General features: G+C 44.9%; 4 protein-coding genes across 5 annotated transcripts; 2 read left to right on the plus strand and 2 right to left on the minus strand.

Moving 5' to 3' along the window:
- Nucleotides 1-45,631: 45,631 nt before the first annotated feature.
- On the minus strand, nucleotides 45,632-81,071 carry WDR93 (WD repeat domain 93). Its single transcript, XM_063142575.1, has 19 exons — nucleotides 81,022-81,071; nucleotides 77,947-78,285; nucleotides 77,412-77,607; nucleotides 76,228-76,292; nucleotides 74,380-74,458; nucleotides 72,523-72,689; nucleotides 70,716-70,757; nucleotides 69,724-69,811; nucleotides 68,115-68,298; nucleotides 65,195-65,265; nucleotides 64,798-64,884; nucleotides 61,553-61,684; nucleotides 60,999-61,212; nucleotides 60,509-60,569; nucleotides 58,782-58,938; nucleotides 54,198-54,363; nucleotides 52,710-52,829; nucleotides 52,064-52,127; nucleotides 45,632-45,959 (listed from the first exon to the last, which is right to left on the minus strand). The coding sequence occupies exons 2-18, from the start codon at nucleotides 78,211-78,213 to the stop codon at nucleotides 52,106-52,108; spliced, it is 2,118 nt and encodes a 705-aa protein (XP_062998645.1). The 5' UTR covers nucleotides 78,214-78,285; nucleotides 81,022-81,071; the 3' UTR covers nucleotides 45,632-45,959; nucleotides 52,064-52,105.
- Nucleotides 81,072-81,193: 122 nt separating this feature from the next.
- PEX11A (peroxisomal biogenesis factor 11 alpha) lies at nucleotides 81,194-89,522 on the plus strand. Of its 2 annotated transcripts, XM_063142283.1 has the most exons (4): nucleotides 81,242-81,303; nucleotides 83,632-83,679; nucleotides 86,716-86,831; nucleotides 87,948-89,522. In XM_063142283.1, the coding sequence occupies exons 3-4, from the start codon at nucleotides 86,735-86,737 to the stop codon at nucleotides 88,514-88,516; spliced, it is 666 nt and encodes a 221-aa protein (XP_062998353.1). In that variant the 5' UTR covers nucleotides 81,242-81,303; nucleotides 83,632-83,679; nucleotides 86,716-86,734; the 3' UTR covers nucleotides 88,517-89,522. The 2 variants fall into 2 exon arrangements, with proteins under 2 accessions (XP_062998352.1, XP_062998353.1); XM_063142282.1 differs by lacking the exon at nucleotides 83,632-83,679 and having other exon boundaries at nucleotides 81,194-81,303.
- A 4,536-nt stretch (nucleotides 89,523-94,058) lies between these two features.
- On the plus strand, nucleotides 94,059-113,101 carry PLIN1 (perilipin 1). Its single transcript, XM_063142653.1, has 9 exons — nucleotides 94,059-94,106; nucleotides 97,759-97,817; nucleotides 98,939-99,140; nucleotides 100,264-100,346; nucleotides 101,161-101,404; nucleotides 106,034-106,206; nucleotides 107,745-107,894; nucleotides 111,604-111,837; nucleotides 112,035-113,101. The coding sequence occupies exons 2-9, from the start codon at nucleotides 97,770-97,772 to the stop codon at nucleotides 112,434-112,436; spliced, it is 1,536 nt and encodes a 511-aa protein (XP_062998723.1). The 5' UTR covers nucleotides 94,059-94,106; nucleotides 97,759-97,769; the 3' UTR covers nucleotides 112,437-113,101.
- Nucleotides 113,102-116,935: 3,834 nt separating this feature from the next.
- LOC134409686 (ras-related and estrogen-regulated growth inhibitor-like protein) lies at nucleotides 116,936-124,624 on the minus strand. Its single transcript, XM_063142566.1, has 4 exons — nucleotides 124,449-124,624; nucleotides 123,234-123,287; nucleotides 120,170-120,246; nucleotides 116,936-117,605 (listed from the first exon to the last, which is right to left on the minus strand). The coding sequence occupies exons 1-4, from the start codon at nucleotides 124,585-124,587 to the stop codon at nucleotides 117,180-117,182; spliced, it is 696 nt and encodes a 231-aa protein (XP_062998636.1). The 5' UTR covers nucleotides 124,588-124,624; the 3' UTR covers nucleotides 116,936-117,179.
- Between the last annotated feature and the right edge of the window lie 7,305 nt (nucleotides 124,625-131,929).

The raw sequence follows: 131,929 nt of genomic DNA on the forward strand, positions 1-131,929 counted from the left end.
AGGACAAATCCGGGGAAATCCTGACAGTTGGTCACCCTAGTCTATAAAAATTTCTTAGTACCTTTATGGTTGAGTGTTATCACTCTTATTATACCAACATGGTACTGTGACATCAATCTAATCACTTATGTGGCTAGTTCAGGCAGCATCCCTCCGCCCTTCTGAACTGCCCTCATACAAAATGTGATGGGCTATTTAGCATTTTGATGCAGCCCACTTTGATAGACTGGGGTAAACCATACCCATGATTGAGGAAGTAATCCAGGGAAGAGGAAGAGGAAGCACCCAAGGGAAACAGTGATCTTGAAAAGCAGAGAGGAGGGTGAATATTGAAACAAAATGTTTAGGAGAAAACATTTCTCTCTCGCCAAAATCATTATTTTAGACCTGGAACTCAGAACTGCAACCCTATCAAATATTTACTTTCCTGTTAGAATCTAGTTAGTATTATTTTTTATGTCTAGCCTTTCAACTTCTTGTGTGCAAATGAGTTTACCCAGGCAGTGCTACTGAAATCCCCCTGGGAAACAGAGAGATTACAGTATCTCCACTTTTTAATGATGAAGACAGGCTGCATATTCTGATTTTTATAGACACCCTGAAGGAGAAAGGTGAGAGTAAACCCTGCAGAATACTGATGAGTTCTACAGGAGAGTTTGCAGGATGTTTAGTATAAGGCGCTCTGTGCAGGATATTCCAGGAAAGAAATAACTTGTAATGCGGATAGAAGAAAAGAATTAGTTAATCAGATAGATTTTGAGATAGATTTCAAGAAATGGGGGGAGAGAATACTCTGGGTCTGGCTGTTTTAGTCTGGGGAAAGCTACTTAATGGCAAAAGCAACAATAAAAACAATAAACCTAGAAGATATTTTGAAAATACGATAAATGTGAAACTTTTTTTTAAAAAAGAAAATAAATAAGTTGAATTGTTTAATTTTTATAAGGATAAAATGTGGGGACAGGAAGAACTATCCATACTGCATTAAATATTTTGGAAGAAGCTCAGAGAGGCAGGCTTGTACATGAATTAGAGACGGATGCATCTGTTCATTTGGTTTCTCTTACATTCAGTCTGAACTTTGAGAAGTCCTCCAGTCTTCAGGTCAGTTCATCTCAAACTTCAAGATTTTTTGTTTTAAAGTTTGCATGAAAATATATGAGCTTTCTTGTGCACGTTTCTTCTAATACATGCATTTTTGTATGCAGGTTATTTTTCATATACACTTTTTTTTCCAAGGAATTTTCCTAATATAATGCACTTTGGAATGTTAGTTTTCCTAATATACACATCTCTGTGTGCCTGTGTTGATTATAGAACTCAACTGCAAAATTTGGAGGAGTGTGAATTTCAATGGATAATTTCAAAGGAGATTTGGGTTTGTATATTGGTTTAAAAGTATGGAATTGGGTAAGCTTGCATTAAAAAGTGATGCAAAAAAATTTTCTCCCTTAAAATGAATGGAATAGATTTTAATCATTTTCCAATCTGGGCTCCACAATTCAAGAAGGACGCAGACAAGCTGGAGCGTGTTCAGAGGAGGTCAACCAGGATGATCAGGGGTCTGGAAACAAAGCCCTATGAGGAGAGACTGAAAGAACTGGGCATGTTTAGCCTGGAGAAGAGAAGATTGAGGGGAGACTTGATAGCACTCTTCAAATACTTAAAAGGTTGTCACACAGAGGAGGGCCAGGATTGCTTCTCGATCCTCCCAGAGTGCAGGACACGGAATAACGGGATCAAGTTACAGGAAGCCAGATTCTGGCTGGACATCAGGAAAAACTTCCTGACTGTTAGAGCAGTATAATAATGGAACCAGTTACCTAAGGTAGTTGTGGTCTCTCCCATACTAGAGGCATTCAAGAGGCAGCTGGACAGCCATCTGTCAGGTGTGCTTTAGGGTGGATTCCTGCATTGAGCAGGGGGTTGGACTCGATGGCCTTTTAGGCCCCTTCCAACTCTACTATTCTATGATTCCATGATTCAATCTCTACACTTCAAGTTCTGCATAAAACATATTTCTGCTCTCAGTCACATCCATTTATTGACATACTGTAGCCATTTCTATGGGACACACCATTGTGTTCTCTCCTTTTCTAGTTTTCACTTGATTTGATTCAATGGCAACAATTCAGAACAGCAAAGCAAACCCATTTCACTACAGCTTAAGAATAAAATAAGAATGGCTGGCCATTGTTTAGCATGATAAATATTTCTCTGTTTCAATTTACAGGCTGGCAAAATAATCTGGGGCTTTGCAACAGTCTGTTGCCAAGCAGTTATTAAACTTGGAGGTGTACATTTTCATTGTTTGCAAACTACTGATTGGCTGTACAAGAGAAAAAGATACCTTCTCCTCCAGTGGAGGCTGGTGGCTCTGCTTTCAGAGGCGCTGTGAATCCATTCTGGGTTTCATTCAGAACTAGCCAGAATTCTGGAGGAGCTACCCAAGGTGCTAAGCTCTATAAAAGAGTTCTGCCTGGTTCTGCCCGAAACCCAGAATGGATTCACAGCCCCACTGAAATCCAAGCCAACAGCTTCCACTGTTTTCCACCACCACCATCCCCCCCCACCCCCCGCAAAAGGTAGAGAAATGTCTGTAATTGTATGTGCATAGAAGGCATCAATTTGCAATCTGTGGCAAGGTTCAAAATTTTGAGCATCTTGGTTTTTATATTAGAATAATACAAGGAATTTTAATTATTTGATTTCAAAACATAGGATAATGGGAGGGGCTGAAGCTCTGTGGCAAAGCACACACTTTGCATGCAAAACACCCCTGATTCAGTCTTTGCCATCTGTACGTAAGTTTTGGAATAACCCATGCCTGGAGCCTTGGAAAGCTGCTGCCATTTATGTGGACCATCCTGACCTAGATGGACCCATGGTCTGTCCCTCAGTATAATGCAACTTCCGATCAGCAAACTGGTTTCCAGAGGTGGAGCCAGTGTGATTTGCAAATCCTAATTAAACTCAGCTGAGAGAATTCAACAGTTTGTGATACCAGATTATCGGCTCACCAGACACCAAGTGGTCAACAATTGGCACTGGGGGAAAAAAACAAGAAACGATGGATGATGGAATGTCCCCTTTTTGTTGTTATGCCATAGATTGGCCCTGCCTTGCATTCTGGACTACCTGCCTTTTGGTTGGACTTGGAGAATTTCTAACGATCATGTTGGAATTAGCACATGTGCTGTTTGGTTACCCAGATGCATGTGCATACGCACATTGGACTGGATCCATATTTAGTCATGCTTAGAGCAGATTCATTGAAATCAGCGGGACTCACATTAGTCATGACTAACTTAAGTCCCATTGATTTCTATGGGTATAGTGTAAGCACAACTAGCTACAGAGGAAACCTATTGGCTTTAAACCTAAGCACAAAATGGATGCAATGAGGCACCAATCACATTACGATTCCTTTTTTCATCACGTTTTATTTATTTTATTTATTTATTTTATTTTATTACATTTATAAAATGTAAATGTAATACATTTACATGTAGCTCTCTGGGCGGTTTACAACATTAAAAATAGTAAACATTAAAAGTATACAATTTTTTTTAAAAAAACCATAAAAACAGTATAAAGACAACAGTATCCATTTAAAAACAACAATTCTGGGGTCCATTAAAAACAAACTTAACGTTAGTTAGAGATGCCCAAGGGTTTTGTGCAGTCCACATTTTTCAGCAAAACAACTTGACTCATACTTCCCAGACCAATATGAGGATCAGAAAACAGTTATCTCTCAGTTTCCACATGTTGTGAATTTGCAGTATAGTTCCGGGCTCAAAAAAAAAAAAAAAAAAAAAAAGACCATATGCATATTTTTTAAAAAATAAAATAAATAAATCACACTTTAGGTTAACATGCATACAAAAATGTGTATTTTGTGGAAATATTCCTCACGCTGGCTAGGGATTATAGGGCTTACAATTTGACACATCTACAGAGCTCTTGTTTGGGATATGCAGGACCAGAGGAACTTAAAAGAAAAAGGAAGATATTTTTATAGGAGGCTATCCTCTCCGCCCCTTGAAAATGTATAAAAATTAGCATGCTTGCTTAAAAAAAACTATTTCTCTAATTTGAAATGAAGATGCTAGTTCTTCACTGCCAGCTGTTTATAGAGCCTTGATTGAGGGCCTAATTGACAAGGCATAATTGCTTATTCTCCCTAATATACTAGGAAATGTATTCTTTTTCTGACTTTGCACGTACTGCTGATGAAAAGCTTGGAAAACGGAGGCAAAATATTAATGCCTGATTTTGATTGGTTTAAGAAACTGGTTAGATGAAGATCAGCTGTCTACTATAATTTAAGAGCACTACTTTAGTCAATTCCATGAAAAATCGTGCTAAATTACAAAACAGATGATGGTGGAGTTGTTTTGGCATGCTATCCAGGATGGTTCGGTAAGGCTGGGATGCCTGAGGGTCAAAGGAAATGTTCACAATATGTACGGTTGCCACTGAAAATGGCAGCCATGTGTCTAAGTTGAAGGCCGTCTGTCAGGGATGTAGTAGCTGCATCCTGCATTGTAGATCCTGTATTGAGCAAGGGTAGGACTAGGTGACCTCCAAGGTTTCTTCCAACTCTGAAGTTCTATCTCTACTTGCACTACTACCTACCCCTGGTTCTTCTGACATCACAACATTGTGTAATTTCCCTAGTCCCACTCCACATCAGGACTGGATCCAGATTTAAGTGTGTGGAACTGGGCTGGCAGAAGCAGACTTACCCACCTACCTTCCTCCCCATGAAAGCCCCTCTAAACTTCAACTCCCACAAGTTACTCAAACGATTGGGGAACCCTACTGAAGGATGGACTGTGGTGGGATCCCCCACAACTGGGCAGACGTACCTTCCATGAATGGAGTCTTCCTATCCACAGAAGGCAGATCCTGGACCTACGCCAGCAAGCCATGACATCAGGACATGGTGAGGTTATACCAACCTTGGTGGAGGAAGAGGGGGAAGGTAGACACACAGCTGCCAATTTGATCAGTAGCCACGTGTTGAGCGTAATGTCTATTTTGGCCCTTATAACACCGTGGCAAATTCAGGGAATCAGTTGCAGGAGCTGGAATCAAGAAAAGAAGAAGTGTATATTGACATTCTGGAAGAAGAAGGAAAACATGTCTCATGGTTAGAGCCATGTGCATCCACACCAGCTACATTTTTTACTTCTGAACCTTAGCAAGGTTCAGAAGTTGATATGTACGAGCTTTCTTGGCAAGCATTCAGTTGCCTATTTCCCCAAAAAGCTCCCTTCCAGCTTGCAATGTTAGCCCATGTATGCCATATATGTTCATATTAGCCCCTAGGGATTGTGATTGAGTTCCACCTCGCCAATGTAGAGAGCTACAAAGCATGTTGTTCTCATTTCCATGGCTTCACCGCAATCTACGACAGAAAGGGGTCAGTATTAAACCATTTCCGTACATCACTTCCAATGTTCAGGCTGAGAGGGCTAATGCTTACGCAGTCCAAACGACACCACACACGCACAAAAGGGAGGTACCAGTTGGTTTGGAGGAAACCACAAGCACAAAAACATATTGGGGTGGGGGGACTCTTGGGGAGAGATCTCCAAAAGAGCCTGATGAGAATTCAGCATGCTCAGTGGGCCACAGAGCTGGGTCATGCTGGAAAAACTGATGGGAAGGGAGACGGAATAGAGTATTGTGGAGAAGGGCATGGCTGGCTAAGACATTTAAAAGGAGGATCCCACGGTGTAGCATTTTGTTGCAGGTCCCCCCCCCTTTCACACCTACAAAGCAACTTTGGCTTTGGGCAGCCAGTTTGCTGATTATACATGTGCTAAACTGGGGGGGGGGCAGGGAGGCTGAGAGAGAGCAGCTTGCCTAAGGCCTCCCCTGTAAGTTTATGGCAGAAGCAGGATCTGAATCAAGGACTTTCCATCACTTACCCTTTGCCGTTTCATTCCCCGCATCTCTCAGAAGCAAACTTGCTTTCATTGTAGCCTTTGTCCTTCGCTGCTTCCCCTCCCCACCCCATACGCTTTTCTGATCTTTTCCCCATGGGCTGCAAAGGCATAACAGATATAAAAGGTGGGGTGGAGAGAAGGGAGGGGGACCAATAAAACAAAGGCGATAAAATCATTGCAGCAGCCGCAGGTCTCACCCTCAATGAAGCCGCCCTGTCCATCAATCAACACAAAGCTATGCTGGGCCATTTTTATACCTTTGCAGCTGATCTGTCTGAAGTACAAGTGAAATTACCCGCTGTCCAGCTTGAGGATATATTCCCCAGGTCTACTTTGTTACACGCTGGACACCAATTCGTGCAATTTGATTGTAAGTTGCCTGATGCCAGGGCATTTTTTTTAAAGCCCAATTTGCCAAGAGACCTTAGTAACCGCTGCTTACTTCTTTCCTCCCATTTATTTTCTTTCAGCTGGATTCCCTCCCTCCCTCCCTCACCACCCACCCCGCCCTGGCATTCCTCTTGCAGCTTCAGCATTCCTGCAAGTAGTTTATAAGGTCAATATTTTGCTTATGGACAAAGATTCTGTGCTTTTCAAAAGCTGCTTAACAGGCAGGAATCAATAGATGAACTTTTCCTGCCATGGAGGTGCAGTGGTGGGAAAACATAGGGTGACCAACTGTCAGGATTTCCCCGGATTTGTCCTGGTTTTTGTTCTTTCCATGGTGTCAGGGGGGATTTTCTATAATTTTCAATAATGTCCTGGAATGACACACCTTCCCCTTTAAGGCTGCCATTAGCATGGCAGGAGGGAATGACATGCTTTCTTCAGGCACATCATTCCCCCACCCCGAGCTTCAATTGAGGTCTTAAAGGGAAAAGTGGGTCATTTGTGGACATTATAGAAAAGGCCCTCATTGGAGTGGATGGTGGTGGTGCAGAATGAAATCCTTTCCCCTCCTCCACTCCAATCGGGTTCTTTAAGGTGGCGGGGGAATAACGTACTTTCTGCAGGACTCAGAAAGCTGCTTCCCCACACACACACTAGGAGTCCTCTTTTTTGGTTTCCCAAATATGGTCACCCTATTAAATGTGTGCTGTAAAATCAGACGTGTGACCAAGGCTATGTTTGGGTGGGCACAACCCCTTGGTACTGGACACGCCCCCTTGGGGGCGACCATGTTGTCCTCCTTTTTGGTTTCCAAAATATGGTCACCCTAGAAAACACATGCGTCTATCTTCACCCTAACTTAAGCCCCAAAGAGTTCCATAGCCCACTCGAAGTAGGGACGTTGGAGAACTCCACAATGGATTCAAATGAATTTGGATTTCTCTGAATCGGGCCAGTGGATTCTGCAGTGGACTGGCTTTCTACAGGCCATATGAGCCCTGCCTTTATGGCAGCGAGATGATGCCATGTTTCTCCTAAACTCTGTGGATTCGCCCCTGCAGGGTGGCATTAGGTAATCCCCATGCCAGGAGAGAGCATGCGGTTTCTGGCAGTCAGACACCCCCCATGCTGGCTTCTGGTGTCCATTTGCCCAGAATGCCCCCTGAATCAACCATGGAGCAAGATCAGATGGCAGAAGATCTGGGGTGACCTCACTCCCAAAGAAAAAGTTGGGTAAGTCCACAACGTTTTAACAGCACAGCTTCGTGGAAAAGCCCTGCGGTGGCTGCCAATCTGCACCTGTGTTATATAACTGATGCAGTGCCAATTCGCAGCCGGGGGAGAGGGGGAGCTTTGAACATTCATAGACAGCCCCATGGGTTCTGTGGACTTGCAGACTGGTGGAATTGGCACTAATGTGCATTAGCGCAAGTGCGCATCACCACATTAATTAATGCACATTAGCACATTTGTGCAAGTGTGTGCTCATGTGCATTAGTGCGAGTAGAATGAAATTCTGGTTGAAAAAAAATCCAATTCCATCACTGAGTGGATGACTGAAAGATGCCAGAGTATCCATAAAACACAGAGAGAAGATATAACAATGTATGTATATCCCTAACTAGGTATGACTAAATCTGGATCCAACCCATAACAAATGGTAAGGGATGATGGAAGTTCTGAGCCAATAACGAGAAGGCTATAAGTGGCCCACCCCTGTCTTACAGGAATATATTGGCACATGCCTTCCAAATAAGTAGTTGGTATCTACAGGTACCTAACTTCTGTGAAGCCTTTTTTTAAAAAAACTGCAGAAATACCATGCATAGTTAAACTATAGAATTCGCTACCACAAGATGTAGTGATGGCCACCAATTTGAATGGCTTTACAAGGAGGTTGGATAAATTCCTGGGGGAGAACGCTATCAAGGGCCACTAGCCCTAATGGCTATGTGCCCCCCGCCCCTGGCTTGAGGTTGGTTTAAGATCCTGGCTTGTTCCAAAGCTCAATCAATCTTGGTTTATTAAGCCAATATATGATCTTCAAAACACAACCATTGTATGACTGGACAGTCCATAACATGCTGAGAAGATGATGTGTGGCCAATGCTTGGACAATTCTTAGAAACTGGAGGAGAGCAGAGGGAGAAGAACTGGCTTTAGTACAGGCATGGCATCCATAGCCTAGTTGGCTCCTAATGACAAAAAAGCAGAATGAGTTATGCAAAATAATCATAACAGTGGCACTTGGCATCTGATACAATAAGGCTTTATTAATACTAAGGTGCATGTTTTGTAATCCAGTGAATAACCAAGTAGATTGATTAGGAAGAAGGAAGTAATTGAAATGGAGTTCATTAATAGTGCTTGTAGGCCAAACAACCTCATAAATGTCAGTAAACAAACAGAGAGTCTCTTTGTTTTCCGATGCTATTTTTAATTCCGTGGACTTCATTGTCCAGCCTTGAAATATAATCACATTTCTGCTGGGGAAGGATGGAAAATAGGAATTAGAACACCCAAAGGAAATTATTTTGCATTCATCAAACTAGTCCAAGGAGGAACATCATAGACTTTCAGACGGCAAGCCAGCCACTGGGTGTCCCATTACAATAAGCTTGTGTTCTCTCTTGACCTCACCAAACTGCGGACGGTACATTAGAAATATTTCTTTCAGACATCCCAATCGTGAAGAGGCACTCACAGCTGTCTATACATGTGTCCCTACTAATCACACTTTCAGTTGGTACAGACAGTGCTGGCTCCACAAACGGGGGGTGGGGTGGGGTGGGATGGGATCTTTATTCTCCCTTTCCAGAGGCACCCTGGAAAGGATGCTAATGCCTCTGGAAATAAAGGGTGACTGCTACACCACTGCAAGATTTTAAAAAAATAAAAGGGAGAAGAAAAGCAAGAAGACGCCCCCGTCCCCACCACAGTGATTAATACTTTCCTCTCCAAAATGTTGTGAAATATTTTGTGCCACCTTCTTCACTCCTTTAATTTCCTTTTGCGCTTTACTCTCCAAATGCCCTCTACTTATTACCCAAGATCCCTTTAAAAAATTACTCTAGATGCCAGGGTTCAAAACCCCTCTCCTCTGTTCTGGAAGCGGGCGTTCTACTCCTTCCTGAAGCATGAGGAAGAGTGAATCCCCCACCTCTATTGTTGGATTCCCACTCCTGCCAAGAGAACACCCCACTGCCAAGGCACTAGTGGGTACTTTGGAGGATCCCACCAGCTTTGCTTACTCGCTGCTGCAAATGCCACAGCAGGACAGCAGCCTGGCAGGGCTCTCTACAGCAATAATCCAGCCACTGTTTCATTCTGAAAGGGTCCTCAGAGCAAGACAAAGGTTAGGCGGTGTCTGCTCTGGAGGAGTCACCTGCCCTCTGGTTCTCTCAAAAAACCCTCTCAGGGTGAAGGCAGGCAGGCTCTCTAGAGAACCATGACCACAAAAGCAGCTGGTGTGGCTCTTCAGAGGTGACTCAAATGCTCAGTGAAGGTTGTTCCTTAGAACCAGGAGAGGTGTCCCAGGAAATCACCTGTGCTGGGAGACCCGTCTTCTGGAGCAGCCACTTGGCCTCTGAAGCAGGCCCTCAGTTTTCCGTGTAGCCAGAGCTAACAGAGTACAGTTGGCTGCTCCAAAGGAAGGTATCTCAAGAGTTTGGAGAACTCCTTGGACACCTCTCAGTCAATGCCTGGCTCTAAGGAAGGGCCTCTCTCAGAGCCAGGCATTTCAGAAGGTGAGTCTCTGAAATGCCACGGCAGCTGTTTCACTGGCTAACTCAGCTCTCTGTGCCCACCTTCGCTCTATTCAGGGCAGGTGAGCCAGGCCGCTGCTGTGGCAGAGGTGGTGACTGGGGAGAGTGTTAATAGTGGTGACTGGGAGGAGGCAATAGTGACATCATCTTTTCTCCCACCTCGGGTGATGTGAGAACTTGCGCTGCTGCCATGAAGCATAGAGCTCCCTCTATTGGACAGGAGAGCGCAGTGTTACCCTGAAGAGCAAGTTGCTCTTTTCAATTGTCAGGAGCGGAGCAAATTATGGGGAACAACCAGAGATACGCACATGTACTTAATTTGTACCAGTGGACGCTGGTGGCTCTGATTTCAGTGGGGCTGTGTGAATTCATTCTGGGTTTTAGTCAGAACCAGCCAGGAATCTAAAGGAGCTCTCCAAGGTGCTGTGCTACCAGACCCAACCAATTTGCACATGGCATTCACTTTTACTTTCCGCAGAGTTTGGGCTGACTTGGTCCAAAAGTTTCTGGGTTTTTGCTTGTTTTGTTTTTAATGCAGTTCATACGCTCAGACACCATCCATATCCCCTGGCCCACATTCAGTTTGTTGTTCTTTGTATCATGACAGCTGGCTACTGTACAGAGTCACATATCCTGAAGACTTGTCACAATCGGAGAAACGCTAACCGTCTTTTGCTTGTCAGTCAGGTACTTTCCTAAACAACCCACAATTTCAATTGTTCTCTCCAGTAAATACTTCCTCCGAGATGAAATTATAGCCCCCTGAACGAAAACAATTTTCGGTAAACACTTTCGAAAGGTTGAGATTTCCTAGGTAGAGATTGAAAACTCCCTCTTCCTTTTTTTTTTACAATGCCTAGTCACTCAGATTCAAGCATTTCTAAAAAGCCCTTTCTATTTAAAATTAAATCGATATCACCCCCCGCACACTGCCCCTCCTCCTGAGACAACTTGTAATGAGTTTATTGGATAAAATGCTATTCCCTTTGGTTTCTGCTACCAGACAGTACAACTGTCCCCATTTAGGAGTATCTCATCCTGTACCAGTTGGTTACCCACGAACACAGTTTGTGGAGAATCTAATGAAAGCTTTAACTGAACTCACTGCATTTCTTGAAACATTCAAAGTGTTACATCGTTGATCTTTATAAAAACATCCTTAAGTACAATGTTCTTGGTGTAAACTCCAGACCAGGGTGGCCTCTGAAACGTTTTTGTTCTTGTCCATCGCTGACTTGAATCTTGAGCACACACGACTCATGTTAATGTAGAGTTGTCCATGGAAGAAGACAGGGTAGGCAGATAGAGGACAACCTGGTCCAGAAGCTGTCCCTGGCACTTGATGATGCTAATAATGGCAAAGGCTGGATGAATAAGAAATTGGCTTGAATTGGAAGGGGACAGATGGCTTGGAAAGTGTAAGGCTTGTGCATGGCAAGCATGATGAACTTTGTGACATTGGTAAGACCCTGAGTCACATCCAGGTTCCTCAGCTGTATGAGCACAGCATCCTTCTTCAGAGTCAACTTGCTTGCTGGCCAACCACTCAGGTTGAGGGTGTTTAGGAACTCTGTAGGGTATTGCACATCAAACATAGCATCACCACCACTGACTTTGTCTGTGCTCACGTAGGTCCTTCCCTCGCCTTCTATTCTGTCCAATACCATCTGGATGATGTAGTCCTAGTGCCCCTTCTTGGGACAGAGAATGACCTTGCCTGCATTAGTACATACTAAAGGTGCTCCCATAGACAGCAGCATTAACAATGCATAAGCTCCCAACTTTGATTCATAGTGAAACTCGTTGTGATTTGTGGAATCTGTGCGTCAAGAGCTTTCCAGTGAAGTGCGTTTCATGAGAATCGGCCAATGGGAAGGCAGCCAAACTGGGATGACCAACCAACTTCCAACTTTGAATCATATAAGATAGGTTAAATGCCCTTATTCGGACCAGCTAAAAAATCATAAAGGAGGAAGTTTTTGAATGGGTGGTTACCAACCGGCACTAATGATGGATTTCCTTCAGTGGAGGGATATCTTTTTTTAGGATTGTGGGAGGGGAGGAAACGGTTAATTCACCCCTCCACACCTGCTCTGACATTATCAATTATCACTCCCCTCACCCCACCACCTGATGCTATCTACATTTGAGGTGGGGGGGGGGAGAGAGAAATCCATGCCCATTAAAGGCAAAGATGCATTTTAACATCACATCTAATTTGCCTCCCTCGTGTTCATTTATGTGCATTTTCTATGCATATGCGCTAGATAGAAGATTCCCCCATTCCAATATTGGGGGAGTTAACTCCTTGAGGAGTTGTAGGCATGGGTTCCCCATCCATTCTTTCACTGTTTATAGTTATGTTCACCACTCTGGAATCTGTCCTAAATAATTGAGTGGTATATAAATATTGTAAATCTTCTTCATCATCATCATCATCATCATCCAGCCCACCACCAAGGCCCCTCCCCCTCCCAGAAGCCCCACCTCTCAGTCCTGGACCTGTTGCCGCAAGGCACCAGAGGCTGGCAGAAGCTAGATCTCCAGATGTGATTCCCAGCATTCCAGACCATTGGCTATGCTGCCAGGGGCTTCTGGGAGTTGAAGTCTAAAACATTTGGAGACTGAACTTCTGCCGACCTGTGACATAAAAGCAGTGGTTCTTGAAGGCTCCCCTCAGCTTTCCTGTCACGAATTACTAATCTTTTATTGACAATAGGCTTACAGAAAGAAGGGCATTTTTTTCCCTTTGCAAGTACCCAAAGTTAGAATAAAATTACAAGCAATGTGTTAAGCCTGTTAGATTATACCTTAATACTGGTTTACTTTACAGGGTTTTGCTTACATAATGCAAGTAGATTGAGCACATAGTGGGAAACAGTGTCTAAATACCATTTATTCTTCATAATAAATGGGAGATTTGATTTTCCAACTCAAGGTTGTCTCCTGAAATCAGTCCAATAAGCCCAGTTTTTCATGGTGAAATCCAAATTTCACCAGTCCAAAATTTGCAGATGGATTTCTCAGGACTTTCCTTGAAAAGATTATTTTCCCTTTGTGAATTCACAGTCCATTCCCTTGCTCCACATTCATTATCAACTGTAAATGAAATATGATCGCGCATGACAGTCCAATACAAAATTCTCCGTTCTGTTAATTTACCCATTGCGGTGGCGTGCCACGTTCTTTTCTCTCCCAGCTTCCTGTATTGGGGAAATCCATCTCCCTGACCCTGAATATTTAGTGGAAACTACTGTCATCGCTGTTACTGAGAAAGTTTCTCCCTTTTGTGGGAATTAATCTCTCCTCGGCAGGAACCCAGTAGAAATGCCATTGCTTCTGCGGGTAGTCTAATATATAATCTGATCTATAATGTAATTTATCACATTCAGAAATCAATAGCACATGTCAGGAGGTATCAATTGAAAGTGTTGCTTCCACACCAATTCTCTGCTTCATTCTACGGTGTGCAAGGCAACAGAGGCATTGACAATTTCATGCAAGACCTTCAGAGCAGATAACCAAGCTAAATCATGGACTGAGGATCGGCTTGCTGCAGGGATGGCTGAAGACATTTTGTTGCTGAGGCGGAATAGCAAATGACCCTCCCACCCAACCCTCGACCCCCAACCCAGAAGAAGGGGTGGATGGGAGTCACCCACACCCATTTGCTGGGCCACTTGAACCCCTGGAGCTTCAGCGAGCAGTTCAGGAGCACCCCACAGCTGCCCACTCCTCAATGTGAGCTGCCATTTTTACGCAAGATTGCGGCTCTGCAGTGTTCATATTTTTAAAGTTGCGCAAAATGGCGGCTGTACCCCTGCATTTCTGCAATATTAGAGGTGTAGAGGGTATCCAAAGGTGCTAGTAGGCGGGGAGTCCAAAGAAGACTCCCAAAGACTGGTGTTCTTTGAACCCTAAACAAAGAAAAGGTACCTATGCTTCTTCACATCTATTCACCTTTCTCTAGCAAGTGCTAACCCCTGCTGTCAAGGAGCACTATGCATCCCCCAGAGCCTGGCCTCATGGATCATGCAACCAGCAGGTGCAGTCCAGAAAGTTGCTTTCAAAGCTGAGGACACCCAGACATGCTCTAGCAAGTCAACCCAAAGACACATTACATACTCATATATTACTTTGCCCCTAGTCCAAACATCCCCTTTTTGCTGCAGTATCACTTTGGCCCGCCTGATCCAGGTAAGGGGCCTGGACCAGTTTGAAAGAAGAAACTCCCTGTGAGCCCATATCAGGTGTCCATCATGCCTGCCTTTGACACTGCCCCTACCCTTATGACCATTAAGTTCAGGGGCTAAAAATTGATGCTGTACCGTATCCTTCCCCCTATTTCTGGGAACTTTTTCTCTCCCTGTGAAAAAGGCTTTGTTTGTTCTGCCTCTTTTGCAGGGAGGGGGAGAACTTCAGAGAATTTTGTCCTTGGGGAGGGGGACAGTGCTTCCATATACCTTTTAAAAATGTCGCCGGTTTTGTATTAAAAAACGAACAAATCCACCCCCAGCACTTCGGTGGAGCCTGGCAGTTCTTCCTGGATGCCTATTGGAGACCATGTGGTCTTGCCCTCTCCAATAGGCATTCAGGAAGAACTCCTGGGCTCCTGCAAGTGCCAGAGGTGGGGGGTTGTTGTTTAAAAAATAGAAAGAAGACCCTTCAAAACTTCCTACACTTAAAAAGGTATGTAGAAACCCTGTCCCTCTCCCCAAGGACAAAATTCTCACCTCTCCCAGCCTCTTTCACCAGAGTTTTCATTCCCCCCTCTCCCATGAAATGCCAAAAATGGAACAACTGAAAGATTTGGCATGGCACTACTAACATTCTCTAGCTGAATACTAGGAACAGCTTTCTGGATTGGAGCTTGGCTGTTTGGAACCGTAAGTTTCCCAATCAAGTCTGCACTGGGGTGATCGAAGGTAAACAAGACAGAATGTCAGCATGTCTCCAGTTTCAGAGACACCATCCACTTTGACAGACAACTTCAATTTCCCAAAGCACCTTGCTTACTGGCAAAACCGTTTTTCACTAATACCTCCAGTCCGTGCTATTGGGAGCGAGAGGAGTGGGCGACCCTTTTCACCATCTTCTGCAGACTGGTGGAGATCCACGGTAACTAAGATGGATGGCGAAGGAACATTCTGAAATGAGACGAGGGTACCAGCCGTTATCCCTCCAGCGATTGTGTAATGATAGCTAAGGTTTTGCAGGAATCGAGTGAGATGGAAGAGTTTCAGGCAGGGGTATTTGAACCATCTGGGCACCACATGTGAAGATCGCATGGAAGCATTTGCATTCCTTTTGCTAATGCTACTTTAGCATTCATACAACGCTTTAGAGGATTTAAAGCAGGAGTGTAAAACTTCTTTCAGCCTGGGAACTGAATTCAATTCAAGAAGCTCTTGGGCGTCACATTCAGAAGTGGGTGGGGCCAGAGGAAAAAGGGGTGTGGCCAAAGAAACACCAGCATAAAAACTCATATTGCCAATAGCTAAACCTTAGGAGAGGCATTGCAATAGGGTGACCATATGGAAAGGAGGACAGGACTCCTGTACCTCTAACAGTTGCATAGAAAAGGAAATTTCAGCAGGCGTCATTTGTATGCATGCAGCACCTGGTGAAATCCCCTCTACATCACAACAGTTAAAGATACAGGAGCCCTGTCCTCTTTTGTATCTGGTCAAGAGGGCACAGCTCCTGCAGCTTTAACTGTTGTGATGAGGAGGGAATTTCACCAAGTGCTGCATGCATACCTACTGAACTTCCCTTGTCTATATGACTGTTAAAGATACAGCAAACCTATCCTCCTTTCCATATGGTCACCCTACATTCCAACCTTTTTGAATGGGGAGGGGGGGGCTGAGGAAAGCTGGCTTAATGCTTTTTGCACCTCCTCTTGTTAATGTATTGGACTGCATTTGATTGACAGGAGGCTGATGGGCAAGGGGGGGTGGCAAACCAATTTCTGCAGAATTTGGCTTTAATTAAGAATCTGTTTAGCCAACTGGAAAATTAAGAGCTGTCTTTTCCTTGGATTCATGAAAGCTGAAGTAGACTTTGTAAGATACCTGCTCACAGGCAGACCAGCCAAAGATAAATGATGGGTTGGTGAAGTTCATTTCTTTCACCCAGGATAAGAACTCGATAATTAACGGCAATGCACTGTACACGATATTGTTGTGTGTGAGGAACAATTGTTAGGGAATGGCTGTCATAACACTCCAATTAGTCTGCTGAGTGTTTAATTAATGTGGGCTAATTGCTACAAACTATGACTTGTATATCTCTTCCACCGCCACTCTCCAAAAATGATAATGTTTATTTGGTTAAAAAATATATATCTTGTTGCTCTGGGAGTCAAAACTAGTAATGTAGGAGAAATCCTTCAGGTCTGCATTTTTGTATGTACATACCCAATTCAGACCTGCTGAACCTGTACGTGTACCAGAATGCATTTGTGTACTGAAATTCACACTTTTCAGAATTTGGCAATCTAATTTGCAGCTCAACAAATACAGTAAAACATGTGTATATATTGGGGGAAAGCATATTAGAGAAACAAAGGACACCAAGAATGTGTTTAAGAGACACACACACAAGAACGCCTATACAGTTTTATGTGGAATTCTTTCCAACAGATTTTGCTCTGTTTGCAAACTGATGCGAAAGCAGGCTGAAACTAATTTCAAATGAGAACTATATTGACATTTATAGAATCACCCATCTCTCGTTGAAACTTAAATTATGGATTCAATTATACAGAGCAGGGCTATGAAGAAAAGGGTCCACCTGCCCAGTCACAGCACTCATAGAATCATAGAATAGTAGAGTTGGAAGGGACCCAAAAGGCCATCGAGACCAACCCCCTGCTCAATGCAGGAATCCACTCCTTCACTTAGTTTCTTTAGTTATCAATACCATCATCCCTCAGTTTCATCCTAGACCTTGAACAATGGCAGTTCTAAGTTACCGTGGAATGGGTAACTACCACCTAAATAGTGCTGTAAATTGCACCAAACTTTCCAACAGGGAAGATGGCTCAGCCTTGTGGGCTGCCCAGGCGCTAACTGTTGATGGGCAACTTCAAGGCCAATCCCTGCTGCCCTGATTTGCTTTGGTTCTTTACCTTTAAATTGGATTTGGACCGGACAGCCCTTTAAATAGAGGACACCTTAAACAGAGGACAATCCTCTTTAAATTAGGACACATGGCCACCCTACAGAAACAACCCAAAAGCAATCTTCTAAAACTGAGGTTGCAAGTAACTCCAGTTCCAGTTATTTTGTATTCCATCACAGTATGCAAATGGGCAGATCTACAGAGTAAGTCCATCAATCACGAAGCATGAGGTAAGGACCCTGAGAACTAGCACCTTGGAAATCAATGACTGCCAGCCAAATATGGAGATATCTAAAGCAGAAGGTGTCCGTCACTGTCACATTCACCGCCTTGCATTTAGTACTGCTCTTTTACTGCTCGTGCCACATAACCTCATTCAAAAGGAGACCCTGAAAATCTAGCAATCTTGCTAGCTGAGCCCAAAGAAGCTTAATCGATCCATGCAGTCACTACATAAAGTCTGATTTACACATCATGGTGCCGCAGCTTTAAATACAGAGTTAAGAGTGTGTGATTTCAAGCTTCCTGGCCAAGGTACGTTATCTCTGGGACAGGTGGCAGAGCAGATAAATCACTATATTCATGTTGGACTCAGGAGCCCTTATTAAAGCATATTTTTTTGCAGAATCTGAATCATCACCAATGGACATCTGCCAACCACATGTCACTCAACACCAAAGGGGAATAATCAGTGGATTGCCATTCAGACCGAGAAAAGTGTAGATGCAATGGCCAGCTATTTTTCAACAACAACAGCAACAATAACGAAATAACTTATGCCACACAGACAAAACATGCCAATACAAAAATCAGACTTGTAACTGCAGTAAAGTACAATTGACCATTGCAATGAACTTTTACCCTGCAATTTTGGCCAAGACTTTTAAGGTAGGGTGACCATATGAAAAGGAGGACAGGGCTCTTGTGTCTTTAACAGTTGCATAGAAAAGGGAATTTCAGCAGGTGTCATTTGTAGATATGGAGAACCTGGTGAAATTCCCTCTTCATCACAACAGTTAAAGTGCAGGAGCTATACTAGAGTGACCAGATTTAAAAGAGGGCAGGGCACCTGCAGCTTTAACTGTTGTGATGAAGAAGAAATTTCACCAGGTCCCCATATATACAAATGACACCTGCTGAAATTCCCTTTTCAGTACAACTGTTAAAGATACAGGAGCCCTGTCCTCCTTTTCATATGGTCACCCTATTTAAGGCGCTTTCAACAAAATAATCAGCACAACTTTATTGTTTAAAGCCACAGGCCCCAGCAACGTAAACAAGCCTTAAAAAAGCATAAAGAAAAATATAAAAGCCACACCTTAGTAACTACATTGATGCTTCATCTCACAAGAATAGAAGGGCTGGTCATATTCTGTCACAAGGGCCCTCAGGAGAAGAGTGGCCATTTCCCATTGCGCAAAGTGACACATATTCTTTAGTTTGGAAAGAGGCGGTGGTCTCAATAGAAGTTCTGCCCATATAAGCTAGGGTGACCATATGAAAAGGAGGACAGGGCTCCTGTACCTTTAACAGTTGTACTGAAAAGGAAATTTCAGCAGCTGTCATTTGTATATACGGGGAACCTGGTGAAATTTCATCTTCATCACATCAGTTAAAGCTGCAAGTGCCCTGCCCTCTTTTAAATCTGGTCACTCTAGTATAGCTCCTGCAGCTTTAACTGTTGTGATGAAGAGGGAATTTCACCAGGCTCTCCATATATACAAATGACACCTGCTGAAATTCCCTTTTCTATGCAACTGTTAAAGATACAGGAGCCCTGTCCTCCTTTTCATATGGTCACCCTAATATAAGCGAACAGAGAGTCAGTCTGTATGGGAACAACAACATGAGCTAGAAGAGTCAGCAAAGTTGAAAGCGATCAAAGCTCAAGGGCACGACGGAAATTCACAACTAGAACCCAGCACAGCTCTGTAGGCGTAAGTATTATCTCCTTAACTTTAAGACACATTTTGTTTCCAAAGTTTATTAAATCAAAGCAAATGAAGCTGGCGACTTGAGCCAACAGCTCATTTCATCCTGTGGAATAAGCGGATTATGAGTGCTCTATGTTTGTCTTCCTGTATACAGCAGGCATTCTAAGGACCCAGAAATTTGGCAGGGAGCTGCAGAAAGGCAATTAGGTTGTCTCCATGCTGGCATGCTGTCAGATCTCAAGGTGTCTGTCCCAAGCTGAACAGGTCTTTCTTGAGAGTTATAACTAGGGTTGCTTCCAGAATACACCTCAACCGGATTCTAAAGTTTGAAGTTCCATATGCTTGGCTTGGTTTCTGGACTGGAACTTGGTAGGGCACAATCTGTTTTGGGGTTGGATTACAGAGCAATAATTTCTGAGATTTTTTTCCCAAGGAAAACAAATTCTAAAATGTCTTATTTATTATTATTGTCATGATGATGATGATTAGATCCATATTTAGTCATTGACCCTGTTCAGGTGACATGGCACGGAGCATGTCATGTGAACCATTTCTAACCATGGAGGCTTCATAACCACAGTTTAGACACAACCACTAACCATTTGCAGCAAATGGGTAAGTGGCTTAGCGTGCTGTCTGAACAGGCCCATACTTAGAGTAGACTTACTGAAGTCAATGGGACTCAAGTATGTCATGACTAGCTTATGTTCCATTGAGTTCAATGGGTTTAGTCTAGGAATAACTAAATCTTGAACCAACCTATTATTATTATTATTATTATTATTATTATTATTATTATTATTATTATTTACAATGGTGCAAATGTATAACTGTGATTGTAGCGTCAAAAATCATAGAGAAGGGATGAAACAATCCACTGCTGACCATCTTATTCCAAAGACCTTGATTGACTATTTACTTTTTTGCATTCCACCAGATGCTTTTATGAGAGAGAGCAAGAGAGATTTTCAAGGAAATGGGAATGGACAGAATTCCACCATCTATATTCCTAAATCTGGATTTCCTAGTTTTTTTTTTTTTTTTAAAAAAAAGGTTTAAACTGAGGCAGAACCATCTAGTTGTCAAAATCCTGGAACCATTATGGAAGAGAATGTTGTCATTCTGCACATCCCAAATTATCATCATATGTATTTTTAAAAAAATAATAATATGCAAGCTTTGAATTATTCGATGTTACCTTAAAGGAGTTTGAGACTGTGTAGCTGTCATTTTTAGCAGCAATGATGCATATTCATATTTATTTATTATTCATTACATTTTTATTCTCCCCCCTTATTTCCTATAAGAAGCTCATATTGGTGCATGTGATTCTCTCACACCACACACACACACACTTTTATCCACACAACAGCCCTGTGGGGTAGATTAGGCCTTAGAGATAGCAACTGGTCCATGATCACCCAATGAGCTCCATGAACCAGGGTCTCCCCAGTAATAGGCCAATATTCTAAGTACTTCACCAGCTTTCTGCAACCTGGTGCCTTCGAAGTCTGGGAATGATGGGAGTTGTACTCCAACACATCTGGGAGACACCACACTGGCAATCTGGAGAACATCTAATTTTGGCCTCAACAGAGGAGAAGTACATTTGAGAAGTTTCACCTAGAGGTAAATTATGAATCACTTCACCTAGAAGTGAAGTTTGAATTGCTGGCATTCTGGACTGCTTAATCAAATTCCCAGATCATGCTAATCTGGGAATCTGCTGGTAGCCAAAACTTACATACTTGTTGCAAACTCCTTGATTTGTCCTGCAACAGAACATCTTCCTGTTACTGGAAGGATCAACCCAACAAAGGCCATGATCAAAATTGTGATTAGTCAATCAGTCAGTCAAACATTTTATTCCACCAGCCAAGGTCATCCTTTCAACTCGAGACATAATGCCCCAAACACATTATGGGGAAATGAAGATGGTAGATGGCTGCAATCCAGATGCTTTATTTCCAATTGCCCCCAAACTCAACTTTTTAAAATGAAATAATAACTGGGAGGGGCAGGGAACCTTGGTAGGCACCATATTGAAGACCTCAGCCCTACACATCTGAGGGGAGAAGAACAGCTTATTGTGGCTATTGGCTTCTTCTTCTTCTTTCCTCCTTCCTTAAAGTTTAAGTAAACTTCACTCATGTACAAAGACTGCAGAACCGGAGGAGGAGGAGGAGGAGAAGGAGAAGGAGAAGGAGAAGAAGAAGAAGAAGAAGAAGAAGAAGAAGAAGAAGAAGAAGAAGAAGAAGAAGAAGAAGAAGAAGAAGAAGAAGAGATTATTAAAACTACCAGCTGTTCTGGGGTGGAAAAGGGCCAGAGAAAAGCAATGGCGACTCTGTTTCCCCTCTTCTCCTGAATGCCTCCAGTCTGGAATGATATATGCATACACCTAAACAGCAGTCTATCATAAAATGAGCAATGACATAACAAAAGCATTAGCACCTGCTGAATGAATCTCCCCTAAATATTTCATGCTGTCTCCCTTTGAATTATGAACCTCTTATATAGAAATAGCCCAAGAGTTTATCACTCTTCCCTGCCTGCTGTAATTTTCGAGAAGGAAGTCGAAAGAACGCCGGAGAAAACTTAACGTGTACATTCATGCGCCCCTTGTCATCTGGCCAGAGAACAGAAGGTGCGTGCTTTATATAAGCCTGAGATTATATTAATTTCGATGTAGCCTGCTGCCATTCAAGCGTGGCACTCCTTTGCGCCGTCTCTGGCGTTAATGGAATGAAACAACATGAGGATTTAGCCGTTCGTCACAGCCAGCGTCTATACCTCACCTGCGCAATGGTCGCACTTGGTGATGCACAGCCTGTACTTTGTAATTCACTGAGAGAGGGGTCGATAAACATTTGCTTTCTGAAGAACGATGCACCACAGCGAAGGCCGTGGGAGCAGGAGAGGCGTGACCATTGGTTTTCAATCGGTATAAATTACTGTGTGTGTAAAGGATAAATCCCAACTATGATCTCTGGGAAGTGACAACCAAAACATCGAGATGCAGTACAGTCCTCTGGAAGTTACAGATTAAATTATTTACTGTTCTCGTGGGGAGATTCTCAGCTGACACGGGTAGAGCTATAAGGGATCAAACATCCCAAAAAGCTCAGGTTCTGATCTGCTTGAGATTTGCGTAAAGTGGAATGGGGAGGGGGGGAAAGGAAGGGAGAAAAATATTGCTCTAGTCACAACTCAGTCTTGCGACTGTTAATTATTAAGTGATACAGAGATGGTGACTCCAGTCTGGAACCAACAACATTTGAATCTCAAATGCCCATGAGTCCACTGCTGAATGCATGGTCTGCTCAACTCCTGACAGAGGCAGGCGTGAAATGACTGGATTGGAAACCAAATGGGTTACGATATCAGAGCCTGGGGCTAAAGTACAGTTTGCCAAGTAATTTTTATTTATTTATTGCATTTATATCCTGCCTTTTTTCCTCCAAGGAACCCAAGGCGGCATGCATAATCCTCCTCCTCCTCCTCTCCATTTTTATCCTTACGACAACAACCCTGTGAAGTAGGCTGGGCTGAGAGTCTGGGACTGGCCCAAAGTCACCCAGCGGGTTTCCATGGCCAAGTGAGGACTAGAACCTGGATCTCCTGACTCCCAGTCCAACACTTTAGCCACTACACCACACTGGCTTCTCCACCCTCGCCCAAAAGAAAGACGCCATGAGCTGAACTAGATGTAACAAGCTGTGAGTGCAGGACTGGATCACATAAACACATGATTGATTCAGTGTATTTGTCTCCAAGCCTTCTTTGAAAGACCTCAGGGCACTGTCTATGGGGTTTACCCCTGTTCTATCATCACAGCAACCCTGTGAGGTAGATTGGGCTGGAGAAGACAGACCTTGCATCAGTTATCCATGCTCACCCAGCTACTGTACGGACTGCAGCTAAGTTCAGAGGGAACAGGGAATTCTGGGGAGGTGGGGATGGCAGATGACGTCAGCATCCCTGCTACTCAAAAAGTACTGGCGCTTGCGTTCCTGTGAGCCCTGGCTCTGCTACACCACTGTGAATGTCCCTGATGAATGGCTGTGAGAACGAGTTCTCTTCATGTACCAATGTATGCACAGAGAGTGCCTACACTCAAGGAGGCATCTTGATCGGGCCTCCTCTGTGTGTATTTCTGTACCCCCGGAGAACGTGTTCTCACATGCATTCACTGGATGTTCACCAGGGAAGCCAAGCAGGACACTGTGGGCACCTCTGGTAAAGTAGACAACACTGGGCTTTGATTTCGGTGGGGCTGTGAATTTTTTTACAGGGTTTCAGCTAGAACTCTGGTGGGGCTGTCCGAGGTGCTGAAATAAAGGGGTTCCGCACTTTTGATAGCTCTTTTAGGCTGATTCTGACGGAAACCCAGGCCCTTTCTACACCTAAGGATCATCCCAAGAAAATGGAGGGATCGTCCCTGCCTGCTCCCGGGATCCCCTGTGTGCCATTTGCATGCACAGGGACGATCCCGGGATGATCCCTGGAAAAAAGGCAGGTGTAGAAATGGTCCCAGAAAGGATGCACAATTCCACCAGCCTCCACTGCTCAGGTGAATAAATAGGCTTATTTTCTATGAGGCAGCTTTTGTACTGGGGGGTGGGGGGGAGCACATGGGGAATGTAATGACAGCTGCCAGTAGAGGCTGCCATTTTTTTTACCCAGAAAACCCTGTAAAATGAGCTAAAATACCTCCCAGGAAATGCAGATGGAGAGGCAAATTGTATATGTGTCTGTTCATGATCAGCACTGGTTGTTATTCTGATTATTATCAATCATGTGTGGCTGAATTTAGTAAGTATCCCTTACACACCAGCATACTGCCTCTTTAAATATGTGGCTAACACAATATTGCTTCCTTGCCGTTTGTCAGGGTTTATATCACATCTTACGATCCTGCATTCCATCTCAAATTGTCCAATTTTTCAGTATTCTATAATCATCTCTCCGGGGAGTGGCGATTACTTCTGCCCGGTTCCCGCTGCTTCTCTGGAAATGCTGTCCCGCCCACTTTCAGACTACAAAGAAAGGAAGAAAATCCCCTACAAAACCTCTCTATCTCTCCTGTCCAATTGCTCAAAGTAGCTTGCAAAACTAAAGAACAGAAACAAAAATCCCATCCTTCCAACAACTATTAAAAAAAAAAAAACCCAAAAACACCAAGCATGCTAAAATCCACATGATCAAATTAAGGACAAGCATTGAATCTCAGCTCAAACCATCTGAGAGCTTCAGCTATGGGGCAGTATTTAAATGTAATAAATAAAATAAATATCTGCCGGTAAATAAGCCTAACTCCACAGTTTAAATACACTTACTAACCATTTGCTGCAAAAGGGTTAGCAGACTAACCATGGCTTAACGTGCTTTCTGAACAGGCCAAGAATCATAAAACAGTTGAGTTGGAAGGGCCCCAAAAGTCTATTGAGTCCAGTCCCCTACTCAATGCAGAGATCCATATTGATGATTATTATTATATTTACTTGTATCCTGCCTTTTGCCCAATACTGCGCCTTACAAAATTTAAAACATATACATTTCAAAACCTATGAATAGAAATATACAAAAGTTTAAAATATATTCCAATATTAAAACATTAAACATTTAAAATAAATGACAATTTTAAAAGACCATAGCACAGATGGAGGCCCAGATTATTCGCCAAAGGCCAGCCTGAACAAAATAGTTTTTGCCTGCCTCCGAAAGTACATCAAGGAAGGAGCCAGTCTAGCTTCCCTGGGAAGAGAGTTCAAGAGCTTTGGAGCAGCCACCAAGAAGGCCCTCTCCCATGTTCATTATTTATTTGTTTATTTCATTTCTTTACTGCCCAATAGCCGAAGCTCTCTGGGCGGTTCACAAAAATTAAAACCATGAAGAGCATAATAAAACAACCAACAATTTAAAAACAACCAACCATAATAAAACAACCAACAATTTAAAAACACAAATACAAAATACAATATAAAAAGTACAACCAGGATAAAACCACACAGCAAAAATTGATATAGGTTAAAATAGGAGATTAAAACAGCAGAGTTAAAATTTAAGTTAAATTAGGTGTTAAAATACTAAGAAAATAAAAAGGTCTTCAGCTGGCGACGAAAGGAGTACAGTGTAGGCACCAGGCGAACCTCTCTGGGGAGCTCGTTCCACAACCGGGGTGCCACAGCAGAGAAAGCCCTCCTCCTAGTAGCCACCTGCCTCACTTCCTTTGGCAGGGGCTCATGGAGAAGGACCCCTGTGGATGATCTTAAGGTCTGGGCAGGCACATATGGGAGGAGGCATTCCTTCAAATAACCTGGCCCCAAGCCGTTTAGGGCTTTGAATGCTAATACCAGCACTATGAATCGGGCCTGGACCTGGACTGGCAGCCTATGAAGTTGTAGAAGGACTGATGTGATATGATCTCGTCGGCCAGTCCCTGTTAGTAGGCGGGCTGCCCGTTTTGTACCAGCTGAAGTTTCCAGACCATTTTCAAAGGCAGCCCCACGTATAACGCATTGCAGTAATCCAAGCGAGAGGTTATCAGAGCATGGATAACTGTAGCTAGGCGATCTCTGTCCAGATAAGGGCATAGTTGGTATATCAGCCTGAGCTGATAAAAGGTGCTCTTTGCCACCAGGTGCTCCTGTGATGGTGGTGTGACTGAAAGAAGGGCTTCCCCAGAAGTTCTCAAAGCGCAGGCAGGCTCATAAGGGAGAATATGGTCTTTCAGATAACCTGGACCCAAGCCATATAGGGCTTTATAGGACATAACCAGAACTTTGAATTGTGCCCGGAAACAGACTGGAAGCCAGTGGAGCTGTTTTAACAGGGGACTTGTCTGCTCCCTGTAACCAGCCCTGGTCAACAATCTAGCTGCAGCTCTTTGAACCAGCTGGAGTTTCTGTACAATCTTCAAAGGCAGCCCCACGTAGAGCGTGTTACAGTAATCCAATCGGGATGTAACTAAGGCATGTGTCACCGTGGCCAGGTCCGACATCTCTAGGAATGGGCGCACTAGCTGGCGCACTAGCTTTAACTGTGCAAATGCACTCCTGGCCACCGCTGAAACCTGGGCATCCAGGTGATGCCAAGAAAAATCACTTTTCTTTGCGCTGGCTTTGAAGAGGCATTTAGGGGATGGGGGGGCATGACAATAACTGAATTTCAGATCACATAGTAGTTTGAAAATGAAGAAGTAAACTGTGAACTGAACCTCAGCCTGATTTCCATTTTCTCCTCGTACATCATGAATTAAGGGACAGCACTACCATTTAGGACACCTCTCTTAAAGTATCCTGCCTCCAGACTCCTTCATCCCTACCAGCATTCAGTCCAAAATATTTTCTGATTTTTTTCTGTGGCTCCTTAATATATTGATATGCTGCACCTTCAACTCCCAAGAGTTCCCAGGGCAGCAAATAATTCAAATGCAACTTTTTTAAAAAAGATGTACAATGATTACAATGTGAACAACAACTACAACAAATTTAACAACAGCCCCAAATACATTGGAAAAAATGGGTGCTACCAGATGAGGCTTTTATTATGCAGTCACCCAGCCTCATTCATAGAATTTTACCAGAGGGGCGTGTGTGTGTGTGTTCCAAGCGTTGTCATCTTCCATTTATAACCACAGTTTGTTTTCCCCTGGTTTCTTCTGTCTTTCTTCTTATCACAGAAAATCCATTAAGGGGAGGTAGATGGAATAACCCTCCTTTTTATTGGGAGTGCTTGGAGCTCTCCAACTAGAAACATCCAATAACAGCAGGGACTGTTTTAAAAGGTAGGAGGTGGGGGATTCAGAGAGAATAGACACTAATTTAAAAGCTGTGGGGTTTTCTTTTCTCTTTAAGCATTACCTGATGCCTAATGACATCACCTTAGATGAGGTTCCCTGGGGCTGCCACTGAAAATGTTCTCTCCAGTTGCCACCCAGAATATTATCAAGATGGGGCCCGGACTCCCTGCTTTCGTTTCAGATTCTGAGTCAGACTCGGAGGCGGAGCTAGTAGAAGCTCAGCCAAGGCAGAGAACGGGCAAGGAAATTCCCCAAGACTCTCCAGGTGTCAACTAGGCATCTTCCCAGGGGCTTATCAAACAGGAGGTTGAGAGATCGTCTCCCCCACATACATACACCTTGGGAACCTTGCAGCCTTTGTTGGAGGGAGAGGGAGCACTAGAATTGACAGATCCCCGAGTATGCTGCAGGGGTAAGTGGATGGAGCTGAGAGGAGGTGGGAGGTGGTCCACCAGATTGGCTGCACATCAGAAGTTGCGTCAAGAGGACCCTCCCTGGAGGAGAAGTCCCATAAAAGCATGTCGGGCAAGGAAGGAAACCATTCATTTAGTTGAAAGGTAACTGCCTTGCTTTGTTTGGCTAGTTAGTCTTAGAGGATAGTTCCTAGCCTTCACAGGTGCTACAGGTGTGAAGACATAGTTTTTCTTTCCTTTTTTTTTTTTTTTTTTACTAAATAAAGACTTGGTATATTGCACGGCAAATCTCTGTTGCTTCACATTTTGGTGTGAGAGCTCGGACTCACAACAAATACTCCCATACCACTGCACAGTGCAATCCTTGTGCTAGTAACCCTGTATCCGATCGCTTAAACTTCAGGATGGGGGGAAATTTCATTTGATTCACATTTTAATAGGAACCATCCTAGCTTGCATTTCTCAAACTAATGTGCAAACCAAAACACAACTCTCCTTAGGTCTTCACATTTCCCCAAACGTTGCAAGGCAGTACTCCAGTCAGAAAATGCACACAAGACTGCATGCACTGTGGGAAAGTGCATACAAAAAGGCATCTGACTTTTCATACGCATGAGAAATGCAGATGAACTTTTGTGCAGACTAAACAAAAACTAGTTCCAAACTGGTGTGGCAACAAGATGAAAAATACTAGGAAAATACATAGAGATGTAACAGGAGGAGGAACGAACCGCATCCAGGTCCATTTAAACCATTGCAGATGCTTTTGCATTTAATATCGTGTCACTTTGTCACTGCTTTCGTATCTCTGGTACCAAGGCTGGCGCTACCATGAAGGCCAACTAGGCAGCCGCCTACGGTGCAGACGTCAGAGGGGTGCAGACTGCCCCTTCTCCCCACTCCTGGGGTTGGAGGTTTTCAGGGGTGGGGGCTTGGCTTGCATGTGCCCCCGCATGGCCAGCCTTTTCCTGCACCTGCAATCAGAGGCCCTGGAGAGGCACTGCTCATTTCCACTGTCTGCCGGGAAGAGGGGGCAGGCAGGCGGGGTTGCTTGTTTCAAAACCCTTGGAGATGATGCAGAGGAGATGGAAGATGAGTGGGTCAGGGGACAGCCGAAGGCTCTGTGGTCTGGGGAGACAGGCAAGGAGGATGCAGAGATAGGCAGCCACCACGGAGCAGCAACAGCCCCGGCGTGCTTCCCCGTTGGGGGCTGCAGCTGCTGGAGACCGAGCAGGAACTGCAAGGCAAAGACCACCCCAGCCAGCCAGCCAGGGCTCATTCATAGCCCCTCCTCACAGGGCACGCAGAGGCTCAGGAGCAGCTGCATGGTTGGAGGCAGAAGTGGTGTGCCCAGCCTTGCTGCTGCACCCCAAAGGAGGCTCGGACGGGCTGCCCTTCCAGAGCTGGGCAGGGGGCAGCCCTCTGGGAGGCGTGGAAGTAGGGTGACCATATTTGGGAAACCAAAAAAGAGGACACCTAGTGTGTGTGTGGGGAAGCAGCTTTCTGAATCCTGCAGAAAGTACGTTATTCCCCCGCCACCTTAAAGAACTCGATTGGAGTGGAGGAGGGGAAAGGATTTCATTCTGCACCACCACCATCCGCTCCAATTGGGGCCTTTTCTATAATGTCCACGAATGACCCACTTTCCCCTTTAAGACCTCAATTGGAGCTCGGGTTGGGGGAATGATGTGCCTCAAGAAAGCATGTCATTCCCTCCTGCCATGCTAATGGCAGCCTTAAAGGGGAAGGTGTGTCATTCCAGGACATTATTGAAAATTATAGAAAATCCCCCAACACCATGGAAAGAACAAAAACCAGGACAAATCTGGGGAAATCCTGACAGTTGGTCACCCTAGTGGAAGAAGTGGCACCCACGGGCTGCCCCTCAGAATAAGGGGTGGAACTGTACCCCCAATAAGCTTTGGGACAGCACAAGTGACACCCCCTCACACACCACCATGAGGTAGCCCCCCTCCCTGTCCGTGCCCAGAGCTCGCCTTGCCCAGGGCGCAAAATAGTCTGGCACCGGCCCTGTCTGGTACTTCAGGCTGAAGATGACCAGTCCACACAGTACAGAATAGCACAAAGAGCACTGTTTAGTTTCCCAGAGAAAGGGGGGTACACGCAGCATGAAGGTGTTTTTCCCCACTTGGGAGATCGTCTCTCCACTTAGTAATTACAAAATAGAAATGTCACCGCTGTCAAATGAGATAATACACCTCATGCATCAGGACACATGCTGCCTAAAATCAGAACTGTGTAGAATGAAGTGGCGGCAGAGTGACTATGCATTGATTACATTCGCAGGGATTAATCACTTTGAATCAAAACGGAATTCCATCAAAGAGGCGGTAAACTTGCACAGAGATCAAAGATGGAAATGATCACCCCATGAGGCTGTGTTCCAATCACTATCGAAAACAGCCTGCAGAAGTAAAAAAAAAAAAAATCTTTCGGGGAAGAATCCGGTAGGAGGAGGAGAGCAGAACTCCAAAAACAGCCCAATTGTGACAGAGCATGCTCAGGGATGCGGTGTTGGGAGGGAGGGAAGGAAGGGAAATCCAGCAATTAAGTGGAGTGGAATGGAGTATCTTCTAGTACTCCATGGCCTTAGCTAGACCTACCTGTTAGTCCGCGACGGAGGGGTGAAGATCTCACGATGGTTTTATCCCCTCGTTTACATGCGGCATGCGACGATCTCAGACAGAGAGGCGTCGTGCCTGCCATTTTTAATTTTCTTAAAGAAGCAGCAGCACACGATTGCTAAAATAAAAATATATTTTTTAAAAAAAAAATATTTACTTTCCCCGCTTCCCACCCCACCCCACCTGGGATGGGCGCAGTGTTCCTGAGGAGTGCTGCACCCCGTGCACAGGTCCTGGCTCCTCACCATGGCGCCCGGTCACATGCTCAGCCCAAGACCGTGGAAAAACTGGGCCTAAAGGGGAGGGCGAAATCCCGGGGCAAGGGAGGGATCATCCCTCCCTGATCCCGGGATCCCCTGTGCATCATGTGGATGCACAAGGACAATCCCAGGGATCACCCAGGGATTTCGCCAGGTCTAGCTATGGCCCATGTTGCAGCGTTTTGTTGCTGATCCCCCTTTTCATGATTTGGATAGATGTATCATCAATGTACTAGTATAATCCTCAATTAAAGCCATCTATGTCAGCACCACCACTATTTCTTGTGGCAGTGGACGTCACACAAACACCATTGTGGTTCATCAGTGGTTACCTGCAAACCTAGAGTACTCCATTACCTGGTCTTCTTCTCTTTCCCCTGCTTGTTTTGAAACTGATGTCCATGCCCTTTTGTCATGCCCCATGCTAGAGGAATCCCTTTCAAAGGAGGAGTTAGAGCTCCCAGAAACAAACAACATCAAGAACCAGACCATGCCAGAAGAACAGGAGTTGCCTGGGCCCTCAGGGGAGATGTCTGTGGAGCCATTTCTGCAAGACAAGGGAAACTCTGCCTTTCAGACAGAGGATGAGTGACCCCTGAGCCATCAAGAGTGGTGGCATCTCAAGAGGCAGGGCAGAAGAACCCCTGTGAATGAAATGCCTGTTTGTAAAAGAAGTCTACTCAGGAGTAAAGGACTCCTCATGGATATGGCCTTCCTCACGAGGACCACTTCTTCCAGAAGTCTCTGATGCACTGCAACTGAGTCCTGGGTGGGGCTTTAGAAGCTCCATCTTACACATTCTTAGTTGAGATCTGCTGTTTGCTGGAACACCACCTTATTTTAGCTTCCACTACCTTGAATCTTTGCTCCCCTGAACCTCCTTCTCCTTGGACTGATCTCCCATACTCTTGACTCTGGGTAAGCCCGATTTTGGACCACCCTTTTTTTCCTGGACAGCTAATAACACGCATTGACATTTTGTTTGCCTACAAACTTTGCTAATGGATTTGCTGTTAGCTCACCCAATGCCCCAGGGCTGAGCCCAACCCAGTCATAGCAGAAACCCTTCCTCTCGTATACATGCAGAACAGACTCACCACAGCTAAAACAAGCCACTTTCACAAGCAATGAAGACCCTGGAGATCAGTTGTCATTTTCACCGCATTGTCAATTTCTCTCCTGGGAAGAAATTTCATTGCCGGCCTTTTCGGCACCGCTGAGACGTTTTTCATTTTCCAAACGGTCTCTCTTCAATCTTCTCTGGTTTCCAGCTGTTGAAGACAGGCTCTTTCCAGGCAGGTCTCTATAATGGATATTCTGCATTGATGTTACCAGCTCCCAGAAGAGCAATGGCTGCTTTTATGACTTTGTTCGTACATCACCACCAACAGCCACCACTACACTCCCCTGCCTATTTGCCATTTTCACCCCCAATAGCTTCAGGCTGTGTCTGTGTCTTGTGTGGGTGGGGTCAGATTGCAAAACTTTACTGGGCCTGGTCAACATCATTGACAGTATTACAGAACAGATAACTCAGAGAAGTGAGTCAAGCCACAGATTACAGGTGGAATCACAAACCAGTGATAAGAGGGCACAGAATGGGCAGACACACAAGTCCTGTTCACTTGTTCCAAAGGATGCAGCAGGACACAAACTGGGGGTGGAGCCAAGCATGCTGGCTCCGCCCCCAATGTTCCCTTGCATGCCAGGGCCTGCCCCTTTATCCTCCAACTTCGCTGTGTGAAGTAGTGAGATCTGGGTGGAGGCTCTACTTGACTTTAGTTGAACAGGAGAAGACCGCTCTGTGCAGTTGGGGAAACCTGATCAAGCCATCCTCATTTCGAGCCTTCATGCATTTTAGGAAACACATGAATAGAGCTTGTGGGCCCTCTTGCCATTTGCCTGTTGTGTGTTCCCTCTTGACCTCTCTGAAACATAAAAGGTAGGGCTGTGTTCCGCTCCGTTTTGGGTCGTAGAAGCGGGAGTGGAGCGGCCCGATTCGCCTCTGCCAAAGGCGGATCCGAATTGGGTCAGGAGAGCTGCAGATCGAGGCAAAGCGGTTCACCTCCATCCGGAGCTCCAAACACAGGTAAGTGACTGGGGAGGGGGCTCACCTGGTGTCGCGCAGTCTGTGCGGCGACAGCAGCAGAGCCAGGTAAGGGGGCAGGGGGAGGGGGGCTTATTCAGCCCCCATTTTGTCCCCACTTACCTGCCTCCCCCATCCGCTACAGAAGCAAGTAAGTAGGGAAAGGGGGCGCAAAATCTTGATCTGCCCCTCTGGATTTCACTCCATGGAGCGGGGGAAGGCCGGATCGAACCAAAGCAGTTTGGGCCCAATCCGGAAGTTCCAGATCGGGCCACGAAGCGGTTCGGGGGGTCCGTGCACAGCCCTAATAAAAGGCACATGTGTGGCATGACCTGTAGTCTGTGGCTTGACTCATTTCCTGAGTTATCTGTCCCGTGTGATATCAAGCTAGGCATCCATAGGTGTTCTCCGTTACAAGCTCACTGATTACAAGAAACAAGATGCTGGATGAGATGGACCTTTGGTCTGATCCAGCAAGGCTCTCCTTATGTTAATCTCCTTCTCCTAAAAGGAATGACCCTGTGGGGAAACTCAGGTTATCAGGGGTGCCTAATGCAGCACCCATGGGCACTGTTGCATCTGTGGGGACCTCAAACAGCACCCACGAAGCTACCCACTCCCTGCTCCCCTTGAAAGTTTTATTTTTACATTTTTTAAAAAAGAAAAATATTAGGGTGCCAGGTTCTACTGCTGATCAGCTGTTCAGTGGGCAGGAACAGGAAGAAAGAGTTGCTTCCTGGCCCTGTCCAATCTTCTCCAGTCTACACCTTCCCCTTTCATACTCTCTCTCTCTCTCTCTCTGGCCGTTTCTACACCTGCCTTTTTTCCAGGGATCATCCCGGGATCTTCCCTGGGCATGGAAATGACACACAGAGGATCCCGGGAGCAGGCAGGGATGATTTCTCCATTTTCTTGAGAAAATGTAGAAAGGGCCTCTCTCTCTCTCTCTCTCTCCTCCACTCCCAGCCTCTAGCCCTGCTGTTTCTCTCCACCCAACCCCTTCCCTATTTCTCTCCCTTCTCCATCCCTAGCCTTCATCTTCCTTCCCTTCCAAGTCTTGCACTTTTTTTCCCATTCACCCCTTTATCTTGACATTTTTCTCCACTCCCAGCAGCTGTCTGTATGCACCGAAAGCCCCGGGCTGGCTGCAAGGTGGCGCTGCATTCATTATACAGCGCAGTAGCCACCCCGCAGCCATCGTGGGGCTTTCCCGTGAAGCTGCAAAGCAAAGAAGGCAGGGATTTACCCTGACTTTTTTCTCCAGAGCAAGGAGAGTATGGCACATCCACCATTTATCCTCACTCCAGAGGCATGACTAGGTGGATTGTGGACACCCAATTGGTTGCCATTCACCAGGGAAGGGGGGAAAACCACACTTAAGCTGCTGCCACCCTGCAACAGGAAAAGTGTGGGGTTTTGCTTAATATGGTGGCAACCCACCGCTGTATAGGCAGCACCCCCCAGACTCTAGCCTCCCTATCTCTCCTCTACCCCTTTGCCTTGCTAGATCCCCCATTCCTCTCAGCCTCTAGCTTTGCTATTTCTCCCCCACCCCTTTTGACTAGCCCTATAGCAGCTATTATATGACTAGCCACATCCTCAATGGGAGACATCCTTTGGTTGTGCCCACAGGTCCAAAAAGGTTGGGGATCCCTGCTATATATCATTCACACTTACCTGAGAGTCCCATTGTACAGTAAGCTATTTTGCATTTGGATGAAACTGCAGTTGTTAGACAAAAGCAATTGTCGGCTAGAGCTGGAATTTGGCGTCATGATTTATTGCTTCCATCCTACCCGTGAATCCGATTTACACCCAGGCCTCCGCAAAATACTCACCTTGGCAGCCATCCCATTTTATTTTTTTCCAACTGCAAATATAAGGACATCTAAAGCCAATGGAATTTGCAACACAGAATTAATTGCCCCATCTGTCTGCATCCATCACTGTATTTGTATATCCTGTCCTGGATTTCTTGTTTCTTTGTAAATGTGTCTTTAAGACCAAAACAACAACAACACATTCGTAAAACATCTGCCAAAATGTCGGAAATGGTGTGCCAAACTCGGGTACATATAATAATATTTATACAGCATCATAGGGGAAGAAATAGGTCTGGAGATTACAACTAAATTTCAACTCTGGAAGAAGTAAAGGGAGAAATAATGGTAACAACGGATGAACATGAGTAGCTGTTGTTAGCAATGGTAGAGTGCTCAATGTTGACGGGCAGAAGTTCATCATGACAACCGCCACTGCTATGCTCCCCAAAAGGATCCAAAAACGCATGCTGCTGTATTAGTACATTGGACTTTGGCTGGTTTGACCTGGTTTCACATCCCTGTTGGCCATGTAGTTCACTGGATGAGCATGGGTAAGCCACTGTTAGGGACATGGACACACATACACCTACTGTATTCCATTCAGTGTGTTTTTAAGTTACCTTATGCACTTCAAGGCAGAGCTGCGGATTGAGGTTGGTCCTAGGGTACCCAGAAACGTCACCTGGAAAGTTCCATTACCATTGAAAAGCATCTCCGTTACAGTTCACCAGTGAGAAAAGAGCATTGTCCTCGGATTAGCCCTATGGACTAATGCCCTATAAATGGAGGTGGCCACACTTTGACATGCCACAAATCTCAGGCCTAGCACTCCCTGAAGGGGTAGACCTGCCCCACTTCAGCTGTTAGGAGGGGAGAGGGCTTACATGATTGAAAGCTGTCCCGTGCAAAACACAACAGCGTTTCAGGGAGCGCTCTAGCTCAGCTTTTAATTTGACATGCTAGCTTTCTGTGTGCCTGGGGTGACAATCTGTAGTGTGTCCAGGACATTTGGCAGCCATCCCAAAAGACAAGATGGCGCGCACACACACACACTGACCATTCTGTGTCCAGACATTGATGGGACTGAGAGTTGAATCTTACTTCAATACTAGCAATGGGACAAAGTTCTCTGCTTCACCTGAGGACAGACAGCTCTGTCTTCCAATACATTACCACCATTCCCTAGCCCCAGCATCTGCTGCTTAAGGCCTCACTGCCTAACATTAGGTCCAGGCCTAGGGTGGCCATGGGTCCTATTTTACAGTCCTCCATTTGAAGGGCTGTCAGAGGACAGCTCTCTATCTGAAGGCGTCCACAATTTGAAGCACTGCCCAGCTCAAGTCCAGTTTAAAGATATAGAATCAGAAGCAGCTAGAAGAGGGAGGGGCCTTGAAATTGCCCATCAGCACTTAACACTTGGACAGGACAGTGACCACACACATAGTTACGGTCCCATTATGGTGCAATGCATTGCATCTCTAGTTAAACTATAGTCATTAAATATACATCCATACATATAAACTAGCATATGCATATTTTATGTAAATGTCTGTCCTCTTTTGTCATCCTTTGGGGATGTTCCCTCTGTTTTTGGCAATGCACAAGTGGCCACCCTATGTATGGGGATTAAGGAATGGCTGCTCCTCTGGCATTTGTTTTAATAGACAGGTTTAATAGACAGGTTCTGTTCCTGTCTATTAAGCCTCGTGTGGCGCAGAGCGGTAAAGCAGCAGTTTCTGCAGCTGAAACTCTCCCCATGGCCTGAGTTCGATCCCAGCGGAAGCTGGTTTCAGGCAGCCGGCTCGGGTTGACTCAGCCTTCCATCCTCCCGAGGTCGGTAAAATGAGTACCCAGTTAGCTGGGGGAAAGGTAATCAAGGCCGGGGAAGGTAATGGCAAACCACCCCGCTATAAGGCCTGCCAAGAAAACGTCAGCGAAAGCTGGCGTCCCTCCAAGAGTCAGTAATGACTCAGTGCTTGCATGAGAGGTCCCTTTCCTTCCTTCTGTTCCTTTAATATCTGCAAATAACATGTAGAAGCTGACTAATCATTCTTTCCCCAACATGGGGATGCAGTGATGGGGGCGGGGGGGAATCCTACCTATTATGAAGATTTTATAGGCAGGAAATGTATCCGTAGAAAAGGTGGCAACTGAAGCTTGGAGAGGTAGTTTATTTGGGATGGCAATGGTGAGTCAGCCAAGGCGAGGAATCTCAGTGAATATATCATAGAATCATAGAATAGCAGAGTTGGAAGGGGCCTACAAGGCCGTCGAGTCCAACCCCCAGCTCAATGCAGGAATCCACCCTAAAGCATCCCTGACAGATGGTTGTCTAGCTGCATCTTGAAGGCCTCTAGGGTGGGAGAGCCCACAACCTCCCTAAGTAACTGATTCCATTGTCGTACTGCTCTAACAGTCAGGAAGTTTTTCCTGATGTCCAGCTGGAATCGGGCTTCCTTTAACTTGAGCCCATTATTCCGTGTCCTGCACTCTGGGAGGATCGAGAAGAGATCCTGGCCCTCCTCTGCGTGACAACCTTTTAAGTATTTGAAGAGTGCTATCATGTCTCCCCTCAATCTTCTCTTCTCCAGGCTAAACATACCCAGTTCTTTCAGTCTCTCTTCATAGGGTTTTGTTTCCAGACCCCTGATCATCCTGGTTGTCCTCTTCTGAACACGCTTCAGCTTGTCTGCGTCCTTCTTGAATTGTGGAGCCCAGAACTGGATGCAATACTCTAGATGAGGCCTAACCAGGGCCGAATAGAGAGGAACCAGTACCTCATGTGATTTGGAAGCTATACTTCTATTAATGCAGCCCCAAATAGCATTGGCCTTTCTTGCAGCCATATCGCACTGTTGGCTCATATTCAGCTTGCAATCTACAACAATTCCAAGATCCTTCTCGTTTGTAGTATTGCTGAGCCAAGTATCCCCCATCTTGTAACTGTGCATTTGGTTTCTATTTCCTAAATGTAGAACTTGGCATTTATCCCTATTAAATTTCATCCTGTTGTTTTCAGCCCAGCACTGGGCTGAAATATGTTTACTAATAGAAATGAACTTTAGAATCCTGGCTGGTGCTGTCTGAAACCCAGAGTGGATTCACCACACCACACCACTGGCATCAGAGCTCACAGCCGCCAAAATATGTTGGGTTCAAAGAAAGAAGTTTCCCTCTCTTTGTGCATACATTCTCGCTTTGCATTTCGCCTGGAAAGAGGCAAAGCCACTTACATGTTTCTTCGAAGCATTTCTGGCCCACTCTTCAGTCAAAAGACTCCCGGAGCGGCTTACCAGAATCAATAGACAGCCCCTGCCCTGAGGCTTACAACATAAAAAGATACAAGACATAGCGATAGAGATTGGAAAGAGGGAGGGAGCATTACAATGATGCTTGATTGAGTTGCCCAGATGGAAAGGAGCAGATCTGCTCTGGATCAAATTGCATTCTGGTTTGCACTAGGGATGTCTGTCGCTAGGACATCTGGTGCTTTTTTGGGCTCGGTCTTTTTGCACATTTATGCACAATTTTTGAAAAATGACAGCAGCATTCACGCAAATTTGACGATGGTTTGCGCACACTCGGCCGCGATTTACACATATGGCTCAGACATTTGCGCAAATTGTAGAACCTTGAAAAACATGTACAGGATTCCTTGGAAATCCGCAAACTGGCTCAACTTGCTGCAGATTGAGTCAGGCGCCACAGCAGGAATCAAAACCAAGTCCGTGGGAGCCTCGCCTAGGAAAACCTGTTGAACGCCACATACACGCCATCCCTAGTTTGCCCTGCATCTCTTATCCTTCTGGGCTGGCTTGATCCTCTTCCCTTTTCCTTGTGCAGTTTATCTTCTGCTCTAGAGTTCCAGATTGATGTTTCTTCTTCCATCCCCTCAGGACAAAATGTTTCCCCGGAAGCCTTCTGGTGACCATTGGAGGAAGAAAGGGCAGCCGCTGGGAGTTAGTTGGTAACAGCTCACCCAGTTGGGTCTGCTTCTTCCCCTATCCTCTCAGGACTACATCCACAACTAAAATTCACTGCAGGAGCAAAATCCAAGGGGCATATGTGTACGCAAGGGAGTCCAACCCCCTCATACACTTTATCCTATGGTAAAGTCCCAGACAGTCACAGCACACTAGCAGTGCATGTCCCAACGGGTCTTTCCCGCTTGACCATTGTCCTGATTGAGGTGACTGACCTTGCCCAAGTGGTTCCAGTTAGGGATGTGCTCCGCTTCTAATCGGACCGGTGAATTAGAAGCGGAGCGGGGGGCTTCGCCTGCCCTTAAGGCGGAGGCGAAAGGATTGGGGGGCCGGCGGAGCGTGGCGAAGAGGATCGAGGTGAAGGTGGATCCTTCGCCACGATCCGGAGCTCCACCGGAAAGGTAAGTGGGGTTTACCGGGCCCTGCTGCTGTCGCTGTCGCCCATGCAGCGACGGCGGCAGGGCCTGGTAACCCCCGCGCCCTCCTCTCCCTTACCTGCGTCCGTCTGCGGTCTGTCGGTTTCTTCAATTGAGCCCGCAGCTCAACCAGGAAGTCTGGGCCGCTTGCGGCCCAGACTTCCTGGTGGAACCGCGGGCTCAATTGAAGAAGCCGACGGACCGCGGATGGATGCAGGTAAGGCCCCCCTCCCCCTTGGTCCCTTACCGGGCTCTGCCGCCGTCGCCGTCGGCTTGTACCTTGGCGTGCATGTGTATCCCTGGATAAGCTATCATGGTGGTGAGTTTGAGGTTTTTAACGTGCAAATTGACGGAGCTATCGAAAGGGTGCCCGATTTTCATACATTCCCCAAAAATGGGGTGCCCGATTTTCATACATTCCCCAAAAATCAGGGGATGATGGGACTGCCTTGAGTCTGGGCATGCGTGGGTATCCCTGGATAAGCTATCATGGTGGCGAGTTTGAGGTTTTTAACATGCAAATTGACGGAGCTATCGAAAGGGGTGTGAATAGGGTGCCCAATTTTCATAAATTCCCCAAAAATCAGGGGATGATGGGATTGCCTTGAGTCTTGGCGTGCATGTGTATACATCCATGAGGTGTCATGGTGCCAAATTTCAGGTTTCTAACTTTAACAGAAAAAAAGATGTATACTTTTTTAGCTTAATGCAAGCCTATGGGGGGGGGAACGGAGCTCTGATCCGGATCTGGAGCTCCGCAGCAGAGCGGAGTGGACATAGGCGGGGCGGGGCGGAGCGGCCCGATCCGCAAATCGCGGATCTGGAAGAGAAGCGGAGCGGGGTGGTCCGTGCACACCCCTAGTTCCAGTATTCAAACCATCTGATACAACCATCTGTAACTGCACCTAGAGGAACTATTGCCCACGCCATTTTGTACACAAGTGAAAGGGCCAGTGCTGGTCCTACCATAAGGCAGAGTGAGGTGGCCACTTCAGGTGGCAGACACTAAAAGGCAGCAGCAAAGCATTGAAGGAAAGGTCTCTGCACCAGGCAGCCTAACCAGCACTCCTTAAGCTAGCCTGGTGCCTTCCATTGTCAGTCCAGTTGGGTTTGGTACATGGAATGGGAAGAGGTGCCATCTTGCTCGTTGCTTCAGGCATCAGAATGTCTCAGGCCAAACCTAGAAAGGGATCTTTATCCACCCGGATTTAAAATACTTTGGAGATGATCATGGAAGGTTCAGTGTATCGATTACTAACTCAAGTGCCCTCACCAGGTTCAAATGCCAATCCTATTTTCATTTCGCACAACTGTGTCAGATTCTGCATGTGCCATAAGGGTCTTGGTGCTTTAATGGCAAATGCATTTTTTATCTTAAAACACACAGACACACAAACGCTTAATAATCAACATTTTGAAAACCCTCTTAATTAATAGAGTTGCTAATAGCTGCTCTAGCATACGGGAAAAAACTCAACAAGAGACATTAGTTTGGTGGAAATGTAATAACGCAATCGCACACAAATTACAACGTGGCTAGAAATTACAGGCTACAGCTGGTTTCAATTTGTTGTTTTGACCTTTAACTGAAAAATGAATTTTAATAGGCAATTGGCTTCAACAATATGTCTTGCTTCCAAAGCAATGTCGGAACGTAACAGTTAAGTGGTTTAAATAATTGAGGTGTAGCTTTGTCTAATCTTTGAGGTTTAGTTTAGATCTGGCGTATAGATGAATGTTTCTCCCAGACTTCTGACAGCCAGGCCTAACGTTTATTCCCACTTAGAATTCGAGGCACGCTTTGCTCTTACAGTCTACAGGTTTCCTGCTGTTAATGGTAAGACCACACACCTCATAAATCCTTTAACCCCCACCTCATCCTCATTCACACCAAATTTCACAGGGCCATTTTCACTCAGCCATCGCAAACATTGTCTGCTGAGAGCAACACTTATAAAGCACTAGGGCCAAGTCAAAGCTTCTCGAAGACTTTTCTGATGTTTCTGCGAATTCCCTTCTTCTCATCCCCACCAAAAGGCGCTTTGCAGAATTTTCTGTAAATATTCTCCAGCATTTCCCCCCCCCCTCAGTATTTATATCCCACATTTCAAGGCAAAAAAAAAACCCCTTCACAAAGCAGCTTACAAGATAACAAAGCTAGTATAAAACTTAAAACAATGAAATTTCAGTTTAAAAGCAAATGGACAATTCCCCGAGTCCCTTCTAGTTCTGTGACTAAGATTCCAGAACACGAATGAATATGCTGGAGGGATTTAGCAGTTGTGGCCTGTGTGTTTATGTGGGTGGGTGGATGTAATGTTGATTTCTGTGAACAAAAAAATTGGGACTGGGTTATCTTTTTGAGAGTACCTGAAGAAGCATGCTATGGGGGGAATCCGCACGTCGTTCTCAGGGCGCTTCTAAGCGACCCCAGTGCGGCCCCAAAGCGATCGTGTAACTTACCTGGAGAAGAGCCGAGGAAGAGACGTCCTTGCCGCCGCCACCCAACTCCCTCCTCGCCAGCCGGCGAGGAGAGCTCGGCTGAAGAAGGCGGAGTGGAGAGTGGAAGAAGCTCTCCACCCCGCCTTCTTCCCCCGAGCTCTCCGAGTCCGCCGGCGAGGAGGGAGTCGGGTGGCAGCGGTGGCGGCGGCAAGGACGTCTCCTCCTCAGCTCTTCTCCAGGTAAGTTACACGATCGCTTTGGGGCCGCACTGGCGTCGCTTAGAAGTGCCCTGAGAACGACGTGCGGATTCCCCCTAGGTGTAGTCTGGTTATGACATAAAGGGGAAGGTAGCATCAGTAGCTTGTTGGCTTTCATGGACTTTGAAAGACCATGAGAATGTAACCATCGTTAACCCGGTACGTGGACTAGGAGTCCTTGAAAAACCAGTAAAGCTCTCCTTAGAGGACACGTAGCCAACAGCAAGGACTGCATGTTCGTTTTTGTATGGGGCGGTTGCCATTTTTCTCCCACAATGCCCTGGAACATCACTAGGCCTGAGGCATTATGGAGGATGCAAAATGGCAGCCAGGCTGCCAACACTTTATGTGCCTCACTGTGTTACTGCTAATGAGGAGTCCCACCTCTGGCAAACTGTTGTAGAAATTTAGCAAAATATTGCTCCCCTAATTTTCTCTCCCCACACATAGGGTGGAGAATTGTGAGAGGCTCTCCAAAGATTTGAGGGCCATGGCAAGATTCCCCCCCCCAAAAAAAGAGCGATACAGACAGCTCCCCTCAATCCAGGGAGCCTTGGACTTGCCTTTCACACTGGCAAAATAGGTCACCACTGATAATAGCCACAATATTTTGCACAGATTTTTTTTTTAAATAATGAAGTTAGGAAAAGCAAGGATCCTGTCTTCAGATCATTAGTAAAAGTGGGAGAAGGTGGGGCACTGTTGCAGTTTGCCTGTCAAAAAACGGTTGACAGTATGTGACATGCCTTAAGGACGTGCTTTAATAAGCGCTCTTTTGTTTCCACATCGCAACAGTGAAACCAGCCCGTAGCATAAATTTAGACAACTACAGAGTGGTTTCCTAAAGTCACTACAACTTTGAAACAGTTCGGTAGCTAGAGTTGTGCGCATTTAGCTGTGTGTGTGGGTAATGACCTTCTTTTAAAGTGCATATTTCATATTACAATATTCCCATCATAGCGGAGAATATTCCGTGCATAATTTCTTCGATTGAATAATTCTGATTATTTGGAACATCACTCCTCATATTTCTGGCCTCTGCCACTGACCAGGGGACCAAGGGAAAATGCAAACATTTTAAGGGGGGGAATGTTGTAATTTGTGAATTCTCATGTCGTTGTTTTTGAAAAATAACAGAAGATGTGGAGGCACAAGACTTGTAATTGAACAAATGCGAAACTGAACCAGACCAGAAATGGACTGATCCCTGCATCCCAACGCCAGGGTCAAATTAAGATGGCTTTAACTGAGAGCCAAGCTTCCTTAAAGGCCGGAGGGTGGGATTTGAAGCAGGTACTTTCTTGCGGCAGCGTTTTAAAGCCACTGCCCCAGGAAGTCACCTGCTTGCTGCCCTTTGCCCCACCATCTAGCTCAGCCTTCCTCAACCTGGGGCGCTCCAAATGCGTTGGACTACAACTCCCAGAATGCCCCAGCCAGCTGGGGCATTCTGGGAGATGCAGTCCAACACATCTGGAACACCCCAGGTTGAGGAAGGCTGATCTAGCTCTGTGTACTGTCCATGGTGCTGACCCCCAGAACAAGCATCTCAAGACATGAACCCTTGGCTTATTCCTACTTGCCGATGCATGAATGGTTTAGTTGAGTTTTAAATTTTTATTTTTTGGGTCAATCCAATTTGATCAAGCCCCTGAGTTGTATTGTTTTTATTTGGGGTTCCATCCTCACCTCCTTGGGCTGCCACATTGCTTTATTATATTTGAAAGGCTCTTTTCCTGCTGCATCAGGTTCGTTTTTACAATTTCCTTTCATTATGTTTTATATTTAATTTGCCTCCCCTCCCCCACCTCACCCTCATTAGCTACTCTGAAGGCCTCTAGATGGAAAAGCATCCAAGAAATATTAACGTAAATATACAAAAAGACATTTTCACCATTCAGTGCCACAATGATGATTCAGCATTTTTATAGCCCTTTCTAATGTTCAAAGCACTTTGCGTTCATTTTCTTAGCCATCCTTATGACGACCTTGTTCGTTGGAGGAGCTATCTTAAGTTAACATGTTTATATGCTGTCATTTGGCCTGAAAACAGGCCTCTAAGGCAGCTTACAATAAGTGGTAGTTAATACATATAAATAAGATTCTTCTTAAAATAAAAAAGGAAAGGGAAAAGACGGGGGCTTGAAGAAGTGGCAAGGGGGGTTGTGACAGAAAATTCAGTCACATAACTTGGGACACATCTGCAGGATATTGGTCTGCCTTAGAAGTTGCCTCTGGGAAAACTAAGGCTGCAACTCAATGACTTACTTACCTAGTGAGTCTCCGTGAGCTCACTAGGTAAGGCTGTGTTTCCAGGACATCCCAAATCATCACTCAGTCTCTCCATGTCTCTCCCCCATCATTGGTCAGTGGTTCCTTCATAGGCCTTGATCCAAATGCCATGAAGGCTCACCATTCACTTTCCTGGCTTTTTATTCCTCTGTAACTATCAAGGCATTACGCTTTAAAGGGAAAGCATAACACCATTAGGGCATTCTACTTTAGGTGGGATGGAGATGTGAAGCTAACCAATTAGGTTAGCCCTCATCTTGAGGATTGCATCCAGTTCTGGGCTCCACAATTCAAGAAGGATGCAGACAAGCTGGAGCGTGTTCAGAGGAGGGCAACCAGGATGATCAGGGGTCTGGAAACAAAGCCCTATGAAGAGAGACTGAAAGAACTGGGCATGTTTAGCCTGGAGAAGTGAAGATTGAGGAGACACATGATAGCACTCTTCATATACTTAAAAGGTTGTCACACAGAGGAGGGCCAGGATCTCTTCTCGATCCTCCCAGAGTGCAGGGCATGGAATAACAGGCTCAAGCTACAGGAAGCCAGATTCCGGCTGGACATCAGGAAAAACTTCCTGTTAAAGCAGTACAACAATGGAACCAGTTAACTAGGGATGTTGTGGGCTCTCCCACACTAGAGGCCTTCAAGAGGCAGCTGGACGACCATCTGTCAACGATGCCTTAAGGTGGATTCCTGCATTGAGCAGGGCATTGGACTGGATGGCCTTATAGGCCCCTTCCAACTCTACTATTCTATGATTCTATGAATTAACAAGGAAGTGCACTGTCCTTCTCCCCAGCCATGCTTCTAAAAAGGCATCTGCCTTGTTTCCTCTCATTAAAAGGAATCTTGCCTGTTCAGGCCATTTGCTCTCCAACGCTTGCAGTGCTAGCCTGGGATGTACTGCTTCTTCAAGCAGAGCCTGGATGGTGCTTTTCTGACCACAAGGCTAGGGCAAACACCTTAAAACAATGTCTTACTACACTATTCAGGCACTGATCTCTACCTCCGCACCACAAGCACACCTGGGTACCACTTGAAGGAGGTTTCTTAATCCAACGGCATGGTAGATACGCCCCATGGCGATGACGGCTGATTATGCACCCCTCTTCTAACACATTATCTGGAATTATCCGGGCAATCCTTGAACAGAGGGGGTCAGTTGAGCAAAAGTAGGAATGAAAAAGCAGGCACCCGCAAACACACTTGTTAAAGGAGAAATGCCAGTAGCCTTTAAAGAAAAGAGGGGGGCAGGGGGAATTCTATGGAACAATTCCCCCCCCCACTCCCTCCTCAGCACTATTTGAAGTCTGGGTCAGTGTTTCATGCCACAGCTGGTCGTTTGACTTTTTCCTCTCGCGTAGGATATTTTTCTTTCCTTTTCCTAAAGCCTTGGTACAAAGAAGTCTATGTAAACTAATGGGAAAGATATTACATCCACCACCGTCAGGGGAGTAACAAACCGATCCCATTATTTTTCTTGAAAACTCCAGCCTTCCACTCCCAGTGCACACTTCCCCTGCATTCTTGAGCAAAATGGAATGATTTTATTACCCGTGTTCCGCATGAGTTGCAGGATCTCATCAGCTTCCGAAATGCTACCACACGGCCTTCTCAGGAACATAGATTAACCTGTCTTGTGCTTCAGAGGGAATAACGAATACATTTCTTTTGGCAAGTGCAGAATCGTAAGGCCATTTGGTGAGAGACCTGTAGTCTTTATACATTGTGGGTGCTCGTTTTATTGAAGCAAAGCCCAGCAGCTGAAGGTTGTCCCACACATTACATGGTAGCAAACCCAGGTTTGCATTAAGTTTACACTTCACTCCTTGCTTTCTGTTATGTGTAACTGCATGAAGGACATGCTCCCAAACAGGTTCGATTCATTTAGACGTCAATTTTTTTTTATATGATATATAATTACTTCAGGTTTTTATATACTACATTTTCATGTATACAACTTACCCAAAAGTGGTTTGCAAAATATCGAGACGATACAGTGGCAATAAAAACGAATATAATACAACAGGAAAAGGCTGCGATATGTAAAAAGCCGGAGAAACCCAGCAGTTGAAATAAAACATACAGAAAAGCTTGGAAAGTTCTTGTTTAAGCCTTCCCCTGGCACTGAAAAGATCACAGCGCTTCACTGGGATTGCAGGTCCAAAAGTACACACCTTTTTTTTAAAAAAAATGTGTGCATCAGTCCTGAGATCTCATGGTCTTCAAACAATATGATCCCAAAAAGGTTTCTATGTCTTTTGTTGAATGGACCTTTCATTGATTTGAATGCTGCAGGATCGAAGAGGAACAGAACAACAGACCTGGCTTCTTCTGCAACAGCACATCTGGCCGGCAGCTCCATCTGCTACTGGAAAAAAGGTAGTTTCAAATGCTAAGGTGCAGATGTGGTACAGTCCTCTCATGCAATTCTACCAAATCAGTGTGTGTGTGTGAGAGAGAGAGAGAGAGTGCACACGGGCATTTGTTTGAAAACATTTCATCAAAATGTCACTCTATTGTACCTGGGGTCCAGTCTCGAAGTCTTGAACTAGTAACTTGAGGGATGTTAGGCATATATTAAACCTTTATACCTCCACCCAGCTCTGACCAACTTGCAGGCAGTCTAAACGCCCTCTTTTACACCAGTAGGGCAGAGTAGAGCAGGTGGCTGTTCTCTATATAAGCTTCCAGATCTGTTCCTCTCTCCAGCCTGAGCCATTAGGAGAATGTTCTGGTTCTGGTTGAGCCCTCTCCCTTTGTTTGAACACCCGGCCCTCATAGGTCTGACGGAGGTGGAAAGCTTGCACAACAAAGAAAAGGTTTGCCTTCTCTCGGACATGTGCTCTTTCCGCGCAGGGCGACAACTCTTGAGCTTGAAGGTGACTTATTTGAAAGCATCTCCAGGTGAAAGCTGAGGAGGTACATTCCAACGAGATGACGGTACCACCTCAGTAACGGAACATTCAGGAAAGGCTCAGGAAAGAAATGGCAGTAAAAGCAGGATGGGGAAGATTTCATTTCCCTTCAGAAAACATCACATTGGCTTTGCTGCCCTATCAGCATGCTGCCATATTGCCTGTGTCATTTCGAAATCATGATTCCCAGCCCCCTGCCAAATGACTTAGGCTTTTCCTTTCACCCCCTTAATAAACTGGAATGAAAACTAAGCGAAACGTATCCAAGTGTTTTGCTACTTTGGCCCAGAATCGCAAAAACCTGGGAAAAACACTGGCAACTTTAATTAAAACTTAGCACTGTGGTTTAGAGTGAGCCGTAACGGTGCAGATAATGGTGTAATAACCCTTTCTCATATTAAATATAGCTGCAATATTGTTCAACAGAGAATAGGGCATTAGCACGAGTAATCATCCCTGCCCAGTCGGGATGGGGGAAAGATGTTGTAGCCAGGAGGGCTTATTTCAATAATATTGATTTCTTTACTTACTGAATACATTTCTTTACCGTCCTTCAGTCAAAAACGGTTTACAATAACCATCAAAACGGCACAATGAAGCCAAGAAAAATCAATCCGCGCCTAAAAAGCCCTGGCAATTAAAAGCTGCAGTTAAAACAGTTTTAAAAACTCAGAACATCAAAAACCATGGGGGAACAAAATGGTCTTTGCCTGATACCAAAAACATCACAGAGTGAGTGACAGGCACACCACCACGGAGCTCGTAATATTTAAGTTGCCACCCAAAATCCAGAAGGAAGCATACCTTGAACAAAAGAACTCATGCTTTACGAGCGCAGTAAGAGGCAAGCTCAATTAATTCCTTTCAGGGGAAGCCCATTGTGTGGGTGGGTGGTGTGGACAGCTTGGCCCACACCAGCCCTGATGGGACAGTGGACGGAAAAAGGAAGCACAGCAGTGGCAGAGAATTGATTGCCGAGCAACAGGGAAGCAGTTTTCAGACAAGAAGTTAGTCAACGCAGTGTGAAATCTCCATTCAACGGTTGAATCTTTAGGAGGTACTCCCCACACGACATGTTCTAACTCCACCGTTGTATGACCGTGGGCTACTGTGGAATTGAGTAAAATCCATTGCAATGTTTGATTGACAGTTCCTCCACCGTCTCTCCTCCCCCAGTCCTTCCGATGGTATCCCATTATTGCTGCAAACACACACACACACACACACACACACACACTCAAAACAATCCCATCAGCGCTCCTTTTGCCACTCTTGCCAGGGAACTCTGTAGCCGGTGGGAAAAATCAACTCAATGGAAAACTCCACGGAGCCCACTACAAAACACAATACACAACGGTTGTGCAGGAACTCTCCTCTGCGCAGCGTGGATATTCTGCATGGAGCGTTTTCCCCCCAAAAAACCTCCACTGTTCAGTGGAGTTTTCCCGCCAGACAACACATTTCTCAACGGTGGTGTAAAAACTCCACTGTGGGGTTCTAAAAGCACCGTTGAGAAACGTGTTGTCTGAACTGAGCCGATGAGTCTGCAGAGAAGAAGTTGCGGTGCTGTTGTCAGGACCATGGGAGCCCCGATGTCGCATGAGAGACCTGAGCCTAACAGGGAACGTGCACAGCTTGAAATCTTCGATTTTAAGGCCAGTTGGGCTTCAGAGGAGAACCGGCCTGTGCCCCTAGCAGAGCGTGTACATCTGCCAAGGGAAGGAAGATGAGAGCACAAGAAGGCAGGAAGCCTCCTTCCTCCTGGTCTTCATCAAAGAAAAAAATCCTAAAGTCCAGAAAAATTGGCTGATTTTTTTTTTTTTGCAGTTTTGGGTAAGCGTAAGTTGACCAAACAATCTGATTAGGTGCAAAGTGGGACATTAGCAGAGAAGAAGCAAATGAGAGGAGAGGCCCGAAGCTCCATTTGCAAGGAAAGGAAGAAAAGGAACCTCTCGTGCAAGCAATTGAGTCGTTGCTGACTCCTAGAGGGACGCCTGCTTTCGCTGACATTTTCTTGGCAGACTTCGTAGCGGGGTGGTTTGCCATTGCCTTCCCCAGTCGCAGTTACTTTTCCCCCAGCTAGCTGGGTACTCATTTTACCAACCTCGGAAGGATGGAAGGCTGAGTCGACCTGAGCCGGCTGCCTGAGAACCAGCTTCTGCTGGGATGGAACTCAGGCCGTGGGGAGTTTCGGCTGCAGTAACTGCTGCTTAGCACTCTGCGCTACACGAGGCTCCTTTGCAAACCTCCCCCCAAAACTGCTTTTCCCTACTTACCTGGGGAACATGTAGAGAAGTTGAAATTTAACTAACGTAAAACATGGTTTGCAGGGAAATTGCCCCTCCGCCTGCAGGAGAATCATGTGGTTTTAATTGGGGGAATTTATTTTTCATAAAAACTATGCCATTCCCATCTTAAAATGAGAGGGTTGATGCCTAATCATGAACACTAAAATTCCGCTCTGCTCATCTTTTCACTGGCAATTACAGGAATGCCCTTTTTTTTTGCATATCTCATCAATCATTCTCGCTAGCGCTTCATAACTGCCAGGTGACCTTCCTGGGAGGTGGAACACAATTTAGAATGACTTCAGCTTTTAGAGTGGTCTAGTGACAATAGAATAGGAGCGGGGGAACTCCTCTATTTTCCAGCAGTGCAAAAACCAAAACAAAACAAAAAGCAGCTAGTGCAAGGGTAGCTGATCCAAAAGAAAACATTGCCAGGCTTTGCAAAAGATTAGAATGAACAACAACAAACAGCAAAATCAAGTCTGCACCGAACTAGCAAAGTAATTATGGTGCAATGGGACTCACCTAATGTATTCTGGAGGGAAGTGGATTCCAAAAGTGGTTTAAATAAGGAAGCATAAGGAAAGCCCAGTCACAAAGGTAGGATTTGAATTCTGTGCCAAATAGGATAGGTGGCGCAGGGAACGTTTAGGGCACAATCCTATAAGAACACAAGAAGAGCCCTGCTGGATCAGACCAAGGGTCCATCCAGTCCAGCACTCTGTTCGTACAGTGGCCCACCAGCCGTCGGCCAGGGACCAACAAAGCAGGACATGGTGCAACAGCACCCTCCCACCCATGTTCCCCAGCAACTGGTGCACACAGGCTTACTGTCTGGGATACTGGAGGTAGCACATAACCATCAGGGCTCTGTACAGGGCTCTGTACATCAGGGCTCTGTTACTCTGTACAGCACCATGTACATTGATGGTGCTATATAAATAAATAAATAAATAAATAAATAAATAAATAATAATAATAATAATAATAATAGCCCTTGATAGTCTTCTCCTCCAGACAAAAAAAAAAGTCCTACAACTTCCCAGCATGCTTCAGCCAGCCATACTGGATGGGGAATGCTGGGAGTTGTAGGACTTCTTTCTGTCCAAACATGCATAAGATTGTGCCCTAAATCTGGGTAAATGGCAGTGCTGATATCTCAATTTAGGTTTTTTAATTCTTTTTAAGAATTCCCTTCCATTTGTATTGGCACTTTAAAAGGACGGTAATGAGCAGTCCTGGTAGGTGAGTAGAATAAGGACATTTGCAAACCCCAAGTGCAGGGATTCCTGGAGGCTTGCAGACGCTGGGCAATGGTTGCCGGAAGTCCAACAGCCTATGCAGTGGAGCAAGCCGTCGGGTGTCTGTGTGGGCCGAGTGTCCTGGGATCGTCTCTCCATCCTTGTGTGTGTGGATTAGCTCTGCCCCTACTTAGCTGACCTGAGGGTGTCTTCAATGTGCTGGCCTGTCATTGGTGGAAATCTGCAGCGTTCCCATGGACAGTGATGTGGCTAGCAGTTTGCTTTGCTCTGTGTTTCAGGGAGTGCTTTTGTTTGCTCCTCAACATTTGTGCCGGGAATGTGTAAGATCCCAATCGGGTTATGCTGATGTGTACGCTTGCTGCCAGCTTGCTCTAACCACTATGATAACATGATAACAGATTGCTCATACTGATAACCATGGTTGACTATAATTCCTGAATTTGGCCATCCGCACCAGATCTCTTATGGATGTTGATTGCGCTTAAATCCAGATTAGCAATTTTATTATCTATATATCCCTCCCTTTTTCACTATGCTAGGCCCCAATAACCCAATTCTGTTCCCTTTTCAGAAACCAGCAAATAACAATCTAGTATCTTTAGTGGTTTTGTAACACTCCCTCTTTTTTATCCCTACTTTGTACTGTTTTATATAATGGTGTATCTTCTTGTTTTATATTGGTCTGTTGACTGTAAATAAAGAAATACAATACTATAATTATATACTAAACTAGACCAGAGTTTGGAGGAAGATCTCCCTCCTCTATGCTGACCTTCAGAGCAGAAGCCAAAGCATCTGATATAGGATCGCCCTAAAAGACAACCAGGAGAAGACACAGGAAGGGTAGCGTCCCGGAGCTTTATTCATATCCGTGGACTAAACTTTAGGGTGCTTCTCAGGAGAACTCTCGATTCAACACACAAGATACAGCAGCAGAGGATTTACCATGCTTCTAAGGGATGCAGGCTCCTGGCTACAGCCCTTGAGCGCTCTCTGGTGGGCTACTGTGATGTTCCACTTCTGCTTGTAAAATGGCAAGCCCCTTAAAAGGCATAGACAAGGTTCCCAACTATCACAAACACTACCCGGCTGGTGAAACCTCAGCCAGATGAAGGAGATATGTCGAGAAGCAGACAAATCACTGCAAAAAGGACTTCTTGACGAGTCCTGGAATCTGAAAAGAGCAGGGCGCTTCAGAGAGAGCTCCAAATCGTGTTTTAGCGCAGAGGAACCTGGAGATATTAGGCTCTCTCCAGGCTCCGTTCCTGCACCTCTGACCTTGGTAAAACCATGGTTTAACAGTTCATCTTGCTCTAACGCTGGATCAACGGCCCAGTTTTCAGAGCACATGCAAACCCCAGCTTAGTCGAAATGGCAAACTATGGTTTTGGAGGTTCTGGGAGAGGAAATTGTGGTGTGCAAGGGAGAAGGAAGTGCACGATCCTTAGCTCCTCTCTGCTCATTCACATAAGGCCAAGCCATGATTTACCATTACATCTGTGTCACTTTACGGTCTATGGTAATCAGTGCCACTGAAGAATGCTCCAGTGTGATTTAGGGATGCTGTTAACCACCAGTGGGAAACATTGTACCTCTACCTGTACCATCAAAGATGCTGAAACTGGAAGCAGCACATGATACATTCCTCTATGGTTTTGCCTGCACGTACGGCTCCCATATTAATGAAGTTATAATGCCTTACACTGATTCAGACCATTAGCCCAGTATTGTCAACGCTGACTGGCAGCAACTCTCCAGGGTTTTAAGCAGGATTCTTACCTGCATACCCAGAGAAGCCGGGGATCGAACCTCGGACCTTCTACATAGAAAGCATGTGCTCTATCACACTGAGCTATGGCCCCTTCTTATGTTGGAGCAGATGCTAGCTGAAAGGGTCCAAAAGGGAACAGGATTGAACAGCTAAATTGTGATCAGATTTGGAACTCGTAAAGCGCGGCAGTGAATGGCAAGGATGGTGCCCGTGCTCAACACAATTTATGCACTGACTCACTGTTGAGTCCTTCGACTCCGCTGTTCCCAGCCGACGTATTACGTGTCATCTTCAGCACTCCTGGGCAAGAGAGTAGAATGGGAAAGCAGAATTAACAGCTGATTCATTCGAAGTCATAGACAAGAATGGAAGGAGCTGGTTTTTGTGAATAGGGGGCAGGTATGCCCACAACGCCTACGGAAGTACGCTTCCCAGAGGATTCCCTGCTTGAGGAGGTGCAATATCCCCACCGCAGCTGCCCAGAAGACACAAGGAAGAACCCGAGATTAAGGACAGCAGAGGCATTTTCCTTTCCTTTCCCCCCTTCAATTTGTGGCTGGCTGATGTGATGCACAGGAAATCATCAGCCTGCACCCATCCGTCATCTTCACTCTCAGCCCCACTTGTGGCCTGGAGGCATTCATGGGAAATGAAGATGGTGGGAGCTGGAAGCCCTCGCTGATCCCAGCTGCTAGTAAGGAAATTTGTTATTTTTTTATTAAAAAAAGGGGGGGAGGGGGAACCTTGGCAGGCACCCAAAAAGGTGTCCATGTGCATCATGTTGACCACCTCTGCGGCAAGGATTGGCAAAAAAACAGTAAATAGCTGGGTTGGTCAAGACAATGACCACGCAGAATTTGCCTCCAGGAGTGACAAACTTACCTGGACTCCTCCTGTTCCATGACTTCCTCTGGTTTTCCCCTCGTCAAGGCAGCTGCATAGTCCTGCAGCTGGCTCCAGCACTCTGGGATCTGCTGGCTAATTGTGGACAGCCGCTGCAGGCTGGCAATGAGACAAAGACAGAGATTCCAGCTCCCTGGGCTCCGGCCTCAACCCGCTTCGCGATGCCTCATTCACTGGTCACCAGGGGGCTAAGTGAGCAGGCGTTGTTCAACATGGTGCTCTCTGGCACTGAAAATCACACTCCGCGTTTATAGAGCCCTTTCGAGCTTTCAGAGTGCTTGACACACATGTAATACTAACCCATGGTTTGTTGCTCAACCCACAGTTTGTTTGGCAGATGATCAAACAACCATGGCTTGTTTTCTCGATCCCTGGATTGTTTCCCTCTTCCTTTGCCCACTCCCTCCCTGTATCCCAAATGCCTTTGCAGCGCTGTTCTGCTGGCATGTAGAATGGCTGGGTTGTTTGGGTTTTTTTACTGCTTTTTCTCGACACCTTTGTAGCCTGGCGAAACAATCCACGAACAAACCATGGTTCTCAGTTCACATGCACCGACAACCCATAATCAAATAGCCTGAAGTTCGCAAGACAAGAAATGATCATTTCTGGGTTGTTGGGGGTTACAAACAGTGGTTTGTTAGCATGGCTTGGTTTGCACAACACACCCCAGAATTCAACAGCTCATACAACAGGTTAGTGTTGTATGTGAACCAGGTCAACACTGCAGTAATTTTTACAGCAACAATGCTGGTGGTGAGAACAAATATACAAATGGCGGAGATCTCCGTCAGCGGCTACCACACTGAGAAGAGTGTGGTGACATGCGGGAAGAGCTTGGCATTGAACAGCTCTGCATCGCTTCACCACATCAGCTTCCAGCCTGGTGCAGTTCTTCCTTGACTAAGGACTGCCTCTGTACTGTGCGTTGCATGTAGAAAATCCCATGTTCAATCCCTGGCAACTACATGCAGCAGGGCTCAGAAAGGCCTCTAGCTGAGGCCTTGGAGCTGGGGTGGGACCCCTGCAGCCTGAGGACTTCAGGCAGCCTTCAATGCCACATGGCTCTCTGGATGCACGTGGCTCTCTGCTCTAGCTCTCTGGATCACCTCTTTGGGGATCACTTCTGCTTTGTGTTTGCACAAGAAGTAGCACAGAGAGAAAAAGAGCAGTGTGATCTTGCCAAGCTGCAAACTCCGCCCACCCTTGGCTGTGGCTCCGGGCACCATCAACTGCAGTCCCTGACAGGCTTTTCCCAAGCGCCAACAGCTCATATTCATGTCTTTATGGCGTTTATTTTTATTTGCATGAGTGTGTGGATTATGATTTATATCGACTTTGGCTTTTTTTTCTGTGATATTAATTATGGATCTCTGTATTTTTCACCCATCCGTAATTCCAACCCCTCCCAGCCCCTTCCCGTAACTACAACCACAGGAGCAAAAAACTTTCTGATTCGAGCAACCTTACTTGTCATTTAGGAAAACGTCGCAGCGCCTGTCCCACGGCAGTTCTGCCAAGGCATCGAGGGGCTCCGTGGCCCTCAGTGCAAAGGTCTCCATGGATGAGTAGGAATTGAAATCAAAGAGGAAGATGGTTTCCGTTTCTGCCTTAACTCCCCCAGATTGCTCCTCCCCTAGAAACAGAAACGGGAGAACATGCTGAGACAGACACGCTAGCGTAATCGACCTCCAAGGAGGACTCTAGCACAGGAACATGCAGACCTCAGGTTTGCGGGTTTGACTTTGTTTATTTTACTACAACTCCGAGATCTACCAACAGTCGGCACAAGGGGGTTTCTAAGAAGGAGAGAGTATGCAGTTGCAATTCGGTATCAATTGAAGATACTATTCATGTACTGCTAGAATGCTCTATTTATATTGTTCTCAGAACCAAATACATTCTTCCCTTGCTAAGATCGTTCAAGGGAAGGCCATCCCCTAAGGGTTAAGAACATGAGAACAGAAGAAGTGCCTTGCTGGATTTATTAGAATGTAAGCCTATGCGGCAGGGTCTTGCTATTTCATAGAATCATAGAATCATAGAATAGCAGAGTTGGAAGGGGCCTACAAGGCCATCCAGTCCAACCCCCTGCTCAATGCAGGAATCCACCCTAAAGCATCCCTGACAGATGCTTGTCCAGCTGCCTCTTGAAGGCCTGTAGTGTGGGAGAGCCCACCACCTCCCTAGGTAGCTGATTCCATTGTCGCACTGCTCTAACAGTCAGGAAGTTTTTCCTGATGTCTTCCTTTAACTTGAGCCCGTTATTCCGTTATTTACTGTTTTACTCTGTACAGCACCATGTACATTGATGGTCCTATATAAATAAATAAATAACAATAATAATAACAATAATAATAATAATAATAATCAGACCAGGGGTTCATCTAGTTCAGCACTCTGTTTACACAGTGGCCAAGCAGCCATTGGCCAGGGATGAACAAGCAGGACATGGTGCAACACCACCCTCCCACCCATGTTCCCCAGCAACTGGTGCACACAGGCTTACTGTCTGGGATACTGGAGGTAGCACACAACCATCAGGGCTAGTAGCCATTGATAGCCTTTGCCTCCAGGAATTTATTCAACCCCTTTTAAAGCCATCCAAATTGGTGGCTATCACTACGTCTTGTGACAGTGAGTTCCATAATTTAACTATGTGCTGTGTGAAGAAGTCCTTCCTTTTATAAGGCTTGTTTCCTGTTGTCGAATGCTGAGAAGTATTATGTTTTAGAACTTCTAAATTTCCTTGTCAATGCTCTGCAGATACATGCCACAAAGTCTAAAGGTTGTATGGAAAACTATTCAACTCTTAATGGTTTAGTAGACTTTTAAATTGCATAGTGGTTTTTTTCTGTACTTGTTTATAATGGCAATTTGCGAAGACACAGTAAATTTGTGTGTGTGATCTACCAATCGAGAGTGCTACAAGAGACATGCGCATAGAACGAAAGAATCCTGAGGCCACGAATTCATTTAGAGTACCAGAACTGAGTGGAGCAAAATGTAAGCTTCCTTCCATACCAGAATCCGCTCCTAGTTCTGCCAAGTTCTCTTTATGTTCATTTATTTATCACATTTGTATACTGCTCCATATTTTTATTTATTTTTATTTTAAAGAAACTCTAACCCGCCTCTCCATCCTGATCAAGATGGGGAACAACAACAGCTTAAAACACACAAAGCATTAATCAAAACACAATATACATCGTTAAAACTTCCTAAAAACATACTAAAAGCATCCTAAAATTCCACTGGATAGGCCTGCCGGAAGAGATCAGTCTTTATTGCTTTTTGAAATGCTGAAAGACTGTCAAGTCTTTCATCCAAACGATTTTGGAGTGGTGGAAATAAGAGATAAAATCATAAAAAGATGAAAACACCACATTAAAATCATTCTTTAAACACGCACACACAGAATGCCAATAATTCCAGTAATATAATTTAGATTATGGGGAGTCATTTTGTTGCCTTAATTGTTAAACAGTTGGGAGTCAGAAATCCTTGCCAATCTACTTCAAATTATTGAAAGATCTATCGGAAGAGGCAGATCTACCTTCTGTCCACCCTTGGGTGTAGGCCAAGGAGAGGACTGGCAAACATCTAGGGTGGAGGAGGGAAAACATGGGGAGATCCCATACTAGTCAGTGGGTGTGTTGTACAACTCCTGTAGGTTATCTTGCTGGTCTTATCTCATGTGTTACTCCCCTTGGAAATTCCCTGAGCTAAAAGAACATGATAAGAACTGTGGTTGGGGTAGGAGACATTTGTGCAGTGTGAGCTTTTTGTGTGTTGGTCACAAATAGAATCATTCTTGGTTTCCGTGAACCAAAAGTACCACAAAGTTGAGAAGGCACCATCACTCTGCGGAAAGGTGCATACAGAAGGTCCCAGATGCAATGCCAGACATTCTCATTAAATCAAAACCAGGTAGCTGCTGATGAAAAGGACCTCTGTCTGAAACTCTAGAGCAGGGCTGGTAACTGCTCAGGACCCAGGAGTTGAACTGCATTCCATTTCAGCCCCAGGGGCTGGATGACATCAGGGGGCGGCCTCAGAAGCCATGCCTCTTAACATCATCCTTTGGGGCCTTGTAGAGAGAGGTAGGGGATTGATCTCTCTCTCTCTCTGCATAAAGAAACTCCATACAGAAAGGGGCTGGAGCATTCTCCTGCTTCTCCCTGCATGGAGTATTGTAAAAGCAATTTGTCAAGCCAATCAGGGCTACAGTCAATCATGTCCGAGAAATCATACAACAACTACAAATGTAACCCCCATGGTGTAGTTTGGGGAGCTTAAATAAAATAAACCTTTTGTTTCCTTGACTACATTGAATTTCTGGAGGATGATTTGATTCACCAGAGTCCTTTGTGTGCACTCATTGCCAACCTTGGATCCCTAATTGGATGGACCTAACCTCTCTGTATGCCCTGAAAGGAAGCTAATCGTTTTGGTGAGTCTATCAGGAGAGAGATTCTGCAACGTGGAGTGGTTTAGAAGATCACTGCAGGTTGCAAGATGCAGTGAAGGTGAGGCAAGGAAGTAAGCACTTCCAAGAGAGGGATTCTTCCAAGAGAGGGAAGAAGATGCGAGGGAAACTGGAGCAGGCAGGGACCATCGGAGCCTGCTTCAGTTGGACCCCCCCCCCACAGGGCTAACTGCCATCTTCACCTTGTGGGGAAGAAGGAGCTGTTGGTTTGCCCCTCCACTGGGAGATGAGAGGACGGAGCAGGGCCTTCCCACCAGCCTAAACAGTCTCCTTAATTTCTTTTTATTTTCTCCCTCTTCCCTCCCCATCCACTTTTCCTTGTGTGTCATGTCTTTTTTTTAGAATGTCAGCCTGAGGGTAGGGACTGTCTTCTTTATTGATACATTGTAAGCCGCTCCGAGAGCCTTTTGGCTGAGGTGAGGGATAAAAATACTCTAAATAAATAAATAAATAAATAAATTCTCTAGTGTGCTGTGTATACTGTAATAAACGTGCTTTGCCTGACTCTCTGTGCAGTGGCTGCGGCTTGAGATGCATCATAAGAACATAAGAACTGCCATGCTGGATCAGACCAAGGGTCCATCTAGTCCAGCACTCTGTTCACACAATGTCCAACCAGCTGTCAATCAGGGACCAACAGCACCGTCCCACCCATGTTCCCCAGCAACTGGTGCACACAGGCTTTCTGCCTCGAATACTGCCAACAAGCAAGAAAAGGGACAAGAGCCAGTAGAAAGTAGGGGAAACTGCGACATGATTTGCAACTGATCAATCTGTATTTGTGTTCTTCACCCCTCTCACTTCCTGCAGGTGCTACCTTTGGTGCATTCTCCTCCCGCCCTCGGTTTGTGTGGTCACAAAGGAAGTGCCCAAAAGGCATGTCTTTTCAAATAAGGTGGGCCATGCAAAATATACAGAGCCCTGAGGACTGATTTCACTGCCCTTCACACAGGCAGGAGTCACCTTTGAGCCTCACCAAGGTAAAACCAATGACACTGATTGTGTCTGTCCAGTATTGGGACCTTCTTAAAGGATCCACAATAGGTCTTGATGAAAACAAACAATCTTCTTTTAATAAGAGATAAAGAAAAGCAATGGATGGGGTGGAGAAAAGATGAAAAATAATGAGAGATTGAGATTGAGATTGAGACTGAGAGAGAGAGAGAGAAGAGAAGGAATCTCAGAGACTTTCTACAATGCTCCAAGAACTGAACAGAAAGGCATTATCTCATCCCTTGGGGCATATGCAAGCCATGGGTTCTCTCCACTCAAGGAAAGCGGCTAGAATGCCTTGAAATGCTGCTGTTTCTAGATGTTCCCAAAATGTTGCTCTCCGCAGGCTAGGCCTCCATGGGTGTGCCGGGCACAGAGGCCACAAAGGTGGCAGCACTAAGATTTGCCAACATCCTACTTTGATGTTGAAGGAGAAGGAAAAAGAGAAGTCAGAGATAACCCAAAGACTGAGAGTTGGGGAGGCGGGAGAAGATATTCAAGAGATGGGTTTATAGCAGGTGAGTTTCCATTTCCGTCCAGCCTGCTCTTTCTTTACATTCAGAGCTCCCTACCTCGAAGGACCAAGAATTGGCCATCAGTGTCCACAGAGAAAACTGGATGCCAGGGAGATGCTACTTTGTATGTGGGTGGTGGGATGAACTGGCAGACGTTCTCTTGCGTAGCGGTGTCCATCAGATTGACTGTGCCATCCCAGAAGAAAATCAGCACCTGGAACAATGGAAGTGAACTACGCATCACTTAAGACCAAAACGAAATCGATAGTGCTTCTTAAGCCCCTTTCTGCTTTCTTGGATGGGATCAAGACCGGGGCTCAGTAAAGCAAGTCACAATTTAGATTGTAGGCAGAGCTGGAGAAAGAAAGAGAGAGAGAGAGAGAGAGAGAGAGAGAGAGAGAGAGAGAGAGAGAATCAGGATGGAAATAGCACATAACAGGACTCAAGCCTACAAGTGTGGACGAGGCTTTGCCTGCTAATTTAGAGGATAAGGGTAAAGTATAAATCTCATTCTCGCCAAGAACTCCTTAAACTGTAATACTCTTATTTCCTTAAATTCAGCTCCCCATCTGGAAATAAGGATTGTACAAACAAAGCACTACAAATGTTCTAACATGATCGCTACTGCTGGTGATCTGGCTGCCTCCTGTTGAGGCTCCTGTCTTTCCCGTACAATCCGCCCTGCACACCCAGGTCCTCCGGGAAGAATCTACTTCAGTCTGCCAAAACTAGGCTGACAAGTATTACCCAGAGGACCTTCTCTTCTGCTGCTCCCAGGCTGTGGAACGGCCTGCCGGAGGAGACTCGTCAAATTAAGAGTCTATCAGAATTTAAGAAAGCTATAAAGACTGATCTATTCCGGCAGGCCTATCCAGTGGAATTTTAGGATGTATACTATGTTTTTAATTCTGTTTTATGTATTTTGTTCTTATTGTTGTTCCCTGCCTCGATCCAAACGGAGAGGCGGGTAAGAAATAAATTAATTAATTATTATGTCTAACCTTGTGTGCTTTTAAGTGAACAAGCATAGCTTACGGGTCTTGCTATTTACTGTTTTACTCTGTACAGCACCATGTACATTGATGGTGCTATATAAATAAATAAATAAATAAATAAATAAATAAATAATAATAATAATAAAAATACGTAGGGGGTGGTTTTCTTCTTCTTGTTTTAAAGTCTGACAGGAAGTGAGGCAGGTGGCTACCAGGAGGAGGGCCTTCTCTGCTGTGGCACCCCAGCTGTGGAATGAGCTCCCTAAGGAGGTTCGCTTGGCACCTACATTATATTCTTTTAGACGCCAGGTGAAGACTTCTTTATTCTCTCAGTATAAATTAATTTTAACTTTGCTGTTTTAAATTTGTCTTTTAAATTTGTATTTTTGCATTGCTGCTGTTTTTACCTTGGTTGTGCTTTTATACTGTATTTTATATTATGGTTTTATACTGTTGTTTTATACTTTGAATGGTCTTAATTTTGCAAACCGCCCAGAGAGCTTCGGCTATTGGGCGGTATAGAAATGCAATCAATCAATCAATCAATTCTAGGCTCCAGTCCAGCTGTGCCACAGCTGCCCACACACTTCTATGGCCAGCCATCCCTCGGCATCCATACTCCGCCCACAAAACGTGCGAAGTCTTTGCAGACGATGCCCTGCCCAGGCGCCTTCTCTTTGGGTGTCCTGATCTAACTAAAACAGCATCTCTCCCCCACCCCCAACCTTCACGGCCCTGTTATTTAGAAGACGGGGGAGATCTTGTAGGAGATCATCTGAAAGCACTCACTGCATCAGGAAAAGTTGGAAGGGTTGCCACAGCACTGATCACCTGACCGGGAGCCTGAGGCCTATAAAAAAAAAATGCAAGCCTGTGTGTTATTGCTTATGCCTATCTTCTTTCAGCACAAACAGGAATCATATAAATGAGAGAGTGGAAGGGAGGGTTTACATAACCATAGGTGGTGTTTTCGTTGGCAAATGAGGAAGGGCAATTATGGGGTAGCAGTGATGAAAAGCAGGGGGAGAACATAGCTCTTCACAGCTATGAGGGATCCCGACTCCCGGATCCAGTACTAGCCTTGGGGCTTTAATCCCAGCCAACTCTCCAAAAGAGAACTAAAATGTAGTACCCTTTTCTCCTGAGGAGTAAATTGGGGCAGGCAGGACAAGAGTATTTATCTTCAAGGGCCTGGACCACAGGAAGAGGGACCCCACCATCATCAAAACACACGCACACACATATTCTGGGCCTCTTTGCAGCCTGAGCCCTGCATCACCTGTATCCCAGTAGCTTGGTGTTAAATCCTTTGGCCCTCGATTCGATCAAGTGGAGAGAGCCATCCGTACACAACACCAGAAGCTGAACTTTGGTACTGGCGGGGGTCTTACTAGAGCAAGGGGTCTTCTCGCTGGGCGGCGGCGAACATGGCATGAACTGGATGCTTCGTATGACATACCCCTCTGGAAGCACAGTCACGGACAAGGGGAACCCTAGGAAAACACAGACATCCCCACACTGAGGACAGGAATAACAGCAGGGTCGTGACTTAAATAAGGCAACTGTTTTCACTGCTTTTAATAGCGCATTGGCTTTTTGAGTTTTATGGCCTTGGGAGGGCTTCTACCCTTCAAGGGGGGCAAGAAATGCCTTAAATAAAATAAATTGCCTGGTCTGCCTTCTCCAGAAATGAGGGGTGTTGGTGTAGAAGCCTAAGCTGAGCCAAGGCACTCCTGAGCCACCACGGCAGCGGGGCTGCTCTTACACACTGAAACCTGGAAGAAGGCTACAGCCTTTGCCAACTTCACGAACGGCAGTAAGGGGAAAGCTCACCAAGAGATTTGTCCCAAACAGTAATGGCCCCATCTTCACAGGCGAAAGCCAGGTAAGAAGAGCAAGGTGTGACCGCTGAGCACGCGATGGCAGCAGCGCATGGCCAAACCACATCTGGCTTCAGATCGGAATCTAGAGGGAACAGAAGACGCTGTGAACGATGGAGCCGGCGGGAAGGAAAGACACTGTGCCTTTTCCTTAGAGCCGCTCCTGTTTCCTCCCGACTTTCTTCCTGGCTCACAGTACCACGGCAGCCGGCAGGCAGAATCCAGCCTCAGTGAGGCCACGCGTTGGGCCCTATAGCTTTTTCATACCGGTCCTGCTGTCAGAAGTACAACACTGACCCCTCCTTCTGCTCCACCCTACATCCATGAGGGGAGACATGATAGCACTCTTCAAATACTTAAAAGGGTGTCACACAGAGGAGGGCCAGGATCTCTTCTCGATCCTCCCAGAGTGCAGGACACGGAATAACGGGCTCAAGTTAAAGGAAGCCAGATTCCAGCTGGACATCAGGAAAAGCTTCCTGACTGTTAGAGCTTCCAAATCACATGAGGAACTGGTTCCTCTCTATTCGGCCCTGGTTAGGCCTCATCTAGGGTATTGCGTCCAGTTCTGGGCTCCACAATTCAAGAAGGACACAGACAAGCTGGAGCGTGTTCAGAGGAGGGCAACCAGGATGATCAGGGGTCTGGAAACAAAGCCCTATGAAGAGAGACTGAAAGAACTGGGCGTGTTTAGCCTGGAGAAGAGAAGATTGAGGGGAGACATGAGAGCACTCTTCAAATACTTAAAAGGGTGTCACACAGAGGAGGGCCAGGATCTCTTCTCAATCCTCCCAGAGTGCAGGACACGGAATAACGGGCTCAAGTTAAAGGAAGCCAGATTCCAGCTGGACATCAGGAAAAACTTCCTGACTGTTAGAGCTTCCAAATCACATGAGGTACTGGTTCCTCTCTATTCGGCCCTGGTTAGGCCTCCTCTAGGGTATTGCGTCCAGTTCTGGGCTCCACAATTCAAGAAGGACGCAGACAAGCTGGAGCATGTTCAGAGGAGGGCAACCAGGATGATCAGGGGTCTGGAAACAAAGCCCTATGAAGAGAGACTGAAAGAACTGGGCATGTTGAGCCTGGAGAAGAGAAGATTGAGGGGAGACATGATAGCACTCTTCAAATACTTAAAAGATTGTCACACAGAGGAGGGCCAGGACCTCTTCTCAATCCTCCCAGAGTGCAGGACACGGAATAACGGGCTCAAGTTAAAGGAAGCCAGATTCCAGCTGGACATCACGAAAAACTTCCTGACTGTTAGAGCAGTACGACAATGGAATCAGTTGCCTGGTGAGGTTGTGGGCTCTCCCACACTAGAGGCCTTCAAGAGGCAGCTGGACAGCCATCTGTCAGGGATGCTTTAGGGTGGATTCCTGCACTGAGCAGGGGGTTGGACTGGATGGCCTTATAGGCCCCTTCCAACTCTACTATTCTATGATTCTATGATTCCAAGGGCAGAGCGATATGTTATCAGACGGGTGGGGCTGACTCTGGAGATGGCAAGAGGTGCTTAAACCAGTGTGCCCTGCAAGCCACCAAACTGGTACCAGATATATTATGAGTAGGCCATGGAGCTCCCACTCTGGGGTATCACCTGTTTTACAAACAGACTTGTTGCATCATTTTAACTGCAGTGGCATCCCACAAAGAGTCCTGGGAACTGTAGTTTGGTGAGGGTGCTGAACATGTTCCGTTAGAGATGTCTAGCTGCTGCAACCTCCTCAAGGAACTCAAATTCCCAGGGTTCTCTGAGGAGCGGGAACGACTGCTCAACCAGACCTACCCATCTGTGGCTTGCGAGGCACACTGGCCTAAGCCCCTCGCGATCTATTCTGAACCCCAGGCTCGATTTTAGAAGGCATGTTCTGCCTGGCTTCAGAAGGCAGCAGCTCTGATTCCTCCTCCCAAGGTAACCTTTAATTATTTGGTGGAGGGGGGGAACCCCACCCCAGTGTGACTCTTCCAGGAAAGGACTTATAGGCCTCTCTAGTCCTGGAGCTGGATTAGGCTCTGCTTTGTCAACATATTTGAAATTCAAAGCCTTCTCAGGTGGCTCTGTATCACCTGAATCAATCAGCACAAGGCGATCATGATCAAATCAAGAGGTAGCTGTAAACCAGGCGTTGTGTTGTGGGTGTAAGTGTGAATAGCCATTGCAAAACTCCATTGGGCAAAACCGTGGGGGGTGGGGGGGAGAAGCAGTGCTGCTACAAGGGCTGAACACTTTGCCACTCTCCTAGTTAGAACGTCCTGATAATAAACTGCAATGAGCTGAAATCGGTGCATGGCTCCTGGCCATGTTACTGTGCAGGGTGCTCTGATACCCAGACTACAGTAGCTGCTGGATCTCAAGGGCTACAAACAACTGTAACCCTTTAACACAGCTGTTCTCAACCTGTGGGTCGCGACCCCTTTGGGGGGTCAAACGACCCTTTCACAGGGGTCGCCTAAGACCATCGGAAAACACATATTTCCGATGGTCTTAGGAACCAAGTTTACATATTGTTTTTGTGATTAATCGCTATGCTTTCATTACGTTCAATTTGTAACAATGAAAATACATCCTGCATATCAGATATTTACATTACGATTCATAACAGTAGCAAAACTACAGTTATGAAGTAGCAACCAAAATAATTTTATGGTTGGGGGTCACCACAACATGAGGAACTGTATTAAAGGGTCGCGGCATTAGGAAGGTTGAGAACCGCTGCTCTAACAGGAGTCTGACCCACCTGAAGTCCCAGTCTGGCCCTGCAGGGTCTCCTAGATGGCCCAATTCCCTTCCCTGGCCCCATCCCCTTTTCCTGACCAGCAACTGTTTAGGAATTTCTCAGCTTCTGTGCAGTCTCTCTCCCCTTCCCCCCCCCCCATTCTATAAGGTTGAGATACTTCTAAGGCTTAGATTCTGGGAGTAAGAGCTTGAAGCTAAACTATTCCAGTATGTTTGGCCACACCCCTTTTGACTTTGGCCCCGCCCACCACAGGAATGAGCCTGCCCCCCCCCCCCCCCAGCCTCCGAGTGCTTTTCCAAAATTGAATTCAGTTCTTGGGTTGAAAGAGGTTCAACAGCCCTGGCCTACAGAGTGGAAACGCCCCCGAGGGTTCGTCTGGGATGAATCGCAGGGAGCTTTGACCAGGCATGCAAGGTGTCAGCAGCTCCTCACGAGAGCTTCTCACCCAACACTGCCTTACCTGGTTTCTCCTTTGGCGGGCGACTGAGAAGGTAGAAACAGATATTGTGACTCGTGCTCCAAAGTACACTGAATGCGATGGGCACGTCTGGAGAAGGGGAGCAAGAGGAGGCAATTAAAGGCCGGGCCGAAAGTGTGAGGATCCCGTCTGTCCCTCCACTCCCGCACCACGGGAGCAAAGTGGGAAACCCCAAAGCTGCCTTGAGGGCCATTTTTCTTGGTAGAAGGGTGGAGTACAAATAAAATAAATGAATGAATAAATAAATAAAAAGAAGGGGGGACATGCAAAAATCAAACTCACTTGAGTTCCAGGCTTTCTGCCTGTTCATGCCTGAAACTATCATCCCGAAGGAACTTCCGCGATACAATTACGCGCCCCACCCACAATCGGAGATTACCTGGCTCAGCTTTGATTTCCGTTCCAACAGGCAAGGTGCGGCCAGGCGAATGAAAATGAAACATAGCACGGCTGAAATAAAGAGAGATCGTAATTCATTAAAAAAGGATATGCCATGCAATAGGTTTGAGAAAGCCAATGTAAGTTCTACTTGGAGTAGACTCAATGAAATGAATGGGACTTCATAACTGCCTGGGGATTATGGGAGTTGCAGTCTAATGAATCTGGAGGAGACCAGGTTGGGGAAGGCAACGTTACAAAATAATGACGTTATTTATTTATAAGACATATACTCCACCACCAACTTTCTTTCTTTTTAAGTCATGAAGTTGTTAACGGGGACTGGCCAACGAGTCCACATTATGCCAGTATTTTTCCAGCTGCACTGGTTTCCAGTCCATGTCCAGGAAAATTCAAAGTGCAGGTATTAACAGCTTGGGGCCCAGTGATTTGAAGTATCACCTCCTCCCATATGCACCTGCCTGGACCCTAAAATCATCCTCAGGGGTCCTTCTCTTTGAGCCTCTGCCAAAGGAAGTGAGGCACGTGGCTATCAGAAGGAGGTGAGAAAGAAACACCACTATCTGGTATGAAAAGAGAGACTGGCTCTGATGCTGTGTAGGATAAAGAGTCTTTTATGGTATTGTCCAAAAATTAAGATTTTTATTAAAAAGGTTCAAGAAAGCTCGACGTTTCGGATGCCAAGATCCTTCATCAGGAGCTACGATCAAAATATAATACAAATACCATATAAGTATACAAAACAACACCCATACTTAGAAGAATATTAAACATGATTTTTCTCAGAGGTTTTGTTATACTGTTCTACACGTTATTTCCATTGTTAAATCTTCTGTATTAACAATGTGATACATTTCCTTTCCTAGATACATGCCCGTTTTTAATTACATAAAAATGCTGCGTACTATCAGCTAGCAGGGCTGGGAAACAATAAGCAGATAAAAGTTACTGATTACATAATGCTAGGCAAGAAAATAACGTAATAGTCTTGAGAGACTATGTTTGACGCAGCAGCTGACCTGTTAACAAATACTAACTGTTTGGGACAGTAATTTTATCCTATCTTATTTCTTTATTGCATTTTTATACCGCCCAATAGCCGAAGCTCTCTGGGTGGTTCACAACGTTTACCAAACGCTGATACTCTTTCTGTGGAGCGTCTTTTTCAAAAGCTATGTTGTCTATCCAGAAAGCTGCTTGTACTTTCAAGCCAAGGTTAGGCGTTTTTTTATGCTGGTTAATTATATCAGCCGGCTCAGGGAAAGGACACAGAGTTCTGGTGAAGTGATCCGGCCCAAACTTTCTTCTGTTGTCACGGGCAAGGTTCTGAAGGGACTGCATCATGTTTGAATGTCTAACAGTATGGGTGTTGTTTTGTGTACTTACATGGTATTTGTATTATATTTTGATTGTAGCTCCTGATGAAGGATCTTGGCATCCGAAACGTCGAGATTTTTTGAACCTTTTTAATTTTATTTTAAAACACAAAATAAACATCTTACAAAAAAGAAACAACAACACAACATATTACATTCATTTTGAATAAATGTTGAATACATATATAAGATAAATATTAACTATAACTTATCCTATCATTACATATATAAGCATTCTTAACATATAAGTGCACCCTCCACCTCGGGATCTATTCCTGCTTCCAAAATCTCATATTTTCTTCCGCTGGCGGTTTCCCACTTCCCTTAGTAAACACAAATATTAGGAACTGTTTCCAGATTCCTTCAAACTCATTTATTTTAATTATGCCTTTCCTCCACTTAATATTACAAGTCAATTTATCATTAATAGCTATATCCCAAACTTCTCTATACCACTCTTCAATAGAATATTCCCCCTGAATCTTCCAGTTCCTAGCTATCATCAATCGTGCTGCAGTCAGCAAACTCGATATCAATTCTTTAATTTCTTTTCCACATTTTAAGTCTTCAAATAGTGACAGTAATGCAATCTTTGGTGTTTGTTCTATTTTCATTCCCACTATTTCTTCAATTTCTAAAAACACCATCTTCCAAAGTCTTTGTACATATTTGCATTCCCACCACATACGTAAATACGTTCCTTTTTCCCCACAACCTCTCCAACAATTTGCTGAATGCTGCTCATTTATCTTATTCAATCTAATCGGGGTTAGGTACCACCTCCACAAAATTTTGAAGTAATTCTCTTTTATTCTCACTGACACACTTCTCAACACTCTTTGTTTCCACAGTCCCTCCCAGCTCTGTCGCCCTATTTGTACCTTCTTGAACCTTTTTAATAAAAATCTTAATTTTGGGACAATACCATAAAAAACTCCTTATCCTACACAGCACCAGAGCCAGTCTCTCTTTTCATATCAGAAGGAGGGCCTTTTCTGCTGTGGCACCTCAGCTGCAGAATGAGCGCTCTAGAGAGGTTCGCCTGGCACCTACATTGTACTCTTTCCAGCGCCAGGTGAAGACCTGTTTATTTTCCCGGTATTTTAGCAATTTACTCTCCTAGTCTTCTAACTCTGCTGTTTCGTATTTGCATTTGAAATCCGCATTTTAGATTTCTGCATTGCCACTTGGTTTTATTCTGAGTGTACTTTGGTATTGCAGTTTTAAGCTTTCATATTCTGTTTTCTGCTGCACTTCCGGTTTTCATTTTTGTGAACCACCCAGAAAGCTTCAGCTATTGGGTAGTATAGAAACAAATAAATAAATAAATAAAGTGGCTCCCAATTAAAACAGGCATTATAAAATGTCATCAAATCATGATCAGTTCACCCCACGAAGCCCGGGTAGCGGATCTCGTCAGCTTCGACTCCAAACCAGAAAGAAATTCTGGAGGTCGTGTGGCTCCACTCCCAGGAACATGCTGGAGGATGGAAATAAACATTAGCGGCATTTCCGCCTCCTCACCTGAGTTTCTCTTCTTTGCTCTCCAGCTCATTCTCTGTCTCCAGAAACTGCTGGAAAGTGCTGCTGAAAATGGCCTCTTGCCGCTCACACTGGCACTCTCTGATCATGTGGTTGTGTCCCACGCCAATCACGCTGCCGTCGTCGCTCTTCATTAGGGCTTCGAAAGGATTCTTAAACAGGCTTGCTGAGTTTGAGTGCAGAGAAGACAGCGTTAGAAAAACCCCACTGAAAGTCACCTGAATCACTGGACATCTACCACTCACACCTTACGTTTCTTCGCATTTGATTCAGAGAATTTATATCATTTGGACTTTGCTTTCCCAAGGAGATGAACTAATGCCACAATCCTCTGAATACTTACCTGGGAATAAGTCCTACTGAATACAACGGGGCTTACTTCCAAGTCAGAGCGTGGCAGAGGGCAGCGAGTTCATCCATTTGCCAAGACCCCCAAGCCCACCACCCCAACAGGGTCTTCTCTTCTCTATTTGTACAGGGCACCTGAGAAGGTTAGGAGTGTAGGAAGCTGCCTTAAACTGAGTCAGACCATTGGTCCATCTAGCTCAGTACTGTCAACACTGACTGGCAGCAGCTCTCCAGGGTTTCAGGCAGGAGATTTTTCCAGCTTTACCTGGAGATGCCGCGGATCGAACCTGTGACCTTCTGCATGCAAAGCAGGTGCTCGATCACACTGAGCTAGGCCATGTGTGAGGATGTTTTGTTTCCATGCAGGTTAAGGAAGCACATCTCTCCCAATTCAGCTGCTTAGTGACTCTTTATCTAATGCACCTAAAACTCATCTCCAGCTACTATAAGGCAGACTTCCCCAACCTGGTGCCCTCCAGATGTGTTGGACTACAACTTCCATTATCCTCAGGTGGGGATATTATTATTATTATTATTATTATTATTATTATTATTATTATTATTATTATTTGTATCCCGCCTTTTGCCCAATGCTGGGCCTCAAGGCGGCCTTACAAAGTTTAAAATACACATGGGGGGGGAGAACAAAACCATAAACAATTTAAAAAATACACAACAAAATTATAAGACATTAACATAGATGGAGGGCTGGATTATTCTCCAAAGGCCTGCTTGAACAAAAAAGTTTTAGCCTGCTTCCGAAAACCCATCAAGGAGGGAGCCAGTCTAGCCTCCCCGGGAAGAGAGTTCCAGAGCACCGGAGCAGCCACCGAGAAGGCCCTCTCCCATGTTCCCACCAAGCGTGCCTGTGAAGAAGGTGGGACTGAAAGAAGGGCTTCTCCAGAAGATCTCAAAGCACGAGCAGGCTCATAAGGGAGAATACGTTCTTTCAAATAACCCGAACCATATAGAGCTTTATAGGTCATAACCAGCACTTTGAGTTGGACTCATAATCCAACACATCTCAATGGCTGCTCAATGGGGAAGGTGGCTAGAAGGGATGCCATGTATTTGGACTGAGAAATCCAAATAACTCCTGGCTTCAATATTTTCAAAGGGGGGGGGGAACAGACATGACTTTTCTTTGTCCCGGTAGCAGCCACAGTGCAATCTGAAGTCTGTATCACAGCCAACACAAGCCTGCCTAATACCTCCTGCAAAAGAGGGTCTAGAGAGCTCTAACCTGCGAGCGGTTTGGGAGATCTGACCTTCAGCAGCAGAACAGGGGGAATCAGCTTAGATTCAACTCTGCTTAGGATCTGTTGAAAATCCTGTAATGCAGTAAAGCAGAAAGGCAAACCTAAACCATTACATTTCCGAGGTCTGTTGTTTGCTACATTGCATTATTATTATTATTATTATTAACATTTCTATGCTGCCCAAAAGCCAAAGCTCTCTGAGCAGTTTACAAAAGATTAAAAGATTCAAAATCGATATACAAAAAATTTTAAACCATAAAAATGTAAAAACAGTCAGCATACAAAGACAACATTCATTTAAAAACAACTTAGAGCTCTAAGCCAGACTTAAAGATAGAACTGGGGTCGATTAAAACTCAACATATGGTGCTTAATGCCTGGGAGAAGAGTGAAGTCTTGACCTGGCGCCGAAAAATAACAATGTTGGTGCCAGGCGGGCCTTGTCGGGGAGACGATTGAGAGGTCACCACTGAGAAGGCCCTCTTCCTTGTTGCCATCCTCCAAGCTTCCCCAGACACTGAAGTTTTCGGAGCCAAGACTGTTGCACTGTAGTCCAACTCTTCCCACATTAGAGCTGACCATCCAGGTGATCCTATGACTGTGGCACTTCCTCAGTGCCACAATAAAACAAACCCAATTCTGAAAGCCTAAATGTGTCCCGTGCCCAGAGCACCTCATCAGCTCCATGGCACAGAACACACCATGGTATAAAGTTTCACTCGTCTAAATCTAAACCTGGGGTCAGCAATTCAAGCCTTGTGGGCCAAAACAGCCCTGGAAGACGTGCTGAACATCTCCCCTACCCCACTGCTACATCTTTAGTTGAGTGTGGAGTGGCATGTATTAAGAGCACCAAGGGAACGGAAACCGGGGGCATGGCCCACCCTCTCAAAGTTGCCCTCTGGGGAAATTAGTTGCTGACCAGAGTTCTAAACCTTTCAGTAATCCCAGACAGCTCAAAGTCTGGATTACTTACCAACTCTTCAGGGACTGGTCCTGGGATGTCTGCACTCTTTGCCTAAAGAAGCGCAAAAAGTAACAGTTAATATATGTCTGTAGTCCTGCCAAAGGACAAAGTGACCCAGAATACCCTAAGATCATGCTCCCATGAAGTTACTTCAACATTATCTTTTGTTGTCACTGAAAGAAAGTGAAAATAAGCAGGAAGCAGTTATGAATTCCACTTTAAAAGAGGAGCATGTAAGCATCTGGATGGCCAGGGGAGGTAGCTTTACAAAACTTGTTTCGTTCAGGGCTACAAATGGCCAACACAGGTTGAAAACAATAAATAGCTATACAGAGGCCAGCAGACTAGTAAAAACAAAAATGTTTGTCAGTAACTTTTGTGGACTTTAGAAGCAAGCCAAATTAATTTTGAAATGCTTGAGCAGAACTCGACATCTTGGATAAGAGAAGATTGAGGGGAGACATGACAGCATTCTTCAAATACTTGAAAGGTTGTCACACAGAGGATGGCTGGGATCTCTTCTCGATCCTTCCAGAGTGCAGGACACGGAATAATGGGCTCAAGTTACAGGAAGCCGGATTCTGGCTGGACATCACGAAAAACTTCCTGACTGTTAGAGCGGTATGACAATGGAACCAGTTACCTAGGGAGGTTGTGGGCTCTCCCACACTGGAGGCCTTCAAGAGGCAGCTGGACAACCATCTGTCAGGGATGCTTTAGGGTGGATTCCTGCACTGAGCAGGGGGTTGGACTGGATGGCCTTATAGGCCCCTTCCAACTCTACTATTCTATGATTCTATGATTCCAAGGGCAGAGCGATATGTTATCAGACGGGTGGGGCTGACTCTGGAGATGGCAAGAGGTACTTAAACCAGTGTGCCCTGCAAGCCACCGAACTGGTACCAGATATATTATGAGTAGGCCATGGAGCTCCCACTCTGGGGTATCACCTGTTTTACAAACAGACTTGTTGCATCATTTTAACTGCAGTGGCATCCCACAAAGAGTCCTGGGAACTGTAGTCCTGGGAACCTTAAGATCATCTACAGGGGCCCTTCTCCGTGAGCCCCTGCCAAAGGAAGTGAGGCAGGTGGCTACTAGGAGGGCTTTCTCCGCTGTGGCACCCCGGTTGTGGAATGAGCTCCCCAGAGAGGTCCGCCTGGCGCCTACACTGTACTCCTTTCGTCGCCAGCTGAAGACCTTTTTATTCACTCAGTATTTTAACACTTAATTTTAACTTAAATTTAAATTATACTGTTTTAACTCTGTATTTTAACCTTATATCAATTTTGCTGCATGGTTTTATCCTGGTTGTGCTTTTTATATTGTATTTTGTATTTGTATTTTTAACTTGTTGGTTGTTTTATGATGGTTTTAATTTTTGTGAACCGCCCAGAGAGCTTCGGCTATTGGGCGGTATAAAAATGTAATAAATAAATAAATAAATAAATAAATTTGGTGAGGGTGCTGAACATGTTCCGTTAGAGATGTCTAGCTGCTGCAACCTCCTCAAGGAACTCAAATTCCCAGGGTTCTCTGAGGAGCGGGAACGACTGCTCAACCAGACCTACCCATCTGCGGCTTGCGAGGCACACTGGCCTAAGCCCCTCGTGATCTATTCTGAACCCCAGGCTCGATTTTAGAAGGCATGTCCTGCCTGGCCTTTTATACATTGGATAAAAGTGTATCCAATGTATAAAAGCCCTTTTGGGCCACTTCCAACTCTACTATTCTATGATTCTATGTCTCAACAGTGAAAGGGGGAATTTAGGTAACAACCAATTGCCCCAGAAGAATTGTGTCTTCCCATTCCTACCGCAGCGTTCTCCAACAGGGATTGCTGGCTGATCTTTGTCTCCTTGACGAATCCTGGAGCGGAAGGCAGAACTGGTGGTGTGACTGCAACTGTTTGGACATGTTCCACCTCCTTCAGCCAGGAATCCTTAGGCAATCGGTAAATCTCCAGCCAAGCCTCTGAGTTGCCTGCATTGGGAAATCAGAAGAAAGCACATGAAGCAATGGAAAAGGAGAGGAAAGATCTCTCAGTCGGGCAACCGCTCTTGTGAAACACGAGAGCCCGTCTGTCATTTGCAACATGCCACCGAAAGCAAGACCACAGATTCTATCAGTGCCACGTTCCCGATAAGCCTTTAAGTTGTAAGAGAAAAGAATTTCTTACCAAAGTGCAAACAAAAACTCACATGCATTCAAAAAGTGTCAACTTCCCCAGATTTGAAACAATCCTATGCAGAAAGTTTAGGTCCTATTCAGAAGATATGTATCTCAAGAATGCAGTACTGATTTCGTCGCAAAAATTCTGCTACCAAGTCATGAAATTAGCAGATGCATTTCAAGCTACATGCCTAAAGTAGGAATCTTTACTATTATAAGAGCCGTGCTGGATCAGACCAAGGGTCTATCTAGTCCAGCACTCTGTTCACACAGTGGCCAACCAGCTGTTAACTAGGAATCCACAATCAGGACATGGGTGCAACAGCACACTTTCGCCCATGTTCCCCAGCAACTGGTGTATATAGGCTTACTGCCTAGATCCAAATCCGTTCATTATTTTTATGATTCGCAACCCTGGGGCTTGCATATATCCAAACTTATTTCAGTTCTTCATAAAGCAGTGGAAGCATTCCATTATACTAAAGCTAAGAAACCCCCACAGTTTGATAAAGGGTATTTTTTAAAGCTCTTCAGCTTGCTTTTTCTGAATAAGAGTTTCGGACTACTGGAGCCATACATTCCCAGTGCAAATCAAAGGGAGGTGGAATCAGACTCTGCAAGGGACAGAAACGTTATTTAACTTGAGTGGCTTAGGGCACAATCCTACGGTGATAGTCAGTCAGTGGATGCCAAGTATCTTAATGCACAGCAGCTGGAGCACGTGCTCAGCTCCGGGGTCCGATCACCCTGCATTTTTGCTAGACAGATGATTTCACCCCTACTCTCATCCCCTCCCCACTACCAGGACTGCCCCCTTTCCCCCACCTCCGCGCTCAGGTTTCTGAGTGCAGAGAGGTAGCTGGTGTGGTTCTCTCTGCACCAAACAATCCCATTGCCCCTGCCCACCCACCCAGGCCATAGGATTGCTCCCTTAAGGAATGAACAGAAAGGGCTGGTTTACCAAGGTACCAACCACAGGGCCTTTTCAATGGTGGCCCCTATGCGCCTTCTCAAATCCATTTTAAACCTTTCTATGCGCGGTCTCAATATATTTTCGGTTGATATTTTCATGTTTTGCATACCGTGATATGCTAGGGTTTTAACGTGAAAAACTATACATGTTTACTCAGAAGAAAGCCCTCATTGAGTTCAACAGGGAAGTGTGTTTGGGACTGCAACCTATTTCCAAAAGTCGCCTTGTGAGGACTCTCTCCTAAAAGGTGGGATATAAATATCCAAAAGAAATAAAAGAAAAATGTTGTGCCTCCAGGAAAGGTGGGATATAGTATAGACTTTTCATGTTGAAGATTTGGCAGAGCAGGTGGAAAGTGAATCCAGCATCAGCTAAAGCAAATCGGTTGAGGCACATTATAGTAAGGAGGGAGATTCCGAAGGGAAACCTCAAGAATCCATTTTAGTAAATTTAAAAATTGCCATGATCCAGCTTGCAGGTCTGAGCACGTTCGGCCAAATGCTTGACAAAATGTTGGCTGGGACTTGCCTTGCAGCAGGAAACCTGCATAATCACCCCCGTGAGAAAGCTCCACTGCCATGCATGTGTTCCGCTTGCTAATATCTTCCTGGAGAGAGAGAGAGAGAGAGAGAGAGAGAGAGAGAGAGAGAGAGAGAGAGAGAGAGAAGAATAAATATATGGTGGTATGAAAACAGGCTGGGCTTGCTGAGCAGGGATGGCAAGTCAGGCAATCTAACCCTGCACACCTGTTATACAGCGAACAGAAAGACAACTGAGCACAAATAGCCTGAGACGTTTTTGAACGGTGAGAACAAAGGGCTTCAAGGAGGAAGCCTTGGGGAGTGTGGGCGGTGGAAGGTTTTATTCAAGGGATGCATGGAAATCGGATACAAGATGGGCATTAGAAGATCCACGGCTCTACCACTGCTTCCGGGGCCTAAAGTATGAAGTCATTTTAACATTTCAGAGATTGCCTTCTCCCCTGCTAGCCTGCCTTATCACTGAGGTCAACAGACAAGGCACTCCTGGGGGGGGGGGGGGGTCCTGCCCAGACCTGTGGTCCCTTTGGAGCCCACTTGTAGCAGAACATTCAATATATTGGCTCCCTCTCTATAGAACATTATTATTATTAGAATAATATTGATGGCAGGCAGGCACCAGATAAAGACAATTTTTATTTAAACAAGCCTTCTATGACTAACCAGCCACGGTTTTATTAGAATAATTCGATTTTAAAGATTTTAATTATGTATTTTGATTCTGTTCTCTTTTTGTCCTTGTTATTCACCACTCAGGAGTTTTATTGGATGAAGAGCGGTATATAAATCTTATAAATAAATAAATAAATACATTTGGACTTGGCTAAACAACTATGGTGGTCAGTTGCAGAGAAGGACTGCATAGTGGTGGTTGGTTCCCCCCCCCTCCCCACGGTTGGAGAAAGCGGCACCTGTTGAATTTCAGCCTAACAAACAGCTGTTGAAAACACAGGACCTTGATCAGGAAGGAAGAGGGCATTAACCATAAGATAGATCATCAAAACACAATGACCACAAGCTTAAAAATAAAATCCTCAGTGGTAGACTGTAGTGGTCTCCAAAATATCACAAGTCTGAAAATAAGATTTGTGGCTGTTCTGAGGGCAATAGAGCATATGCCAGCAAGAACGGGATTAAAGGTAAGCATAGGAGACTAATAGAAAATTAGTACTCAGAAAGTCTATCAGTCATGGACCTTTAGAGTGTGTGCTTAATGTATGTGTTGAGCCAAAATTAAATGCATTTCAGTCCCATTGATATTGATGGGAGAATTAAGACTGCAACCCTAAATACATTTATTAGGGAATAAGTCCCACACAGGGGCAAATATGCTTAGGATTGTGCCACATCTTTTTTTCCGCTGACATCTATGAGATTTTGAAGTGCTTACGTTTGGCTGGAGCAGGCATAGGGCTTTTTTACATTTAACCTTATTTTATATTCCACCTGACCCTATCAAGATTTACTCAGAGATCTTATTGGATAAAATGAGATCAACTTCCAAGTAGATATGCATAGGATAAGGGCTTTCGGCTACAATTCTAAGCACAGTGTCTTCAGAAATAAGCTCCACTGAAATCCTTCCAAGTAAGCCACGATTAGTACTGATCTGCATGTGAAATTATACGAAGGAACTGAAAGGATATATGAATAATCATATAGTTATAATGGAACGTTTTTCCTCTTACGGAAGGGCCCTTTATTTAAGATTACACCAACATGAGTACAACACCATCCATTTGGATAATTGGGGTTTTCAAAAGGCCAAGGATTGGATAACAGAGATAGATAGATAGATAGATAGATAGATAGATAGATAGATAGATAGATGACTCACCACTTCATTTATGGCTTTTATATGCAAGAGGTTCTCCCTGAAAAAATAAAAAAGACGGGCAAAACCTAGAATACAGAAAAAAAGAGTGATCACATTAGGCTATTTTTTTCCTTCCTGTTCACTGGTACAATGTCAGATACCTTTTGACATATCTTATGAATTTATCAATGTTCCTACTGAGTAGGGTGACCATATGAAAACGAAGACAGGGCTCCTGTATCTTTAACAGTTGCACTGAAAAGGGGATTTCAGCAGGTGTCATTTGTATATTTGGAGAACCTGGTGAAATTCCCTCTTCATCACAACAGTTAAAGTGCAGGAGCTATACTAGAATGATCAGATTTAAAAGTGGGCAGAGCACCTGCAGCTTTAACTGTTGTGATGAAGAGGACCCTTGCAGGATCTCCTTTTTCCTCTTTCTTCTTTTTTTTAAAAAAAACTAAAATCCCAAGATCTGGAGCCTGGTGCAAAGACATACACTTTGCATTAAATAATTCTGAACCCAGTAACTTGTTCTGAGTAGCCCATATGTACCTACCCGGACCTTAAGATCATCTACAGGGGCCCTTCTCCGTGAGCCCCTACCAAAGGAAGTGAGGCAGGTGGCTACTAGGAGGAGGGCTTTCTCCGCTGTGGCACCCCGGTTGTGGAACGAGCTCCCCAGAGAGGTCCGCCTGGCGCCTACACTGTACTGCTTTCGTCGCCAGCTGAAGACCTTTTTATTCACTCAGTATTTTAACACTTAATTTTAACTTAAATTTAATTTTACAGTTTTAACTCTGTATTTTAATCTTATATCAATTTTGCTGTGTGGTTTTATCCTGGTTGCGCTTTTTATACTGTATTTTTTAATTGTGTTTTTAACCTGTTGGATGTTTTATTGTGGTTTTAATTTTTGTGAACCGCCCAGAGAGCTTCGGCTATTGGGCGGTATAAAAATGTAATAAATAAATAAATAAATAAACTGAATGGAACTCATGGTCTTGCCACACAAAACCCCAGTCCTGGTTGAGCTAAGCTTCCTTCATTTCACCACAACAGGGTGGCAGAGACATGGGGGAGTCCAAAATCTATACCGGTCTACTACATATCACCCAGAGATCTATCTTTTGTCCACCCCTGATCGACATCACTGTCTCCCCATAGCTTTCTAAACTATACAAACAGGTAACAGGTACACGTACCCAATTCATCTACCATCCCAAGGAGCTTAGAACCACTGCCAAGGTCTGAAATCCGGATGGTACAAATCTCAAGCTTGGCTGCCTCCCAAGTGCAAAGCTTCTCACACAGGGGTATGCTGAAGACAGAAAGTCCTGTAGAAAGCCCAAGGAAGGCATATCCTCCAGAGGCTGCCATGCAGTTTACCCTTCCCACTACCTGGGAAAATTAAAAATGAAGAGAGTAAAATAACCAGTAATTTCAACATGCAGGGCTGATTTCAAGATAAAAGGAACAGCAATAACTTCAACAGAGAGTCCCCTGCATTCCTTCTGGCTTAAAACTGCCATTCCTGAGGGCATTAGAGAAAGAAACAGCAGGTCTTCCATTGCACTTAGTTACAAAGTTCAGTGGGCTACCAAAGGCATTCTCATGTATTTTGGGTAATACCCAATTTATATTCTGCTGAATTCGATGGGAGTTACTCTAATGTCCTGACTCCCGTTCCTAACCAAACTAGAGTCTGAGGCTAATTTGTCTGGTAATGTCTCTGAATACCTGAAATTGAGCGGACGGCTGGCACAGCGTGCGTGCAAGATTTTGCTCCTTCTTCTCCTGTAGCGGGCGCTTCCCCTCAATAATTTCCCAGGCACGTTCAAACAAAAGTGTCACCACTTTATTGATCATCCGAAAAGGCTGAGGCAAAGAGTCAAGGAATTCAGCAGGGTCTTTTAGGAAGAAATCCTCCTCCTCATCTTTTTTAATCCAGTCCTTTTCAGTGGGTGACGGGATCTCCAGGGGAAGCTTCCGGAGGTAGAAAGGCATCTTCTCACTATTTGTGTTGTTCCTCTACGAACTGGGCATAGCTGTTTGGCTATTTTGAATGTTAAGAAAGCTCTGCAATAAAACATAATCCAATTGTTGGTTTGTTGGTTTGGTTTTTTAAAAAGTCATAGTTAAAGAGAGAACGTTGAGAGGGAAGCAGGCAAAGAATACTTCCGGTCTGCTCATAGAATCATAGAATAGTAGAGTTGGAAGGGGCCTACAAGGCCATCGAGTCCAACCTCCTGCTCAATGCAGGAATCTACCTTAAAGCATCCCTGACAGATGGCTGTCCATTTGCCTCTTGAATGCCTCTATTGTGGGAGGCCACAACCTCCCTAGGTAATTGGTTCCATTATCATACCGTTCTAACAGTCAGGAAGTTTTTCCTGAGGTCCAGCCAGAATCTGGCTTCCTGTCACATGAGCCCATTATTCTATGTCCTGCACTCTGGGAGGATTGAGAAGAGATCCCGGCCCTCATCTGTGTGACAACCTTTCAAGTATTTGAAGAGCGCTATCATGTCTCCACTCAATCTTCTCTTCTCCAGGTTAAACATGCCCAATTCTTTCAGTCTCTCCTCACAGGGCTTTGTTTCCAGACCCCTGATCATCCTGGTTGCCCTCTTCTGAACACGCTCCAGCTTGTCTGCATCCTTCTTGAAGTGTGGTGCCCAGAACTGCACCACCCTAATTTACTCACTCACTCCTTGATGGGCTTTCCAAAGCAGGCAAACACTTGTTTGTTCCAGCAGGCCTTTGGAGAATAATCTGGTCCTCCATCTATGTTAAGGACTTATTTATTTATTTATTTAAAATATTTATATCCCGCCCTATATCACTAAGATCTCAGGGCGGCGTACAGATAAAAACACACAGTATAAAACAATAAATACACACAGTTAAAAACAAATCAAACCATGATCCAAGTTAGAACAATATATAATTTAATGTTTTAATATTGGTTTGTTTTTTTACATTTCTTTTCCTAGGTTTAAAATGTATGTGTTATAAAAATTTTAAGGTCGCCTTGAGGCCCAGTATTGGGCAAAAGGTGGGATACAAATAAATATAATTTTTAATTTTTTTTATGTAATCATGTGTGATAATATGTGTTCGGCTAAAACTCATTTAGGGTAGCCATGAATAAAATTTGTAACGAAACTGAAGTAGAAACCATTATCCACGTCCTGTTTTTTTTGTAGCTTCTATGATGATATCAGAAAAGAGCTGCTACACCCTCTTATACAGGCTTTGCCTGGCCGCTCCCCAGAGACCCTTATGGTTCGCCTCCTCCAGGGCCAAAATCAATCAATCACTATACAGGTTGCCAAGTTTCTGAATCTGGCCCTTCTCATCAGACCACATATGATTGCATGAATTTTCCTCCTATGTTCTGTTCAAGATCTAATGTTAACACATGTCCCATCCTTGCTCTGATCTTACTCCCTTTTACCCTTGATTTTAGTGGTGATGCATTACTAGGGTGACCATATGAAAAGGAGGACGGGGCTCCTGTATCTTCAACAGTTGCACAGAAAAAGGAATTTCAGCATTTGTATATATGGAGAACCTGGTGAAAATCCCTCTTCATCACCACAGTTAAAGCTGCAGGTGCCCTGCCCGCTTTTAAATCTGGTCACAGTATAGCTGCAGTATAGCTCCTGTAGCTTTAACTGTTGTGATGAAGAGGAAATTTCAGCAGGTGCGACATGCATACAAATGACAAATTTCCTGCATTGAGCAGGGGGTTGGACTTGATGGCCTTGTAGGCCCCTTCCAACTCTGCTATTCTATGATTCTATGACCCGGCTGAAATTCTCTTTTCTATGCAACCGTTAAAGATACAGGAGCCCTGTCCTCCTTTCCATATGGTCACCCTAGTATTACTAATTATAAGTTTTATATGCTTAGGTTATCTTATTGACCTTTTGCTTGGAATAACTGTACCTTTCTTTTTCTGGTCTAATGACTGTAAATAAAGGACTGATTGATTGAATAAAATTTGTATTTGTAATAATAATAATAATAATAATAATAATAATAATGACGATATGTTTTATATGCTTAGGTTATCTTATTGACCTTTTGCTTGGAATAACTGTACCTTTCTTTTTCTGGTCTAATGACTGTAAATAAAGGACTGATTGATTGAATAAAATTTGTATTTGTAACAACAATAATAATAATAATAATAATAACATGTTTTAGATGCTTAGGTTATCTTATTGACCTATTGCTTGGAATAACTGTACCTTTCTTTTTCTGGTCTAATGAGTGTAAATAAAGGATTGATTGATTGAATAAAATTTGTATTTGTAATAATAATAACAATAATAATAATGATATGTTTTATATGCTTAGGTTATCTTATTGACCTTTTGCTTGGAATAACTGTATCTTTCTTTTTCTGGTCTAATGACTGTAAATAAAGGACTGATTGATTGAATAAAATTTGTATTTGTAATAATAATAATAATAATAATAATAATAATAATATGTTTTATATGCTTAGGTTATCTTATTGACCTTTTGCTTGGAATAACCGTGCCTTTCTTTTTCTGGTCTAATGAGTGTAAATAAAGGATTGATTGAATAAAATTTGTATTTGTAATAATAATAATAATAATAACAACAACAACAACTCCCATTCATGTCAATGGGTCTACTCTACACAACCTCGGATATAGTACCCAGGATTGCACACACCACCTCCACACAAACGGGGTTAAAGAGCCTAAGAGACCCCCGACTCACAACCCCCGACTCCTTTCCCCCCATCCCCATTCCCCAAACACGCATCTGCTCTTACACGCGCCCGCAACTGCTTCCGGACGTTGATCCGTCGCCATAGCAATCCGGGCCGGAAGCAGGTCTGTTCCGGGGGGCGGGCGCCCGGGAAGGGGGCGTGGCGAGTCCTGGCCCGCCCCCTCACCTGAACGCGGGGCTCCTCCTCCTCCTCCAGCTGTTTGCGGGCGCCCAGGTTCCGGCTGGACGTTCGGAGCGGCTGCTGCAGGTGTCGGTGGCTGCAGGTGGCCATGGAGGCGTTCGTGCACTTCACCAACCAGACCCAGGGCCGGGAGCGGCTCTTTCGGTGAGAGGGGCCGGTCGGTGGACGGTCCTTGGAAGACGGGGCGGCTCGCTTCCATGGGCAGCGGCTCTGCGCTGCTCCTGAGCTGAGACCCCACAACCGCCGCAGCACACTTCAATAAACCCAGTGTTTTTATTATGGTTTTAGCAATGGTGATGGTAATAACAATAATAACAGCAGCCGATGCAGTTCCTTATTATTTATATAGTTATTAACAGCTTAGAGTGTTAATAATGATAACAAAAGTTAATAGTTAAAACCCAAACACAACAGTACACTTAAATAATCTGATTTTTATTATTATTTTAATAATGGTAATGATAATAGCAGCTGATATCGCTGTTATTACATGTATAGTTATTAACAGCTTATAGTGTTGATAATGATAACAAAATTTAATAGTTAAAACCCAACCAAAACAGTACACTTAAAAAATCTGATTTTTATTATTATTTTAATAATGGTAATGATAATAGCAGCTGATATCGCTGTTATTACATGTATAGTTATTAACAGCTTATAGTGTTGATAATGATAACAAAAGGTAATAGTTAAAACACAACCACAACAGTACACTTAAATAATCTGTTTTTTATTATTATTTTAATAATGGTAATGATAATAGCAGCTGATATCGCTGTTATTACATGTATAGTTATTAACAGCTTATAGTGTTGATAATAACAAAAGTTAATAGTTAAAACCCAACCACAACAGTACACTTAAATAATCTGATTTTTATTATTTTAATAATAATTTTTATTATTTATTACATTTATATCCCGCCTTTTTTCCTCCAAGGAACCCAAGGCGGCATACATAATTCTCCTCTACATGTTATCCTCACAACAACCCTGTGAGGTAGGTTGGGCTGAGAGTCTGTGACTGGCCCAAAGTCACCCAGTGGGTTTCCGTGGCCGAGTAGGGATTAGAACCCGGATCTCATGACTCCCAGTCCAACACCTTAGCCACTACACCACACAATAGCAGCTGATATTGTTATTAGTTACTTATATTTGTTATTAACAGCTTATATTGTTAATAATGATAACAAAAGTTAAAACCCAACCACAACAGTACACTTAAACCGATTTTTATTATTTTAATAATGATGATAACAGCAGCTGATATACCCTATTTCTACAATTCTAAGACACCCTTTTTTCCCATATAAACATCTCTAAAAATGGGTTGCGTCTTAGAATCGCGGATGTGTCTTAGGGTGTTTTTTTTCTGTTGGTGGTACTGAAATTAGTGTGCGTCTTACAATCGATGGTGTCTTACAATCGAAGAAATACGGTAGTTTATTGTTATTTTTATTTATATAGTTATTAACTTATATTGTTAATAATGATAACAAAAATGAATAGTTAAAACCCAAACACAACAGTACACTTAAATAATCTGATTTTTATTATTATTTTAATGATAATAATAATAGCAGCTGATATAGTTTATTATTGTTATTTTTATATAGTTATTAACAGCTTATATTAATAACAACAGAAAATAATAACTTTAAGCTCAAACACAACAACAGTACACTTACTGATTTTTATTATAATTGAAATAATGATAACGATAATGATAATAGCAGCAGGTGATACAGTTTGTTGTTATTATATATAGTTATTAATGGCTTATTTTGTTAATAGCGATAACAAAAATTAATAGAATGAAATCATGTGTGGTTATATAATAACATCAGAAATCAATAGAACACAATTTTATTTAGTAATAGTAATAATAGCAACAGAAATTAATAGAACATAATCATGTTTAGTAATAATAATAATAGAAAATCAATAGAACATCATTGTATATAATAATAATAATAATGAATATAACATCAGCTGGTACTTGATGGGACTTTAAAGTTTCTCGCACAGGGAAGAGACTGCCTGAAGCCTCTCTGAATGAGTTGCTGCTCTGCTCTTTGCCCCTCTCCAGTCAAATGCCCCGTCCTGGTTGGTGACTCATGAAGAAAATGAGAGCCAGTGTGACATAGGGTTTATAGTATTCATCTAGGAGTGTGGAGACCCAGTTGCAAATCCCCACTCAGACCTGAAGCTCACTGGGTATCCTTAAGCCAGTCACTCTCTTTCAGTTTATTACAGTTTAACCTATCTTGCAGGGTTGCTGTGAAGATAAAATGGGGTGGGATGGAGAGCTATGTATGCCCTATCGCCTGAGTTCCTTGTGGTAATGGCAGGATATGGATGGCATCGGTAACAACTTTTGCCCCTATCAGCAGCTCATTGCAGCAAATGAGCAGCTAATAAGTGTTTATCCTTCCGTGCTGTGAAAAGCTTCATCTGCTGATTTCTGCAGATCATCCCACGGAGGGAATCCAGGACAGCCTGTTCTGTTTTGTTTCTGGTAGGTTGGTAAGCGTAGTCTGATGCATTGCCTTTCTGCTAATTTCCTCTGCAGTTAGCATTTTTCATGTAACATGGGTTTAGGAATCCTGTGTGCGCTACAGAGTAATTTGTTCCACTCTGAGCTAGCAGCTCTTAAAGGTTAGAATTAGAAAGCCATATGGCACACCCCAGTATGTGCCCACCAATATGGCAAATAGCACATGGAGGATTTTCATCACAAAAATGGCATGGGAGGGAAGGGTTAAGCCCTTTCCCCAGAAATGCTATCCCAGTCCAAATGTGAGGAGGGATGCGGCTGCCATTAACCATCTTAGGGAGCAACCCTATGACCCCTCGTCATCACCTGGGGGGCTATATCTTGGGTCAGAGATACGACCTCCCCCACATTCTCGCAGCCAACATGGAGAGAACCACACTGGCTACCCTCCGAAGTTGGAAAAGCGACCTCAGAGTGGGGGGAAAGGACACATTTTAGGGAGAGGGGATGGGGGGAGATGGGGGAAGCCAGGATACGAGCTGTCCTTCTCTTCCACTCTGAAACGCCCCAGCTAGATGGGCAAAAAACCCGTCTAGCAAAAAATCAAGGCAGGAAGACAAAGAGGTAAAAATTGCTTCCACTACAACCTGCATTGGTTGTTCAGGGTCTTCTAATCATCAAAAGTGCAACTGATAAGATTGTGTCTTTAAAGACCCGCAGGAGACCCTGTTCTTGGACCTAAAGCAGGATCCTAACTTAGACCAAAGCTTCCAGTTAAAAGGATCAGGTACAATTTTTTTAATTATATCTCACCATTCTGCCAAAAAAATGGCAGTCAAGGCAGCTAACAATAAATACAGGTGAAAACAAAAGCGAATTGAAACATAACATAAAAACAAACAATTTAAAAACACAACAATAAAAGAAATAAACAGCACCCAACCAATTAAACCCCGCTTCAGAAACAGACCAGTTTATGGGCCAAAGGCCAGGCTGAATAAAAACATGCTTGCCTGCAGGTAGAAGGACAGCAGAGAGGGGGCCAAGCTGGCCTCCCTTAGCAGGGAGTTCCAGAGTCTGGGAGCAGCCAGCAAGAAGGCCCTCTCTCACGTCCCCACCAAACATGCCTTTAAGGGCAGCGGGACCGAGAGAAGGGTCTTCCCCGAAGGTCTTAAAAAACTTGGGCAGCGTGGCATGGGAACAAATGATGGGCAAGACATTTGAGCTGCTGTCAGTTGAATTAGATGATTCTGCCAGTGTTCCTTTGGAGGAAAAAGGGGGAAAAAGAAACTTGAGCATCACTAGTGTATTATGACAGATAGTTATGAAAGAGAGAGAGAGGAGTAATACCATTGTACGTGGTGGATTACAAAGTAATGAAAGCAACACCAACAAAAGAAGACTTTGCCCCAAGGGGCTTACAATCAAAATGTTGCTAGTGAGAGGCGAAGGGTAACAAAGAATGAAGGTAAGCACATGCAATGGCTTGTGCATGTCTCAACAGTCAACTGTATTCTTGGTCCTTGGCTGCTCATGATCACACGTGCTTGTTGCATGTCCTGTCTTCAAGTATTGCATGCTGCATGGAACCTCATTGCCGTGGTTTTCAAATTGTGTTGTTTGTGGTAACAGTGGAGGGAGGAGGAGGATTCATGAGGGAAGGCTTTCAGCAGGACTGGTGAAGGGGCTCGACTCCCCCTCTCATCTCACTCTGCTGGAAATATAAAACAATGAAATCCGCAATAGAAATACAGAGAGTTACAAATACAATCTTCTTCTTTTTAAACACCAGTTAAAAATAACCCCAGCAGGCTTAAAGGCCTGCAAAGGCTTGGTGGCAACAGTTGGGTAGGCTTAAGGACCTTGGAGGGATAGCAGAAAAAAGGGGGGGTGGAAAAAGCTCCCCCCCCCCAATTTTGCAAAAATCCCTTCGGGGGGATTGTTTTTTCTGGCTTTCCCTCTATTTTTCCTGTTGTTTTTTCTGGCCTTCACACTTCTAAGCTCAAAACCTAGACCCCCTTCTAAGAAAAAAGTGTTTCTGCTGCAGCAGCTGAAGGAAGTTAAGAAAGACCCACAAGGCTCCTCTCGTTTGTCTCAATGAAACACTTGTTTGGGATGTACAAATTGTTTACCAGGAAAAAAAAGTCACTTCTGTGGCACTGGAGGCATTATTATTATTATTAATACATTTATATCCCCACCTTTTTTCTTACAAGGAACCCAAGGCAGCATACATAATCCTCCTCCTCTCCATTTTATCCTCACAAGTTCAATCGCAGCTTTTAAAGCTCAGCTAAAAACTTTTCTTTTTCCTAAAGCTTTTAAAACTTGATTTTGTTCTGACTTTTATACTGTTAGTTTTACTCTACCCTGTGCCTGTTTGGTGCATTCTCTTCCCCTTCTTATTGTTTTATTATGATTTTATTAGAATGTAAGCCTATGCGGCAGGGTCTTGCTATTTACTGTTTTACTCTGTATAGCACCATGTACATTGATGGCGCTATATAAATAATAATAATAATAATAATAACAACCCTGGGAGATCTCTTGGGCTGAGAGTCTATGACTGGCCCAAAGTCACCCAATGGCTTTCCATGGCCGAGTGGGGACTAGAACCCGGATCTCCCGACTCCCAGTCCAACACTTTAGCCACTACACCACACTGGTCGGTAGAATGAACTTTCTGGTCACTGCTGGCCACCTGCCAAGCATGTTTGCAGACTCCTGTAGACCAGCTTCCATCAAAGACAGTGGGCCTTCTGCTAATTCTCTTCCCCTGCAGTGCAGAGCTGCAAGAGCGCATTGGGCCTGTTCTCTCCAGTGTGCTCCTGGTTCATGTGAAACGGCAAGGTCTTAGCATGAGTACGCATGGCAGGGCTATATTGTGAGCAATTGCACCCGAGTAGAAGGTTCTTCCGGTCTTTTTGGTGCTGCCAATATACATATAATAACGCCACGATTTCATTTTGGGATGTCTCGGCCTTCTTCCACTGCGAAAGGCCTGCCTTGCCTGTTATGTGAACAATGCTCTTCCTATTTTCCCCCTCCCCTCTCCAGAGCCACTCAGTATTCCTGCATGCTGCTTAGCTATCTGTTAGAACATAAGCCTGGCCAAGAGCAAGTGGTCACCAAGCTCAAAGATCTGGAGTCAAGCATGAGTTCAGGCCGCAAGTGTAAGTACATGCAAAAAGGGAAAAGAGGGAGGCTTCTTGTACTGCAAATGTACAAAAGCAATACGTAACAGAAATAGGCAGCCCAGTTCGGATGTCACAGCAACCCAGGGCTTTTCAAAACTTTGGGCTGTTGTGAACGAAGTGGGAGTAAGAGACTGGTTTAAATTTTTGCGAACCGCCCAGAGAGCTTCAGCTATTGGGTGGTATAAAAATGCAATAAATAAATAGCACAGGGATGCTCTATCCATGGGTCGTTAAGTGTGAGATGTTGGAGGAGAAGCGACCCAGAGTTGGAAGCAACTATGAGTTAGGTTAAAACTTTGGGTTGTCTCTCCCCGAACAAGCCAAAATTCCTGGTTCGCACATTGCGCTTAACAACCCAGCATCAGAGCGTCCCTAGCTTGTTCAGCTCCTCCAGCGTGCAGCAGGAGCAGTCAGGTGGTGTGAACCAGCACGTGTACTCGCTCCCTTTTCATTCTTGACAACCCAGGGGTTTAGCATGTCAGCACGGTGCAATGTGTTTTGTTTTATGTAAATTAGTTTCATCAACATCCACGTCGACGAAACACTTCTAATCCTGTACTGGTACATCTAATCTTATACTGGTACACTCCAGTATTTAACGAACAGAGTCCATTTTTCAGTGAGTCCATATCAGGAGCACAGCTCTAGATTCTCTGTGAACGAGGCCCATTAACATGTCCTCTCTCGCACTTCTGATTAGACATTCTTTGACCGGAAGACCCAAGACCTCAATACATTCTTGAAGGCGAGAAGTCATTTTTTTCCCTTTCTAGAAAGAAAGAAAAAACCTCCATGAAATGTATATTGTAAATTTGCTGGGGGTGGGGGGATGGTGTTGCACTGGCAACAGAAAAATGTCTGTCAGTGATTGGCCCAGCTGCTGACCTGTCACAGAGTTACTGGGCAATCAGGAGGGCCTCAGGGTGCTATTGGCTGAGCCACTCTGCTCCTAGAAAAGGCAGGCAGAAGAAGATATCTTCAGCTCTGTTATTGCCAAAGGCGACTTAGTAGCCAGTGGAATTCTAAAAGGGCTCTCTTGGCTTTTCAGCGTCCATAAACGTGGTGTCTTAATCGCTGTGGGTTCTCTTTCAGTGTTCAGGCTTGGCAATATGGTGCACGCCATCGTGGCAGTCAGACAGGCCACCCAGATACCAAATGTGGTTCCCTGCGTCTGCCTGATGGCCTCCAACCTGAACCGTGCCCTGTACTTCATCTGTGACACCGTCCTGTGGGTGAGGAGCGTGGGCCTTGTCTCTGATGTCGACAAGAAGAAGTGGCGCGGCTGGGCGACCAAATGCTATTACTATTCCCTGGTGATCAGCCTGGCCAAGGATTTGTATGAGCTCTGCTGGCGCATGGAGCTGACGGCACGCACGAGGAAGCCCGAAGAAGGCTTGTCTCCTTGTGGCCAGCGACTCCAGAGTGTGGCTTCCCTGGCAACCAGCGGGCTGCAGCCTTTTCTCCTGCTGCTCTGCCTCACGCTGAAAAACCACCCTCCCCTGTTGCTTGACGCGGTGAAGAACCTTTGTGATCTCTCCAGTCCATTGGACAGGCTGGGAATCTACAAGACCAACGCTGGAGTCATCGGACTCTGTGGTCTTCTGTCCTCTGTGGTGGGGATCCTCACCGTCGCCAGGCCTGACCTGAGGCTGAAGCATTGACTTAGTGTCTTCTCTGGAGGGTCACATTGGGTAGAATGACACATTAAGCCTGTTGGGCTTCCTCTCCAGAAAGCTTGTTCTTTGCAACTGGGTTCATTTCCTCCTCTTTCCTCATGCCGCCATACATCGAGGTGGTCATTGATGGAGGTCATTGACATCTTGTAAAAGACTGAGCCAGATTTCCGTGGGACTGCACAACAGCGAAAACGAAATTGTGCAGATCTTTCACTTGTCAAGATTTGGGTCTAAATGTAGCAGGGGAATGATGTACATTGGAAAACGTTGTGCCTGGCTCAGGCTTCAGCTAAGGGCAGTCAAAAAAAAAAAAATATCTGAGACTTAACGTTGGTTTCAAAGTGGGATTGCTTCTCAGGCCGTGTTCACTGTCGCCTCTGACCTTGTTTTGCAAGGGTATTTTTAATTTTCATGGCATTGTTTCAAAAATTTGCAAAACCCTATTTGACCATGGGACAAAAGAGATATGTGTGCCCCATGGGAAGCAAAGCCTTGTTAAAAACAAAACAAAGACTTCTGTCTTTGACCTTCTTTTATCCCAGTCTTATTTCTAGTCGCTTTGAATTTTATTTAATTTATTTTTTAAAACACAGAACTTATTTCATCCTTAGCAAATTAAGACGAACAGAAGCAGCATGAGCTTATAGCTGCTTATGGCCAGTGGGAAAGTCACTTTTCCGAAGTCATTGGCCGGAATCACACAACACCCTAACCTGAGTGTGGGTTGTTATTGAACTGTGGGTTATCTTGCTGTCTGAACACAGCCTGTTTTCCACAGGGTGGCTTGTTAACCACCCTGAACAATCCGACAACAAACCATGGGTTCTCAATGTGGTTTGTTTGAGAAAAATAAGCTACAATGCATGGTTAACAAGCCACCCTGGGGTAAACGCACTGCATTCAGAAAACACGAAACACTCAGTGGTTGAGTGTGGGTTAGTGTGTTGTGTGAACCCAGCTACCAGATGCAAATTTTCCCTGTAGGGTTGCTTTCAGGACATTGTTGAGTTGATTGTAGTGTGTGTGTGTGTGTGTGTGTGTGTGTGTGTGTGTGTGTGTGTGTGTGTGTGTGTGTGTGTTTGTTTCTCCAATCAGCACGATTGAGTGCATGCATATGATGTAAAGGACTACATGTTTTGCAGCAATAGGGACAGGTTGCCCTGTTTCTAAAGTTTTGCAAAGCCTCATGAACCAATTCTAAGGGCCTGAGGAACAGCCTGAAACAGAGGAGTGCATTGGAAAGTTGTACCAGCAGCATTTTGTCCTGGAGAGTTCTAGACAAACAGGTTTAGCCTTTAGCAAGCTAGGGATTCATGGATCTAAAAGAAAAAACATCCTGGGGGCATAGTAGAATTGTTTTGTCTTTTTCCCCCTCCAAAAAAGAGAGGTGGGTTTGATGTATTGGGACCCAATGTGATGTAGTGCATACAGTGCTGACTTTGGAATAGTAGGGTTGGGGTCCAAATCCCAACTCAACTATGCAGCTTTCTATGAGGCTTTTCAGCTATGGGGCGGTATATAAATTTAATAAATAAACACAGTGTTGAAACACTTCCAACTACAATAAAGGAGCAGTAAAATGGAGTGGTGTAGCTAGTTTTCTTACAGCCCAGGGAAAGTCTGGGTGAACAAACCTGTCTTCAGGAGGCATTTAAGAACATAAGAAGAGCCCTGATGCTGGATCAGACCAAGGGTCCATCTAGTCCAGCACTCTGTTCACACAGTGGCCAACCAGCCATCGGCCAGGGGTGAACAAGCAGGACATGGTGCAACAGCACCTTCCCCACCCATGTTCCCCAGCAACTGGTGCACACAGGCTTATTGCCTCAAATACTGGAGATAGCACACAACCATCAGGGCTAGTAGCCATTGATGGCCTTTGCCTCCAGGAATTTTTCCAACCCTCTTTTAAAGCCATCCAGATTGGTGGCCATCACCACATCCTGTTGTAGTGAGTTCCATAACTTAGCTATGTGCTGTGTGAAGAAGTACTTCCTTTTATTTGTCCTGGATCTCCCACCAATCAGTTTCATGGGATGACTCTGCGTTCTAGTATTTTGAGAGAGGGAGAAAAATGTCTCCCTATCCACACTCTTCGTACCATGCATAATTTTGTACACCTTTAAAAGATGCCACATTTTCTGCCTCTCGAATGATAAGAGGGAGGGTTTTCCAAATGTTGGGTGTCACCACAGAGAAGTCCCGCCATCAGGGTACTTCATGGAGACATGCCGTTTGTTTTGAAATAACCAGCAATGACCAGCAAGACCTCTTCTGCTGGTCTTAAACGTCACCTGGGTATGTATAAGGGAAAACAGGCATGCTATGTACCCTGGTCCCAAGTTGTTTAGAACATTACATGACCCTGAACGTGGCTTAGTAGCTAATAGGTTTTAGCCTAATCAGATTCATCAGGGCCAGATCTACACCTTGTGTCAAATCATTATGAATGTGGAATAAAAACCAGGATATAACTCTATGGAAGTGGTATATAGAATGTGGATTTTGCCCCAATAGTTATCAGTTGCACTTCCATAACGCTATAAAGCAGTAGTGTAGGTCTAGCCCAGGAGTCTCAGGAATAAACTGTTTTATAGGCCCCTTCCAACTCTGCTATTCTATGATTCTATGAATACCTCTTGCTTTCATTCTCACTCTCATATATCAACTGCAAAGGTAGGTTTTAGGTTTATTGTGAAATTTCTTTGGTCTCATGTTCAATTGATATGTAAACTGCAGTGGGCTCGTTCAACCCCTCTTCGAACTAGGACAAGGATCACTTGTGCTGGGACTGATTTATTTATTTATTTAGACGTATTTGAATCCAGTCTGTGCCTAGTATAGGTTCCTTGCCAAGTGACCAGGCTGTTCTGTTGGACTGGCTGCTGCCCTTTGCCCTGCTGACTGGAAGGAGCGAGTGATTCATTCCCAGGCTTAAGGAAAGAGTTTCCACTGAGTTACAGCTCCTTTGCTTTTTGCCTACATTGGTGGCAATAATGAATTGGGGTGAAAGAAGCAGCCGAAAGAAAGAAAGAAAGAAAGAAAGAAAGCTACACAGTGCTTTACGGAGACTTGGGCTCTTAAGAATCTAGAGAATAAGGCTTAACATTAATTGTTCACATACCTGGCTTTTGTCTCCCTGTAACTCAAACCTAAGGGCTCATCTACACCAAGCAGGATATTTCACTATGAAAGCGGTCTATAAAAGGCAGGAGCCACACTACTGCTTTAAAGGGGTACTGAAGTGCACCGGCAACTGTTGGGGCCCATTGACACAGACCATATACCATTTTCATACCACTTTCATAGCGGAATATCCTGCTTGGTGTAGATGTGTCGATGGGCCCCAACAGTTGTCAGTGTACTTCAATACCACTATAAAGCAGTCGTGTGGCTTCTGCCATTTATATACCGCTTTCATCCAACTTTCATAGTGGAATATCCTGCTTGGTGTAGATGAGCCGTAAGAGGTTGCCTTAAAAGGTACTGATTAGCATTGAAATGAACCACTCACCTGTGGAACAGTCTCCCCACTGTGGCCCACCTGGTGCCAACATGGTCATCCTTTTTGGCACCAAGTTAAGGCTGTCTCCTATCCCCAAACATTTAATGGCACAGGATGGGGGCATTTATGCCAGCTGCCTTGAACAGTTCTGGTATCTTATTGAACCTGGCATCACCACTACTGCACTACTGTTGCTTTTTTGCTTTCCTGAGCAGGCTACAGGTGGAACAGCGATGGAACGGGCGAAGTGTCAGAGGACAAGAGTTGTGTGTGCCACACAGCCTGCCCTGAGCCCTGTAAGCCAGCCTGCTACCTTCAGGTGTGGTGGGAAAAGGTGTCTCCTCACTAGCATGAGAGTAATTGGCAGGGCCGGCCCTACCATGAGAACGAGCCAGCAAGTTGTTGGAGAAAAGAGAGGGGTGCCATCTTGTTCTATTGTCCCTATTGTCCCTAAACAACTTGGGACCAGGATACCTGAGAGAGCGCCTTCTCCCTTACCAACCTGCCCGGTCACTGAGGTCATCCGAGGGCCTGCTCCTGGTGGTTCCACCTAGATCCATCCTCCGATTGGAGTCCACCAGGGGAAGAGCCTTCAGCGTGGTGGCGCCCCTCCTGTGGAACTCCCTGCCTCTGGAGGTCAGACAGGCTCCAACCTTCTACTCTTTTCGGCGCCTCCTGAAAACATCTTTATTCCAAGAAGCCTTTCTTTAACACGCAGCCTTGGATTTCTGTGTTGTTGTTTTTTGCTTCTTTTTAAATTTTGTTTTAACTGTTTTATTCTGTTTTTATTTTCATTTTACCTTGTACACCGCTCCGAATTTTTTTCAATGAGGAGCGGTATATAAATATTATAAATAAATAAATAAATAAATAAATAAATATTGTTCTATTGGCCCTATTGAATAGGGGAGGGTGCCATCTTGTTCTATTGTCTCAGGAAAATGTTTTTAGCTGGCCAAAAAAGTGACATGGCCAGGTGTGAGCAAGCATGAAGAACATCCCTTTGCAGTGAGAGGGATGCAATCAAGGTGTGGGGGGGGGGGAGTTGATTTGGGATAGTAGTTCTGGCACCTTGTAGGAGGCCCTCCTGTTTTTCTCCTCTTGCACGTTTGAAACAAAGAAGAAAATATTACAAAAATGCTGTCCATCGCCACGGCTCTCTGGTCCAAAGAAAACCACTCCCAGGCCACACACACACACCCCAGAATGTTTCACTGCTTGGGGGCAATGGAGGGTGTTTGACAATGCTAATGCAATTCCGCTGGGCTACCACTCCTATGTTCATAGGTCCTCCACACCATGTCCACCTTCGGCACTTGGTATTTTACAAGGGACTCTCAAAACGCAATTTGAGCTCCAGGTACTCCTATAATAAAAATCAACTCATAAATATTGAAGCGTTTTTAAAAGGAAAAGTGAAAAGAAAATTGGACTCAGAGGGAGAGATACTCTAGAAAGGGAGTAGATCCCCTAAAAACACTTGGAATTTTTTTGGTTTTTTGAAAAAGAAGGTGTTAGGTGCTTTTGGAAGGTCTGCAGGGAGCAGATTCTGAATTGAGGCAATGCACTTTGCTCCCCCTTTTTCCCTTTTGCAATTTGGGGGTGCTTCCAGGCAAAGCAGTGTGTGTGTGTACAGTTGCCCTGCCTCAAACAGGGAATTTTGCAAGCGCTCCAGTCCTCACCTTCCATTTGTAACCCTCCTGTCTTTTCCCATCGTCTTTTTTCCCTACCTGGAAAAAAAAATCCATTCAGGAGGGGAAGATGGAAGAGCTGCACAAGATCTCCAGCTTGGTGGCATTAGAAGCCCTCCATCTGGAAGCCTTCCAAACCTTTCTGTCATTTGAAGATGGCAACGGGCCCACATTCCGGACGTCTGCTTGAGTTTCATGGCATCTGAGGGAGCTCTTTTGCCCCATTGCCACAGAAACTTGGCAGAGTCTCTGACCCATTTAACCAGAAGGTGGAGCTTACTGGTGTTACCGTCTGGGTTACCAGAGTCGAGGCAACAGGGCTGCACACTTTCCAGTCCAGGCACTCTGGTAAGGGCAGCTCGACTTCTGCACTCTGTGAGTACCTTTTCCAATATAGTTATAACATAAAAGGATGCCCATAGAAAGTCAATGAGATCGGTTCACGGGGTTGACCATATGGGAAGGCGGACCGGGCTCCTGTATCTTTTAACAGTTGTATAGAAAGGGGTATTTCAGCAGGTGTCATTTGTAGGTACCCAGTACCTGGTGAAATTCCCTCTTCATCACAACAGTTAAAGCTGCAGGAGCCCTGCTCTCTTTTATATATGGTTAAGAGGGAAGGCTCCTGCAACTTTAACTGAGGGAATTTCAACAGGTGCCATATGCCTACATGACACCTGCTTGAATTCCTTTTTCTATGCAACTGTTAAAGATACAGGAGCCCTGTCCTCCTTTCCATATAGTCACCCTACGTAACATGGATTAAGAGGCCGTGTTGCAAATATACGTGGTGCATGCAGCCATGTTTAAAGTGGTGACCTGCATTTAGTTCTATTGCAGCTTCACTCTGCACGAGATTGCAAGTCCCAGTATCCTTCATCCAACAGGACTCGCTAGGGGGTGCTGGGAGTTGTATTCCCACACATCTGGAGGTGTTGGAATGGAATGGAATAGAATAGAATAGAATAGTATAAAATAGAATAAAATTTTAAAATAAGATAGAATAGAATAGAATAGAAAAAAGCTTTTTTCTAAAGCTTTTAAAACTTTATTTTGTTTTGACTTTTATACTGTTAGTTTTACTCTACCCTGTGCCTGTTTGGTGCATTCTCTTCCCCTTCTTATTGTCTTATTATGATTTTATCAGAATGTAAGCCTATGCGGCAGGGTTTTGCTATTTCATTGTTTTACTCTGTACAGCACCATGCACATTGATGGTGCTATATAAATAAATAAATAAATAATAATAACCTGGTTTGGGAAAGGGCTGGTCCATTGTGTATACATGGCAAGGAGCTGTGGACATTGGCTGCAGCTCTGGTAACTCTAGTCAATCACCCACATGGGGCTGGGTAACATGTGAAGATGCTCTTAGATGAGCAATACAGCTTACCTTGGGCATTTTGTGAACCGCCCAGAGAGCTCCGGCTATTGGGCGGTATAGAAATGTAATAAATAAATAAATAAATAAATAAAATTTAAATGAAAGAGGAGTGTTATAAGTGGCAATAAGTAAAGTTCAATGTGTACGCTATGGTGTGGGATTTGTGATCCGTCTTTTAAAAGAGGAATGTTGCTACTCGCTGCCTGAGAGACATAGCAGTTTGTGCCTAAACATTCTGCTCTTTAATCTTCTTGAGTATTATTTTTAAATGCAAAGTATTTCTTTTTATTTCATTCTTTTCCTTTTCATTCTTTTGGTTGGCTTGTTTTGGAAAATTAATTAAATTGTTTTAAAGGTGCTTTGTGCATGCTCAGAAGCATCTTCCATCATCCACATGTTTCATGGCTCAGCCTTAGTATTAAAAAAAAAATGGTATTAGAATGTATTAAAATAGTATTAGTATGTAAGCCTATGTGGCAGGGTGTTGCTGTTTTATTCTTTTACTATGTACAGCACCATGTACATTGATGGTGAAATATAAAAAAAATGATGATGATGATGATGATGATAGATTTCAGGGTTCAGACTGTCATGGATTTAGCCAGCCTTATCAGCAATATAAATAAGAATATCTTGTAAACAAAACAAAACAAAAAACTCCAAATACACAAACAAACCAAGCATGCTTTGGTGGGGAACTTGTGGCCCTCCAGCTGTTGGACTACAATTCACATCACTGACTGTCCTATCTGGGGCTGATGGGACTTGGAGTCCAACATAATCTGGAGAGGGATGCCCAAGGTTTTTGGATTCTTAGACACACTTGGGAATTTGAGAAACTGCTGATACCACCATAAAATGCCTTATCAGTGGGTTACTGCTGGGATCCCCTCATGACCACAACATTATGGACCCCTGATCTAGAAGGCCACCGGTTCCCTGCCACTGCTTTATGTGAAAGCAGACCTAACGGTTCAAAAGGCATCCCATGCCACATTTGGGGGAGGATTAGAGGAAAAATCCCATGAAGATCTAATCAGAAGTAAGTCCCATTGAGATCAATGAGAAATAGTCCCAAGTAAACATGAAGAAGAATCAGTGAAATGAATCAGCAAAACAACATTATGGAGAATCAACTTCATGAAAATGTTTCCTTTTGGATTTCTGGTTCAATTTCACTCATTGTTATTTTTAAATTGAATGGCTGTATCACAGAAGCTATAGACTCAGGATTTGGTGCATAGATTTCGCAAGTTTCTATTTCATAATCTTTTTTTTTTTTTTTTGCCTTTGGCAGCATTTATACTCAAAAACATCCCCATACAGATTGCAGCTACTGGGTACACTTTGCACACTGGAAACTCCCAGCTAATTATCACTCCCAATGACCTGACATGTTTGGCTTGGGCTCAGTTCTATTGCATGTACGGATGTGTGTATCAGCAAAATGTGAGCTCACTGATTTTTTCTAATTCCACCTTGAAGCTTGTTCCAACTCAAGTCCATATCCGATAGTGAGCTCCCCCCCTTTTTTTGCATCAAAATACATGTGTATTTTCATGCATATTTTTCCCCATTGATTAAAAGGGTATTTGTGTGCATGTCCACATGCAGTCAAACACATTTTTGGGAGTCCACAAATGACATTGGAAGCTCAGAAATGTACAGACTCCAACCAGAGATTGCATCTGAGTCTGTGTTTGGTCCGGAAGCTGCGAACTGGACAAACCTTGATCAAAAACAAACTGAAATTAATTTCTCATACATCCCTAATTGCATGATGGTTTAGCCCAGGGATGGGCAACTGGCAGCCCAAAGCCATTTTGGCCCCCTAGTGGTCTTGTCAAAAATGGCCTTCAGTTGTAGGAAGTAGAGACTCCGCCATTTTGAACGGAACAGCTTTCTCTTCTGTTTTGTACATAAGATAGTACTGACTAGGGTGACCATATGGAAAGGAGGACAGGGCTCCTGTGTCTCTAACAGTTGTATTGAAAAGGGAATTTCAGTAGGTGTCATTTGTATATATTATTATTATTATTTATTTATATAGGACCGTCTTCAAAGGCTGCCCCATGTAGAGGGCATTGCAGTAATCTAATTTGGAAGTTACCAAAGTATGGACAACTGCAGCTTTAGCTGTTGAGATGAGGAAATTTCACCAGGTGTGACATGCATACAAATGACACCTGCTGAAACTCCCTTTTCTATGCAACTGTTAAAGATACAGGAGCCCTGTCCTCCTTTCCATATGGTCACCCTAGTACTGACATAAGATGCTGACTGTAGCTCTGAAGGATTTCAGACTGAAGTCTTTTCCTATTCTATCCGGAGATGTCAGAAGCTGAACCAGGGAGCTTTTCATGGAAAATGTGCTCCACCACTGAATTATAGCAGCGTTAGGTAGTGCTATTTTTTTCCGTAAAGGTGACCACTCCTAGACCATTGTCTCTTATTCTTCAAGGACTTGATGTTCCCAGGGAAAGACAATGGCATCTGACAGAGCTAGATCTGAGCAAGGAGATGGCAGGGTTTGAGGTTCCACCTTACTCTTGGAAGGGAAGCAGACAAGCTTAGATTCTTCTGGGTGTTGCATAAGAAATGCTCTTGCCTTTGCAAGTTGAGTCACTCTCTCTGCTTTCCTTTACAGGCTGATGTTCAATGATTACAGCCAAAAGCAAAGAAGCGATGCAGAATGGAAGGCTCAAGGTAAGGGGCGGGGGGAGAGAAATGAATCAAACATTGACAGCATTTCAAAGAAAATTACTCCCTGCATGGTTACTGATTATTACACCCTGCTGTGGAAATCGCATCATTATTTTGATAGTGGATCTAAGTATAGCCCCCAAAGTGAATATATTTGGTTGGAGAGCAGACTATTGTGAGCAGGTGCTTGCCTTTTTGCATCTTTTTTATTTCCAGAACTAAACTGGATGAGATGCCATGCACACTACTAGCTGTTGCATGAATGGCTTTTTTTAAAAAAGTAAATGGCAGTCATGGGGAGGCTTGATCCGGAATCAGGACTGCAGCACATGGCAATGATAGCTTCCCACCCACCTCTTTCCTGAGTCCCAATCTAGATTGGGCTTCCACACCTGCTGTTTACTTTTTAAAATAAATAAATAAAAGCCATTCACACAATTCCTAACAGTGTAAGACCAGGGCAAAGAGAAATACTTTCTTTGCAGAGAAGAGTTCAGATCACAACTGTGGAAAAATTCAAATTTTAGAGGGTGCGGGGTGGTGGGGTAATCCAAAATTCAGAGTTGGGAAATACCTTTATGAGGACCACTCCAAATGTCAAGAAAGACCACCAGAATGCTTCATCAAACTAGATGGTATAAGAGTCAGGGGACAGGGGAAGAGAGTGAAAAGTTCAAAAGTTAGGGCAGATTGTGCAGCCATAATGTCTGCAATGTAAGCTCAGTTTCCAAATGGTCATTGCAGACTGAATTGCCAGTAGGTGTTGCAAATATAAGATAACACCAGTGGAGGCTGGTGGCTCCGATTTCAGTGGGGCTGAGAATCTATTCTGGTTTCAGTCAGAATCAGCCAGACTGTTAAAGGAGCTATCCAAGGTGCTGAACCTATTTTTTGGGATAGTGTTTAGCACTCTAATTCATGCAAATCCCCCTAGAAAGTAAGTTAAAAAAAAAGTCCACACATCCACATGACTTGGAAAACAAACTCCTGAGGAATCTGCAGGTCAGATCACAGAAATCCAAATTCATTTGGATCCCTTTGCAAAATGTCTTTGACATCTCTGCTACATCTCTCTTGCAGGACAGGTCTTCTCAGATGTCTATATTCTCTTCCTCCCTCCCTAGGAAAATAATGCATTGCAGAGGGTCTTGCATATCCCAGTGGTGAATTCAGCATGCAACACCCTCCAGAAGACGTACACCACCACCAAAGAGGCCCATCCCTTGATGGCGTTAGTGTGTGGGGCTTATGAACGGTGTGTCCAGAGGGTCACCTCCCTGGCTGCGTGGAGCGTGAATCCTGTGGTACAGAAGCTGGAGCCTCAGGGTAAGTGGTGCCGAATGGCATGAATGGAGCAGCACATTTGTTTAATTCAGGGCCAGCATCAACAGCCAGCACCCACAAACAGCTTCTGGAACCTGACAGGGTTCTACTGCTGATGTCCACCTGAGGCCTTCTTTCTTAGAGCAGTGCGACGGTGGAATCAGCTACCTAGGGAGGTTGTGGGCTCTCCCACACTAGAGGCCTTCACGAGGCAGCTGGACAACCATCTGTCAGGGATGCTTTAGGGTGGATTCCTGCATTGAGCAGGGGGTTGGACTCTATGGCCTTGTAGGTCCCTTCCAACTCTACTATTCTATGATTCTATGATTCTATCCATCTATTTATACCCCTTCCAGAATTATGAACACCTTGTTTGCATGTTGCTAGGTGTGCCATCATCTCCTTTAATTATATCTTCCATCTGATTATATTCCATAAGTTGCTTGGGAAAAGCAACACCTATTGTTCAGAGGAAGGCAACCAGGATGATCAGGGGTCTGGAAACAAAGCCCTATGAAGAGAGACTGAAAGAACTGGGCATGTTTAGCCTGGAGAAGAGAAGATTGAGGGGAGACATGACAGCACTCTTCGAATACTTAAAAGGTTGTCACACAGAGGAGGGCCAGGATCTCTTCTCGATCCTCCCAGAGTGCAGGACATGGAATAATGGACTCAAGTTAAAGAAAGCCAGATTCCAGCTGGACATCAGGAAAAACTTCCTGACTGTTAGAGTAGTACGACAATGGAACCAGTTACCTAGGGAGGTGGTGGGCTCTCCCACACTAGAGGCCTTCAAGAGGCAGCTGGACAACCTTCTGTCAGGGATGCTTTAGCATTGAGCAGGGGGTTGGACTCGATGGCCTTGTAGGCCCCTTCCAACTCTGCTATTCTATGATTCTATGAATATATATATATATATATATATATATATATATATATATATATTCAGCCCAGTGCTCTAAACCAGTTATTATCAACTGGTGGTACACAGACTAGGTTTAGATATCATGCTTATCCACATTCTGTGGTTGAGTGTGGGTTGTTGTTGAGGTGTGGGTTAGTGTGTTGTCTGAACCCAGAACATTTTCTGCAAGGTGGCTTGCTAACTTTATCCTCTTTGATTCAGTGGCAGCAGCCAATGTTCTGGCTTGTCAAGGTTTGGATCGCTTGGAGCAGAGGATTCCTGCCCTACACCAGCCAGTGGAGAAAGTAAGTTAAGATCATGAGAAACTGTCTGGCTGGATTAGACCAAGAGTCTAGGCATGAAATGTAGAAAGCTGCTTTATAGCAGGCTAGATTGTTTATCTATGTATCCCTGAGGGTCCCAAGCCATCTTGCCTAGTTCCAGGGTCTCCTGAGGGGACAACTGGCTCCTCTGAAGATTACTCCAGTGTCAGTGTGACACCATGACTCAGGTTGGCCGGGGAGACGGAACCCAGAGGGAACCCCTGAGAATGTCATCCAAAGGTACTGTGCTGCCTCAGCTGGATTCATCCCTTGATCCCAAAGCCAACAAAAAGGGGAGCCCTGTGAGGCATGCCAAAAAGAAAGAAAGTGAAGGGTTAGACCAAAGGGATATTTTATCCAATGAAAGGAACACATTCCAATAGAGTTTGGACCACACACAGGTCCTTCTTCAGGACAATTTAGTTTAATGCAATAAGTGCTCTTCTCATAGCATAAGAAACTGGCATCTGAAAAGCAAACAACACTTGTTTCCTTATACTAATTTGCCCTAAAGAAGGACCTGTTAGTGGTCCGAAATACATTGGAATTTTTTCTTTCTTTCATTGAATAAAACATCCTTCTTGCCTATCCCTTTGCTTCTGGTTTTTTGAGTACTTAAACCCTTAGGTGCTACCCTAACCTCTATAGACCTGTTCCTAGCCTAGTGACCTTCTGGACAGCTCCTTTCCTACTCAGCACTGAGTCCTTTCTGCTGACACTGCTGGACAGTTCCCGTCTTTGGCTTGAAAGGCAGGAATGGGCCGTAAACACCCTTCTCTGTTGACCCTTCCTCCAGGTTACATCTGATCTAAAGGATTCAGTCTTAACTCACATCCAAAGTGCTCTGCACTCCGTCATGGACACCTTGGACAAAGTCTTTGGACTGTCTGCCAAAGGTTATGAGCAGTCCGAGAGCATTGTGAAGGACACCAAAGAGTTTGCCAGCAGCCGCCGAGTGATCCAAACGGTAAAAGCTGGAGGAGATGCGACAATTGGCAAGCTGGAGAAAGCGAAACATCCAAAAGCTGAGCACAAGTCAGGTTAATATCGCTACCTGGTTTATCTGTGGGTGGTCTTGGATATGCCGACAAAAATGTGAACTTCCCCATCGCCAAAGCACTGCTTTGCATATTTAGGGCTAGAGGCCTTTATACGGTTATGTGCAGCTCAGTCCTACCAGCGGTGAGATTTCAGGGGTCCCAGCACTTGCCCCAGGTTTGGTGTCCTTTGAATGAGGTCACCGGAGACTTGCTGGTATTTTGTAGTATTTGCATTGCTTTATAAACATAGAAGTTGTAGATAGGTGCATCCTAACAGCTGTGCCCTTATCTGGACAGAGATAGCCTAGCTACAGTTATCCATGCTCTGATAACCTCTCGTTTGGATTACTGCAATGCGTTATACATGGGGCTGCCCTTGAAAACGGTCCAGAAACTTCAACTGGTACAAAACAGGGCAGCACATTTACTAATAGGGACTGGCCGATGAGACCACATTACGCCAGTCCTTTTCCAGCTTCATTGGCTGCCAGTCCAGGTCCGGGCCCGATTCAAAGTGCTGGTATTAACATTTAAAGCCCTAAACGGCTTGGGGCCAGGCTATCTGAAGAAACACCTCCTCCCATATGTACCTGCCTGGACCCTAAGGTCATCTTCACGGGTCCTTCTCCACGAGCTCCTGCCAAAGGAAGTGAGGCAAGTGGCTACCAGGAGGAGGGCCTTCTCTGCTGTGGCACCCCGGCTGTGGAATGAGCTCCCTAAGAAGGTTCGCTTGGCACCTACATTATATCCTTTTAGACGCCAGGTGAAGACCTTTTTATTCTCCCAGCATTTTAACAGTCTACAAATAAATTTTAACTTGGTGTTTTAAATTTGTAATTTTGCATTGCTGCTGTTTTTATCTGGTTGAGCTTTTATATTGTATTTTATATTATGGTTTTATATTGTTGTTTTATACTTTGAATGGTTTTAATTTTTGTGAACCGCCCAGAGAGCTCCGGCTATTGGGCGGTATAGAAATGTAATAAACAAATAAATAAATAAATAACAGGTGTCCCAAAGTTCACTGCTCCCTATCAGATTTCTAGGGTGACTGCAAGCACCATCAAAATCCTTCCAGCAGGGGTGGCTGGATGATACCATAGGCTGGATGGTACCAAGGGGGTGGGACTGCCTGAAGCCCCTCCCTTCCTGTGACATCATCTGCCCTGCCCTGCCCACTTTTCTCTGCACGGAGAAAGGGACTTGACTGGTGCTTGCCAGAGCTGACTCCTGCAAGTGCCAGCGGAGTTGGGTAGCTCCTTCCTAGACTGCTTACGTCGCAATTGGGGTGCATGTGGCATGGAAAGGGATTTGGCAGGTGATTTCAGGACTGGTGCCTGCTGAGTCCAGGGTCAACCCCTTGTTACTGCTGATCTCTCATCACAGATAACAAAGGGACTTCCCTTTGCTCTGCTCACTCTCCTATTGGGAGGGGGAGCAGCACACAGGGGAATCCCCTTGTTATCTCCAGTCACAGATCGGGGATAACATGGGGATACCTCCAGTGGAGGCTGGTGGCTCCAATGTCAGTTGGGCAGTAAATCTGCTCCACATTTCAGTCAGCACTTTAAGGAGCTTTCCAAGCTTTTACAAACTGCATCAGATTTATGGTGCACAGGTGTATCGTCTGAGAATCTGGAAACCACAAGGTGGCACTAAAGTATTTATTTGTCCATGTATTTATTTTATTGCATTTTTATACTGCCCAGTAGACAAGGCTCTCTGGGAATGCACAATTAAAACCATAAAATACAATAAATATACAATAAATTTAAAATGTTAAAAGTTTAGGAATGCAATATAAAATCAGACAAATTTCCACAAGGTGGCAATAGAGATACTCCTATTTCCCATTCTTTTGGTACTTCGAAGGACTAATTGGACTCCATCCACAAATTATTATTATTATTATTATTAGTAGTAGTAGTAGTAGTAGTAAACACATACTGTAAATTGCATCCATGTCCCATCTGAAGTTCAAAAGCCATAAAAAGCGGAGATAAAAATAGCCGTTCAAAGAAAGTGTTGTTAACAAATCAAATTAAAACGAGCCTTTCTCTGCTTAACTACAGGCCTTTAAAACTGAGCTTTCAACCCGGGTAGATTTGTAGATCAAAAACCGTTTTAATTGACTAAAAAGACATCCCCAGTTAATCAGGCAACCCAGTCTTTAAAATGTTCATTATTTTTAATGCGAATACTTATAAAAACTGCAAAAGGAAGGCACTGTTTTAGAGGCCGTATTCTCCCTTCACTCTCTCATGGAGTGAGGGGAAATTGCTCTCTAAGATGGTGCCTACTATATATATATATATATATATATATATCTATATCTATATCTATCTATCTATCTATCTATCTATATATATATATATATACCCTGTTTCCCCGAAAATAAGACAGTGTCTTATATTAATTTTTGCTCCCAAAGATGCGCTAGGTCTTATTTTCAGGGGATGTCTTATTTTTCCATGAAGAAGAATACGGTACACATTTATTGTTGAACAAAAAAAAAGGTCTTATTTTCGGGGGGGGATGCCTTATATTACAGCGAGAGGCAAAACTGGAAGTAGGTCTTATTTTCGTGGGATGTCTTACTTTCGGGAAAACAGGATATATATATATAAAGAAAGCATTTTCCCCTCACAACTATTGTTTTCCAGTACATGCCTATACTTGTCTACTCAGAAGTAAGCCTCATTAAGTCCAATGGAGTGGAGCCTGGTGTCTCCAATGTCAAAGCCCCCCCCAAATCTGGTCTCATTTCAGTCAGAACTCTAAAGGAGTTATTGAAGGGGCAGGACCCATTTCAGTGATAGGGTTCAGCCCTTTGGACAGCTCCTTTAGACTTGCGACTTGTGCTGATTGAAACTCAGAGCGGATTTGCGGCCTCACTGAAATAGGAGTCACCAGCCTCCACTGCTACCAGGTAAGTCTATAAATAGGATTTCAGCCTTAGCAAATGGATGGGAAGCCAGGATATGGCATTTTGGGTTTCTTTTGTTTCTTTGTGGGTTTTTTTGTGGGGCGCTGTGCCGATTTTTTAAAAATGTAACTGCCATGTGTACTTCAGTCAAAAGCTAGGGAATGAATCAATGGATGAATGAATAAATAAATGCATTTAAACTAGTTGTGTTGTCTATAACAGTATAAGCCTATTCATGTCTAGTCCATACTCCAGGAAATAAAGCCAGACTGCTCACTTGAGGGAATGGTATTAAAGGCAAAACTGAAGTGCTTTGGCCACATAATGAGAAGACAGGATACCCTGGAGAAGAGGCTGATGCTAGGGAAAGTGGAAGGCAAAAGGAAGAGGGGCCGACCAAGGGCAAGATGGATGGATGATATACTGGAGGTGACAGACTTGATCTTGGGGGAGCTAGGGGTGGCGACAGGCGACAGAAAGCTCTGGCGTGGGCTGGTCCATGAAGTCACGAACAACCTAGTAAATTCCATGAGAGTTGCCTCCTGGTAAGTGAGTATAGGATTGCAGCTGAAGATTTCTTTTATTAAGTGTGAGAGCTAATTTGAAAATGGCCCCAAAGGGAAAATATTTTGCATGGCGCTTTTGAGAAATAGCCCAGCTTGTGTGTGTGTGTTTCTAAAGCTCTTAGAACTTGATTTTGATCTTACTTTTATACTGTTAGTTTTACTCTACCCTGTGCCTGTTTGGTGCATTCTCTTCCCCTTCTTATTGTTTTATTATGATTCTATTAGAATGTAAGCCTATGTGGCAGGGTTTTGCTATTTTATTGTTTTACTCTGTACAGCACTATGTACACTGATGGAGCAATAATAATAATAATAATAATAATAATAATAATAATAATAATAATAATAATGCATGTGTTCCAAACCAAATCAGATTACTCTGTGGTGGATACATGAGAAGAGCTGTCAGCCATACCCCTGATGGCTGGAGCTTGCCTGGATATGTGGTTATTTATTTATATTTATTTATTTATTTATAACATTTATATACCGCCCCATAGCCAAAGCACTCTGGGTGGTTTACAAAGGTTACAAACAGTGAACATTAAAAACAAATATACAAAAATTTAAAACCATCAAAAGCATAAAAATAGCAATATCCATTTAAAACACCTATTCTGGGGTTAGTTAAAAACTCAGCATATGTTGTTAACTGCCTGGGAGAAGAGGAAAGTCTTGACCTGGTGCCAAAAAAAAAAAAACTATGTCAGTGCCAGGCAAGCCTTGTCGGGGAGATCATTCCACAATTGGGGGGCCACCACTGAAAAGGCCCTCTCCCTGGTTGGCTGATACATGTAATCTGGTTGTTGTGTAGCCACATTTCTGTTCAAAACCTACTTAATTTCTGAGAAGGCAGGCCTGTGTGTGCTGCCTTGAAGAGACCTGGGTTGGAAGGAGGTGAGATTATCTTATTTATGTGCATATTATATTTGTATTGATTGACCTAAAGAGAAAACCTGATTGACGCCAATGAATCACCTGGATCCTGGGGTATCCATTGGTAGAGATGCTGTGAAGTCACAGAAAGCCTGGGAACCTTCTAACCTATTTGCCTAAAAGAGAAGTCTGCTCTTGCACCTTGATTGATTACCATGTATCTTCTCTTCTCTTTCCCCACACCCAACTTTTCCCCTCTAGCTCATGAGCCTCCAGGGTTATGTGTGTCAAATGAGGTATCTCAAACCAGCACCTTGGGGAGAATAAAAACCTTAGCTACTGGACTTTCCTGGCATGCCTACAAACAGACAGTCCAAACCATCCAGCATACACGAGACAAAGGACAGGAATTGGCTATGTGGATCCCAGGTCTGGTAAGTCAGCAGCTTGCCTAAGATATTGATTGATTGATTGATCGATTGCATTTCTATACTGCCCAATAGCCAAAGCTTTCTGGGCAGTTCACAAAATTATCTCTCCTATGGTGAGTGTGCTGTCGTACCGAGCAGTGGCTTAGCATATCATAGTCTAATTTAGCACCAAATTACACATTGTTGTGATATTTTTGGCATGTGACTGGCTGCATTACCACGCTAGATGGCTCACAGTGTCTAACTCCAGCATGTCAAGAACTTGGAGCTCAAAATGAGACACCCTCGGGCCCCATACACACACACACACACACACACACACACACACACACACACATGCAGACACGTATGTGGATCTCTGCTCAAGCATAATGTGTGCACATATTTTACCATGCAAATCAGCAGACAATCAAATCCAACATCAGATCTGGAAACTTTGCGCAGGCCTTTGCTGCTGCCGAAAAGATGTCAACTGTGGGCTTGAGTCATTTCCTTCTTTGCATACCTCCTTGCGACTGTATTCCAGCCTCCTCCACTGCTGGACCACAACCTAGGTCCAAGAGAAGGAAGGAACTGTCATGAGGATAAAGTAAATTTAGCTCCAATGCTCCCTTCCGTTCTGATCTCCACTAAAGTCCTTGCCTCTATCTTTGGGCCATCAGTTCGCAGATTGGAAGATGAAAAAGCTGGTTTATTTTGGATTGTCTCCACATTGATTCATGGCTTTGATTAACATCCTTTCCAAAGCCATGAACTCTCAATGGGAACACCAATTTTAAATGGCAGGAGGAACATGCACATACACACACACACGGTATCTCCCTCCCAACATCCTGCTGCTTTTGTGCCTGGGAACCGTGGCTCGAATCTCAGCACCTCTTCCCCTCTCAAGATCTATTCTTCTACATGTATCTCCAGGGAATGGTTTCTGGCTCCAGCCCACATCAACAAGGATGTCTTGGGTGCCCCACTATGCTGCAATACTTCTACTTGTGGAGATTAAATAGAACATCTCGTGTTTCCCTTTAGGTCAAGGGTGCACAGAATGTGAAGCCAAGGCCCCAATCCAAGCCTCTGGAGTTGCCCAGGTGGCAACAACAACGCCACCTTTCCCCTAATCAGTGATCATTTGGTAGTTTCCTGGGGTTTTGTATCATTTTCCCCACGTTCTAAAAGGTTGAAACGCACCCTACTCGAGAGCTTCTCCAAAAGAGTGTCAAAACACCCTTGAGAGTACTCATTTACTTACTCCAGTAATTGTTGATGCCTCGTCTAAACCAGGGCAGAACCTCTTTCAGCGGCACTCTTAATGTTTCAGCTGGGAGTCTTTCGCAGCCCAAATTTGAGATGCCGTGACTTGAATCTGGGACCTTTTACATGCAAAGAGGGGTCTCCGCCACTGAGCTCCAGACCTTTTTTCCAAAGTGACCAAAAGATCCTTCTTACCCCTGCCCCATTCATTTGACCAGTCTGTCTTCTTTGGGCCTGGGAGTAGAACACGTGGACTCTTCACCCTTGGTGGATTTGTTTTTTCTGCCCAGGGTGGTCTGGCCAGCCAGAGTGCAGCGAAGGCCTTGCAGGTCATCTCTGGTGTTTTGAACACAGCAACTGGATGGCTAAGCAGCAGGCAGGGAAAGGTGCCGGAGAAAGAGGAGGAAGCCAAGAAAGAAGAGGATGGCCAAAGAAGCAAGGTAATGAATTTGGAAAGGGTGTTTCTGAGCATGAGAGGAGGGGGGCATGGCTGAGTACTTGAGCTCAATGGGGATTGGTGGTTCTGATTTCTGTGGGGCTGTGAATCCATTCTGGGTTTCAGTCAGAACCACCCAGAACTCTAAGGGAGCTACCCAAAATGCTGGATCAGTACGTTAGATAGCTCCTTTAGAGTTCTGACTGAAGCCCAGAATGGATTCACAGCCCCACCAAAATCAGAGCCAGCAGCCTTCACTGGTAGAGCACCTCCTTTTCATGCAGAAGGATCCAGGTTCAATACCTGGCATCTCCAGGTAGGGCCAGAAAAAAAAATCCCTACCTGAAATCCTGGTGAGTTGCTGTCCATCCTTGTAGGTTAGCCTTTCCCAACCTGTCACCCTCCAGATGTGTCAGACCATATCTCCCATCACTGCTGCCTGGGGCTGAAGGGAATTGTGGTCTGACACATTTGCAGAGCACCAGGTCGGGGAAGATTGGTGTAGACTGAGCTGGATGGAGTTGGTCTAAGGCAGCTTCCTATGTGCCTATTTAAACCAGCTTTGTATTCAGAGGCGAGCCTCATGTGGAGCAGAGCGGTAAAGCAGCAGTTTCTGCAGCTGAAACTCTCCCCACGGCCTGAGTTCGATCCCAGCGGAAGCTGGTTTCAGGCAGCCGGCTCAGGTCGACTCAGCCTTCCATCCTCCCGAGGTCGGTAAAATGAGTACCCGGCTAGATGGGGGAAAGTAATAACGGCCGGGGAAGGCAACAGCAAACCACCCCGCTATAAGGCCTGCTAAGAAAACGTCAGCGAAAGCTGGCATCCCTCCAAGAGTCAGTAATGACTCAGTGTTTGCACGAGAGGTTCCTTTCCTTTCCTTTCCTTGTATTCAGAACCATGAGGACTGGAACCTTACATTGTTTGTAAGTGGAAAGACCAAAGCTCAGGGTCAGAGCAGGGATGAGGTCCGAGATTCAATCCAAGTAGGGTTGGGAAAATCCTCTGCCTCAAACCCCAGGGGCCATGGCCGGTCAGTGTAGAGATGATACCGGTCTGGATAGATCCATGGTCTGCCCCAAGGTAAGACAGCTTCCTTGTGTTCCCAAGTATCAAGGTCTTTCTAAGCAAGAAAGTTAGTCACTGCACACAGATTTCATAGGGAGTATTCCCTACTGGGAGTAGGGTCTCAGGTCCACCGGCAGTATATCTTCAAACAGCAATAGCTGGAGGCAAGTAAGGCCTGCTTGCGGACTTCTCAGAGGCATCTGGCTGGACAAGGTGAGCCCATGGTTGGACCCAGCTGGGATGCTCTTATGTTCTCAAGGGGGTTATTTACTATTTATTTATTTATTTTCACTGTTTATATACCGCTTCATATCTAACATAGTTTCCAGAGCGGTGCCCACAGGGATAAACTGAAAAAAGAAAGAAGATTTTAAAAAGCCAATTAAAGTTGTTCCATTTAAAACAAAGGACCAATAAAAAACAGTGGCTGATCTGTTGAGGAAGGCGTCCTAGAATAGAGTTGTTTTCGGAAGGTGCCAGAAGCAGCCTAGTGTAAATTGCCTGACCTCCAGGAGCGGGGATTTCCAAAGAGAAGGAGCCACCACACGAAAGGCTCTTCTCCTGGTAGATCCCAATCAGGCCAAAGGTCCATGTGGAACCGCTTGGAGCAATGACCTCCAATGAACTCAGTGACCAGGAAGTTGGGTGAGAGAGAAGGAGCTCTCTTACCTGTTATCTGTTTCTTGAAGCTGCTTTATACTGACTTATCCAGACAATTGTCTACACCAAGGTTGGAGAAACTGATTTCTCTCGAGAGCCACATTCCCTCCGGGGAAATCCGTCAGGGGCTGCGTGCTGGGTGGGTGGCTTTATCCAGAAGCACCCGAAGAAGAGCAGATGTGCATTTTATACAACAGAAGAGCAGGGCTGCAAATACTTTCTAGCTCTCCCGTTTGCAGAGAAAGTACGAAAATCTGCAATCCCCTGATGCCCATCAGAGTTCTATTCTGTACGGCTGTGCACGGAACCCCCCGAACCGCTTCATGGCCCGATCCGCAATTTTCGGATTGGGCCAATACGCCCCTCCCCTGCTCTGCTCCGCGGAGCAAGATCCGGAGGGGCAGATCAATATTTGGGGGGCCCTTCCCTACTTACTTGCCTCTGTGGTGGACGGCGGAGGCAGGTAAGTAGGGAAGGGGGGGTCAAAAGGGGGGTTGAGTAAGCCCCCTTCCCCCCTGCCCCCTTACCTGGCTCTGTTGCCATCGCCGCATGGACTGTAGTGACGGAGCCAAGTAAGTCCCCCCCCCCCACTTACCTGCCTCCATCGCGGTCCGGCACAGGCTTCAACTAAGGCCTGGACCTCAGTTGAAGCCCGCGCCGGACCACGACGGAGGCAGGTAACCCCCCCTGCAGCTTAACCTGGCACTGCTGCCAGCACCACACGGACTGCGGTGCCGGCGCCAGGTGAGCCCCTCTCCCCCCCCCTTACCTGTGTTCAGAGTTCTGGATGGAGATGAACCGCTTCGCCTCGATCTGCAGCTCTCCCGAACCGATCCACCTTTGGCGGAGGCGGATCGGGTTGGTCTGCTCCGGATTCGCTATCCGAATCGGAGCAGAGCACAGCCCTACTATTCTGTATTGGAGAAGCAGATTGGGGATCTCAGCTTTGGTCAGCCATGGTGGATGATGTTGACTTGTTAAGTAGCAGCTGTTTTGTGATGAGTCAGCATCCTGCATGCCTCTTCCTTACTCTAAAGGGAGCAACGCGGGAGTCATACCAGAGGCCAAAATTACACAGGCAATTAATCCTCTCATTGACCCAAACCACTAAGGGGAGGAAACAGCAAGCGCTCTCCCAATGGACCATGGCAATCAAAGTCCCGGCGCACGGTCTTTGATCGTATCAGTGCCCGAGTTCTCTGCTGTGGGATTTCTGGAAAAAATTTGTATCGGATTTTTTTCCACAAAAACTTCCACTTCCCAAAATAGATGGAGAACGGATTTAATATGTAAAACAAACAAAGGGGAAATATATTAAATGAAACCAAACAAATGTATATCTCATGCAAATCTACATTTCTTCGAACGTTTCATTATGGAGGAAAATAGTGAAGTGCATTTAGTGTAAGTTTCATATTAGGCTTGCATGGATCAAGAGTCGTGTTCTTAAAGTTACATAAAGTTTCAGGTATTCTCCAAGCAAATTTTATTTGCAATATCCCGACCACCACTATAAAACAGTATGGGTTGGACCAGATTTAGGAATACTAAATCCTGAGAAGATCCATTGAAATTAGCAGGATGTAAGTTAGTAATGAGTAGTGGGTCTACTCAAAGTATGAGTAAATCAGGATCCAGATCTATATAAATATCCTACAAGCTGGGCCCGGCTCTACCATTAGGCAGGATGAGGCAGTCGCCTCAGGCAGCAGATGTTGGGAGGCAGCAGTAAGGTGTTCAAAGAGAGAACTATGCAGCCTACTCCATGTCCTCTATGTTAGCCTGCTGCCTTCAAGCACAGTGGAGAACGTTGTCCCAACATTTGTGTTGAAGACAGATTCATCTGCCAAACCAGTCAGCTTTTGTACATGGAATGGGAGGGGACGCCATCTTGTCCTTTGCCTCAGGCAGCAAAATGTCTTGGGCCCGGCCCTGTGGGGCAGTCACGCTCACCCAACATGTTACTTGCTTTTATTTTCTGCTTCTAGACAGCAGAGAAGGCAGAGATAGGGAACCTGCTGGCCAGCCTGGCTCGGAGACTTCATACAGCCTCCCTCGCCGCCATCTCGAGCATGTTGAATGTCCCCTTCACTGCTTGGAACACAGCTGGGCAGCTTTTACACATCTCTCCGCGCAAGGCTGCGTCTGAGGCAGCGGGCATATTGGGCATGTTGCCGGTTACCTTATGCAGCCTGCTTGGAACCATCTTCCGCTATGTACCCGTAAGTTACATTTCCTCTCTCAGCAGGACAGATGGGGAGATGGAGCGGCAGGCATAACTTGGGTGGGTGGGTAGCAGGGCCTGCCCGATAGGTTTTGATGCCCGAGGCAAAGGGCAAGATGGCGCCCTCTTCCCTTCCATTAACCAAGCCATTTCCTTCTTTGTCTCTTCCCTCCCCACCATGCCCCATTGATTTAGCTTCCAAAGGTCCAGGAGAAACAAGAGCAAACTGCAAGCAGGACTGGGGTTCATTCAGAGTCATGCCAAGAGCTGGAAGGCCCTCAGTCTATCGCTACCCACCCCAAGGAGAGTGGGGGTATTTTCCCACTGCAAGGGGAGAGGCGATCGAGTCGAGGTCACTTTCCACTCCCTTTCCTCAACCTTGACGAGCCCCTCCTTCCACAGCAAGCCCCCTACCCATCTCGGGGCCCAGCTTTCGACGCAGAGTATACCGGACCCCGCACGTCAGCCTTCTCCCCCTACAAGGACGGGGTTGGCACCAGGAGACGGAGTGAAGGGCTGTTCCGTCCCAGCCCAGAAGTGACGTACACCAGGGCTCACTACGGCGGCCTCTATAGCACCACTTTTAAGAAAGACTGAGCCATGGGCCTTCTAAACCACAGGTGGGCAGAAGGTCTACTCCAGATGTCTGGGACTTCAACTCCCAGAATTCCTGACCATTGGCCATGTTGGCCAGGGGGTTTGGGGAGTTGAAGTCCAAAACATCTGGAGATCAGCCTTCTGTCCACCCTTGGTCTAAACCTTCCTCTTACTGGCTTAGTCTGACTTTACTGTGCTTAGTGGGTTTGCAAGCTTGGTGTTGTGACAGTAGATCAATCAGAGCCATAGTAGACAATAGGATATAGGTGTGAAAGCATTTGATGTGTCTGGGGCTAGATCTACACTTCTGCTGTATAGCAGTATTGAAGTGCATTGCTAACCGTTGGGGCACAGGACACATTCCATATACCGCTTTCATCATGTTATTTCCGGCTTTTTATTCCACATTCGTAACGATTTGACACAAGGTGTAGATCTGTCCCAGCTTTTTTCTTTCAAAATAATTGCCAGGGTGTGTGAGAAAGAGAGATCAGGATTGGGACTGCATTTCCCCTATGAGCTGATCGGTGGGAGATTCAGGACAAATAAAAGGAAGGACTTCTTCACACAGCACAGATTTAAATTATGGAACTCACTGCCACAAGATGTAGTGATGGCCACCAATTTGGATGGCTTTAAAAGAGGGTTGGATAAATTCCTGGAGGAGGAGGAGGAGGAGGCTATCAATGGCTGCTAGCCCTGATGGTTATGTGCTACCTCCAGTAGGGTGACCATATGAAAAGGAGGGCAGGGCTCCTGCATCTTTAACAGTTGCACAGAAAAGGGAATTTCTGCAGGTGTCATTTGTATATATGGGGAACCTGGTGAAATTCCCTCTTCATCACAACAGTTAAAGGTGCAGGAGCTATACTAAAGTGACCAGGTTTAAAAGAGGGCAGGGCACCTGCAGCTTTAACTGTTGTGATAAAAAGAGGAAATTTCACCAGGTGCCCCATATATACAAATGACACCTGCTGAAATTTCCTTTTCAATGCAACTGTTAAAGATACAGGAGCCCTGTCCTCTTTTCCATATGGTCACCCTAACCTCCAGTATCCAAGGCAGTAAGCCTGAGTGCACCAGTTGCTGGGGAACATGGGTGGGAGGGTGCTGTTGCACCATGGCCTGCTTGTGGGTCCCTGGCCGATGGCTGGTTGGCCACTGTGTGAACAAGAATGATGGACTGGATGGACCCTCGGTCAGATCCAGCAGGGCTCTTCTTATGTTCTTAAAGCAGGGGTGCTGGACCTCAGGCTCGTGAGCCAAATTTGGTCCATCTAGAGTCTCCATCTGGGATTTTCCTTATGTCACTGCCCTTTTCCCTCAACCTCCAATAGTTTGGTGGTTCCCTCCCCTCCCATTCTAAAAACTCAAACTGCCTCTGCAGAGGCTTTGTTACTGGAAGTAAAAGCTTTAAGCTAAGCTATGCTTGTATTTGGGGAATTTGGGCCCTGGAATATGGCCCCTGAGAGCTTATCCAAAATGGAATTCTTCCCTTGGGCTGAAAGAGGTTCAAAATTCTTGAGCTAAAGAAACCCGTGATAAGTTGCTACATGTAGGTAGGGCAGCTCGTAGTATATATAGAGAGAGTTGGATCCAGATTTACTCATACTTAGAGTAGACCCACTAGTCATTGCTAACTTATATCCTGTTAATTTCAATGGGTCTTCTCAAGATTTAGTATTACTAAAACCTGGCCCCACCCACAGTATTTTGTAGTGGTGTTAAGGATATCGCAAATAAAATTTGCTTGCAGAATACCTGAAATTCGATGTAACTTTAAGAACATGACTCTTGATGTATGTGTTGATTAGAGTACTTAAGGGCGCAATCCTTTGGACGTTTGGGGGGGGGGGGAAGTCCTACAACAAACAGCATTCCCTACCCAGCTATGCTGGAGATGTACAACTTTTTCTGTCTAAATGTGCATAGGATTGTGTATTAATCCACTATTTGCTGCATATAGGCCTCTGATTCAAAATAAATAAATAAATAAAAATACTCTGAGCATGTGCAATTTTGCATTTTAAACTCACTTAAATCATAACACCACCATGATTCCAGGAATAAAAAGGGATTTTGGTTCTGCTGTCCTGATGTTCTCATTACCTGTTGCTCTCTGGGTGGCCATTGGGATCCACTGCACCCTATGAGGAGCTGTATTTTGGCCCCAAAGAGCAGCCCTAGCTACAACACTGATGTCAACTTCCTGTCAGCCAAGAAGACCTTTTCTATGAGTTTCCTATGCTTTTCATCAACCGTCAGAGGCCTGGGGATAATTTCCTAGCAGAAGACAAGCTGCAGCTTCTTCCTGGGACCGGATTCTTTAAGATCTACCACACCCACACAAGGCTCTGGAAAAGAGCCATGTCTCCATTGGAACAGGCGTGTGCCGTTCATCGCTTAACAACAGCAACCAGCCTGCTGTCAAGTGTACGGATCGGGAGGGAGAGAGGGAGGGATGGGCTCTTTCAGAGGACATGAAGTTCCAGGCACCTACTCACACATCACTACAGCTCGGTAATAATTAGCTGCGTTTACAGCGAGTGAGAAAACGGAACTGGAGGCTGAAGGAGAATTTGGCATAGATCCTTGCGTCTCTGCAGAGAAGTGCAGCTGACGATATGCCTGTTCCAAGTTGGTAATACTGGGGAGGGAACAGGGAAGGTTTTTTTACACTAATATCTATCAGGAGAGGTGCTTGCACGTTCAGTTAAGAAGGGGAGAATGATGCTTTGCAGATGACCTGTTCAGGCAACGCCAAGCCATGCTCAGGCCACTAACCCTTTTGCAGCAAATAGGGTTATTAATAAATAAATAAAAAATAGTGAGCATGCTTAAACTGTTGTTATGAATGGTCCACATGACACACACAGCTCAAAATGCTTAATCACCATGGATTAGCGTGTCATCTGAACAGGGTCATCAAGTCCCAGATTGAGTCCTTGCAAGCTGTTGACACCAGCATCCTCAGGCAGCTCTGGACCGGTCATGTGCCTTACTTTACAGAGGACAGTCTTTCATTTATTTATGTAATGTTTGTTTATTCGTTATTCACACGTATATACAGCCTCATCTGCTGAAAAAAAATCTATCTGGGCAGTGTGCAATCACTGAAAGCAACAAAACCTTGCAACAATTAAAACAAGGGCGTTCAAAACAGGAATTTAAAACTAACTATTTTCAAAGGATAAACTGGAAAGATACAAGGGCTATCCGAGGACAGTGCTTGGTTGAGTGGCGCCCCCTATTGAAAGGGCTGTCCAGTGCAAGTCCGGTTTAAAGAGGACTCTTAAGAAATTAGTGCCAGATGTTGACGTTGCCGATCAAAAGTTATCACCTGGCAGAACGGGTCACCTCGTCACAGTCTTCCGCACTACGGTGGCAGGGATTGTATTTCTATTTAAATGGTAGCAATCACTTCCACATTTGCGGCTATGTCTAAAACAAACACATGGAAATGTTATGCAAATTGGTGTTCTCTTATTTGAAGATGTATAAGTAGCCACTGTAAGCAGCTCCTGGCCTCAAGCAGGGCTGACTCCTATATTGATGCCTGCCCTGCCCTTCCCCACACCCCCTGCTCTGAACAGCTGGGCAAGCTGCCATTTTAATGTCCCTCAATGCTCCCAGCAGAGCATCGCCCAGTGGCATTGTGGGAAATTAAAATGGCAGCTGGCTTCAAGCCATTTTGTGCTGATGACAGGCAGCCCTGATGCTGCCAGACAAGCCTGAGAGTTACGAGTCCTCCAATGTAGGAGAGAGCCCAGCCTCCTGCCAATGGCCCTCTCAAACCTGAACTCCTGGCATCTCTCCTTGAAGAATCTCAGGAAGCAGAGCTGGGGTGGTGGAGGGTGACGCGCTCTGGAGAGCTCCGGCCAATCAAGAGAGATTATACAGGGCCAGTCGCCCCAAGGGTGACTCTGTTTAAAAGTTGCTTATGGTCCTATGAAGTAGGTTTGCAGTCCCATCTGTCTAGTGCAGTGGTGTTGAACCTCAGGGCCCAAACCAGCCCTCTGGAGCACCCAAGAAAGCCATGCCATCTTGCCTTGGCCCTACTTTGGTTCTCCTAGCTTTTTGACGGGTTTTCCCCCATTCTAAAAGGCGGAAATGCACCTCCTAAGGGTTGATTACTGGCAGCAAGAGCTTTTAAGCTAAAATAGGCTTATATTGGGGGGGGATTTTGAAGCTTTTGGTCCCACCCTTCACTGCAATGCAGCCCCTGAGAGCTGCTCCAAAATTGAATCCAGCCCTTGGGTTGAGAGAGGGTTTGCACCCCAATCGAATGAAACTACTGTCTGTGTGTACGGTGGAGTGAGGCGGTTCCATATGGTGCAGACCTTTCGGCCCCATACAAAAGATGTTGCTGTATAGGGGCTAGTGTGCTGCGCATCAGTATGGGAGACCTAAATTCAGACCCTTGGATTAGCCATTAAGCTTATGAGGTGGCCTTGGATAAGACACTAGCTGCCCATTCCTGATGCAAATCATATAGTCTCAAGGTTTTGGGGCAGGGTGCAGGAGACAATTGTGTTTCCTCCCTTGTGGGAAGGCTGACCCCTCTTGTGTTTTGACATCCCAGGTCTATTGGGTTGGAAAGATCCTGCCGTTTCCTGTCTCAGGTACAGGGGTGAGAGGGATGAGGAGGCACATCACTTGAGGCAAGAGAGATCACATGTTCCACTCTGTGTGGAAGAGGAAGCCGGAGGCCCCGGTATTCCCAAATTCCCAGCCCATCTTATCTCACATCGAGTCTGTCCTTTTCCGGGCAAACACAGCAGACACACTCTTGACGATGCTGCGGATCCCAGTGCCTTTCTTCAGGGCCAGTTTGGCCTCGCAGATGCGTTCCGCCAGTCCGTGGAAGACCATGACGGCCCCATGATAGGCCTCCGCCGCAGACACCTCGTAGAACTCGCAGTCCATGGAGAGTGCCAGGAGCCGGCCCTCCTCGCTGGAGACGGCTCGCCGATGATGCAGGTCCCGCTTGTTCCCCACAATGACAATGGGCACTTTCTCCTGGCTCAGCCCTTCTTTGGCCGCCTTGATGAACTGGACCTTGGGCTGGACGCTGTTGAAGCTGGCCCGGTCACAGATGCTGTAGACCAGGACAAAGCCGTCAGCCCACTGTACGCGCTTATCCTCGGACGAGCTGTCGTCCGTCCGCTCCTGAGAAAGGAAATAAGCAAGCCTGCCACGTTTAGCCAACAAAGTGGTTACATTGATTCGTTAAAGAAATATTTAGATTGACTAAAAGGGTGCCCCAATTAAATCAGTGGGTCAGCAGATTTAAATGGGGTTTATGGCTGGGTCACGCTAGGAATAATTGTAGGACTTTTTTCTGTCTAAAATGCATAGGATTGTGCCCTTTATCAGTGTTTCAATTTACTGTTCGATGCAATTGACTACGATTTCTAGGATAACAGCCGCCAGAAATATATTGGGAAATCAGAGGATGCAGTTCGATAATATTAATAACCAAGGTTGATCTTCTGGAAGAGCTTAAGAGATGCATGACATCCAGGGTGCCATCTTGGTTGAGATTCCATGTCAGGTGTCATGGGGCTCATACTGGGAGCTGTCCTAGTGAACTCCCAGTTCTCTCCTTCCTGTACTCCCAGGACTGCTCACCAGAGGAGGGGCCTGCAGGAAGCTCAAGTCAGGATACAAATATCATGGACCAGAATCCCCTTGGTCATGATAGTCAGGTGACACTGGAAAGCCAATCCTGAGCAACTGCCTGATCCAGAGCTTCAAGGCTTGCAGCACTCTCTCAGTCTGGGCATCCTGTTTCTGAGTACTAAATTTACTCTTTGGTACAAATGTTTGGATTTTGTTCAATCTGTCCCATCCATGTTTCACAGATTGTCAGGTGTCCTTCATTCCATCATCTGCTCATTGATGGAAATGAAAAAATGTTAGGGATATATGAGAATTTTGTTCCACTTGTGAAAGTGCACATGACACAAATGTGCATTGGTGTTAAATGTGAAAGCGCACACCTGCACTCATGTGCATTAGCATAAGGGTGGATTAGTGCAAATCCCCCCCCCCAAGTGAAAAATCAGTCTGCAAGTCCATGGAATCTGAACCTCTTGGAAAAAGCTGGTCTGCTACAAAATTCGCAAATGAGTTTAGATTTGTACAAATCCAAACTCATTGGAATCCACTGAGGATTTCCCAACCATCATTACTCTTTTGATCCAAGCTGCTTCCTGGCTTGTTACTAGGAGGCCTATAAGGGGGAAAAAAGTTCATTTCATTATTCCATTTTGCTTTTGTTATTAATTTGTTTAAAGTATATTCGTGTTTGTTACTCAAACTCATTTTCAATGTCTTTTGTTCTTTTACTTTCCTTCTTTTAGGTTTTTGTGTTGCGTTTTGCCACTACCTCTAATGGCGGTGGTAGAAGAGGTAATTTGGGAGGCTGCCTCCTGGTGGCCACCATCTTATTTTCCCAGAATGCCCTGGATGTTGTATTATTCCAAGGGAGAAAAATGGGCAACCCCCAGAGAAAATGGCAGCCCCTCTTGGCAACTCCCATTTTATTTATTTATTTCTATATCCCACTAAACATAATAAAATCCCTAAGTGGTTTACATATAAATATTAAAATCACATTTTCACTCAGATTGCCCAGGAATAGTGCAATTTCTGAGGCATTCTGGGAAAATAAAATAGCAGCCAGGAGGCAGCTGCCAAAATCAGCAGTTGCCATTGGAGGAAGATAAGACAAAAATGAGTCACAACTTACTTGTTCTCATGATTAGCATAATTAAAATGCCAGACAGATAGATATTGGCAACTCCATTCTTTAGGAATTCCATGGCGAATTCGAAAATGAAGTGTGTGTGTGTTTTTCTTGAAGTAATCTAGTGCAGAGTTTTTACCTTATTTTTCTTACTTTCCCATACCTTCGAGATTATATTCTTCTAATTATTGCTTGCACTGAATTTGTTTGAAATTGTTTTACCGTATTTCTTCGATTGCAAGACGCCATCAATTGTAAGACGCACACTAGTTTCAGTACCACCAACAGGAAAAAAAAAAGCTTTGATTCTAAGAATAATAATCGCACCCGCGATTCTAAGACGCACCTTGTTTTTAGAGATGTTTATATGGGAAAAAAGTGTGCCTTAGAATCGAAGAAATGGTTTGGGTCCAGGTTACCTGCGGGATCGCCTTCTCCCATATAGTCCGCCCTGCACACTCAGGTCCTCTGGGGTGAACTTACTTCAGTCAGCTAAAACTAGACTGACATCAGTTTCCCAGAGGACCTTTTCTTCTGTCGCCCCCAGATTGTGGAACGGCCTGCCGGAGGAGATTCGTAAAATTAACTCTCTGTGTGATTTTAAGGCAGCTTTAAAGACTAGTCTTTTCCGGCAGGCCTATCCAGATCAATGTTAAATCATGAATTTTTAAGATGTATTGATTTCTGTTCTAATGTTGTTCCCCACCTCAATCCAAAGGGAGAGGCAGGTAAGAAATAAATATATTATTATTATTATTATTATTATTATTATTATTATTATTATTATTAAATACGGTAATTTTAATTTTTCTTTACTTCCCCCCACCTCTAAAAAAGGGGGAAGGAAGGAAAGGAAAGGAACAACAAATGATTTTATTAGGAATATTTTTTGTTGTAGTAGCAGTTATAAGGTGGCATATAAATACTGAAAATAAAACGAATGAATGAATGAATGTGATAGTGTGTAGGAGAGCTCTCTCACCTGCGAGCAAGGAAAGTCCCAAATGTGAAAAAGAATCTCTTTGCCTTCCACTGCCAAAGTGTGGGTGTAGATCGACTCTGGGTGGGGAAAAAGCAAGACGTTCTAATTGCCAGAAAGCCGCTCCCAAGAACTCAATTGTCTCTTCTCCCCTTGGTATCTCCTGCACTACTGCTCCCTTTCCAACTTAGCATTCTTCTCCAGGTGTCAGGGGCTGGCAGCAGCCCCACGAAACAGGAAACATGAACTGGGGATTTGAAACAGACCACCAACCACATGGGCTTATGCCTTTATGGAGAATTGGATTGGGCTCCTTCTGTCAAAACATAATTTGTAAACTCCGTGGCGCAGTGAGCTGGCTTCCCTTGGCAATCCACAGTTGCTCTGAAAAACGCAATAGAGGTGGAAGAAGCTGAATAAACCGGAATAATCGCAGCACTCCGGGATTCATCTAGACCTTTAAACCAGAGCTGCTTCTCACAATATGAACACCACGGTCTGTGGCAGTTGCACCCAAGAGAGCCATGTTGAGCATACCAGCCTAGCAGACTGAGAGCCAGTGTGGTGTAGTGGCTAAAGTGTCGGACTGGAAGTCGGGAGATCCGGGTTCTAGTCCCCACTCGGCCAAGGAAGCTCACTGGGTGACTTTGGGCCAGTCACAGACTCATAGACTCTCAGCCCAGCCTACCTCACAGGGTTGTTGTTGTGGGGATAAAATGGAGAGGATTATATTTGCCGCCTTGGATTCCTTGGAAGAAAAAAGGCGTAATATAAATCATCCTACTCTCCACACCACAGAATACAGTTTTGAGGTTGGTCTCCCTGTCGCCAACAGCTGACAGCAGCAATTATGTGAACCGCCCAGAGAGCTTCGGCTATGGGGCGGTATACAAATGCAAGAAATAAATAATGCCTACTTCAGCTCTGAATATATGGACATTGTAACAACAAATAAAGGAATACAGTACATTTATGATTTGGGGTTTTCTTTCTTTTCTTTTCCTTTTTTGGTCTCCTTTCTTCCTTTATATTTTTTTCTCATTATTTGATTAAGCTTCTTTCCCCTAGAAGTTGTATCAATCACTTCCCCCCCCCTTTTGTATATTATACATATTCACATAACTGTTGGTTTGATATTAATTCTTAGGGGATTGTTTGAATTCATTGCTTATTTTTGTATCAATAATAATAATAATAATAATAATAATAATAATAATAATAATAATAATAATAATCTGACACCAGCAATGTTTTCTGTGGCATAATGGACGCAAGCCTGTGGAACCCATCTGGGACTAACAAATGGGAAACTATGTAGAGCAGCCGTAACTGGCTCCAGGTTCTGGAGGGCGCGTGGGCAAGAGCCCCTCAATGACCCCCTTCCATCAGTGAGTCTATCTTCTCACTGCCATTGTCACCAGCTTCAGTAGCTCCTCATCTCTTTCTCATCGCTACCACTTGCTTCTTTGACAGCCAAAGAGCCAGTGAGCACGTAGGCAGTGGCATCTCCTGCTCCTCTTTCTCACCACCACCGTTGTCTGGAGCAGAGCAAGAGGCAGGTGAACGAGCAGGTAGAAGTAGTAGTAAAGTCCTGCTGGGATGTGGGCCCTTGACAGGTGCCCAACCATGCCTAGCTTTGACGTCAGCCCTGGCAACAGCTACTAGGTAGAGGCATTTATAAGTAGCCTCCTTGTGACAGCTGTATCCTGAGAGACAGGCCTAAAATCAGGCCCAGCTTCTGGTCTGCAGAGTCCCCCTTGGCCTCAACATTTGGTGGTCCAGGTGGGCTCACTTGGCCCTGGTAGTTGTGGGAGCAGCTCTGCAATCAGCGTTGGGCAGATTGGAGCAGCCATTTTAATTCTCCAGGATGCCTTGGAGGAATGCTGCATTGGGGAAAGTTAAAATGGCAGCTCCAAGTCACGCTCCATGGTGGCTCAGGGGAGCAAGCTGATTCCAGGTTGGAGGGGGCAAGTGCCAACGCGTTGAGCCTAGGGTGACCATATTTGGGAAACCAAAAAAGAGGACACCTAGTGTGTGTGTGGGGAAGCAGCTTTCTGAGTCCTGCAGAAAGTACGTTATTCCCCCGTCACCTTAAAGAACCCAATTGGAGTGGAGGAGGGGAAAGGATTTCATTCTGCACCACCACCATCCACTCCAATTGGGGCCTTTTCTATAATGTCCACGAATGACCCACTTTCCCCTTTAAGATCTCAATTGGAGCTCGGGGTGGGGGAATGATGTGCCTCAAGAAAGCATGTCATTCCCTCCTGCCATGCTAATGGCAGCCTTAAAGGGGAAGGTGTGTCATTCCAGGACATTATTGAAAATTATAGAAAATCCCCCCTGACACCATGGAAAGAACAAAAACCAGGACAAATCTGGGGAAATCCTGACAGTTGGTCACCCTAGTTGAGCCCTCAACAGCTGTCTGAGGACACCACAAGCTGACACTGGGCTTGTAGAGAATCCCTTAACTAAAACTAGGGTGGCCTTTACAGAGAACATTCCTCATTTGAAGGGCTATATAAGGAAAGCCGTGTATTTGAAGGTGTCCTCTATGTGGAGGGCTGTCCAGTTCAAGTCCAGTTTAAAGAGAACTCTAAAAGGAATTCGGTCAGGGGCCTTGAATTTGCCCAGCCACAACAGATTGAGACAGCACACAGCTGACCTGTCACACAGTCCTCGCACTTGTATTCCTATGCTTGTACTCCTATTTAAAATATAGTAATGATTTCTAAATTTGCATCAATGTATATAGATTAGTACTTGCAATTTTTAGGCAATTCTGTGTCCGCTTAAAAATATATATCTGGTTTTTTGGGCTGCCCTAATTGGAAGTGCCTGGCATGGAACCTGTAGCTTCATGCATGCAAAGTGTGCACTCTTGAGCAACCCGCCCACACACCTCTCATCGCCGTGTCACAGCAGAAGGTAATGATCCAGCGCTTTGCCCTGAATCAATGCTCGCAGCGGCGACTTCTTTGATTAAGCGGACCTTGCTGCCTCCTAAAGGTCGACATAGAATTAACAAGCATGAATGTGTCCACATGACACTGATGACACTCACCCATATCCCCGTATTCTCCAATGAACCTCCTGGTGAGAAAGCGCACTGTCAAAGCTGCGAAAAAGCGTGGGAGTTGTAGCTGTTATATCTGATGGCTTGAGAGATGGAACTTATTTCTATTTTCAGACTGAGAAAACAGAAAGGGGGGGAAGAACCAGCCCCACAAACAAACAAATCTGCCAATACGAACATTCTCAAAATTCAGTTTTGCAGGATTCGTAACTTACAAAATTTAACTTTTTTCCCCCCTAGGAGAAAATCTTTTAATTTCTGCAGAGTCATAAAACGTAAATGTTGCACCTCAACCCCAAGTTATCACAAGGTTTGCAACCATGTGCTTATCCCAAATTCAAAGGCAGGATGACTGCCAACAGTTTTAGATGGTCATCCTTTGCATCCTTATAAAGCAAACCGAAATATGTTTGCTCAGAACTAAGTCCCACTGTGTTCAATCAAGCTTACTCAAAGGTATGTGTTCATGTAAGTTCCCAGTTTTCCTTGGGAGTAAGTTCAAGTGAATTCTGTAGGATTTCATTCTACGGGGAGCATATGTCCAGGCTGCTAATTTACTAGCAATGACTTAGTTAACATTCAAATCCTATATTGGTACTGGGGACAAGCAGGCTTCTTTGCATTGAAGCTACCTATAAAATAATAGAAGGCATTTTGTGTTTGGATACGGTAATTACGCTTGAGGTTAGAGTTTTATGGAATTACAGCTGCAATCCTAGTCTATACCACCTCCTTGGGCGTAAGTCCAATTGAAGTAATTGGGACTTAATTCTGAGTAAACATGCAGACAATTCCACTGTAAGTGCTTAAAAGCAAACATTTGAGACTAAAAAGAGCAGTGTGCACAACCTCCTTAATTCCTCTCCCCCCCCCTATGTTTCACCTCCGTTTCACAAATCTGATAAGTACATTTAGCAGTTTGCTCAGTGAGTAGACTAGCCAACTTTTCTTGCTCACGGATAATACTGAGCTGAACTCATGCTACCTTGCTGGGCTATGTACTACTACCCTATCTGTCTTTTTCTGGAAGGGAAAATTGATCCCCTTTGGACGACGCATGTCAAATTAAGTTTACAGGCAGATCAAGTTTAGAAACCACCCCGATCTCCTTTGATCTTTGTGAAAGTGTTTTGAAGCTCACGATTTTCTACTTTTAGCTCATCTTCTCTGACTTTTCCTCTCCCTTCTAGTGACAAAACTCACCTGATTTCCCCACCTGGTCTGCTCCAAGTACCACGATGTTTGCTTCCATTTTCAGTGGCGTGGGAATGGATCCCTCCACCACGGGCTGGTGGTCTGGAGTGAAGCTAGCACTTCGACGGAGAGGGATTCGGAGGACCATTGATAAAATCTGTTTTCGCTCAGTCTGTCAGCCAGGGAATCTCTCTCTCTCTCTCTCTCTCCAGTCAGGATGAGAATGACTCTCTTTTGCACTTGAAACTGTAGGAGTGTTTTGCATGGATCATACCATTCCTAATGAATGGAAGGGGCTTCCCTCACAGGAGCTACTAATTGAACAAATTCCTCAGCATTAAAACAACAATGAAACAGAATATCTAGCTGGCTAATTTGATTCACGTTGGAATCACCATTAAAAAAAAAAAAATTAATCGAGTGGAGAAACCAACCCTCACTTTCCAGTAGTGGAAGAATCTGGGTGGGACTCAGTTATTTTCTATGCATACTGAGCCTCCAGAACTTTCAATATATTACACATGTATCCCATAAGCCCATGTGCAAGGCCCTTTGTGCAAAAGGGAGATCCTCGGTCAGGCAGGGCCGACCCAACCATTAGGCAAAGTGAGGCAGCTGCCTCAGGCAATTGAATTGGGATGTCATAATCTTCTTGATTTATAGGTTTAGAAGTTTTGTGTTTTTTCAAAGTAGATCTGTACACCTTAAACATGTATTTTTCAAGTTATCTTTCTGCGTTGTCATTTGTAACTTTCAAGGATAGTGTTATTCTTAGATGCTTTGTCCTTTAAACGTTAGCTTTGCATATATGGTTTACATTGTTTTCAACATACTTTTTTGGTTTTGTAATATTTGGAATTATAGGCTAAAGGTGCAATCCTATGCATGTTTAGACAGAAAAAAAAGTGTATAACTCCTACCATGTACCAACCAGAGTGGCTGGTGGGGAGCATGCTGGGAATTGTTGGCCTTTCTTCTGTCTAAACATGCATAGGGTTGCACCTTTAGGGTGCAGACCTATCAGTAGGGCTGTAAGCCTCAGAACTTGAAGGTTTATGGCCATCCAATGCACAACGAGAGGAGTGGTGGGGGTGACTTTCACTGCTGTGTTACTCCTGCTCTGCATTTTGGCTAGACACACTTTTTTGTCTGTCTAGCTGGGGTTCTGCAGAATGGGGGGGGGGAGGAGACTGGGGAGGCCTGGGGATGTAGTGTATGCCAGCCTTCCCCTCCATGCTCACCGGCATGCCCCCTTTCCCATCTCTCCAAGGTCACATTTTTCACTAAAGCCGCCAAAACGAAAGGAAACCCCAAATAGCAAGTGAAAAAAAGCCAAGGGGAAAAGGTGGAAACGGAGATATATCATGGAAAATATTTATTTTTGCCAACGCGTTTTGGACTTATGAAGTCCTTCTTTAGGGCAATTCAAATAAGAGTATAATTTCAAGAGGGTGATTATACTCAAATAAAAGTATAATCTGCTATCATTTTGCTCTGGAGAAAATTGAAATTATACCCTTATTTGAATTGCCCTGAAGAAGGCCTTCATAAGTCCGAAATGCGTTGGCAGAAATAAATATTTTCCCTGATATATCTCCTTTTCCACCCTTTGCCCTTGGCTTTTTTCACTTGCACATTCATTTCTCACTAGGCAGGCTTTTGGGCCCATCTCACACCACTGCTTCAGAGGGTGAAAGAAGGAGGCTGCAAACATAGCTCGTAATGGCCTCTCCGGTCTCCTCCGCTATCCATTCACCATAACAATACTTTCCTTCCCTCTCCACAGTCTATTTTCTGACCTCAGAGGCCAGCTGACACAATTCTTTCTGCACCAGCTGCAAAGGGGAAAGGCTAGGTGTGTCTGATCTCCGATTCCCCCTTTCGAGATTGGAGTACTGAAGTAATCCCCACTATCCCATGGCCCCTCTGATAATGTCTAGGGGCCATAGGAATACTCTTGAAAACTGCTAACAATAAAACTACCAGGACCTAACAAAAAAAAACCCAAAAACCGAAGCACCCCCATCATATACTGTCAGGTGCCTGGGATTAGAGGAAAGACTTAGCCTGCTGCTGAAAAGCTGACAATGTTGGTGCCGGGCAGACCTCACCAGGGAGAGCATTCCACAATCAGGGCCCACCACCGAGAAGGCTCCCTTGTTGCCATCCTCTGAGCCTCCCTTGGAGGAAGGTCTCAGATGCTGGTCATAGCATATGGGTGGGTTCATCCCAAGTGATGACCTCCATCAGGTATTGCCATTTGAATTCATGTAAGGCTTTGCAGAGTATGACCAGGACCCTGAATTGGGCTCAGAAATGTACAAGCAGCCAGTATTTATGATATATCGTTACTGCAAGGAAGGGGGAAGAAGCGCTTGTGGTATTTTCTTAACCAGGCATGGATACTATGCACCTTGATTTGCGGGTGGGCAGCAAAATATCTTGGGTTGGTTTTGCTGGATCAATCCCTCTTGTAAAATGTAAAGGATTTCATATGAACACCCCTCATGAAAAGGTCACATGTCCTACATACCTGCCCCCAAAAGTATTGGGGAATGTCTTTTTTTTCTTTTTCTTTTTTAATATGCAAAACACAGCTGTTGCTTTTGCAAAAGTGCTCATAGCAACATCAAAAAAATGATTTAAACAATCACAATTTAAAATGTAAGTAAAAACAAGCAATCTAAAAATATACCATGAATGTTTCTTAAACTTCTGATAGTTAAAGCACACTTCTCTTTGAATTAAATTTGGAAGCAATGCCATCCCTTATAGAGCTGCTGATTGAGGCCCTCAGGGTCAGAGGTGGATCTTGGGAGGTTTTAAGTCAAAAGTCCTACATCCCCCAGTATTTCTCAGCAAGACATGCTGGCTGGTTAATACTGAGAGTTGTAGGGCTTTTCCTGCCTAAACATGCATAGGGTTGCAGCCTTAGTCAATTGGTACAATAAACAAACCAACCAACCAAAAACACATCAGTGTCTTGTGATACCTTGAAGACGAAGCACTTTTTTTCTGTCTAGACATGCATAGGATTGTTCCCTTAGTCTGTTGCAGCAAAAACAACAGACTTGTGGCACCTTGAAGACTAAACATTAAAGACTAAACATTCTGTCATCCGCTTGTGTGGATTTTGTCCACATCATCAGGTGCATGAACTGTTAACGTCAAATTGGCAGATCCATATACACATGCTGGGGGCAGTTAGATCACTGTCCTATTTTCTCTGTAGTTTTGCCTCTTTTTTGATGCCTTGTTAAAAATATGAGTGGCTAGAGTTGTCATGTTTCAGGGTTCAGGTCCCCTGTCAGATCTTAAATCTCTTTCTTAATGCACATGTATGTTGCTGCAGCCACCCAGAAAGATGCCATGTAGCACACGGCTTGCCATTTTGCATGCTGGTGAGGCTCATTTTGAATAACTGATAACAGACTGCAGGACGATTAATACTTGGCTTTTTCCAGACGGCTTTTGGAACTGGCTGAAGCTGTTTCTGGGGGCTTATTTTGAAAGCTGCGTTGCTGGTTCATTGTGTGTATTTCGTCTTTCCCTGGTGTTACCTTGTAGCTTTCTCATTTTGTAACGATGATGCTACGTTTGCTTTGCTTTTAATGTTGTTTGTAAGCTACCTCTTGGAGTTTCCTAAAATACAGAGGCGATACAATAGCAAATAAAATAAAAATATATTCTTCTGCCGTTTACATTTTCGATTGAAGCAACGTGGACTCTTTTGCCTTTTAAAACAGTGCAGGATACCTCTGCCTAGCCATGAAGTTCACGGAGTGACTCTTGGCTAATCCCTCTCTCCCTCCCTCTCTGTCTCTTCTTAACCTACCTCACAGGGTTGTTGTGAGGATAAGTTGGCAAGGAAAAAAATGATATATGCTGCCCTGAGCTGCTTGGAAGAAGGGCTGGATAGAAATGCAGCCAATCAAGACAAATGATTGCAGATTCAAGGAATACATCAGACACAACAAATGTGTAATGGTGATGGCAGGGAGACGATTCACAGCACAATACTATAAGTTCACCCAGAAGTAAGTCCCACTGTGTTCTTTTGGGCTTACTCTCAGGTAAATGTGCAAATTTGCTATGAGAATTGGGTTATGTTATGCAAGTGGGCATCCTATTTTCATCGGCAAGGTGTCAAGAGGATAGCCTTGTAAATTTCACGAAAGTTACTAGCTTGAAATTTGCTAACCTGCTGGGAGAAGAGGGACTCTTCTACCTGCTTGGTTGCTTACTCACTCATTCATCTGCATGGAATTCCTTCTCGCCATTGGCTACCAGGCTAGTGCCTAAATATAAAGGTGTTAAGAAGGTATGATACTGTATGTGTGTCATGGTGCGTTCAGGTGGATGACTCCTAGGTGTACCAGTCAAAAGACATTGTGCAGATATTCCTTCAATCCCTTCTTAACACATTTCCTGTGATTAAACAAATGATGGAAGAAGTGATGGGAAAACACAGGAGAGGTTCAAATGGAAGATGTTGGGAGTGTCCAAATTGGACCTTTTATTCTGCAATTGTCCTGTGTCATTCACTTTGCCAGCTTATATATATTAAATACTTTAAAAAGTTTAAAACAAATCTTAAGGAATTCAGGAAAAGACAGGTCAGGGAAGAGATGTGTACTCCGGCATGGATACCTATGCATGCCTCCCATCTCATCCTTTTTAAACCCAAAGGAAAATATATATATATTTCTTGTTCCCACCCAGCCACCCCCAAACAGCGCAGGCTGATATTAAGACATTGCGGAGTCACCCCAAATGAATGAATTGCACCCATGCCATCATGCTGCAGAATAAGACAATTGAAATCAATAAAACAAGCGACGATTAAACGATCCCATGAAAAGAGAGCAACAGAGGGAAACACTTTATATCGCCAGTATTTTAAAGACCGCATTTTCCTTGGGGAAAGAGGAAGCGAGGGCTGATTTCGCGACGGCGCGAGTCTTACTCCGGAGTCAGTCCTATGGAGTTCCATGGGGCTTACTCCCAGGGGAGAGCGGGCGCTGCGGCCCTCCTGAAGGGGTTTCCATGGTCCGTCACCGACCCTCCTCCCCGCCCTCCATCTGCCGTCCGCCCTCCATCGTTCACATCTCGCTCGTCTCCTTCGTCAGGGCCGAAGGAAGCTGGAGCCGCCCCTTGACGCCATTTCCAGGCGTCGGCCTAGTCAGGCCCGCCCAGCCAGGCCGGCCCCAGGGCTCGTAGTTGCCGCCTCCAGGCTCCAGGGAGGAGGAGAAGATGCGATGGGGTGAGGTGAGGAAACGGCCGCCACAACCCCGAACACCTCGGGGGCAGCGCTCTCCCCAATTCCCTGGAACGAGTGCCTCTGAGCATATGCAGAGGGCTTGAGTTCTCTTCCCCCCCCCCCCCGCTCGAGTGCCTCTAAGGATATGCAGAGGGCTTGAGTTCTCTCCCCCCCCTGCTCGAGTGCCTCTAAGCATGTGCAGAGGGCTTGAGTTCTCTCCCCCCCCGCTTGAGTGCCTCTGAGCATATGCAGAGGGCTTGAGTTCTCTTCCCGCCCCCGCTCGAGTGCCTCTGAGCATATGCAGAGGGCTTGAGTTCTCTCCCCCCCCTGCTCGAGTGCCTCTAAACATGTGCAGAGGGCTTGGGTTCTCTCCCCCCCTGCTCGGGTGCCTCTGAGCATATGCAGAGGGCTTGAGTTCTCTCCCCCCCGCTCGAGTGCCTCTGAGCATATGCAGAGGGCTTGAGTTCTCTCCCCCCCGCTCGAGTGCCTCTGAGCATATGCAGAGGGCTTGAGTTCTCTCCCCCCCCGCTCGAGTGCCTCTGAACATATGCAGAGGGCTTGAGTTCTCTCCCCCCCCGCTCGAGTGCCTCTGAGCATATGCAGAGAGCTTGAGTTCTCTCCCCCCCCCCCCGCTCGAGTGCCTCTAAGGATATGCAGAGGGCTTGAGTTCTCTCCCTCCGCTTGAGTGCCTCTGAGCATATGCAAAGGGATTGAGAGCTGCCCCCCCTGCTTGAGTGCCTCTGAGCATATGCAGAGGGCTGGAGTTCTTTCCCCCGCTGGAGTGCCTTTGAGCATATGTAGAGGGTTTGAGATCTGTCCCCCCCCCCCCGCTTGAGTGCCTCTGAACATATGCAGAGGGTTTGAGGTCTCCCCCCTCCGCTTTCTTCATGGCGGTCCTGGCAGGGAGGCTGGGGTCCCTATATGTGTATGGGGGGTACTGAGCTGTTTGCCCCCTCTCTGTATTTCCCCAATCAATCTTCCTCTTCCCCCCTCTTCCAGTTGTTACTTTTAATTGCAGTTTTAAACTTTTTTACATTATGTTTTTCTGCGTTACTGTGTTTTATGCACAGAGCTGTATGCCTTCCTCTCTTTAATTTCCCTGAGACAACCTTCCTTTCCTATCCCCCCCCTCTGGTTTTTACTCCGATTTTAATAAATGTTTTCAACTTAAGGTTTTTGCATTGTGTTTTGCTATGTCGTTGTGTTTTATGGTCTTTTAAGGTTTGCTTTGTGAACTACCCAGAGAGCATCTGGGTCCTTGTACCTCCTTATCTGCGTGGGGGGCACAGAGCTGTACGCCCCCCCTCTTAATTTCCTCTGTCTCCCCCTCAATTGCAAGGGGCTTCCTCACTGTCTTGTCCCCCTCCCCAGGTTTTGCAGTGGGGTCCCCATTGAGCCCTCACCCCCACATTTTTTGTGGGATGCCGAGGGTGTCTCCCTCTTCTCCCAAGCTGTCTTCGAAAGGCGAATTTTGTGTGTCTTGCATTTGCACCTTCTGGGGCTATTTCTACAAAGCAAGAGTTGAGGTCTCCGCTGTGCGTCCAGCCTTTCTTCATAAGAGCTGCTGAGCCACATAGAAATCAAACTTTTTTTTCTAGCTGGAGAGGAGATAAAGTGATGAGAAAGTTTTCTGCTGCTTGATTTATTTTTATGCCTAGCAATGATGTGTGTGTGTGTGGTGGGACGACGACGACGATGACTTTAAGGCAATCATTCCCAATCTGGCACCTCCAGATGTGTTGCACAACAACCCCCAGCCAGCACAGCTGTGGTCCAGCACATCTGGAGGGCATCCAAGTTGGGCAAGTTTGCCTTAAGTAAAGAGTGAGAGCTAACATTTTCCGACTCCTGAGCCTTCGGGTGTGTATGTATGCCATCTTGTATTCCCTTTTATTACTATCCCCCTGATTCCTGTGTCTTTAGCCCTTCAGTTTTAAAAATGGTGCTCATGCAGTATTTTATTTTATTTTTAGAATTTTGCACTGATGCTCCATTTTACCTGGTTTTAATATCTATTTTAAAACTTAGGTTTTTACATTGTTTTACTGTGTTGTTGCATTTTATGGTCTTTGAACTTTTGTTTTGTGAACTGCCCAGAGAGCTTTCGCAATTGGGCAGTATAAAAATGTAATAAATAAATAAAAATAAACAAAAGCAACTTGATAACATAGTAAAGAGAAGTTTATTTGTGTAGCCAAAGCCATTACAAACATATATATAGTCAAATAAA

Source organism: Elgaria multicarinata, chromosome 16 (genome assembly GCF_023053635.1).
Source record: "Elgaria multicarinata webbii isolate HBS135686 ecotype San Diego chromosome 16, rElgMul1.1.pri, whole genome shotgun sequence".
Classification (NCBI taxonomy): domain Eukaryota; kingdom Metazoa; phylum Chordata; class Lepidosauria; order Squamata; family Anguidae; genus Elgaria; species Elgaria multicarinata.

What these genes read in the sequence shown, in the direction of transcription:
- PEX11A (XM_063142282.1), top strand. Translation starts at nt 81,248, where the DNA reads ATGGAGGCGTTCGTGCACTTCACCAACCAGACCCAGGGCCGGGAGCGG. An exon ending in GGCCGGGAGCGGCTCTTTCG is followed by an intron (nt 81,304 to 86,715) that starts GTGAGAGGGGCC and finishes TCCCCTCTCCAG; the next exon opens with AGCCACTCAGTATTCCTGCA. An exon ending in CATGAGTTCAGGCCGCAAGT is followed by an intron (nt 86,832 to 87,947) that starts GTAAGTACATGC and finishes GTTCTCTTTCAG; the next exon opens with TGTTCAGGCTTGGCAATATG.
- WDR93 (XM_063142575.1), bottom strand. Translation starts at nt 78,213, where the DNA reads ATGCCTTTCTACCTCCGGAAGCTTCCCCTGGAGATCCCGTCACCCACT. An exon ending in ATCTCCCAAACCGCTCGCAG is followed by an intron (nt 68,299 to 69,723) that starts GTTAGAGCTCTC and finishes ACTCAAACTCAG; the next exon opens with CAAGCCTGTTTAAGAATCCT. An exon ending in GGAAATCAAAGCTGAGCCAG is followed by an intron (nt 64,885 to 65,194) that starts GTAATCTCCGAT and finishes CCCCTTCTCCAG; the next exon opens with ACGTGCCCATCGCATTCAGT.
- LOC134409686 (XM_063142566.1), bottom strand. Translation starts at nt 124,587, where the DNA reads ATGGTCCTCCGAATCCCTCTCCGTCGAAGTGCTAGCTTCACTCCAGAC. An exon ending in AGACCAGGTGGGGAAATCAG is followed by an intron (nt 123,288 to 124,448) that starts GTGAGTTTTGTC and finishes GCTTTTTCGCAG; the next exon opens with CTTTGACAGTGCGCTTTCTC. An exon ending in TGGAGAATACGGGGATATGG is followed by an intron (nt 120,247 to 123,233) that starts GTGAGTGTCATC and finishes TTCCCCACCCAG; the next exon opens with AGTCGATCTACACCCACACT.
- PLIN1 (XM_063142653.1), top strand. Translation starts at nt 97,770, where the DNA reads ATGATTACAGCCAAAAGCAAAGAAGCGATGCAGAATGGAAGGCTCAAG. An exon ending in AGGATGGCCAAAGAAGCAAG is followed by an intron (nt 107,895 to 111,603) that starts GTAATGAATTTG and finishes TTCTGCTTCTAG; the next exon opens with ACAGCAGAGAAGGCAGAGAT. An exon ending in CCATCTTCCGCTATGTACCC is followed by an intron (nt 111,838 to 112,034) that starts GTAAGTTACATT and finishes CCATTGATTTAG; the next exon opens with CTTCCAAAGGTCCAGGAGAA.